Source organism: Cavia porcellus, unplaced genomic scaffold (assembly GCF_034190915.1).
Source record: "Cavia porcellus strain 051 isolate PalLab524CR breed Dunkin Hartley unplaced genomic scaffold, mCavPor4.1 scaffold_15, whole genome shotgun sequence".
NCBI classification, from domain to species: domain Eukaryota; kingdom Metazoa; phylum Chordata; class Mammalia; order Rodentia; family Caviidae; genus Cavia; species Cavia porcellus.
The window spans coordinates 2,881,397-3,020,419 of NW_026947498.1; the positions used below are offsets into that span (position 1 = coordinate 2,881,397).

The window sequence follows — 139,023 nt, forward strand, 5'->3', positions numbered from 1 at the left end:
TCAAAACCCTGTCATCATTAGCACAGTTCATTTCCTGGTGGGGGTAGGACAAGGCCTCTTTTTCATCCTGGCTGGTGGCTGGGCCATTCTTGACCCCTAGAGGCTTCCCCTAGACTCCTGGCAGTCTCCTTCACTGCTCTGTGGCGCCTTGCTTCTTTTGACCAGCAGGGGGCACAGCTGCTGCTTCTGATAGCCTTTAAGGCTGTGTCTGATCAGACCAGGCCCACCCAGGATAATCTTCCTTCCAAATGTTAATTAGGCCTGAAAATCCAATTTCCCACATGAAGGCACACAATCCCAGGAGCACTATCTCATCATGCTTGGAATCCTGCCCACTCTCAAAGGCAGAGGAGTATGCTGAGCCTGTCAGCCTGGGCGTGGAAGGTGGGAGTCTTGGGAACGCTCTTAGCATTCTCTCTACCACAAGTCACCAGCCCAAACTCATAACGTCATTCCTGCCAATACTGCATGATGGAGGCCTCTTGCTGAGCCAGGCAGGGTAATGCTCAGTGATCAAGAAACTGGTTCTCTGATCAGGGAAGCACGCTGCTGAGTCCCCTCTCCACATGTGCTGCATTCCTGGCTTGTTACCCTTGCGCTCACCTTCCACTTTCCCCCTTTTTGTCCCCTCCAGTCTCGTGGCCTCTTCACTGTGCCCAGACTCCTGACCTTTCTTTGTTTTTCCTCTTCCTGAAATGTTTTCTTCCCAGATACCCAAGGTACTCGAGGATGTCTTCCTCTTTCTCTCAGACCTGAAAGAACACTCCTTCTCCATGTGGCCTCCTTGCTAATTTATGCTCCAAGGAACTTCCGCTGCACCTGGGACACTTCTCCTCCCTATCCCCCACTTCCTCTCCTCTCCACCTCAGTGGAACTTCTCACCACAGGCAGAGGAGAGTGCTGCTGCTCCGGGCTGGTGTATGAAGCTCACCTTGTCTCAGCCCACGATCAGCAGGTTCCTGAATTCCAATGCTCTTGAGCTGGTAGGTTCAAGCCAAGCAAGGAGAGGGCTCGGACTGAGGTGCCTGTCCATTTGTGATATACCTTGTGTGACCATGAATCATGATATGTCAATTTGTGGATTAAGAAACGTCTAACAGATTAATTAGTAAAACGCACTCTTGGGTGCGTCTATGGATGATTGGCATGTAGGCTAGCAAACTGAGTGGGGGAAGGGGCAGAGACTCACTCCGGAAGTGGGTGACACCAACCAATAGGTGTGCAGACTGGATGGACTTAAATAAGGAAGCAGGAAGTGTGGCAGTTTGTGAAGAGCTCCAGTCCTCCCTTTAACCTTTGGAAATGGGTCTGCAGTTTTTTCAGCCTTCCAATGCTTACTTGCACCAGTGACTCTACAGTGGGCTTCCGGGTCATTGACCTCAGATTTGTAGTACATCTTTGATCCCTCTTGTCCTGTGATGTCCATTTTCTTGGGTTAAGCAGCTACTGGTCTTCCAGCTTTCCAGCACACAGATGGCCTCTCTGGACTCTTCTGCTTCTGATGCTGCTGATAGCCACTGTGGAGTCCCAGGCCTCTAATGCCTTGGGCAGTCACTGGGGGGGCAATCCCCTCCTGCTTCTGATCCTGTGGGCTTAAAAAATCCCATTTCATAACTATACATATATTTTCTACTATTCCATATATTTCTACTTATATTCCATTTATTAGAATACAAGTTTTCAAAATAATTTCTAATTAACTGGATTTCAGTGGTATCTGTTGTGATTTTGCCTCTTCAACCTGTCTCTTTCTAATGGTAAATTTGGCCAAGAGTTTATCAATCTTTTGTATTTTTTCAAAGAGCCACTTCTTTGATCCCTTGAGTTTTTTTGTTTTTAGTTTGAATTTCATTTATTTTCACTCTGATCTTTAGTGTTTCTTTTGCTTTCCTGGTTTTTATATTGCTTTGACTTATTCAAGGTCCTTGTTATGAATCATTTTCATCCTTGCCACATTCCTGGAGGGCTCTCCTGGCCAAGGAGGACACCCTTTCACTGTGGATCTGTCTACGTGGCCTTGTGTGGCTCCATCTTCAGCTCACCCCAAGCTTTGTTTCACGGGACTGTGTGCTCTGCTGCAACCATCTTCAAGGCTGTGGTAGGAGTGGGAAGTCCCAGGATGAGACCTAGAGGTCAGGTTTGCCTCTGTCTCTCTGAGAACCTTTAATTGCCCTGGGAGCATTCAGAGTGTGTGTGTCCCAGTAAGATCCAAATGTCTTGTTCTCTGGGAGGAAGATTTATTTACATAAAGTACTCTGAACTTTTAGTAATTCATGATTTTGATCATTGGCTAAGCTCTCCACCAACTCCCAGCCTGTGGCATGACCGGCTTGGGCCACTGTATCATCTCGTGACCTGGGTGTCTGGCAACATCTATGGTGTAATCCCCTTCTTGAGAAGGTATCAGTAGTCCTGAATATTTAGAGCTCAAGGCCAAGACCTAAAAATCACCATCTATGCTTCTTTCAGTATTTTATAGGTATATGTTCTCAAAGATGGGAAGCATTTGGTTCTGGACATCACAGAAAATTAGTCATATATTAAACTATACAGAAGTAAATATGATCCAACTGATTTTTAAATTTAATAAATCCTTGGATGGGGTACAGCTCATTGGTAGAGTGCTTGTCTAGCATGTGCAAGGCCTGGGATTGGATCCCTAGAACTGAAAAAAACAAACTGTCATAGACCTACAAGTATTCCCTTGAAAACATTACTTAGAATGCTTACCTTCTAATTTGAGATGTTGGTTCGTCCTGTTGTGCATTTGACTTGTTTTCAAAAGGATACAAGAATTAAATCCTTTGCCCAACTTTTGCCCATTGGTTAAGATTTAAAATTTCCTGCTGTTAAGAGTCCAACTGGCTTCATTAAGACATACTTTAACATAACAAAGTGCAGCCACTTATGCAGACGTTTTGATAAAGTGACAGTGGATACAGCTATATTATTACTACTGTGTGGTAACTGCTACTACCACCTCATGGCTCCATCAAGGTACAGAACATTCCTGTCACTGGGGGAAGTTGTTTTTTTGTAGTCACTCTGACTGGAGACTAAACGCTCACCCTGATTGGAGAAGAACAATTTTAACACATTTTTAAAATTTTTAGATTTTTTTCCTTTTCTTGTTGACCAGTCTCTACTCCAAACATAATCATATTTCTTTCTCCTTTTTTCATTTCTTGTAGTTCCAGCAGCCTGACAATTTTTTGTGTTAAATCACTGAGCTATTTATTTTGGATCTACTCACTATAAATAGGAACATGCCTCATTACATTTCTATTTTTTTTCAGCATCAGCTCAGTCTTCTGCTCCCTTAAATTCCCATCCTTCTTCTCACTTACTCAAATTTTCATCCATCCCATCCACCCACCCACCCATCTATCCACCCATCCATCCAGGATGTTGAAAGCCCACTGTGAAAGCTATTAGTTGGATACCAGAAATTCAGCTTTGCCCAACTTCTGTTCTAACAGGAAACAACATTTAAAATTATGCTGAAAAGATGATACATTTTATAATAGGAAGAACAGGGCATGCTGGGAGACTCAGTGAAAGTAGCTAGCAATGTTTCTCAGGAGAAAGAGACATTCATAATGGAGATTTGCAGGGTGAATATTGAATCAGTTGATTATTTCAGTAATATTTACTGAACATGGTGGGCTGGGCATAGTGATAACTGCTGATGATTCAGGCAGAGGTGGGCAGGAGAGACCTGGGGCACAGAGATCATGGTGCAGTGAGCTAGACAGGCTGGGGCAGTGGGATCATTTTCTAGGCAGAGGGAACAGGAAAAAGAGTGTGGGAAGAAATGCTGACAATTCCTTGTGGCCTGAGTGTAAAAGCTGGCCAGAAGGGGTCTGTGAAGGCCAGGCATGGTGGGACAGACCTATAATCAGTTCCAGCGCTCTGGGAGGCTCAGGCAAGGAGGATGGCAAGTTGGCGCCCAGCCTGGGCAATTCAGTGACTCAGCAAGAAATAAGAAAGGGCCAGGGCTGTAGCTCAGGGTGAAGGCTCTGGGTTTAAGCCCCAGTATTGCCCCAGATAAGGAACAGTGAATTCAGCAACCCTGGACACTCACTGTCTGTGTGGAATAGTCACCAAAGTCAGAGTCTTAAAAGGGAAAGAAATGCTAGGTGTGGGCACCACATTGATCACCTGCAAATACTGCCTGGGTCCCCATACATTTAGCCATGACTAACATGACCTTTCACAAATGGCAGGGAAGGGCCACTGCAGGAAAGCAGGTATGTGATAATGAAATCTATCTATCTAACTGTGTGGAACTTTTCAATGAGTCACTGAGTGAGAGAAATTTTAAATGTCTATTAAAGGTTGCCAAGAGTGATGATACACTTTAAAAAAAAAAAGAAAAGAAAAAAAATTCCCTCCATGCCTTAAAGTCAGGAATCCAGAGAGGCGAGGAATATTTGTTACTCATAGTTGACCTTCTTCCAGAGTAATTTTAGGTAAATTATTTCAGCAGCTTCCGTCTGCATGGGTAACCAGGGGATGTTCCTGGTACAGCCTTGTTAGGTGGAGGCAAATATTCCCGAGTTCGGTCATATTCAGGTTGCCCACTGCTTTTCGGTCCTAACATCCTCGCAGGGTACATTAAATCCTCTTTGATTTAGTACTTGTTAAAATTTACGTTGCACTGAGTTCTATACACTTCACGTGAAATCAAAGCTCTGAAAATGCAAATCTCCTGTGAGGACTAATTCAATTCACCTACTACTCAGGAAATGTAAATCCTAAATGCAAATCAATGTTTACAGCCTCAGGGTTAATAGCTGCATGAATTGTCAGGCCCCTCTCGTTGCCCCCTGCCCCTCACTTGAATTTAGTATATACTTCGAGGCGCTTCCTTCCCTTTGGTGTTTCCAAGTTATTTGCTATAAGATCTATAATATGTTCTAGCAAAACTTAGGAAACACATCCAATTAATGGCCAGGAGTAGATTCTGAGTGATCCCGCTTGTTTCGTGCTCGTCATTTTGCATTTTACTGAGCCCCTCTCAGAGGAAGTAATGTGTGAGTCTTGGGCACGTTCTAATTTGGGGCCCTTCACATCCAGCCTGGTAACCAATGACCTCGTGTACTATGGACTGGTTTCAAAATTGCCAACTCCATCTGCTAACGAAGTATTCAAAAGAGAGTACCATGCTAAGGATATTGGTGGACCTGTGACTACTGTTCTAGGGTCTTTTGGAATTAGACCTTAGATTTTGTATGTCACCAACTGATGGCATTATTGAAATACAGCAGGAAATAGGAGATAAGGCCTAGTTGGAAGAAGTAGGTCACTGGGAGTGTGCCATTGGAGGATATGTTTGGTCTTTTACCCCTTCTACTTCCTGTCTACCATGAGGCGAGTTGCTTTGCCTTTGCAACTTCTCCCCTCATGATTTTCTGCCTTGCCACAGGCCTGAAGCCATGAGGCTGCCTGACCATGGACTAAGACCTCAGAGCTCATGAGCCAATATGAACCTTTCCCCTTTATGTTGACTTTCTCAGGTGTTTTGTTACAGTAACAGATCTGAGCTATAGAGTCACTTTCATTAGCAGTGTAACCCCCAATCCTCCCAGCCCCAATTATGTAAGGGGACCACTGAAAGTCTGAGATAAGTGACAGCACATTTCTCCCAGGGTTATTTATGAACTGGAATCCTGAACCAGCACACTGCCCTATGCCCTCGCCAGCTGGCATCTAGTCACTTAACAGGATGATAAATGACAGCCCTGCCCTGTATTTCTATTTGCAAAAATTTCCTTCCTATTCGTACTTGTTTTGTTAGTGAACTTACTCAATCATCAGACTTTACCAGCTGGAGTAAGAGGTAGATTTTTCTAACATGCTTAAAACTTGACCATATACAACTTTAAAACTCACAAGTGCTTTTGAGACAGAATGGTGTGCCTCAGGAAAAGGGGAAAAAGGGAGCACGTGGATTTTCACAGGAAAACACCTTATGTGACTGTCGATCAAGATTAATGTCATTTAAAATTTTTCATAAATACATACTGAGTTGCTGAGGCCCTTGTGGGCTGGCCAAGGAGCCTATCACTTTATGAACTAAGAGTTCCAGAAAAAAGCCTGCTGAAATTTCCAACAAAAGACTTCTAGACAGATCTTCTGAACACAACAGGTTTTTATAACCTATAATCTTCAGTGTACTACTTTCTTAACAGAAAACAAAACTCTCCAAATTAACAACCTAAAACATTATTGGGAGTTGGGGGTGTAGGGTGTTTGCTTAGCATGCATGAGGCCTCAGATACCCCAATTCTGCCAAAAAAATTATATATATACATTCACACAAGCTTGATGGAGATACTGGTGAACAGGGTTTTCATCATAGTGTTATCTATTTGCCCCAAGAATTTTGATTTGGGTTTCATCGTAACACTTTTCCCTTTTCTGAGTGATACTTCACTAGTGTGGTATGGTAAATGCTTTGTAAACCAGAGTGCAGAACTAGGTGTGCGGAAGTTTAAACTGCACAAGGAATATGTCCTCCTGGGGCTGCAGGATTCCAATGGTTCCCAGATGAGTCCTTGAAATAAGATGACAAGTAACTTTTCCGTAAAGAGCATATTGTGCCGATTTATTATAGAATGCAGTTAAAAAAAATAGTTTGAGGTTAACCTCTCCAGTTTAAAAGCACTTAACTAGAAACACTTGAGTAGCTATGCAATGGTCTCTCCCTTCTCCCAAGTACTGTAAACAGGTTTTGAGAACATTCGATGGATTTCTCTTTATGAACAATCAAAGAATTCAATGCAAATTATCTCCTTCCCAAAGAAAACCATCTTCCAAATTTCCAAAGCATGCACTAGGACTTGGCATTAGGTATTTCAAAATGACAAACTTTGTTATGGTATCGTAAGGCCAAAATATAATACCTATTTATCAGACATACACATTACAACTAGAAAAAATTACAAATGTTCACCTAGTGTAACAATTCCATCAGGAATTAATGGGGAAAGGCACTGCATCCCTCTCATCAGCACACAGCTACTACTCATGTTACATGCTTTGAATTCAATCCTGTTCAACATGTGAATGGCATTTTCTACAACATACAATTCACAGGTAGATTAATACATTTTACACTACTTTTCCACTGCTGTATTTTTTCACCCAGGTGTATAACAGGTATGAATATATGCTATCAGCCTTATTTACACATTTATCTTGATGTTGCCATGGGGTGAAAAACCAACTATTTCAACCAACAGTTCCCAAAAAGAGGCTTTTGGCTACATCTCATATATAGAAACCACTACATAAAAAGACAATGAAAACTGATACCTGACCCCAAACACCTAAACTAAAATCTCTCACCCACGACAAGTTGGCAGTGAAACTGCTATTCTCTGAACCATATAAGCTAAGCTCTACATAGGAATTTCAGATCACCTTCGCCAGCAGAAGCACAGAGCACATGTTGGAGTGGGTAGGAGGCCAAGTGCCGGTGTTCTGGATGGAATTTCTCTCAAAAGCGCTACTTGCCAGGAGCCGGCCATCTGCAAAGGTGACACTGTTTTCCAATGCCTTCCTGGCTTCCCAAAAGATGAGAAATGGCGACAGTGTAACTTCGTACATGAACAGAGGTTAGTCTTGAGAATCAGTAATACACATGCACAGATGCTAGGACACGCGGGAAGGAACGAAACACTACAATATCCACGTGGCCCTGTGGCTGTCATCACCACCTTTCTGCCCTAGACACTTGGTGGCTTCTCGTGGTGCCTCTTCCCACCAGTCAGGGCTGGTAACCCCTAGATGTTGGTTAGAAACAGAAAGCTTGCCCTGGGTCCCTGGATCAACCTGTCCTTGGCAAAAACAGAACCTACCAGAAAAGAACAAGTACAAAACGCTATTGTGATCAGTTTTCTCAAGACGTCCCCAAATGTCCTTGCGCGATCACCGCGAACTCAGTGATTGGCCCAAGACATTCCTGGGTGCTGCAGACGTGGACTGAGGTGCAGCATTAGAACAAGGACACAGAGCCTCGATTCTCTTCTGAGCAACGTGAACTTAAATTTCTGCCCCGGCGGTCATGCCTGCCACCTCCAAAGTTGTGACTGGCCACTTCCACAGTAAAAGATTCCTCCCCGTGAGTATGATTTCAGCTGTATCTTCGCACGCGTGCCAGCTCAGCTTAGGTGGATAGGTGTGTACTCCGGCCTTCTCGTCTGAATAATTTTTGGTTTGGGTCTCTTCATTCTTTCCATCTCCTCTTCTTCCTCGTTCTCCTGGTCGCTCTCACACACGTGGACCACCACACTGGGCGTGGTGTCGGTCGCCGCATGCAACTCATACTTCTCTCCTGGGGGAGGAAACAATTGCAGGGTCATTTGGACGAGTCACTGGAGGGCCAGAGGCAAGGTATTAGTGGGGTCTGCTTGGCCATGTGGTCATCTCCTGCCTACATTCATTCAATGGGGTGGAGAGACACAGCCAGACATGCAGTTATGTTTTGTTTTGTTTTGTTTTGTTTGGTGGTTCAGTAAAAAACTATTTCCGTTGAGTATGGTACTGCTTCAGCCAGTGAGTTCAGGTGTGTGAGCACTTCTCCTGTGCAGCAGGTAGCCCATATCCGCTACCCTGTCTGTTTCCCCTAGTGTGCTGGGAGGAGCATCAGTCCAGGAAAAGAAGGGTGAATAAACACATTTGATATCCTGTGACCCTCAGGGTACGCAGGGACCTGGACATGTGAGGAGGACCTGTGTGTGGGCACAGGTGTGGCTGAGTGCCACCAAGCATTCCTCTGGCCTTTCACACATCCGGTTTCTTATAACTCCCAACAAGACAAGAGCACTGCACTTTTCTGTGCCAGCCTAAGTCTAACTGGGCTCAGCCAAGTTCAGACCACTCCAGTCGGTCCAGCAAGAGCTAGGGGAACCTTCTGTAACTGAGATGTGGGGCCAGGGACAATGACGCTGGGGAACCCCTGAAGGACCTCGCCCTTTCCTGGGATGGGTCAGGAGGTGGGCCTGCTCTCTCTCTTACTTAGGACTCAGGCTCTAGGGCAGGATGTTCCACCTCCCTACACTCTCATGCAGCTCTTCCTCTGTACCACAGGGGCAGCAAAGGTAGCTGCCTTGTGGCGCTAACAGCACATGAGCAGATCCATTCAGAGCACTTGGCTCCTGGCTCCCGAGTCACAGGCCTAACAAGGGTTACTTAGGGTTAGGTGTAAAAAACAAAGGGTCTGGGGTACAGCTCAGTGCAAAGCAAGCATGTGAAGTCCTGGGTTTGATTCCTAGGCACCGCAAAAGAAAAAAGTAAATAGATGGAGGCTGATCACTGCAGGACGTGAGGATTACAGAAATGCTAGGAATTTGAATGGTACGGGAGCGTTGGACTCAGCCGGTTCCACCCCAGCGTGGCTAGGGCTAAACTCTCCTTCACGGCTTTGTGGATAGCACTTCCTTCAGTTCCATGTGGGCGAGGAGGTAAATCACCAGCTTCTGTGTATTTCTCCAGGTAGCTGGTTCCACACACGGGCAGCCTCTGACTGCAGTGTGACTCACACACAGAGAGGGCCGCCACCTGCCTCTATTCCACCAGTGAGACTGGGGTGTTGTTCTAGCTGCATCTTAAAAGGTAAAGAAGCCTGGACTCTGTACTAGGGACTGAGAGGTCAGACGGGCCACTGAAAACGCTGAAAGTGTTAGGCTCTCTCTTGCTGTTTTCAGTAGCAGCGTTTGAACTCAGGGATTTTGCACTAGGTTACACCCCCAGTCCTTTTTTATTTTGAAGCAGAGTCTCACTATACTGCTAACTTTCCCAGGCTGGGTTCAAAGCTAAGATTCTCTTGCTTTAGCCTGCCAAAGTGCTGAGCTTACAGGTGTGTGGCACATGTTCAGCTCAACACTGGTTTCTTTACACAACCTTATGTGTCTACCAGTCAGCCTAAATCCAGAAAGTTTGGGGCTTAGGACTCTATTTGCAAAATCTCTGGAGTCCTGCAAAGTACACTGAAGTATAATGTATGATTCAAGCTCAATGCTACGTAAATACAAAATAACCTGATTTTATGGCATCTATTTTCTAGAAGCGCTTCTCTATAACTTTCTGTAAAAGAGTGGCCGATTCTAGAGTGTGACGATTTTAAAATCGCAACCCTTGTTGTCTCTTAACACAGCTGGCTCCTCTCCATAGGGCAGAGGAAGTCCCTTGATTCTTGCCTCTAACACACCAGAGACTCGAATGCTCGGCTTTGCCTCTGCTTTGCCAGGGGTTGTGAGACAGACTACGCACTTCCTCCCACTGACCACTTCTGACCTTGAAGGCAGTTAAGTAATGTGATTCTCGCCTTATCCCAGAAGGGTTATTTCCAATTGGGCACTGTTTTCAGATATGTAATCTTTTCAGCATGAAACTGCTGATGGTCCATGAAAATTAAACCCGCAACCCAAGAGAACATCAGATTGCTGGTCAAGGAGAAAGGAGGAACTGATGGTCTCAGCATTTATTTAGTTGGCTCCTTGGTGGGGCAAGAGGGGAGCTCACATCTCTTCACCCCAATATCTTTCTCCCTCCCACTGCTCCTTCTACCAAACCATAGCATTATAAGCCAGCAAATCACTGATATTTTATTGTTTTCAAAAACCATGTACTGAGCACTTACTACAGGCCAGATATCGTGCCAGCCAAAACACCACTGGGAGAGAATCTTTTCGTGGACCAAGAGCTTGAAGCTCTTTCTTCACTATGATTTGTGATTCTGTCCCCTTTTCCATGAAAAAGATTGGCTGATAATCAGACCAGTGGGCAAAATTAAATCCCGGTGAGAATGAAACTTCTAAAAGGAGGATCTGTTTTTCTTTTCCAAAGACACACTGCTCATCTCTATCTGGAGTGGCCTGGGCCTGAGCCATGCAGGCTGTACCTATATGTGCGGGGACAGATCCATGAGACATCTGTGGGAGGCGCCACAAGCACGGGGCCGTGGCAGCTGTGGTCTCTCTCACACACTTTCCTGTGGAGTGCACATTCATGTACAGGTGGCAGTGATATGGAAGAATGCAGGTGGAGACACATCATAAGACACTTGCATAGGACCATGGGAGCCAGAAACAGCAATGGGGAAGCCTTGTTCTGGACAGGTCAGCACCATGTGTCTGGCCTTTACCACATTCTACTTAGGTGCCCCTGTCTCTGCCCACCCGAGAGTGCTTCTTACCTGGCCCCAGCTTGGAGATAGCATATAAAAGATCATAATTTATGACTGGAGTAGCATCTTCCACTTGTTTCCAACCAACCGGCGGGGAGGCAGGAGGAGAGATCAGAAACTGCTTGTCTGGGTTGGGTGGAGCCAGGTGTGAGCTTCCTATGTGTAAGGTCTGAGGACGGAGAGAAAAACACTGGTCACTGCGTGGGGAGGGCAGAACTACAGCAATGCCACGGTGCTTTGGGATATTCTGGCGGGCAGGGCTGCAGCAATAGAGAGTAGCCAGGCAGGGCAGATGTGACTTTGGGATAAGAGCTAAGTCGCCTCCCAGGAGGTGACTGAACTCAGGTTATGTTGCAAATATAGGAAGGACTTGTGGGCATGGAAACTCACTAATTATTCAGTCAGCAACTGAACAGAGATTTGAGTGTATGTGGAAAAAATACAGCCACTGTCGTGAAGGCCAGAAGGGATCTCAGAGTTAGTTTCAACTGGCTTCTCATGTCACAAAGGCAGAAGGCTACGTGACATTTCGGTCTGAAATGAAACTGCCAGCAGGCTGCGGCAGGAACAGGAGCCAGGCTCCTACCCAGCAGCACCCTGATGCTTCCCTCCCTCTTTCAAGGGCTCTGAGCAGAAGCTAAATGTCAAGAGGGACCAAAAAGCCACCTTCCCAGAGATTAACAACAATAACAATAAGGAACAATAACGGATGATCTGAGTTCGCCTTAAGAACTTACTGTGACTACAGGGCTGCCTAGGCAGATTTTGCACTACAAGCTTGCTAGTTTAAATTTTATTTGTGCTCTTCCCCACACATTTTTACAATGGACGCGCACAGTTTCACAATCAGGAAGCCATGCTCTCACCCAATGCAGAAAGGAGCATGCTCCCAAGGCCTCCCCAGTGTCACACAGGCAGGTGGCAATGTGCCTGCATCGAGTCAGAAGAGCCCCTTCCTACCACCAGGAAGCTTCGGTACAAGGTCCGCCCCATCCTGGCTGCTAGGGAGGCTCAGAGCCTGACAGGAACTAGCATTCCCTGGGAAGTGGTATTTCTCCTCCCCTGCTAATCTGCCATGGCAATGGGAGATTGCAGTGTCATATGGGAGCTGCTTTGGCTCCCAGGGACCAATCACCAAATGTCCCTGGGGAGGAGGCAGGTAGGAGGGTGGAGAGCAGGAGGAAAAGCAAACTCCCTCCAGCCTCCTCCCTCTGCACCATGGACCCTCTGTCTTGGACCCCAACTAACAGAAGCCTTTCTTACCATCGGCCACCAGTCTGGTTGGCCAGTGTTTTCTCTAGCAAGCCAGGCCCAGCAGCCTTGAGTGGAGCCGCAGCACATTTGTAGACTCCTGATTCTCCAGAGAGAGGGCGCTGCTGAGGGCCTGAGAATCTAGGCAAGCTGGGAAGGACCTTGGTCGGCTTGCTCTGGGGTGCTCGCTAGCTGAGCCCATGGGCAAATTCATAGAAAGTGGCCACACAAACCCTGGAGTGCTAGAGCCTCCTGCAAGCCCCCTGGATGCGCAAAGAAGGCCGGCCTCTCCAGCATTACTTGGCTCCCAAAGGTCAAGTCTATTTATAATTCACCTCCAGGTTGTCTTAACACAGGGGAGACTGAGTATTCAGAGTGGGATCTCTGCCTTTCTCCAGGTGAATTCTTTGGAATTGTTAATACAACATGTTCAAGGGATAAGCTGCTTTAAATGAGGGTAGGAGAGAAAAGGAAGGAACAAGCCTAGCGAGGACTCCAACTCACCTGGGCAAAATATAACTTCATTTCCTTCCCTAGAAACTCAGTCTTATGCAGCTGCAGTCTGGCATCTGCCGCAGATAAGGGATTGCTGAAGTTTATTCGGACACGCTTGAAGCTCTTAAAATACTGAAAGGTGATATCCTTGTCATATGTCCTAAAGAGGGATTCAAACTTGGCCTGAAATATAACAACGAAAGTGAAAAGAGTTAACACTTAGCTACCCATGACCCTTGAGTATAGGACTGTGTTACATTACTTATTGAACAAGTGAGTGATTGATCATTTTGAGAACTCCTAATTTCCTTCTTAGAGAAGAAGAGCCTGCCCCTAAAGACGCTGCTGTCAATGGACCGAGTGAACGCTGAGCTAGGGATAGAATCTATAGCGGGCTTGGGCTCTATCACGGAGCAACATCCCGGCCCAACACACTGCTCTTGCTGGGCTGGACAAGCATGATTTTAAATGAAGGTTAAAAGAAAATAATACTAAATTCATTCAATCAGCAGAACAACGAACACTACTTAAATATTCTCATGACAAAATGTTTTCTGCAGTGGAACATGCATTTTCCAAAGAGGTAAAGTTTGGTAATTCATCACCCCTGGCCTGAACAACCTTTGCCTGTCTGGCCAGCTCTAATCCAGCTTCTCAGCTCGGAGCCAGGTTGTCTATGTTAAATATTTCTTTAGGGTTTCAAAGCACTGTAGTTAACATGGAAAAAAAGAAATGCTTTTGTTTAAATTGAAGAACAATGAATTTAAGTGTCTTGCAGTTCTTAAAAGGAAGTAGTTTAAGAAAATTCCTATGATTGCTTTTTATCTCAGTCTGTTACTTTTTAACTCTCTAAAAGAATATTGGTTTAAAAATTAATGTACTGCAAATGCAGCATTTCTGCATGCTGGCTTTCCTGCAGGTACATACCTGAGACCTAGGGAGCATCCTAAATTCTTAGAACAAAAAGCTCCAATTCTGAAACTATCCAATTAAATGCAAAAAACAGGCTATGGGCCTTCTCAGAAGTGCTCTAGGAAGGGTCCCCCAATTCCCCAGCTTGGGGGTGCTATGTGGATGGGGCAAGAAAGCCTTGAAATACCTTAGGATTCCAACCAGAGCGGGGAGCTGGTGGTGAACACAGGGTGTTAAGAGGCAGGTTGGCTTAACACTGCATGGGCTTTTAGATGTCATGTTTTCTACTGTTTTTCCCTAAAGTCTCAGGACTGGTTGTGGGAACCCCCGTGAGAGGCAGATGTGGGGAGTGCAGGTGGCAGCAGAGAGCGTGGATCCCAAGCAGCAGCGAGCCCTCTAGCAGGCAGGCAGCTGGTGCAAGACAGGACGTGAACCGCCTGGATTCCCTGTGAAATGACTGCGTGAGTCCTCCCTGCTAGAAAAGCAGAAGTGCGGGAGGCCCAGGCGGCTCCGTGCCTCTCCTCTGGGCTGAGGGCAGGAGAGCAGCGCCCCCTAGCTCGGCAGCTCGCGTGCTGCACAGGACTGTTTCTATCCCTGGAAGCTCTAAAATGCTCACCATCACTGCCCTAGCTACTGTACCAGGCAGCTGGTCACAGGGAGTGGGAAAAACTCCTAGCCTGTCTCTGCAACTTCCCTGGCCTTTCTTCAGCTTAGGAAAGTTTCTGTGACTTTCCCATGAGGGCTTCCGCAGAGGCACATGTGGAGGGCATGGATCCCATCCAGCTGCCCACAGATCCTGCCCAGCTGTCCTCCCACCTCTCGGGCATGGGTGAGGTTCTGGCGTAAGGTGTCTTGGTAAATTTGGAATTTCGCATGACCTCATCAATAGGCACTGTGACCAACTGTGTAGTTCTGAAGTTATGATTCAGAATTTGGGAGAGATGACTTTGATGAATATTTTTAGAATACAGGTCAGGGTGTGTAACAACCCGAGCTCAGTATCTGCTAAGTCTGGATTACTACTCTTATCATTCCCTCATAAAAATATCTTATTTGTTCTAATAACTGGTATGTGGTTATTATAGTAGTTCCATAGCATCACTACTTAGTTACAAATAATAATTTAACTCACAGAAGGCTCACTGAGGCACACTGATCTTGTAGCATGTCCTTGCATAGAATGTGATCTACAATCTAGTTCAGAAAGCACAGTCTCAAATCACAAGCTTCATACACAATTATGGAGTTAAATTTGATTAGAAAAAGGAAAGAAATCTTCACTCAAACCCTAGGGCTTTGGATAGAAAGCATATAATGGAAATTCCAGAGCTATTTGCTCACACATAACAATATTAAAGATCAGTTAGGTAGCTGCGTAGCTGCGGACAAAACTATCTTACATTTCAAACAAAAGCAGAAGAAAGGCACAGTGATGAAAGTTACTAATCATGCTAATTACGTCATTGCAATCTTCTGCCCAGGAACCATATCTATTACACACTTAAATTTTATCTAGTTTTATTATTTGCAACGGCTGCATTTTCTTTAGTCAGAGAAATCACGACCCTAGAGGTGGACACTTGTAATTACTACAAACACACACAAACCTACAGTATTTTTTCTAAGGTGAAGTCCAATTATTTTCAACCCTGGCTGTAGAAATTCCATCCACCATCAGAAGAAGCCTTCCTCTGAAGAACTTACTTAAAACATTCACAGAACGAGAAACACAAAACCCCCAGACCTGCCTTATTAGTCAGTCAGCTGGTCCGGGAACCTGAGTGTTTTCATATATTGAGATCTTTAAAAATTCCTCCACAGTTCATTCCTCCGGCAACAGCTTTTGATTTTCAAAGCTCCAAATACTTTGGATTTCAAAACCTCCAACCCCACAAGAGAGCCGCACACCCGCATGTATTTCAGTTAACAGTTCCCAGTTAGCCTAATGCTTTGAAAACTTTCAGAAAACCACATTACAGGAGAAGCCTTACCCTGGTTTCACTTTCGCTGAAGATGTCACTGTTTGCCACACAGGCAATCAGGGAGCTAAAGCTGTAGTTAAAGTTTCTAAAATGCATCCTGCTTTCTTACAGGGAAAGCTCTAAGAGACCCTGCTGCGACGCCAAGCCCCAAGTGAGGTCTCTTTCTTTCCAAAAGACTGTGGGTCCCTTCTGGAGTCTGCCCTTATAAAGCGCCAAGGGCCGGCCCCCTGGGAAAAAAAGTGCAGCTTCCAGAGCATCCTGTTTGGACAGCAAATTCCTGAGTCAAATCCTGCATGCTCGCAGGCAGACAGGGACAAAGTGTGAGTTTCTACTGGAAAGAGGTGACGTCATCACCTTAGTCATTTTCCCTATGCTAATTAACTCCGCTTAGGGAGGACGGAAAAAACAGCTGAGGTTTGCTTCACAGCTGCTTTATCCACCCCTCTTGCAGCATAGTTTCCACTGGTAGTAATTCCATTCAGCCACTCAGACAACATGCTCCCGGGCTGAATGGGACGACCCTTCTTGAGATGGAAAATGTTACAGAAGAAAAAGGACAAGGTCTCGGCAGCAGTAAACAGTAATTAGCCTCCAGGGGAAGTCTCAAGGCTTTGGGAGAAGTTGGAAACCAAAGTCTTGGTGAGCGGCTCTCGACCCGTCATTTCCTGAAAGCCTCAATCAGTGTTTCTGATGGGGGCATTATGAAAAGCATTTTGAAATGTGTCTTGGTCAATGAGCTGTTTTTAAAGAAAAAAGTGGGATTCATTTTGAAAGATAATATTTTTCCCCCCTCAACTTGAACTACTGGAGCTATGTCCCAATTCTTTCTTGAATTCCACGATGGGATGGTGGGAAGAGATCCTAAAACAATGGTAGGATTTTCATTAGAAAATTTTGTAGCTGTAATTTGAGAACTAGGGATATGCAACACTTGAGTCATCTTGTGATGGGTACTGAATTCAGGCAAAACCTCATAAACATTTTAGAAAGTTGTAAAGAAGCTCAGTGGTAGGTTTGCTTAGCATGCTTTAGGTCCTGGGTTCCAACCCCAGCACCCTAAAAAAAATGTTTTTGAAGAGAATCAGTCTCAATAATCAGGAAAAGAAACATTAAGAGTTCTTGCTTAGAGATGCACAGACTAAATCTTTATTATTAATAGGTAAGGAAGAAGAAATGTAAAGAATGTATGCTATAATCGAAAAGCTGGTTTAGCAAACCTCTTGCCCCAAGATTCTTGGTCCGAGGACACTGGGATACAAGACTGAGTCCAGTTCTTTCTAAAGGTCTGGACAATAACCTTTCAGTACTTTACCAGCTTCCATCCTATGTTTGGTCTTAAGTCTGTCCACTCACCTCAATTTAGAAGCATTCAAGCTATTTAAGCATTCTCCAGGAATTTTTCTCTGAGTCACTCAGGCACAGTTATCAAGCTTCCAAAGCCAAACATAACCCTCTCATGCATATTGAAAAAAAATTAATAACTTCAAAGCATCATTAAAGCCTGTGAATAATTAAAAAGAATATATGCGGCAGGAAAAAACAAAACAGTGCATTTATTGCCCCCCCCCCCAAAGAAAAAAAGAAAAAGAGCAGTCTTCTCAGGAGTGTTGCTTCATTTCAGTGCCGTGTCTGCTGCCCCCTGCAGTTATGTAAGAAACCAGTTATGGTGCTTGCGTTGCCAGATTACTGGGGACTCCCCAGCAGAAGAGTCTGGACCGCTGAGCAGCAGGTACACGTCAAACACCTGGGTTCCGCGGCCCCGGTAGGGCTGTGCGGAGGACCACAGGCCCAGGGCGCCTGCAGCAGGGGCCTTCAGGGGTGGCGGTGGGCGGGCGGCAGTGTGGGTGTAGGAGGTGGTGGAGGGCGCTAAAGGGAAAGGAAGGGGAGCCAGAGGACACAGAGCGGCACTTCATTCCTCAGGAAGCCCCAGAGAAGTTGGCTTCCTCTCCCCTACTCTCGGCCACCTCCTGTAGCTTTCCCTGGAGTCCTCCCTGGCATAGCACACTGGAGAGTGATCCCAAGAGGAAGAGCAGGCTGACTTCATAGTCCTTTCTTCTTCTCCACTGAAGAATCATGGCACGAAGCTCTGCTTCAGTTTTGTAGCCTCATAGGCAAATGCGGAACATTTCTCTGTCCGTCTGAGACAATAGTACAGTTCACGGGAATTTACAGTTTTGATTTTATTACACCACAGAAAATAGCAAGGTATTTAACGACTGTTCAACCATCTTTACTCATAGGAAGGCAGATCTACCTCTCTGCTGGAGATGTGTAATTCCATAAGTCCTATGCAAAAGTAACTCCGTACCTGCCTGGAACGGATCGGCACCATCTGATCTCATTTAGCCAACGGGCGCACTTTCGTTTCTAGACGAGGGACGGGACTGGACAGAACAGTGGCTGTCATTTCTTACAGAGGCTGGAATGGATGTGGAGTGTCCGAGACATCGGCGGCTTACCCAGTGTGCCCACGCTGGAGCCTAAGAGGGAGGAGCCACAGGATCTGCCGTCTGAGAAGATTTCCTAAGCTCCAGCAAGAAGCAAGGGGGGAGTTTCATGTTTTCAATGTGCCACGTTGAGCAATCGAACTCCTTGGTGTTTTGTTCCTTCTGCACCCACAGCCCAGCAGCAGCGCACGGCAGTGGGCTTCCGGAGGCACCTGCCCCTGCACCCAGGGGTGCCACTGTTTTGTGCTCATCTCTCCCTCCTCGTCAGCTTGCTCTGGTTAAGGTCCGTCTCTTCTCTACAGGTCTGGTACACGTGGTCTTGGGTCTCCAAAGGTCCCATGCTGAAGAATTTATTTTGTAAACTGTGCTCCCCCCCAATACGAATGGATCTAACAAGTGCTAAAGAAGCAAACTTCCCTACTTGTATATTCCTTGTGGTTTGGGAGACAAACACATTCTTGATTTCTGTTACCAATCGAATGGGGGTGATTTGGAGAAAGAAATGCCCAAAGCAGTCTCATTAAAACTTAAAAAACACACTAAAATTGCACTCAACAGGGTAAAATGGTAAAAAAAAAAAAAAAAAAAAGAAACAAAAAAAAAAGTGAAATATTGTCAACTCCAAACTTTAGGTGTTTTATATTTCTCCCATTTACACATAAAAATTGTAAATGAATCTTTTTAGCTGACACTTTTCTCCTCTGACTCCAAGCAGTTAAGAGTATATTTGCTATTTTTGGGAGGAAAAGTTGAGGTTTATGATGAATTCCATCACCCCCATTATAGCATTCCTGAAGCATAGTTAGGATGACCTCAGCACGTCCATTATAAACCCCAAGGAGCTGACAACGGTGCCAGGAATGTGCCCCCGTGAAACTTGTGACCAACCCAACTGACCAGAGAAAGTGAGTTCTGACTCGGATGCACGAAGCAATGTGGAACAAAGACCAAAGCAATCAGGAAAGAGGTTTCGCAAAGCAAAATGGCTACGCGCTAAAGAGGTGTCAGCCCATTTCTCCTGCAGGCTAATGACACTTAACATTTTACTCAAGCTCTGAGCTAATGGAATCCTTTTTTGAAGCATTGCTGTTATTTAATATTTACAGCCTTCCTCTTTCGGATGTGGAGCTTTGTTCCTCAAATGGAAAATATATGGGGTCCTTTTACTCATCTTTGTCATTTCCCCATCTAAAAGACATTTATTAGACAACTGAAGACAATTCATGTCCTCAACTTGTAAAACTCCTATTCATCCATCAAAGACCACTCTTCAAAGACCATCCTTCAAAGACTATCTGTCATAAAGGCCATTTTTCCTCTAGCTCTGATGACCCCTGGGACTCTCATCTTAGTCTGCCTGGCATCGTCATTGTATTCTTACTCAGAAATCTCCCAGCCATAATGAGAGGTTTGTGAAGACAACACTGCTCCTTGGAGACACAGTCAAATCCTTGGGGAAGTCAAGAAGTCTGACACTCAGAGAATTGCAACAGGGAGAGCCTATTGGGTGCGGGTCTCAGGAAGCCGAAGAGCTGTGGCCACCTGTGCTTCCTGTCCTGCTGCGTGGGGTCTGCAGGATGCCGTGATCTGGATGGCACCGGCCCACTGGGGACTCTGGGTTCCCCACGGTGTCTGCTCCTCTGCAGCCATCTCCAGCACCTTTGTATGTGGGGGACACAGTCACCTCCATGTCCACTCATCTTGTGTCTTGCCAAGTGCCTGCTTTTAGGGTGTAGATGTCCAGTGTAAGGTAGGATGCATGTGGCAATACACATAAAATGCAGGGTTGGCAAAGGTTCCCAAAAATGGTTTACCACTGAGGTTCATGGTCAAAAACATCTGGAGATCATTTGTCTAAGCAGTAGCGATTTAATCCTCCACTTTCCGCAGGTTTCTTCTGCTAAGTTAAGAAACGGAACAGGAAGAACAACCTTCTTTTTGGTTCTTTAAAGGGATTTCTATTTTTGGCCACTTCAAGGGCCAAAAAGTCAGAGAATGGGCGCAGGGAGGTCAGACTCCAGCGCAGGGATTTATCGCCCTTAGTTTTGCCTCGCTATCGATCAAATCTGCTAGGCCGCAGGGAAGAGCTCGCAGCTTCACATACAAGGTGAACAGAAGAGACAAACTTCCTTTCTGATGGGCTTTGGGGGCGCAGATGGGAACGGCCAGAGGAAAGAAGGAGATGCTGGTTCTCCAGCCACAGAGGATAATAACTAAGAATGCTGCACCTGAAATTAAAAAGTCCACTTGTGAGTGTAATAAACAAGATCCTTTGTGGGGAAATAGAGGAAGCGGCATTAATAATAACCTTTGGCCTGGTGTTCTGCTGACACTCTGAAACACACAGAGAAGCCTGAAATGCCCCTTGATACCATTTTGTGAATTAGCACCAGAAGATGTGGATGCAATCTGTATTTTGGGGATGACCCAGAATTTATATGAATGGATTATTAATGCCAGTGCCCAAGAATGATTACTAAAGATTGAAAAGACTGAAACACTAAACACACAGTTTAGCAGAATGGCAATTAGGGTCAAAGCTTATAGTGGACATAATGAAAAGCTGTAATCCTTAAAAACAAAAAACAAAACCCTGCCGAACGTGGTGGCACATACCTATAATCCCAGCATGTTGAGGCTGAGGAAGGAGGATTTGAGTTCAGGCCAGGGTGGGTTTTATCCTGAGCTCAGGGCCAGCACGGAATACAGGAATGCAGCCCATCTCAGAGACAAAAAAATCTCCAATCTTAAGGAAGAGAGACTGTGTATAAAAATGTACTCCCGAAGACACAGGTCACAGCAGTGTGTTGAATTCCTTGTTTGCTCGGAATCCTATTAGCTCTTGTTTCCTTATTACCTCAATCTTTCCTTAGCACATAAAGATTAACCACCTTCTGGAACTTCTTGGAAAGGCCCTGCTTCCAATGTTTAAAATGAAGAAATAGCCATAGGCCAATCAGAACTACACTTAATCACTTGGAGAGCAGCAGATGAGGATTAAGGGAGGTAACATTTATTTAGAGCTTACTGGGGCCCAAGCCACCCTAATTAATCATTCCTCCTGACTTCTCTTTGGTTTCTTTAGACTCACCTTGCTTTGATTACTAACTTGGACTCGTGCTTTGACACTGTGTTCAGCAGGAGCACAGTACCGTAGTGACAAAACCCTGGGTGAGAGCTGGAGCCCAGGAATGGGCTGGCTGTGGTCTACCACGCCCCGTGTCTCATCCGTCATCAGCACCTGGTTACCTGTGTTCTAATACTAATCGGACTTCACAGCACGGCCGCTTTACAGCCAAAGTACAGGGTCTACTTTGTGCTGTTAATGTTGACCAAAAAACCCTGTTCCTTCCCAGCAGTGTTTCACACTCAGTTCAGAGACAACTACGCCTGACAAGGAGGCCCGAGACTCATTCTGGAAGCTTCTCCCAGGACTGGGGACACAGCAGCACTACACCAATCAATACCTAGCAGGCAATTGGCCACACAAAGTAGAAGATCAAAAGGTCAGAAGTTCATGGGAAAAAGGAAAAAGAATGGGCAGGAAGGATAGAAATCTACAAACCCTCAGTACCAGATCCAACATACAGCTCTCAACAACTTTCTAAAGCATGGTTCATATCCATCCCGTTTTAAAACTCAGGAGTCAGCTCAGAAATAGCTTTTCCCCCCTCAAAATGCTGGGAGAAGTATGTTGTGTGCTTTTCCCTGTTTCCATTGCCAGCCACCTGCCCTGTTTCCACATCGGGGGATGAAAGGCATCAACACGGCCTGGCGTGGCCTTTTTATTCCCTCGCATTGCCTTTGTTGGCTCTTTAGCAGTGGGACAGTCATAGGAGGAAGTCTCTGTGCAAGTAATACAGTGATTCAAACCTTCTCGGGAGACAATAAACTGCAGACAAACAAAACCACACCACCACCTGGATATTCACACTGCCTAGCACAGCATGGGACAACCGGGCCAAGCTGCTTGCCAGGAAAATCTGGGTGTCCGTGTCAAGGGCCTAAGCCTTGGGATCTCATCTTTGCCACAGTGCTGAGACAGAGAGGCTGACCTCTTTCCACCAAGCCTTGGCTGGCTGCACGGTCCATGCCTGGTGAACTTGTAACCCATCCCCCGCAACATTTCAAAAAATGCACTTTTCAGTTCCTGATTTATTTTTATTTTTTGGCAACATGCCCAATACCCATGCGGCTTTAGCTCCCTGGGGGGAAACCAGGCCTGCCAGTGCTCTAGTGGCACTTTTGGTTTCATATCTGCTCCTCCACTGCGGACTGCAAAGGCATCTGAATTTTCAGCATCTGGCTTCATTGTGAAAGTCACCAAAATAGATCGGTTACCTGTTACAGCTGGGCGCTATCTGAGGTACTAGGGGTACTGGCAGCTGGCACACTGTTCTATCTCAAATAATCTCTACCAAATTACCCATTCTGAAAGTGAGACTTCCCTTTCATTTAGCAGTTCTTTGAAACTACATGAAAGTACACACACACACACACACACACACACACACATATATACATATATATATTTACAAACATAAAAATATGTACTTTAAAATTTATAGGCACTACACATCCTCCCCGATGGAATGTTTTACTCCTGAAACTATACTATAAATGCCAGCAAAGGGCAAGACGTGGTTATAGGAATGACCTTGACTTTGCTGAAATGTACAGATACTAGAGGTGGTTTCTTTTGCAACTGTTAGTGAGAAGTCACTGGGTCATTCCAGGGAGGCGGTCAGAATGGCTGAGAATTGGGATGCTCACACACTTACAGATCTCTGCAGAATTAGCCTGTGATGAATGGAGATAGAAAGGTTTTGCTACAACCAGCATTAGAAGACTCAGGAAGATGTTTTGGATATATGTGCAGGGTGATGGTACTGAGATTATTTTTAAAAGGCCAGGTTGAAAAGGTAGCCATAAAGCCTTATAAAAATCTGGGACACGGTTTAGCTAGTCATCTTATGTTAAAAATAACAGGAATTCAGAGGGCTTAAAAACTCTCTCCACTAGTCTGAGCTACTCTGGTTGCCTTGATTCTGAGAAAAGTCAGTGGTGTTACTGGCCGTGGTACACAGTGATCAGCTCAATCAACCCAGCCTACCTACCAGCCTTTATTGATTCCAGACTCCAAAACTGGTTCTTGTACCAGGGGTTTGCCCAGAAATGCGGAGGGGAGGGGAAAAAGCAGGCCTGGACTGAGGAACAGGGGTCCTCATGGAGGCCTTGTTGACCTTGTGGGGTACTGTGAGGATGGGACAACTGTCACTGGAGCGGGAGGGATGATGTGACTCCACACCCCACACTACCAGTCAGCGATGGACATGAAGTACCCTGAGAACAGTGTGGGACTTGGACGGGCAATGGGGGGCTGCTGTCCTTCAGCTGAAGTAATAATCCTCAAAGGTGGCAGGAGGTGGCCACAAGCAGCTAGAGGACAAATCTTTATTCCTGAAGGGGCCCGGGGCATGTCAGTGTCTACTGGACTAACCAACTGACCAAGCTCATCAAATAAGACACAAGTTTAAAGAGTTATAAGGCTCCAGAGACTTAAATCCAATGTCAGTCATCTAAAATCTCTCACAAGTTTGATAGCTTTGAAGTCTTACAAATATGGGTGCTTCCATTCTGAATCATCAGCTCATTTATCCAGGTAAAGAACTTTAAAAGAAATACAGGTAAAATAAATAGTAAACACTATTCTAAATGTTCAATATAAACCACGACATCTAAAAATCCTGTATACAAAATCCCAACAACTTTACACCTAGAAACTTACTCTAAGGAAATTCTTACAGCCATGGGTAAAGATTTACATCCACTATATCCCTGCATGGTTGTCTATATAACTGAAGTATCCAAACTGTGACCACATGATAAATAGGCTAAATCCATCCAAGAGCCTACAGAGCCACTTGCACCGAGGGGAAAACAATCTCATGAAAAAAGAAAGAAATAGACAGAGACATGTTTTTAATAAGAAAAAGCAGGTTACAAAACAATGTTTACTACTGTGACTCCTCTTTGGTGAAAAGAACATGTAAGTACAGTTAAAAAGGCTGCTATTGTTTCCTTTTTTGCTTATTTGGATTTACTAGAATTTCTACAGTGAACACTGATCACTTTTGTAATGAAAAGGCTTTTCTTTCCCTCTCCCCGCCCAGTTTGTGCTGTGCTTCAATGCTTAACATAACCGTGGTTAATATACACTATGTAAGGTTAAAGGTCAGTAGGGAGAAAATCCACCCTCCTTCTCTTTTGAACAGTGGCTTGGTACCATGGCCTTTGTACTCTGTCTTTTATGCACAATTTCTAAACCTAGTGTTTTTAACCCATCAGCCCATTAATATTTCAGAGTGCTAGTTGCTGAAGAAATCCTCCTTCTTGCCAAAATACCTTTAAAAAAGGGAATTCACCAGAAAATACTTTTGATTTTCTTCTGTAACTCTTCCTGCCAACCACCCTTGTGCAGTCAAATCCCCGATTAATCAGTTGGGGTGGCGGAGCTGTTTGTAGTAGACTGAGAACTGCACGTGAGCCAGCCAAGGGTCCCTTGATTCTGTCCTGCATGTATCCCAGGTGGTTGGGCCATGCTCTGCATGTCTGAGAACTTGCAAAGCGCAAGGCCTGTTCTGCAGACTCCTGAGGGTGACCAACAGAGGAGAGCCAACATTCTCTCAAAATCCACCACCTGGGCATTGCAAGTGACTTTTGGTCAGCATGCCTTCTCTCCATGACACTACCCAGGCCTCTTGGCACAGCCATGTTCCCAGGGCTACTCCTTTCTCATCTGCGTGCCTCTCCTGTACTTCTTATTGTTATGGAATCACATCCTGGCCTTTTTCCTTTCTTCCCTCCACAGCCCTTTGCTTGGAATTTGCCTTCTAATAAGACTGGAATGTTAGCCAATAAACTTTTCCCCATTACAGCGTTAATGATGACAGCAGTTTAATGTACAAGGCTTTTCCAAGAGAATTTGTGTTTAATCAGCAAATTCTGGAGATCAAAGTCTCAACACCAAAGAAATGCGATGCTAAGGGGAAAATTCCAGGCAGTCAGTCAGTTACAGGGGAAAACTCCCAGACAGGGGGGCTTCTCTGGGGCTGGGCACTGCCTGTGGAGGTGACACATGTATTTTATGACCTCAACAGACTTCAAATTCTAGATGGAAATCATGAATTTATTCATTCACCTACTTAAGATCTGCTATGTGCCAATATGAATCCATGGCTAGGTCAAATTATCCCTATTACACATTCCTGTATTGCAAGGAAGCTCTAGTTCTTAGCATCTACTGCACTTTGTTTTTCTTCTACTACACTAAGGAGACATCAAGCCATAGACCCTGAAATACTTAAAACTTTTCATAAATGTTTGTTGAATGATGTATGCAGCTAAGTACTCGACTTCCTGGAGATACAGAGAAGAGGAATATGTGGCCATTCCTTCAAAAAGCTCAAGAGTCAAGTAAGTTGGGAAATACCAAGCCATTTCCAGGATCTCAGTATAGCATCCAATATGAAGGCTTCTGAAAAGCCTAAGAGAGAATTCTTGTCCCTACAAGGGTTTAACATTGCAGCATGGGAGACAGGGCAGCAACTCAGACAACATGATCATAGAAATGAGCTCTCGTGTGTGTTGCAGGTGCTGAGAATTTAGGATATTAGGTGTGAAGAGTGGTAACTGCTAAAACTAGTCCTGTAGGTAATATCTCAATATCTTGCTGGCCAGAAATAAAAAGCCCTGTGAATAAAAGACTCAAGAACAGAGTTAGACTTTAAAAGGAGAGGCAGAGGATAGATTCTTGCATTTTCTTATTCCTACCTGAAAAAAGTATTTGGAAAATTTACATTTCAGGCAGAATCAAATAAGGAACTGCTCTAATGAAAGGACATACCTGCTTTATTAATTTTGAACAAATTCTTTTGATATCTTTTTTTTTTTTTTTTGTCTTTTTTGAGATGGGGTCTCGCTATGCAGTTCAGGTTGGCCTTGAGCTCACTTTGTAGCCCTAGGTTGGTCTCAAACTTGCAACGATCCTCCCACCTCAGCCTCCTGAGTGCTGGGATTACAAGCGTGAGCCACCACGCCCGGCTTGATGTCTTTTTTGGATGATGTCAGCTAAGTAGTATCAGCTATTAACTTACGGGCTAGATTTCTTAGGAAATCCTTTATTTTTAAAATAAGAACAATGCATGTGACACACGTGGCTATGTTTAGTATATTTTGTTAAGAGCATCAAAATAAATAAATATATTACACAAAATCTTCTTTTAGACAATTCTCCCAAACTTGGGTTTGGAGAACAATGCATATAAAATAGAGGGTAGGCAGGGCACCCTGTGTAGAGCACTAGGGTGGATGTTGCAGGGAGCTGTGACAGACAATTCCAGCAGACTGAATTTTCCAGATTGCTGTAACATCATCTCCAATTCCTTATGTGCTGGTAGATCCTTGCCATTCTCCCATCAAGAGGTGGAATGTGCGACCCCCATTCCTGACCACAGAGGGCCCTGTGAGTGCCCCAACTGATAATGTGTGGTGGAAAAGACACCACCTGCCTTCCAAGGTGAAGGCATAAAAAGTCAGCTGGGTGGGGTGGTGGGCACCTTATCCCAGAGGTCTGGGAGACTGAGGCAGATGGATCACAGTCCTGCCTGGGGCCACTTGGTGACTTAGCAACATACTGTCTCCAAAAAATAAAAAGAAATGGCCAGGGAAGTGGCTCCACACAAAGGCCCTGGGTTCAATGCTCAGCACCAGTACCAGCACCACCAAAACAGTAACAACACCACAACAAAACAATACTCCCACAGAAAACCAAAAACACAACAAAGCCATGCACAGCTCCTTTGTTCTCTCATTCTCCCAAGACACGTCTGGACAGGCCAGTCCCACAGGACTAACTGTGTGACCCTGGGCAAGGTTCTCAACTCCTGTGCTTCAGATTCCTCACCTGTGGAGATAATCATAGCACTTCCCTCGGCAGTGGCCATGCTTGCCCAGGGAATTCATAGGAAAGTGTTTGCTGCTATGATCCACAGAGCGTGGACCTCAGATCACGAGGGAGGCTGAATAATGGCCCCTCGGAATGACTGTGTTCTAATTCCTGGAACGTGTATGTTACTGGTCACAAAGGAACCTCAGAGGTATGATTAGGCTGAGGACTTTGAATGGGAGATGACGGATTGACAGGGTGGGCCCAATGTAACTACAAGGATCCCCGTGAAGGGGAGAAAGGAGGCTTAGGGTCATAGACAGGAGGATAGAAGCAGGAGTTACAGTGATGTGGAGACAGGAACCATGGAATGTGGCTGCCTCTGGACCTGGGGGAGGGTTGGGAGGGCCAGAATAGGTGGCAGCCTGCAGGACACCTTGCTTTTGGCCTATGGAGACTAACTTTCAACTTTTGACCTTCAGAACTGCAAGATAATAAGCCTGTGTTGTTTTCAGCTAAGGAAAGTGTTTTGGTAATCTGTTACATCAGCAATGGGAAACTAACACAGACTGTAACCTTGAGAAAGGTAGCTTTATAGGCAAACAGTGTTCAGAAGAAGACATTTTATAACCAATGAACTCATGTCTCTTTTCTCTTGAGTTAGGTTGCGGAGAGGTGGCATGGTGTTTTCTTTTTAATTTTACCACGTGGACTTCCAGATCCCAAGCTTGACCTGGACATGAACATTGCCTGCAGCCTAAACTGGCTGGAAGATCTTCAATCACCTGACACTTCCCAGGGTGATGATCACAGTGGTACTCACAGCCAGAACCTGCTCTCATTGGCTTGAGAGCCATTCAGAATAGCCAGTGCCCAGGAAGTAGTAACTGTTATATATTTTGAATATTTCTTCTACCCTGAGCACACTCAGTTTCCATTTCCTTCTCTGCAATGTAGGAACAATTTAAGTCAAAGATTGTAGAATTGTGGCTCCCAGGGTGGGATCTGTGTCACTGGAGAACTTACTGGAAATGCAAATTCTTGCCCATATACTAGGATAGGCAGAATCCTAAAGTGGCCTCAAAGAGGCTCCGTGGCGTACGTGTCCTGTACCACCCTGGGGCTCCGCCTAGGATGGATTCTATTCCCATGATTAGATGGTGTTGCACACAGTACTTATGCAGGGAGAGTCCTTCAAAGGGACCAGGCTCTTTTTGAAGTTGGAGATGTGATGTCAAACATTTTTCCATTGCTAGCTTTGAAGATAAAGGGGCTCACTGGCCAGAGACTTGAGTGCCTAGAGGAGCAGGAACGGTCCCAGTAAGCACATGGGGATCTGAACGTGCTTGAAAGCACGGTCTTCTCAGACAGTGATGCAGGCTGGCCTAGAACCCGGCCCAGCCTTGTAACACCAAGCCTAGAATCTAGTCATGCGTGCCTGGACTTCACGCAGTAGACTGGCTGGAAACAGTACTGCTGCAAGCCACTGATTTGTCCCAGGACACTGCCCAACAACAGAAAACTTTGTTGTAACAAACCCTCCAGGTGGCTGTGATGCATGTGCAAGTGTGAGCACCACCACTGTGCCTGCCTAGCAGGGAGCTGTGTGGGGGCAGGGAGTGAAGGCTGCCAACTCTATGCAGTATACATAAGACATCTCTGGGATCTTCAGGCCCCTCTGATGCATTTAAAACAAGTTTCAAAGGCACAAAAGAGAAAGATCTTCCAGATTTGCCTTTTTCAGATATTAAGACCAGACTGGTCACAAGAGACCTATAAACACAGGACAGGCACTTCTTTTGGACATTCCCAAGTAGGCATGGGGACACAACAAATCTACCTTTTGGTTTCATGTGCTCTCAGGAAAATCCAACTCTTGGACCGTGAGCTGGTCCAGTTATCTCTCGGCTCAAGTCCTGTATCCAGCACAGCTACACTGTCCTGGTTCATTGTCTTCAGATCCTGGGACTCCACACGAGTTATTTCCTCTGCCTAAGAGTATCTCCCACATTTTTTGGCTCAGTCCTATTTTTACGACAACATAAACATCAGTCATTAGACAGAATACCGCGGTGGGCATTAAGTCTTCTATTAGTGTTCTTTTTCCTTCCTGGCACAGATGCAATTACAGTCGGTCCAGTCCAGGGTTTCTTTTTTAATACTCACTTACCTCCTGAGACTCTTCGAAGACTGGACAATGAACTCCTGTGTTTTACATCCAATCCCAGAGTGATTCAGGACTATCTGTTGCCTGAATGAATGAACTACTACTAATGGTTGACCTATCTACCAAATTCCAAAATACAGACCTGAAGAGAGGTAGCTGGGACAAAATAATTGGTTCCACATTGGTTGAACTCTGTAAAAATGGTTAAGATGGTAAATTTTACGTTACATGTATTTTACTACACTTTTAAAATTGGGGGGAAAAAAGCTCAACCTTTTTAAATCACTGGGGGGAAATCAGATTTTTTTCTTTGGATGGAAGCTACTTAGCACATTTTTTGTCAAGCATTTTCCAACCTTTGTCCTTGGCCGGCTGATCCCCAAGACAGAGAGAGTAAATGAGACACAGGACACTCTCAGAAGCACCACTGCAGGTCCTTACAACAGTAATGCAAGGAGAAAGTGTCTGAGCAGAGGAGGGGAGCATCCTCCTAGAACCTGAAGGATGTGAACTTCAAGGTCTGTGACAGGGAGTAGTTAAGCCAGATTCATCGAGGAGATTTTTTTAATCTGACTTGGGGTTACAGACTCGTCATTATCATGTATTAGGGACATTCTCCTCCTCTGCAGCCACTAGACCACCTCTCCTGACCCCAAGCCTACAGCTGGGCTGCAGGCTGGATGGGATGCTTCTCTGTGGGTGGTGTTGCCTCAGGCACACTAGACCAGAAGCCAGTCTCGGAAGCCAGCTCAGTCTTCCCTAGCCGGCTCCAGTGTCACTTGTTCCAATGTCACCCGCTTCAGTGTCTCTGCAAGTTAGTTTCTTGGCCTGGAGTGATCACAGCACTGTGCTATGAGTGGTATGGTCAGCAGCTGTGATGCCCACACTCCCAAGCCTGTGGAAAACACTGAACACCAGCCTGACATCTGCTAAAGAAAGATGCAACTATGGGCACGTGTGCGCTGCCCCCATGGAAAACCAACTGGAACAGGGACTGAGAAGGTCATTTTGGAAACCAGGGAGCGCCTCGAGGGTTCCTTGATGAAAGTCGCCGCCCGCCCAGCCCAGGGGGATGAGGGGAAAGGAGACCGCATGCGGGCTCAGTGTGCGCCCGGGGGGAGGGAACCAAGCTCAGTCTCCCACAGTGTTTTTCAGCAGAAGGATGCATGCGACACAGCAGCTTCTCCTTGTATGCCCGTGCTGTACCTTTGAGACTGTTTTCCCTGCTGATTTTCTCCCTCTCCTGCCAAGTGCCAGCTGTCTCCCCCATTCACTGCACCAGCCGGGAAGTCTCTAGGGGTTTTCAAACCTCCCTCAAGGAGACACTGGGAGAATAATAATGCTGGGATCTAAAATTAAGCAGGTTGTTCTAACATCCTAAGAATAGCTCAGTGCACTAAACGCACTCATTTAATTTCTTGTTCAACAGGAAGGAATGACCTCTTGCAATACAGAATTCCACTGTAACTGTCATTTCAAACAGACCCAGAGGAGATACGGATAATGTCAGCACCTGAAAGGTTCAACCAAACACGCAGCCATGCTGAACTTGTTTGCCCATCGAAAGGACACTAAAAGATTTAAATAAAATGGACATGAACAAACCTTTCAACCACTTAGAAAAGTGACTAACCCTAACCCTAGAAACCATGTCCAGCAAAACTGTTATTTCATGTTAAAAATTCATATAATAACAACTTACCTCCCAGTGTTTCTGGTGAGCCAGCTGAAAACTTCGGGATTCAGAGGAAATGTCATGAAAACGTTAACATTTTATCACAATGCTTGCTAGTTTCTTCTTCATCGTTAGGGTGTTTTGGACAATGTAGGAATAATTTTGTTTGTTTAAATCTAAGTAGCTGTAATTGATAGTCATTAACTGATATTTTATTTGAAAAGTTCCAATAATGCTGCTAATATATGGTCACAGGTGTCTGGCTCCTATTTTAGAAGCTGATATGAGAACTGTAATACAAATGTGAACAAGAAAGAGCAATCACTGTACCTCAAAAGCAAGACTTCTCTGTAGTTTGAAAATAAATACTGCATTCTTTCACACGATTAAGCAAATAATTATAACTCTGCAACTCAGAAAGTAGAAGCTGGAAGCCATAAATAACAGCTAGCATACCCGGAACTCAAGAATAAGAGGAAGCAAGTTTAGAATAGCAATGGGTTTTTCCCTGAGATGTGGATTTTACAAGAAATGTTTGATTCCACTTCAAATGTGGAAAGATAGCATGTTTTTTTTCCCATTCAAAAGGGAAACAGGAAAGGTCTAAGGGGCTTGACCCATTATTAGGTCCTATCTGGAAAAAAAAAATGGAGAAAAGGATTAGTTACAAGCGTGTGACTTATTAAAAATGCGTGAATGACAAGAACATACTTGTAGGAGTACATATGGCCCAGATCCCACTTTGAAAGGTCCACGTGGTGAGTACAACAGCGATTTTGTGGGTGGTGTTTTCTTTGCAACACAAAAGGCCATGAACTCCTGTAAGGCTACAGCCACTGCCATGCCAGAAGTAAGCTGCTGAGGAATCTGTGATGGTCTGGGGGTCTGGGAGTGTTGCACAGTGAGCCTCCCAGCCGCCTAGGGAAGCAGGGCAAGGCCACCAGCACCATGGGAAGTCCTTTCCCGCAGCAGGTCTGTACTTTGGCAAAAGGCTCTTCCCATACCATAAGCTCCCTCACCCTCCTCCCACACCTTGACCCACTTTCTGCTCTATAAGCGAATAAGCCCTGGTAGGTCATGACAGAAAAAGTCAAAACCTGTCCTGGAGAAGCCAGGTGAAATGTGGTAAATTAGGTATCTTGCCCATTGGGATAGACTGAATTGTCTGCCTGAATTCTTATGGTGAAGTCCTAAACCTCAAAGACGATTAACAGACTTGAGGCTTTGTGGACGGGATTAGAGCTAGAGGATGGGGTCCTCAGGACAGAAGTAATGTTCTTATCAGGACACCAGGTCCCTGATCCTTTCTCTTTTTGCCAAGCGAGCACACAGCAAGAAGGGCTGTCTGCAAAGCAGGATGAGGAGAGGCGGCGTCACCAGGAACCAGCCAGGCTGCAACCTGGATTCCAGTGCTGTGAGAAATAAATGTTAGCTATTTAAACTACCCAGCCTGTGGCACTTTGTCACAGCAGCTTGAGCTGACTGAGACACCCATAATCTCTCAGTTCCAGGGCAAGATTTTGAGCAAAGTCTATGAAGTCCAAACCCATGATCTTAATAACTGTATGATGACACTTTCTGCGAAGTTCACAAAGCTACAAGATTTCTCTGCGTGGCTAGATGTATGGCTGGATAATTAACGACTCTTGAAATAACATATCAGTAATCAAATCTAATAAATCTGAATCCTGTAAATGTTCCTTAATGTCCTCTTCAACTGGGAAAGATGGAAAAGTGTTGTACAAAGGGTAAATATGGTACAAATGCTAAGGATTTAAATTCTCTACAGCATTAACATTTTTAAAGTAAGTATAGTTCTCCACAAAAGTTTTATTGACAAACATATTATTGTAGTCTTTAAAAATCTTTTATCTTTATATTTATATGAATACATTGCTTACTATCATAATTAAAGAGAAAAATGATAACAAAATTTCAAAACAAGACAGCAAAAGAGCAACACTGGTTAATACATTGTCTATTATTTAATCTTCAAGTAGTTGCTCATATTATAAGATATAGGTGTGAAAAACTGATCAAACAATATAGTTGCAAATCTTTTTGAGTGAACAGAAATAGTGTAACTATTTTAATTCTCATGTGTGTATGTGTATATATATATGTGCATATATATATTTTTCCTTCCTTTTCTCCTTTCCTCCATCCCAATTTCTCTTTCCTTTTGAGCAGCTTCTTTTCATTTCCCAATATCTATCATACATTTTAGATTTTATTTATTTGTTTGGTTTCTTACACTAGGGAGACAATGCAATGTTTATATATGTGAATCTGATTTATTTCACTTATGAGTATGGTCTCAAGTTGCATCCATTTAACTACAAAAGCCTCAAGTTTATCCTTCTTTATAGGTGAGTAGTACTCTACTGTATAAAAGTACCATGTCTTTTTTACTGTTTCTCGGGCGATGGTCATTTAGGCTGTTTCCATGATTTAGCTATTACCAATTGTGCTGTTATAATAATGGGCACACATATATCATTGTTGTATGATGTTTTTAACTCTTCTGGGAAGATACCCAGAAAGGCAATAGCTGGGTTGAGGCAAGAGCTTGGACCGCTAATCCTAGTTTGTCGAGGAATCTCCACACTTACCACACTGGTCTACACTCCTACCAACAGTGGAGAAGGCTTTCTTTGTACCCAGAACCCCTCCAGCATTTGTTATTGGATGATTTCATGATGTTAGCCATTCTTTCTGGGGTGAGATGGAATTTTAGTGTTGTTTTAATTTACATCTCTCAAATGCCCAATGATGGTGAACATTTTTTACATATTTATTTGCCTTTTGTATTTCTCCACCTGAGAAATGTATATTCATCTCAGATGCCTATTTTTGGACTGGGTCTTTGAATTTGAGAGGTCTGTTTTTTTCAATCCTTTATATGTTCTAGCTATAATCTTTTGTCTGAGGGACAGTAGTTGGCTAAAATTTTTTCCTACTCAGTGGGTTGTCTTTTCATTCTATTGGTGATTTCTTTTGATGTACAAAAGCTTTTTAATAAGAGATCCCAGTTGTGGATTCTTTGCAGTATTTCCTGTGCAATTTTGGTTTTGTTCATAAAGTCGCTGCCTATAACCTATGTCTTAAAAATTTCTACTTATTTTCTCTTCCAAGAGTTAGTGTTTAGATCTTTGGTTTAGTTTGGTGCATTGTGATACACACAGGTCTACTTGAAGTCTTCAGTATATGCAGAGTCAGTTTTCTGAGTACCCTTTAGTGAAGAGGCTGTCTTTTTTTCAGTGAACATGTTTGGCACCTTTGTCAGAGATAAGGTGGCTGAGAGTCTCTGTAGTTGTGTGAATCTTTTTATCTGTTCCACTGATCCTCAGGTCTGTTTTTTGGCCAGGACCATGCTGATTTATCACAGTAGCTTTGTAGTAAGTATAACTTTAAGTTAGGGATTGTGATGTCTCCTGCCCTGCCTTTGTTACGTAGAACTGCTTTTGTGATTCTAGGTCTCTTCTGGTCCCAAATGAATTACAGGAATGTTTTCTCTAGTTCTGTGAGGTATGTTAATGGTATTTGATGGGGATTGCATTAAATCTGTATAACAATTTTGGAATAGGGCCATTTTCATTATGTTGGTTCTTCCTATCCATGAGCAAGTGTTATCTTTTCAACTTTCTGATATTCTCAATTTCCATTTTTAGAGTACTATAATTTTCAATATATAGATCTTTTATATCTTTTGTTAGTTTGACTCCTGAGTATTTCATTTTTTTAGATGCTCTTGTGAAATATGTGGTTTCCCAAATTTCTCTCTCAGTGAGTTTGTTGTTTATATACAGGAAGACTATTGATTTTTGAGTGTTCTCTTTGTATCCAGTTATGCTACTGAATTTGGTTATTAAGTATAGAAGCCTTTAGCTAGAGTTTTCGAGGTTTTCTATGTAGAATATCATGTCATCTGTAAGTAGTAAAAATTTAATTTCTCTCTGTTCCTTTTATTTCTCTTTCTTATCTAATTGCTCTGGCTAATGTTTCCACAACTATATTGAATAGGAGTGGTGACAGTGGACATCCTTGTTTTGTTCTGAGTATCATAATTATTTTAAATGGGGAATTTCATTCATGAAAATTAAAAAAACCCTGTTATTAATTTTTACATCTACTAATGTTTAGTGCAAACTATACTGGCAAAAAAATACTAAATTCCTACGATGTAAGTAAAACTATTTTCCTAAGTTTACACTGAAAATTCAAGCAAAAATCTACACCAGTGTAGGAAGCAATTACAAAGCAATGTATGCTTTTCTTGTTTATTTTGTGCATTTGATTCTTATTTCATGCAGGTTTGACGATCTTTGCAGGTGCTGAACTAGCTTGTGCTGACCGGTGTCAGGGGAGAAACACAAGTTTAGGATCCTGGTTTGATCCAGCTTTCATTGGCTGGGTGCTGGGCCACGAGCAAAGTTACACCTGAAGTTCATTTCTGGTTGCCTGTTACTCTGTCTTCACAGTCTCCATCCTACCTGATGAAAGAAATCCCGTCTCTAGCCTGTGACTAAGATGCTGTGTCCATACGTGTTTGGCTTGGGAGCTGGTGTGTTCTGACTCAGGCCCTCGGTGACTGCACTGGGTGAAAGAAGGGAATCAGACCACATGATGGTAGTTTCTGCTGAAGAATGGGAACTCCACCATGCAGGCATTTTCTAGAATTTAACCTGTGACTATCTATCTATCTATCTATCTCTTTCTTTCTTTTTTTCTCTTTTCTTTCTTTCTTTATCTCTCTCTTCCTTTCTTTCTTTCTTTCTTTCTTTCTTTCTTTCTTTCTTTCTTTCTTTCTTTCTTTCTTTCATAGCAATGTTCATTTTCTAACCTGGTGGGTTAGGTGATGTCCTAAACTGATCTGGAGTTTGAAAATGCATCTACCAGGTGATTCTCTGTGGCTGCTCAAAATCAGTATTTGTAGTATGTACCCAAGACCCCAAACTAACAAACAATAGGAAACTTAGAAAATCGGTACTGTCTCTCAGCAGATACTGTTGACTCTCCAGTCCAGGATCAGATAGGACTGACCAATAGCTACATTGTTTCAAATATATATAAAGGCAAACGGTTTAATTCTGCAGCAGCTGTCGTTGAGAGAAGGCAAAGGCTGAGGAGGACAATGATGGCGACCAGAGGAAGTTCCCCTGATGGCGAACATTCTTCTGAAATGTGTAGAAGGGTGGGGGGACGGCAAGTGATTCACTGGTGTTCTCAATTTATCCACTTATTCACTGAACACTTACCATGGGCCAGATAATGACAAAGCCAGCTGCTGGGACAAGTATGCCATGGTTCCCCGAGGAGCTGAGGGTCCACCCTGAGCCCAGAGGGCTCAGTAGCTCAGATGCAGATGTGATCTGGGGTCCTTCAGGCCCTTTGCCCCAGGTGTTCCTATGGAAGCTGGGACACGTGAGAAAGAAGGGCATGGCCCACGCTCCTAACTGGCAAAGGTCCTTCCTAGTCTCTGGATATGCTTTTCAAGACGACTTCTCATCTTGGTCTCCCATGGTCTAAAATATCGCTTCTTATTGTTCCAGTTCTTTTTTCACAGCAAAATTCTAGGTCTGTTGTCTGCCTATGAACCTCACTCAAAAAAAAAGGAAGAAGTGTACAACAACCCGAGTCTCACCTGAGAAGACAGGTTTGCAATTTTAAAGCTGTTTCTACAAACTTCATACACTGAAGCTCTAACCCCAGTATCTCACAGTGTGACTGAATTTCAAGGTAGGGTGTTTAAAGAGGTGATTGAAGTGAAACAAGGTCATCAGCCTGGTGTCCCTGGGACACACAAAAGGACACCAGCAAGAGTACTTGAAGACACAAAAAGAAGCTGTCACCTACAAGGCAGGGAGAGAGGCCTCAGAATAAACCAACGGTGGCCACGTCTTGATCTTGAATCTCCAGCTTCTGGAACAGGAGACAATAAGGGTGTGTTGCATGACACCTGGTCTGTGTCACGCATCACGGGAGACTTCATCAACTAACTTCCAATTCCAGAGGCCTCTAACGATACAAAATGGGCCTGTCTCCAGCTACCACCCTTCTATATATAAGGACCGTCTAGAAACCTAAGATTCTATGTACAATCTAATGTTTTCCAGGAAGTCTCTGGAAGAACAATGAAATGAATGTAAGACAGCTCCCGTCCACTCCTACTGGAGCACATCAGCTACCTTTCCTGGAGCTTTATTTCACAGAGCTTTATTGTAGATCTGATGAAATTCATATCTTCCTACATCAAATACCAAGCCATAAGTTACTCCAATATATACAAAACCACAAAATCGATGTTGATGAAGTAAGACAAGCGATTTTGTGACAGTAATTAAATGTGTCTTTTCAAATGCCACATTCTTGGCAATCACCTGGAATGGGCCTCTTTTTTTTTTCCAAACTGAAGATCCAAGGAAAAATGATAGAAAAGGTTCAAAAGCACGAATCGCACCAAGAAAAAAACACCAGAAATAGCGCACACCAATGGTAACTATTTTTATTCTTACGTCCCAAACACTGTTCCTTTTCAGATGATGTGTACTAAAGTCTCCTGGCTGGCTTCTAACTGGAAAAGTCACAGAAATGTACCCTTGCAGAAAATATCTATAATCGTTTCTTCCTTGGAAAAAATAATGACAAACTCTGAATCATGTTTCCTAGGATTTTAAAATAATGATGCTGATTTGCTGGTTTATTTGAAAATTCCATGGTAATAAAATAAAATAAGCAATTGAAGATTTAACCTATTTCCACTGGGGCAATCAAGAAGAACAGGAGGAGCAGAGAGCAGCTCTGCCACTTTGGCTTAGCAATTTTTACAGCTAGTCCAAAACCCATGTTCTGTCAGTTGGTTAATTCTGAAATCCACAGCTGGGAGCTGTTAGGCTGGTGAATGCTCTTTCTTGATTCCTCTTTAACTCAGAGTTTAAAGAAGCTTGTATCACTTAAAACTTTCCTCTTTGAACTCCAAACCATTTTGCCTCTTACCACTAACAGTGAATTCCTTTCTTATCTCTCTGCACTTGCTGGACTCTTTTGCATATTGGAGCAGGAAGATATGGTGGCAAACACTGTGCAATAAAGACTTAACAGCAAGACTTGCGGCTCTCATGAGAAGACTTAGATGACCCACAGTTCTAGAAATCTTTCTCATTAAGGAATCCAGTCAGTGGAGAAAGGAATCAACAGCTCTTTGCTCAGTTTTGGTGGAGTTTGAGACAGACATCTGTGAGTTCGGAAGGACAGCTTACGAGACAAGGTGAAAGCTCTTCTCATCTTCCCAGCTGAGGACTCTCACACTATGTCCCTCACCCTCTCTCTATTCTGGACAGGCGGGAGTCCAGCTGGGGAGACTGGCAGTGTGATATAAAGAACGTTGAGGTCTTAAACAAAAATCAGATTTGTATTGACACTAGGCCATGATCTTTTAGGGTCTGGCTACTTGCTTGCTCTCCAGATTCAGATCACAGAACACAGTCACTAAATCAGCAAACAGGTACTGCCTACGAGCTGTCTAGACACGCACAATCTTGGGTGCTACTGAAGTAGTACCCACATTTTACAATATTCTGGGATCTCCTATGTACATTAGGTTAAGAAGCATTGGGCTAGGGTAGTGGCAGGGAAAGAATATGCGATTATTACCAGCTGATTGCTAAGTGACACCATGTGATAAGAGCACAAAAGCATCCTCCGGTTAACTTCTGAACCAATAGTTCTCCATCGAAAGCTTGTCAGATTACCACACATGTCACTTGGTTTACAGGACATTTTCCAGAAGAAATGTTTACCAGGTTTCCAAGGGCATGAGAACCAGTGGGGAGTCCATCGATGTTCAACAGGAGTATAACTATTCACACACAGGCTTCATTATCAATTACTGTATCACATGTGTGGTTAAAACAAAAAAATTACACACACACACCAAGCTATAATTATCAAAGGTACTATGTAGCTATCAATCATAAAGACAGGAAAGAGGCTGACTTAAACTGACTTAAGTTACCAAAAAATAAACTTACTCTCTTCATGAACAATTTTAGTAGTTGACTGTATTTCCAGCATTTTCCTCAAGAGATGAGTTTTATGAACTTCAAATGACTCAAACTTTTAATGCACCCCATTCCCACAAGCTTTTCTCTTTAGCAGGATGAGAAGACTGGAATATGACCACCTTTTCCTGAGTTCCGGACCACCTTGCTAAAACATGCATGAAACAGGGAGAAGCAATTCTTTTCCAGACCACAAATGACACAGCCTGTAAGAGACCGGGAGTACTAGAAAATTACAAACCAAAGAAACAGATGGATGCTACTTTTCTGTAGCAGTGACTCCGTCAAAGCCAATTCTTCCTCACACTTGACCTAATGGCCTCTCTGAGCTTTCAGTTAAATGACACTGTCCCTGCCCAGTGCAGTGAGAACCAAGAACTGGCCACAGAGATGAGGAACTGCTGAAAGGGAACTGGTTGGGTTCACTCCATGGGTATCTGTCAATTTTATCCTTAAAAAAAAAAAAAGACTCCAGGTGTCTGGAGCATGATGCCACATGATTTACAGGACCTAAAATCATGGAAAGTCACACCACTTCCTGATCACTCACAGCTCAGGCTGGCCACCGAAACACTTCTTCTGACTAATTCGTTCCATGCTGTAGTTTTCCATGGCTGACTCATGACCATATCCTACTTTTCTCATTTCCTGAAATGATGCTGATGAAGGTTATTCCACATAAAAAGTGGAGTGGAATGATATGTAAAATCCAGAAACTTAGGTGCGATTTTAAAATCTTCACATGAAGTCCCAAATAAATGACTGTGAATTCTTTTTTTTTATTAAAGAGAAAAACAAAACTAAACGAAGCAAGACGGTAAAAGGCTAGAAGCTACACAGAATTGCAAGAGAAAAAACATACAGTAAGAGTTCACCAGTTAATAGATCACACATTGTCATCTTACAAACAGCTGTCCAGATTACAAAATTAAAGCATACAAAATGGAGATTAATATAGTAAGATTGCAGTCAGTTCTGTTCAATGATCCAAGAAAAACTCAGCAATATGGTTCTCTATCCTACACATTTAAATAAACTTGCAGTTATATCCTTTACATCACTTTCCTTCCTCTCTTTTTTACACTAACAATCACGCATTTTAGTTTCCATTACTTCCACAGTTTTTTAAAACTTTTTCTTTGAAGAGGAAAAGAAAAAAGATTGAAAAAAAGGCCAAAAAACAAAAAAACAAAACAAGACGGACCAAAGAAAAACCCAGTGTGACAAAGCAAAACAGAGTCATTTTAGATCAGGAGGATGGACATGGCATAAAATGAAAAAAAATATGGGGGGGGGGATTACTAGGTGATCAACAATGGTTACCATTATGCCTCTTGTTATCCTAAAAAGAGTAGCCTATATCAGCTAGTATAAAAGAATTGAGCAAAACTGTACATAAGACCAATAAAACCACATTGGAGAGCGTACAGGATTCCAAAGAAGATAATAGTCAAATAATAACGGGCATCATCGAATATCTGGTTGCCTTCCAAATGGTTGCCTATACCTCAAACTTGATACTATTAAGATGACTGTGAATTCTTAAGATGAATCAATATTCCTGGGCTTTAGAGGGCACAAATTTCAGTAGACAGGCCTGTACTATATTGCTAGAATCGTGATTAAAACTACTAAATTCAATTCCAGAATCAGACGTAGGTACTTGTAACGAAACAATCAAAAAGCAAGAATCTTTTCAGAATAAAAAGGCTTGAAGTTGACAAAAAGCATGATTAAGATGTGATGGGTATAAGAGGCAGCCTGGGCACTCCTGCTGTAAGACGGTGTGGTGACAGACTTTGTTCACAGGGATATTTCAATACTGAATCACTGATATGGTTATATTGTTACCAAAAGGAACATTAATTATTTTACATTTTCTCGATTTGTCAGTCCTTTAGGGAAAATAAATGCTTTAAACTTACCTGTGATTAAAACAAACAGACACCCCTAAAACTTCTTAGATCTGGGCATGATGGTACCCTACCTATAATTCCAGCTGCTCAGAAGTCTGGGGGAGGAGGATTGCAAGTCCAAGGCCAACCTGAGCAACTCAGATCTTGTTTCAAAGTAGAATTTAAAAGGAGCAGGGGCTGTCACTCAGGGATAGAGCCCTTGCCTACTATGACCAAGACCCTAGGTTAAATCCCCAGTACTGCTAGAAATAAAACTAACCCCAAAAAACTCGCTAACTTTTAAAAATTGGGCACAATTTTTTAGTCGGAGCTACTGAAAGATGGTCCACATAAAAACAAAAAAAGAGACTGTCATCTTAGCCAAGCCTTCGACCCATGGTTTTATAATAAACAGAATACAGGAATGTGCTAAATGGTGCTAACAGGATGCCACTGCTGGGTCTGGACACTAAGACACACTATCAGACAGATGAAAGGGATTTTTCAATTACAGTGATTAAGGATGGAGAACCCGGCCATTTAGAAGAGACAGATCGGCCAAATGCAATGGGTGTACCTTGATTGTATTCTAATTCCAGTGTACTAATTATAAAAAAAAATTATTCATGAGCCAATTGGGGAAATTTGAGCACAATGGATACATAAAGAAAATACTTTATATTTATGGTATTTTTTTTAAAGAAAAGAATCCTTATTTCTTAGAGATGCATATAAATGAAATAATATAATGTCCAGGGCATGTTTAAAATTATCCCATCATATGAGGGTGGGAACAGGGCTCCACATATTGATAACTGCTGAGAGCAGAGGATGAGGTGAACATATGGGGTTTGCCTCCAAAGTAAAAATTCACTTTGAAAAGCTAAAAAAAAAGATTTGGTAAGGGATTTAAAATAAAGTCACTACTACCCAAACTAATTCTAAATAAATGTGGTACAAGATGGTTTTCATAATGAAATGTATAATTCACGTAAATTGAAAATATGTAATTTAATTTTGACAATTTTTCAAGAGAGCAAAGTCTAATGAAAATTCATACTCTGACATGAACAGTGTATAACAGAACTCTCTTGGGAACAGTTTCTTTGCACAATCACTGTAATACAGTCAGTGGCAAAAATACTGAGGTTATGTTTACAGTCACTGTACTTCAGTCAGTAGACGAAATACTTAGCACAATTTTCAAAAGGCTGGGGAAAGAAGAGTAGAGTGATATCTAGTGCATCCCATGTATGTCAAGTCAATCCCATCCAACGCTGGAAGGTCTCAGGGCCATGCATTGGAAAGAACACCTATGGCACTGTTGATGAAAATATGTGACACATTTATGGTACTTGAAGAGCCATGAGGCTCACACCAGAGCCATTGGATAAGGTGCTATCTATTGCATCAGATACATCCCTCGGGCTTGTGTGGCTCCAGTCACCCATTTTAGAAACACTAACCTTAACTTCCACAGTCATCTACTGAGGTGCGGAGTGGCATCCTGGATGTGATCATTCCTTCTGTGAGAGACTGCTAGAGACCATGTGATGGCTTAAGTCAGGGGCTGAGTCAAGGGGAGACCAGAGAGCAAGCCCAACCCAATGACTGCCAGTCCCAGAGGCAGCGTTAACGTTCACCATGCAACTTTGGCCAAACCTGGGGAGGATGCTCAGCAGACTGATGTATTCGGGTGTATATCAGCAGGGATCATGTGGTGGCTTTTTAAATTTTGAGATGATTTTTAAAAATAGTAAACGAGAACAGCTTTCACATTTAACATATGTGAAAGATGACAAAGCTGGTATCTCTTTCAAGGTAACATTGGTAGGCTTAGCAGTAACTAATAATGAAGATGATGGGAAAAATCAGCTGCCCTAAGCTGACAGTTTATCATCTATTATCAGTAAGTATTCCACATGCATTCTCTAACCCTCCAGCCACTCTGAAACAGGCACTATTTCTTTCTTTATGACAATGTCTAAGGCTACATGTGGTATTTAATTCTCTTGGATGTTTAACTTGGAATCAGAATTTGAACCAAAGCAACAATGAAATTGAACCCGACCTGACATAAATTCTTAAAATGGTGAAGAATGATCCATCAGCCCTATGACAAACTCTGCTGACAAGTTCAAGCCGTCAAGGAGGTGCTTGTGGTCCCATGAATTATGGATGGAAAAAGTATAATGCTTTTAATGCTGCTGACAATTCACAAGACATTTGGCTCCTCTGTAGAAAATTCTAGAGAACTCCCAGAGCGACGCCTGTTTCAAATTCCCATTATCAAGCCACTCAGTACATGGGGGCTGGAGCCCTGCACCAATTAACTAACAAACATGCAAGAAAAGAAAAGGATAGAAAGTTCTGCCAGTCTGGCAACCTCCAGGAAAGCAGGCCCCAGGCTCAGGTGCTGTGTGCCTTCTATCCCATGCCAACTCCATCTATAGCCAAGCAGTGATTGAGACTCAGGGGGACAGACCAGCTGGATTAGTCACAAAAGGACATTGCTAGTTACCAGCAAAGGAAATAACAAAGAACAAAATTCTCACCTCTACTTAAGAAGGCAGTGTTGGCCTATCCATTTTAGACATGATCCCAAAGTGGTCAAACATTACATTTTGGGCAACTCAGATTATGTACCTTTTAGCTCTATGGAAAACCTGTGCTCCAAAATGGTTTCATAAGGATTTTGAATAGTAGAGAAATTAACTTCTGTTTCTCAAAAGAACCATGGCATCTTTTAAGGGACACTGGGACAAGAATTTGATGCCTGGCTTCCAGCCCTAATAGGTGTGTGAAGCCCCAGGCAGGTCACCTTGTCTTAAGGTGTGGCAAAATCAATGGGAAGGCTCCCTCAGCTCCCATGCTTAGAATCCAAAGGGAGGTGACTGAATAAAAAATACGACTGTGTAGAAATCAGCCAGTTTAACTGAAACAAATGTAGGAAAGCACAGTGCTAATGGCGTGCTATAAAAATGTTTCACCTGGATACTAAAAATAGGTTCCCAAGTAATCATAATACTAAAAAAAAAAAAAATCATAAATTGCCGCCATCCTGGCTGTATGAAATTCCCATTAGGACCACTGGAAACTGTGAGAGTACACAGTGGATAAATGTAGTCTACTTATTCCAGGAATAGTTGGAAAATTCAGAACATGGCCAGAATGAGAGGGGAAAAAAATAGAAGAAAACTTGCCTGAGAAATTAGGTAGTATCAGGAAGTTTCATATAAACTGTGTTTGATTCCCGGCACAGGACTCTTCCTGTCAGGAGAGCCCTCATCAAACTGTTTGCTCTGGACAATGCTTATATACCCAACAGGAGGTTCAGACAAGTGTGACCTGATAAGCTGTGACAAAATCTATTCCAAGGTGACTACCAAATCATTTCTTTAACTTTCATGGGCAGTGAAGAAGATAAAGACTCGTTTGTAAGGTATACACATGTCCAGCTGAGAATGGTCTAATAACATTTTAAATGCCATGGTCTGAAATACTCTCTTGTTCCAAGTGGATTAGTCAGTTGAAATATTTGGCACTGGGTCCCACAGAAGGTCCTGACATTCTTTGGAAAGTAGCTCACATTTTCCAGTTCATTATCCAGGCTCTGCCTGATAATTCCAAGTTACAGTCAACCTACACTTTGCAGGTTACAAAGTTCTTTCACCTGTATTTACGCATTAGATTTTTCTAAATCCTTGAGAGGAGATGGGAGGTATTCCCACCTGACCTTTGTACCTGGGTAAGTTCGCATTGTTCACCCAAAATCATGTAGCTCAGCAACTACAATATCAGCACCCACTCATGCTCTTTGACTCCCTTTCTAAGAACAGTGTGCTCAAATATTTCTTCCTAAAAATCCTTCAGTCAGCCTTGAAAGTGACACAGTTCAGGTTTACTGGCAGGCCTTCAGGTTCTCAAGGGAAATCAGTAGCAAAAGTTAAAGAGAACAGTGAAATGGGACATAGTGGCAGACTCCTGGTAATTCCAGCACTTGAGGAAGCTGAGGCAGGAGGATTACATGATCAAGCCCAGTCTGGGTATCTCAATGATTTAGTGAGACCCTGTCTCAAAATGAGAGGCAGGAGGGGTAGGTCTGGATTAAGAAAGGTTTCAAGTTTGAGGGTATAGGCAACCACTTTGAAGGCAACAAGATATTCTATAATGCCCATTATGGTTTGACTATTATCTTCTTTGGAAGTCCTATAAGGTCTCCAATGTGGGTTTTATCGGTCTTGTTCTGTACTGTTTTGTTCAATTCTATTATACCAGATGATACAGGCAACTCTTTTTAAGATAGCAAGAGGCATAATGGTGACCATTGTTGATCACGTGGTATTCTCTTTTTGCATTATATACTATGTCCATCCTCCTGTTCTAACTGACTGTTTTGCTTTGTCACATTGGGTTTTATTTTTGTTTGTTTTGCTTTGTTTTGTTTTTGTTTCATTTGTTTTTTGTTTTGTTTTTTCCTCTTCAAAGAAAAAGTTATAAGAACTGTGGGAGCAATAAAACCCAAAATGTGTAATTGTTATCATAAAAAAGAGAGGAAAAGTGATCTAAAGGATATAACTGCATGTATATTTAAGTGTATAGGATAGAAAACCATATTACTGAGTTTTTGTTAGATCATTGAACAGAACTGTCTGCAATCTCACTGTATTAATGTCCACTTTGTATGCTTTAATTTTGTAATCTGGACAACTGTTTCTCAGATGACACTATGTAATCTACTAACTAATGATTTCTTACTGTATATTTTTTTCTTGAAATTCGGTACTACTTGTACCCCTTTTACTGTTTTGTTTTTCTCTTTAAATAAAAAAAAAAGATGGGGGCTGGGGATTTAGCTCAGCAGCTAAGTGCCTGCCTTGTAAGCAGGCAGTCGTGAGTTCGATCCCTGGTACCGATAAAAAGGAAAAAGACCAAAATAAATAAATAAAAAAAATTTTAAAAAAGGAAAGATTTCAGTCCATTAAAAAGAAAAACAACTTGTTTTGCCAGTTTTATCTTTTAATTCAAGAAGTCAGTGTGATTTTTGAGCACCCTAATACAAATGCAGAATCTGCCTAAATTACTAAAGAGGCTGCACATGTCTGGGGGAATCTGAGGTGTTGCTGATCCTGGGCACAAACTGGCACAAATGCACCAACCCATGGAAATGCCCTTAAGGAAGAACTCGCGCTAATTTACAGTCTGGAATTGTTCTGCATCAGGAGACTATCTGAGTCTATTTTTTGTTGCCTAGCACAAAACACCTGTGACTAGGTAACTTCCAAAGGAACGAAGCTTATTTAGCTCATGATTCTGCAGGCTGCCTTGCACTACTTCAAGTCAGCGTGGAAGGTGGAGGGGCAACTGGGCATGCGCTGAAGGGACAAAGCCCAGCCCCAGCTGCAGTGACCCTGCTTTACAACAACCTGCTCTGCAGGTAACTAATCCAGTCCCTCAAGAATTGACCAGGTCAGGAGAAAAAAGCCTTAATCCCTACTGATGACCTAATCACCTCCTGAAGTTTCCAGTTCCTTTCAATACCAATGTACAGAAAGCAACTTCAGTATGACTTCTGAGGGGACAGGCTACCTCCAAACCACAGCAGCTGTCAACTTAAGACTTCTGGTAAGAATGTGGTTCCCTGGTCAGTTCTCTATCATTTACACTCAGAACAAAGAGCTGATAGAGAGTCAAGAGGAAAAACAACAGAAGCACACAAAGGGTGCCACGCTGACGGTCACCTCACTGCATGAGATGCCCGCTTCCTGGAAAATATCTCTACCAAAGGAGGTTTGTTGCAAAGATCCACGTGATGAAAGAAAATAGGGTTTATGATGGAAACTTTTGCAATTCTTTAATACTCTTGATACTTAATAATGCAGAATGTACCAGGAGAAAATTTGGTTGAAGTGACAACAAAAAGAGAATAATGTGTTCAAAATCAGAAATATTGACATGATTTCACAAAGGCATCAGAAGAACAACACATCTGTTGAGGAAACTGAGTGCCTGGGGGAAACCAAAGGGAGAATTAGTGGTCAAATAAAGGCACAAGAAAGAGCAACATTCAGTAAAACTGTCTGACTACACTCCTTATGAACTAATTTTGTGTTGAAATCACCAGTGTAAACAGAGGATAAAAGTTTCCAATCTGTGCAATTTTCTCCAGAGAACTTACTTTCTGAAAAATGGTTGCTTGAAAATTTTTATTTTTAGTACAAAGACAAATGACCCCAATCATATGTGTAAACACAGTCAGACTGTTTTTGATGTCTGAAATAATGATGGGTCTGTTTAACTTACTGATGTTAAATTCTATTCTGATGCTCTCTGCATAAACACTTGAGACAGGCAATGCTTCCTCCAAGAGTTAAAAATATTGCAGTGAGTTTTAAGTAGCTGGTTTGAATATTTACAAGTAGAGTTTTAAGACCTATCACTTTCTGGAAACTGTCTATCTTTAAGTTATTTTTACATAAAAGTTTCCTCAGTAATCTGTTCATGAGGAAAAAAAAGGGAAGCGCGCCTGTAACCTTAGCACTCTGGGAGGCTGAGGCAGGAGGATGGCAAGTTCAAGTCCAGCCTGGGGAACTGAATGACTTTATGAGACACTATCTCAAAATTTAAAAAAAAAAAAAAAAGCTCAGTGAGAAGGCCCTGGGTTCAATCCCCAGTGTTGGAGAGACACAGAGCGAGATAGAAAGAAAGAGACAGAGAAAGAGGTAAAACATGAGCCTATGCACAATGAGAGAGTTCAGGTAAAATCTGAATTTCAACCCTGAAATATTCCCGCAAGGTTGGAGCCCCATTATGGAGGTGAACAGCCCTGCTGTACAGCCAGCTGTATCCTGCTGGCAGCCTTTTCTACAGGGGGACAAGCGTTAGCAACGTGGCTGCCTAAAAGGCTAAAGATCCTAACCCTACCAACTCAGGGTCTGCCAAAGAAAATTCCAGGTCACTTACCACTCCAGGGCACTGAAACCACACTCAATTACATTTCTCACATGGCTCGAGGGACGCACTCCCAGAGCTGTGACATAATGCGAGATCCCATGGATGCTCTGTGAATTCAATTACGTGGCACACAAAACACCCATCTGACACCTTTTCTCTCAGGGAGAATCTCTTAAACCACATCTTGGCTAAAAAAAAAAAAAAAAAAAATCAATAAAGGTTTCATGGAGCACTGGCTTACTCGGCAGTCCCTATTCTTCTGGAAACCCAAATATACAGTTGTTGGTTCTCTGTGTCCAGAGAACTCTGTGTTTTATAACCATGGATTCAACCAACCATGGATGGGAAACATTTGAGGAAAAAAACTGCATCTGTACTAAACAGGTGTGGACTTCATCACTCTTTCCTAAACAACAGGACAGCTATTTGCATTGTATCAGGCACTGCTAAGAATCCAGAGATGATGTGAAGTGCACAGGCAGATATGCACAGCTTAAATGGGAACACTGTGCCATGTCCTGTAAGGCACTTGAGCGTCCATGGATCTGCTATCCGGTCCGCAGCTACCCTTCTACATGTACTGGCAAATAATGTACTCTGTATTCCACTATTTCCTCCAAACGTTCAGCCTTATTCGCTGATTGGATGGATGTTTACTCCGTGTCAGGCATTCCTAAGACAGCATCGTTTCCAGGGGAGCCGCAGGCACACAGGTGGCACAGGAAGAAAGTCAAGTGACAAGTGCTCTGAGGGAGCTGTGTGCAAAGGGCCCCAGGAGGGTGGATGGGCAGGGCTGGCTCGGCCCACCTTACAGAGCTGTGCTGATTTACCTGAAAGTCTGAAACACTTTCAAAACGATACTTTAATGCCAAAGCCCACCAAACACAACAGTGAAACAGGTATGTCGGGGCTCTGGGTTTCTCAGGGTTGTATTACAGGTTCACTCTGTACCCAGTTCCTTGAGCAAGTTACACAATCTCTAGATGCTTCGTTTTCTCAACCATAAAAACTGAACACTAACAGCTGGTATCTAGTTCATATGCTATTCTATGGATTCAATTAGCATAAAATATTCACAGTACCTCGTGCTACCATAGCAAGCACACCGCGGGAAGGTATCCGGACCCCACTGAGGCCAAGATCCATTGAGTGTAAGTCCATGCCAACCTGCTACCAGCATTCCCTAGGTTACCTCACTGAGTTGGCTACTTCTGTTACTATTCATTTCCACTTTTGTTTGATATGAAGGAGGGAGAATTTCCCATAAACAAACCTTTTATCCGCTTAATCTTTGACAAACAAATCTTAACTTCTACTCACCTCAGTATCTAACCTCACCTCAGGTTTAGTGTCATCAGCGTCTCCGCTGTTGGTTATTCATTACACATCCACTGTTTTCAGCATAAAAGATGGACAGTGCTGGGCAGTGAAGGCATTGCCTTTGGAGAACCAATGCCTAAGGCAGAAACGCAGAAAGCCAGTTCCTTTCATTGGCTATTAGAAACTCTACACTCTAGTAAAAAACTGAACATGGGGCCAATACTGACAAAATATTTTTAAGTTGAAACTCAAATATCTATGGATGTTGACACTGAAAAGTGGCTCAACCTTACTGGAAAATCATTTGGCAATATGCAACAATATTTATGAAGAGTCCAGAGTCTTGGATTTTTAAAATTCCATTCAATGAAATTAATTCAGATGTCTGGAAAGATAAAACCTATGAAGATGGATAAGTCAGTGTTACATAATAGCAAAGAAAAGTGGGGACAAGAAGGCAAAAACAGAGCTTGGTTTTCACAAAAGCAAACAGCTTCTCTTCACTACTTCCCTGCCATGGCATTGATAAACCAGCACTGATTGCTGGTTTATCAATGCCATGGCAGGGAAGTAGGAAAAGGCTTCCAGAACCTTCTAGAGCCTTAGGGAAGCATCATGGCTGAAGCACATGAAGTGAATCCCAGAGACAAGGAGGGCCCAGCTCAGGTGGTGAAGAGAAGCAGACAGCTATTGTACTAACTGAGACGATTGGAGGGGAATGAGACTAAACTAAAAGGGGGCAGAGGACAGAGGGGAACACAGCAGCAGCTGGGACCCACAGCCACAGAGCTGAGTGGAGTCGGGCCACTGAATCAGTGCAGAATATAAACACAATCACAGCCATGTAAAGATGGCTTCTCAAGACTCAAGTAAATTCAAAGTTAACGTAAGTTGCATATGATGTGGATGGATTTTATTTTTCTAAAAAGCTTATCAAAATCTCCTATTTGTAAATATGCATATTCGCATTGAAAATTCCTGGGCTGGATCTCTATTTGTCATTCAAGGCAGTACTATCTGTAGACAGAGGCCAGGCTGCCACTGGGGAAGAACAGAAATGGCAATGGTTCCCCTGGGAACCTTAAAAGCAATTTATCACAAGAAGTACCTATCTGTTGGGGCTAATAATAAAACTTAAGGCTGAAAGCTTTATACTTTGTATGTCTTTTCATTCTACTTCATTCTTCTAGTAAGTCATTTTTATTATATAATTATTTTATCGGTTGACAAGAGGCTGGAAATTGAAACAGAAAACAGGTCTTCCTTATAGATGGTTGAGGTAATGTTGATGGAAGGTATCACAGGCCTGCTGGGCTCTCAGGGATGTGGCAGTCCCTAAGAGCCACTTGTCCCAGCTCCAGCCCCTGCTCAGCTACAGCAATGCTTCCTGCCAATCTTTCACCCCAAATGGGGCCACAGCCCACTGTTGCACTGGTTAGGATGGTGAGCGCTCAGAGGCTGGGACACTGTGGAGTTATAATCGTGATGGGGCCACACCATCTCCCAAGAGCTCTTGAGAAGGGCTGTGGCACAATACAGAACTGTTTGTTACAAGGACCAACAAACACTCCCGACACTAAATAGCCCTAAACCTCTTCTTGATCCATAGTTCTGTTTTGTTGTTTTTGAAAGGCAGTATTAGATGAATTCAATGACCTCTCCAACCCCGTTCTCTGCCAAATATGCAGCTTGTAATTAAATACTAATCACAAAGAGATGATACATCTTTTGATGTACAGTGCTTCACGGTAGGAGGCTGAGAATATGAACTCTAAGCTCGAAGGGGCACCCTTTATTAGAAAAAGGTAACTGAGACTATTCAGGATTATCTCAAACCAACTTTGAAACTCAGACTTTAAACACAGCTAACAGAGAAAATGCTTAGCGATATGTTTGTAAGATTTAACTTATAGCAGAAGAAATCTCTAGCAAATCCAGCTTCACGGGAACTTCCTACTTGTATCGCTGATATAATGAATAGTAACAAAAGGGAATAAATAGTGGGTGGGGAGGTGGGGAGCCATGCACCTTAACTTTGCTATTAATATTCCAGAGTTCATGCTGTTTATGTGGACACAATATAATCAGAGCAAAACAGGCACTTTCCAAGATCAGGAACAAACTTCCCTTGATGCATAGAAACTGCACAGAAGAGGATTAGCTCTGAGAATGCAGAGGGGTCCGCAGATCTGGAGGGCAATTCACTTAAAGCAGCCTCCATGGGTATGTCAACCTCCCACAGAGGCCCTAAGCTCCCAGGTGCTGTGTCCCATCAAAAGACTTGAAAGCTGACCTCTGGAGCTGCCTGCTGCCTCCTTCGATAAGCACCTCATTAGCCCCCTGCAATCAGAATGCAGCCCTGAAAGCTGACCTCTGTGCTGGATCAGAAATGTGAAGTAAAAGCATTCTATACTCCATGCAATTCCTCCTGCTACCCTACACACCTCACATATCCAGCAAAAGGCTCTGCTGTATGCAGGTAATTAGGTGAGCTACTAGAACTTCACCTCAACTGTGTTTGAGCTCTTTGGTTACCTTGAGTGTTCTGTTTTCTAATGCTCCCGTGAAGAGAACATGTGACTGAATCAAGACAATCTTTAGGGTGAGGGACCGCAGTACAGACTCAGAGGGTGCTGACGTTCTTGACACTTCCAATGAACAACTAGACTCCTTTAGAAAGGTCCCCTTAGATCAAATGAGCATGCATTCTGGGGGCTCCCTGGAGAAAGAAGCCCCTGTTTTTCCAAGGAACTGCACCCACAAATACAGGGAAGAATTGAAAGCACAAGGTACAACCTGGCTGCTTCTCCAGTACCTCAGAGGAGGTCTAGAGGTATTTCAAATCTGATTTTCCTTCATCTGTTTTCTGATCAGGGGTTGGCCTTTCAGTGAGAGCTTTTCTAGATCGATTTTCAGACTCAGGCCCCCGTGGGGTGATGCCCGCCAAGCACTGCACGATGGACTCGCAGGGAGATCCTGGGATGAAACTTTTAGGAACTGCCATAAATTCTGCCAGACTGAGCCTCAAATAAAAGGCTATTTCCTTTAGGTTATCTTCAAATAAAAATAATAACTAAAAATTCAGTGCCATCTCTATTCTACACACTACCACAGGGGAAATTCACTTCTGACCATGATGCCATGGGAGGGAAAGAAGATCTGGGCTGGGTGAGGCAGCAGGGGTGCAGCTGAGGTGGGGAAGGCCCTGCTCAGACAGCCTGAGTGTGGACTGCAAAGCGCTAAGCCTGGCCTCTGAGCCACATTCCATCGCTAAACCAAGGAGCACGCACACTGCGGTATGCCCACCGCAGCTCAAAGCTCTTAACATGCTCTTCTAAGGATGCTCCTCTGTCCTTCGATGACGATGAACTTCTTATTTTCCGAATAAACACGTGAAACCAAAACAGCAGATACAAAAGGCTTGATGAACTCGGTAATGCAACTATAACCTAAAAACAATGTGACACATGTTTCCCTTGCAGTACTTAGTGAACCTGCTCCAAATATAGTTTGAAAAGAGGTACAAATTGGTATTAGCACAGGGCTTAGGCTATCTATTGTTTCCAGGGACACACATGATGCTTGTATAAGACATCTTTGTTACCAAATGTTCTTTTCCCAATCACAGACTAAAGCAAGTTGCAAACTTAACAAAGACAAAAATTAATTGTAATGATAAAGAACAACAAAAATCTCTTCTCACAGGAAAGTTGCTTTATAAATAAGTGGAGCATGTTTAAAAATGCCAAGACATTATTTGGTTTTCTGAGAAATTCTATGAAATTACTTGGGGAAAAAAATAAATCACTTATAATTGATTAAATATTTGCCATAAAATCAAACTTACAACTACTTCTTAAAAATAAATAGTATGTTAAAATATGAATACACTTTTATTTTTAAAAATTGAATTTCCCTAATAGTTTAGTTAATTCATTTTAAATTAGAACTATGCAGAGAATATAAATAAAAAATTTTAATGGTTTTAAAATGAACTAGTAAGATAATTTACTTAATTTGGTAAATTACAACAAACTGCTTTTACTGGTATGCCTAAGACCTAATTTAATCATCACCAACACAATGGGTGACCAAGAAAAGATAGAAATTGATCATTTTATGCAACACAGCACAGTTGTCCCTCTGCATCCAAAGGGGGACTCCCAGGAATAAAGAAGCACTCCATGTGGGGACCTCTGTAAAGTGCTTCAGAAACATCAGAGATCAACATTCTCTTTTTATTCTAGAAACTGAAACCAGATTGCTCTGCTATAGCCCCACTTCCTTTGTATATTTTATTTTGAGATAGAGTCTCACTAAATTGCCCAGACTGCAATCCTCCTGCCTCAGCCCCTTGAGTAGCTGGCATTACAGTTGTGCACCACCATACCTGGATTCAAGAGAAATGTTTTAGTGGGTGGTGAGGGGGAAGCAAAGCAAAGTGAAATGAAACAAAAACACCAGTCATCTCAAATGGAATATAGAGAACAGCAGCTTTCTCTCACCCAAAGTGGATACCAGGTGACAATGAACCTTCCCTCAACAGTGCTGAGCAAACAACATCCATTGGAGAACTCCATGCTCAGATAAACTATCAATTAACTATACAGAGGAAATACACACATTCTAAGATATCATACTTCCAAGAAACCAGACAGTTTACTTTACATTTTCTTTTCTAGAGGTAAGTTCACATGTGTATATATGTGCATCTTCATCTTAGACATAAACCACAAAAAAGAGGCAGAACAGAACTAGAGGCATGGATCCATCTCAGGAATACGGGAGAAGTGAGGTCCCACAGAGGATTCCGGTCAGCCTCAGATCTTCAGAAGAGCCAGAGCAGAGAGCAACATGAAAAACAGAGTATTTGCCATAACCAAAAAAGATGCAAAAACCCAAGACTATATTACAGCACACCACACATACAAAAAGACTGGCAAGAGAAACTCCTCAATAAAAACACTATTCTGGAAAGTCAGAATCAATCTTAAATAATGACTTTGAGCAGCTGCCTGAGTGTGTAAGAGGGGCATCCAGTTCTCTTCATGTGCCTCCTGCTCAGAGGCTGGGCTTACTGGAAGGAAGGTAATCGCAGCCAGCTGCTTGGCCCAGCAGCAAAGAGCAGGTGCTTAGCTGGGATCACAGAAACACTACTCACTGACTCTCATTCCTAGGGATCAACTGAGGAACAAAACACAATTATTGGTTACAGCACGGAATGGAAATGTTAATACCTAAGTGTGGAAGTGAAGAAAAACAGAAGTGAAACTGGAGAAGCAGAAAGGAATTAAGAAATAAGAGAAGGAAGGTGGAACCCATAATCCTAACATCTGAGGGTCATCTGTTAAAATCAATCCATTTCTTTTCAACAGCATCTTTGAATTACTCTTTACCAAACCTGGTTCTGGGGATTCTCAGAGTGGGTGGTCAGCATTAGACTCTTTCGGCAATAGCCACCTGGAGTCAGCATGGTCCTGTTCTTGACTTGCACAGCAGTGCTCCCCAGGACAAGAGGCATGGTCCTCCACCTTCTCCATGTCCGCAGCTGCTCTGCTCAGTTTGCACAGTGCAGCACCCTTGTACTCGGCGGGCCTGCGGCTCCGAAGGTGAGTGCACCTGAAAGAGCTCATGCCTGCAGCCTAAGGAAGCAATGCCTGAGTCGAGAGAAAAGTATTGCTATGGCTCATATCTAGATGTTCCCCTAAATCTTATGCATTCATAGGCACGGCTCTCAGGAGGTGACTGGGTTATGGGGGCTTACAGCTGTCTTGATGCCAGGAGGTAGGGCCTGATCAGGAATGCTGGGTCACTGGGAGCACAGCCCAGGAGTATTTATTTCCTTCCCCACCTCCTCCCATGAGCACTGTCTGCTTCCCAATGGTTGTGTGTTGAGCGGCTCTCTACCTCCGCACCCTTCTGCCATGCCACCCTGCGCTGGGAGCCAGCCATCTATGGACTGAAATCTCTACAAACTGCGAGCCAAAACACACCTCTCCTCTTTTAAGTTGTGGATGCTGGTATTATGACTCAGTGATAAGAAAATGACCAAAAGAGGTATATATATGAAGTAAAATTGCTTTTAAAAAGGCTTTGATTTGGGAAAATGGATAATCAGGACTTTCTAGGCACAACTCCACAAGTAGGCAGGGAACACATAAAGAATCCTCTAACTGACCCAAAACTGCAGATGAAGCAGCAGTGTGCTGGGGTCACTGTGTGACCCTACAAGGTGTCAGACACAGCATCTCATTTAATCTTCGGGCAACTCTGAGATGGGCCAATGGATATAGCACAGGATGTAACGTTACCCAGTACTGGGCTGGCAGAGGCCCACCAGGCCTGGCTAGCTCCAGGGTCGGGCTTTTATCCATCACACCTAGTGGATGCTTAGCTCCCATCCACTTTGAGTGAGGCAGTGAGAGGGTGAAGTCATTCAGGAGCCAGGTCCTGCTCAGTTCTGAGCTGCCAGGCCCTCAATGGGATGGCTAGAGAAGACATGAAAAGGTACCACAGGAGCCTGTGAGTCCAGTTCAAGAACCTGCCATTGTGGTTCACTTAAATGATCACTAAGGCACCACATGGTAATGAAGGCAGGACCCACAAATGACTGTCACCCTTGTTCATCTTTCTATTCCCAACACGAGGATGGGCTCGCCCTGTTGTAGTCAAGTAGCTGCAGTAACTAAGTCCCCAGCCTCTGCAGGTTCACACCTGTCACACCCCACTCTGGAGCCACATCCTCTACAGGAGCCATAAGAGCTGAGACCCTCTTAAGAGATGGCTCTGGAGAGCTTCCAGAAGAGGCTGTGACAAGGGAAAAGGAGCACCGTCCAGTTCAGACTCAAGTGAATGGGGGGGGTGTGCTGCCACAGATTCCAGGCTTGATGGCACCCTCCTTCAAGTCAGTCGGCAAGTATCCTACATGTTGCTAAACTCTAGGAGGACACAAGGAAGAATGATGGATTTTTATTAACAACAAAACCCACATCAGCCAGCAAAGACTGTCTTTAGAAGAAACAAATTACAACAGGCTGAGATTGATGCACTAGCAGGGAAGAAGTTGACACACCTTTGGTAAATATGTGCATGTTTTATGCACAACTCAGGGCATCGAGCAATTGCTCAGCAAGGAATCTACTGCAGTCACATGAATGTTATAATACACATGAACTGGCAGGAGAAGACCCAAAGACACTTAGTGGATTATGCCTTTGGTGCTATTACACTGAGCTGGTTTTTAAATAACTTGCTAGCTTCATTCACTCATCACTTATTGATAAGAATAACATGGAATCTGTGCCAGAATGCAGAGCTGTAATACTGAGGTCAGGGGCCAGCTGGGAAGAGAGTTCAAGTCTACCAAGAAAAGGCCATATGAAGGCCAGTGGGGGTCAGCTCAGTGCAGAGGGGCATGAAGCATCCCAGAGGGAGCCTCAGACAGTTCCCATCACTCTGCATAGTGCACCCAACAGTTCAGCACCCCTACACTGAGAGCTGTGTCAAGGGGCAGACAGGGACACAGCAGAGCCAGATGGAGGGCTTCGTTTGCAGAGCACAGATTTCCAGCTTTACCCTATAGACAATGGGCAATGCTGAAGAGTTTTTGAAAGCAGTGAGATGACCCCAGCAGTTTCCGGAAAGGTCATTTGGGTGGCAGACTGGAGGGCTATGGAGCTTTGCTGGAGGGAACAGAAGAGCCAGGCAGGGGCTGCCGTGGTTGTCCAAGCAGGAAGTGTTGCAAGAGACAGGATTAAAGCAGTTAGTATGCAAAAGCAGGACCAAATTTTCAATTGTGAAATCTACAAAACTTCTGGCTGAATAAATAGGGGCAGGAGAGGTGTCTTTAGTATCTCTCCTGATTCTGGAACAAGTAGCAGAGTGAGTGGGGGAGGGCAAAGGAGGTGTAGTAAGTTTAGGGACCTAAACAAGGGCTCAGTTTTAGACACACAGCTGGAAATACCTTCAGAGTGTCTGCTATGAAGTGGGTGGCAAGGTCTGGAGCACCACAGGGAGGCAAGGCTGTGTCCTCAGCCAACAGGACCAGGATAACAGACTGGTTCCAAGTCCCAAGGCCAGCCAGCGTAAAAGCAATCATTCAAAAACATGAAAGAGCAAGATGCATATTATGGGAATGTAAAATGCATATTTTTCTAGATCTTTGTGTCACCCTACTGCTTACATATCATAGCCTTCCCCCCACCCCAGTAACACACTAAAAATATATTATTTGAATCAAAAATGAGGAAATCATATGTTAATGAATACCAAGGCTAGGTACAACCTGGGAAATAAATTCCTACCTATCTGACTGGGGTCTCAGTCAAAATGCTACAGTGAGAATCTTCAGAAAGTAGAAGTGTAGAACAAAGACACCAGAACTGTCCTGCAGGAGCACATTAAGAAATTTATTAGTCCACTGGTTAGTTTAAGTCCCTTGATGCAAGCAGCAATCAGTGAAATATCCAAGAAACCTCAGACAGCCCAGTTGACTTATTCTCATTGGGCCTGCCAATCTACGAGCATGATTTGGGGGAACGTGGCTGTCACAGGCAGGAGATCAGAGTGAACCAGTGTCCACCCTGGGTCAAGTGCTGATACCCGCTCTAGTCTTGGTGGCCCCCACTCTGGGCACTGCAGAGTGCACCTGCTCAGGGAGAAGACAAGGCTTTGTGTCCTTACCCTGAGAAGGGTTGATGTCCATTCAGGCCAGAACAACTGCCCAGGAGCCTCGTGCACGTTACAAAGTACCACTGAAGTGCTCTGGTGCCTTGGAGATGCGTTCCTCCTGGCCACCTGGTTGGGCTATGTTCACAATGGAAAAAGGCAGGGGAGGGGAGCTGAATTTCTTATCCTAATTCCAACAGTGACAAGTTGGGTGATCCTAAGCAATGTTATCTTCAGACCCTGGTTCCTCCTCCAACTAACAGCAAACACAAAAAGTAAGTCGATGGAAAAATAAGGATTATGTTTAGTGCTTCTCAAATGAGTCCCTGAAGATTATAGACTGGCTAGTTAGTGTTCACAGGAGGAGTTTGTTAAAAATATAATGTTAGAAAAAAATATACCTAATGTTAGAGATACAGAGTCTAGATCTTTGATCTTGGATCTGAGTTAGGACCAGGGCATTTGATTTTTGAAGGACCTTTTTTGTGTGATTCTGATAAGCAGCCTAGTTTAGGGACCACTGGATCAAATGGTTACTGAGGTCTCTTTTACATTGTATGATGTGTAGATTTGATGTGTGTATTTAACAAACATTCATGGCCAGCTCAATAACTATCCTGGAAACAAACATAGTGGAGTTACCCAGACATGACTTTCGTTTACTAGTGAACAACCCTTACTTTGCAGAACACAAAATAAAATGAGTAACTCACAAGACCTAAACAAGCCCTCACTTCCCAATCCCCTTCAACAAATTTTCTGAAACTGAAGGAATGTCAACTACACTCGAGCTCAGAGAAAGAGACAGGATGGCAGGGCTGGGCCCACGAGCTCTGCTTTCACCTGGGTCACTGATTTACAACCCTGAACAGAAGAAATTTTGTTTCTCTCAAATTGCCTTTCCACTCTGTAAAAAACCACCAACCTGTCTCCCAGGGCTGTCAGAAGAATTCCTATGGAGTCTGCTATTAGTCTGCCTGTCTCCTACTAACACCAGGTGTCGGAGGGGCGAGTGTCACACTGCATCACTGTCAAACCCAAAGCATCTGCACTGCAATTACTGTGAAGCTCAGAATAAAAGACAACACAAGCAAGGACTTGCAAAGAGAAAGGAGGCATCCTAGGTGCTTTGCTCTCAAGACAAGCAGAGCTTGAAACATCAAGAAGCATCTTATCTGTCCTCAAGTGCGCTGAAAGTAGAGGTAGATCTGTACAGCCTGGTCAGCGGTCGTGACTTCCTGTGGCTGGACCTGCTGGTGTGCAGGACCAGCAGTAAGCAGGGTCAGTGTGAATGGAAAAAATGACAATGTGTCCTTCCACCTTCTTGAGGCCCCACTGATATGGAAACTGGCTGGCGCAGGCAGCAGTGGAAAGTATGAATCCATTCTTGCCCTGGGTTGAGTGACTGAAGAATAATCAGATCAGGGCTCATGCTAAAATATCACTGCAGCTCACTTGACCGGCTATTATCCAGTCACGTCCTTCCTTCAGGCTTCGGTAATGCTATGCTGCAACCTGGGGCAGCTGGAGACAGAGCTTGCAAGGCAGCCACAGGACTGGTTCCTGGGAACTGAGGCTGGGAGGAGATAGGGGTGTGGCGACTGTCTGTGTGAAACCTACGAAGTCTCCCGTAGCTACTGAATACGCTCTTTTTATAGCTCCTTACCTCACTCAGTGCAACCTTAAGAAGGGTGGCATCTTCATCCCATTCTAAGAATGAGGGAATCCAGTTGCAGGGAAATCTAGTGCCTGGGTTGAATTTACCCATAGTGGGGAAAGTTCAGGCTCTGTGAGTCTAACACAAGGGGACGTACAAAGGTTCCACTGCTCTGTCCGTGCCCCATGTATACATCTGTGCATATTCATTCTGGAAATCCAGAAAAACACAGGAAGGCAGGTGTCACAGGGGACATTCATGAATGTGAGCAGGAATGGAGAAAAGAAAGAAGAGGAATATTATAGGTCAAAACTTAAAGTGTTCCTCAGAGAAGCAGCAGGAGAAGACTCCGGGAAAAGAAAAACAATTTCTTTATACAATACAAACTATTAGCTAAATAAACCTTTTTCCCCTTTTAACTTTGGATAAACTGGGTATTTTGTCTCAGCAAGGAGAGAAAAGTAACTAAGACACAGGCCCTTCTACAGGTGGACTCAGTATGTTCCCAGGATGCCTTGGTCTGCACAAGGACAGGCATTCCAAGCTGGCAAGTTTGATACCCAACATATTTGAGTCTTAGCAACTGCTCATTTTTCATATACTATTAGAATTGAAGAACCCTGTCCTAACATCCCAACCAAGTTCTCAAGCTCCTCTTAGGGTCCATATGATCTCTGCTTAGGTTGCCCCAGGATTGGGTAGAACAGAGAATACTGAAAATCAAGTGTTATATGAAAAAAAAAAATAAAACAAAATTGCATCTCTCACAGCACTAAAATATGTCGGTATTTCCCCCTAAGGTTGTTTCTAACTTAAGAAAGTATTATGTATACTCTCCCTTTTTCTACACAGCCCTCTAAATCAAAGAGGAGAAATAATGAAGGAAGGATGAGGGTAAGCAGGAGACAACAATGCAAGAAGAAATTTTTATCTCCCAAACCCCCAACTCTCCTCTTTACATTTGCCAAGTTGGTCAGGGAGGCCAAGCAAACCTAAAAGGAAGATAGCTGTCATCTCCAGAGGTCAATGCCATTACATATGAGAAAAAAAGTCACTAAAAATCAAGACTCTGTTGCTTATAGGCCTTAAAAATATTAGACATAATCAGGATACTTTGCATTTAATATAGCAACAATGAAAAAGATCTAGAAAAAACAAAGATCAGGAAGTGGCTCAAGTGTGGTCAGGAAGTAGGGTGAGAGGGGACCTTCAGCAGCTCTGTGTACTCCAGTAAAGCAAGGATCTTTTTTTGTTTAGGTTAAACTCTTCAAGACCGGCACGGTCAGTGACCTCCATGCTCTGAAGCTGTCAGCAAAATGCCAATGGGCTGCTTTCTTTCGAGCCAATTTCTCAATGCATTCTCCAGGGCAAGGTTCATCTTGCCTGAAAGGCAGGAAATGATGCTGGCTTCCTTCTGAGTGGCTGTGCACTGGGTGAAAGGTCTGTGCTCCTTAGTAAAGGTGTTGTGTCCACTGCAACCTCAATGCCACCGACTCACTCGAGCCACAGGCCATTTACCATCCAATATGGATTCACGAAGCAGGTGCTCTTCTAGGTGCACACTGATTTCTACTGAGTGGTAAACAAGAATACTACCTTTACAAGGATGACGTTGTGGCAAGAAAAAGATGGTTAGTAATTAAATTATGTGCTGTCAAGTGACTTGTGCTACAAAGGCGGCTAAGAGGAGACAGGAAGGGTGGAGGACAGTGTGCTGGCTCAGCAGGGGGCTTGGGGACACCTCTCTGAGAAAGTGGCAGACACCAAGATGTAACGAAGCCATGCAGCAAGGAAGGAGCAGCAGGGAAGGACCATACTCAGAACACTGGAGCAAAAGCAAGAGGCCAGCATGGTTCCCAACATGCCAGGAGCAGAGGCGAGGAGGAGAGTGTGGCAAGATGGAAGGGCCAGTTCAGATGACCCTATCAGCCTAAGAAGGCTTTTGGAGGTTTCCCTGAATGTGTGGGGGCTTGAGTGATGCTTGAGTGACAGCAATCTCATTTGATTCATGTTTGAAACACTCCACTGGCTGCCGTATGGAGTTCTAGGATGGCAGGAAGAGGCTGACCATTAGAAGGACACTGAGGTGACTCAAACAGTGGAGGATATTGGCTTAGGTGGAGGCTAGGAGCAGGTAAGCTTGGAACTCCTTAGAAGAGACACTCAAAACCTCACTGCTGGGCTGGAAGTGGGTGGGTGGAAAGGAGCCAGGCGATGGCTATGTACAAACTGGTACCAGTTCTAAGGGTACCAAAGAGAGAACTATTCACCTCTTGTTTCAGACAGAATAATGCTTGCTGAAAGATTTCTGCCTCTAGAAAGCTCAGGTCACGGTAACGGTGCTGTGGACTTAACTGTGCTCACGTCTTCTTGCTGCCTCAGACACACAGGTTGAAGCCCTAATGGCCAGTGATGGGACTGGGACATTTGTCGTAAGGGCCTGTATGGCAGTGACAGAGTTACAGTGTGGTCATCTGATGGGTCCTAATTCAGTGAGTCTAGTGTCACCATGAAAAAAGTCAAGCCAAACAAGAAGGGATGCCAGGCGTGGGTATGCAAAGAGGGGTGACTATGATGAAACCAGGAGGAGGCAGCTGTCCCCAAGCCAAAGAGGCCTCGGGGAAGCCAAACCTGTTGACACTTTGATCTCAGACTTTCAGGCTCCAGATCTGGAAGACAACAACTTTCTGTTGTTTAAACTCCCAGTCTCTGGGATTGTGTTATGGCAGCCTGAACAGATCAGTATAAACAGCCTCCTTTTCTCTGAATCTCTGCACACTGATAAGATTAAACCATAATTTACGAAAACCCATGGCCAGAGAAACCAGCACAAAGACCCAAAGGCTGATCTTTTAAAATACACTATTTCCTCTGGCTTCACATGTACATGCAGATCCCCCTACTCCTACACAAGTAAGGTTCATGACTCATAACAATTATGATAAGAAAATCTAACCACAGTTTCTGTTTGTACTGCATTACCTTTGGACAACTTCTTAGTAGCCTGCTGAAGGGCATGGTGGCTGCTCTTATCTGGATCCCTGAGGACCAGGGTGGCTTGGAAGGCTACCCACCTACTGATTGTCACCACGCCACCATGTGTTCAAACCTTTTGCCCATATTTTACAGGCAGAAAGATCTCACACCTTACTTCAATAAATCTCTATTAATAATGTCTCTGCAACCCTCAAAAGATGTTAAAAATCCAAAGGGAAATCAGAAACCCAATGAATTTACCATATAACTCCAAAGCAAAATGATAACCAAAAAAATCTTTCTAGTTTCTACCAAATATAAGAAAACAGATATTATTATGCTTTTAAAAAATCTTTGCTGTGTAAAAATAAAATTTCATAATTACAGTTTGTCCTTATGAATAACTCCTAAACACATCCTTATTGCAAAGGTTTTCTCCTCCCGACTCACTCCTCTGCCACCGCTGACTGCAGTGGAAAATTGCATTCCACTGTGAAATATAATCCTGTTAATATTAACACCTACTACTGTTTTCAGAAATTGCTAGGTGAGATGGTGTAATTATGGACAGCCAAGGGGAAAATTACAAAGGATGCAGAGGATGTCAGTCCAAAGGAGGTAAATACTGAAAGACCATGGGTTCCTCCTCATGCTGGGTCATGTGCTTACACACACAGAAAAAGCTCCCAGAGCAGGCGTCTTGGAGTCCCTACATAGCTGGAACCTGCTTGGCCCACAAAGTGACAGTCTCTGTGAACATGAATCTCCACCCTATGTACCTTCCTAAGTCTGGCTTTCGCCGGAAGATTCACAGAGCATCTCGAATCCAAATAACAAAATGAAATGCATACCAACCACAGGCTTCATGTCCACTGCGTGCCCAAACAAGCATTCCTAGAATAATGTGTTAGTCCTGCTTTTTTAGACCTTAGTGAGGAATATATGCTGTAATCTCCAGAATAACCAATAAAAGAATAGCAATATCTAACAGCCAAGTTAATAGAGGAGCCTAATGAAATAAATTTTAAAAATATTTAATTCAAAAGAAGGTAAGGAAGGAAATAAAGGAATGCAGAACATGTGGAACAAACAGGAAAAAATATGACACAAAATAGCCCACAGGGAAAGAAACATTACATAAACACTAACCAGAAGACAGCCGGACAGCTATGCATGCATCACTGAAACACACTTTAGGACAGCATTATTCGAGGTGCTATGCAGTACTAGAGGGTGTTACAGTTCGCATCTTGAGTGTCCTGCAAAGTTCCATGGGTTAGACGTGGTCCTCAGAATGGTGCTATGGGGAGGTGGCGAAACCTTTGGAAGGAAGAGACTGAACTCTGGCCCCTTCCTCTTCCTCACTATTGTGTTCTGGTTTTGCTTTCCTTGGTCCTTCCATCTAGTACCCCAGATAAGGGCTCAATCTCTAAAATCCACAAGGCAAAATGAACCTTTTCTCTTTTTATGTTAATTATTTCTGGTATTTTGTTGTATGATCCAAAGGCTGACTAAGAGAAGAGAATTACATAAGAAAAAGGGTTGATTCACCAGAGATACAAATCTAAATTTGTATGTCACCAGTAACGTAGCCTTGAATCTATAAAAAGGCAGAAGGTGGCAGAACAGACAGAAAAGATAAGCAAATCCAAATCATGGTGGAAAATTTTAATATGCTTCTTAGCAACTGAGAACATTTGTAGAGCCAAAAGATAGTATGAACAGTACAAATAACAAGTTTCCCCCAATTCACTGTATGTTGCTAGATGATTACACAACCCAGGCTGCACATTCTTATATTTTTGGTACCAGGGATCGAACTGACGATCTCGCGCTTGGCAGGCAGGCGCTTATACTACTGAGCTATAGCTCTGGCCTCCCATTCTTCTCAATGTGTACGTGAAACACATCTCAAAAATGACTTACCATTGAGCTACAAAGCAAGTCTAAAAGAAATGTCAAATATTTATGATTTTTTGATCACAGTGGAATTATACAAGGAGTCAATATCATAAAAGATAATTAGAAAGTCTCTAAGAAACAGATTTGTATGTGTAAAGTAAGCAAAACAGTTCCAAATAAACTACAGATCACAAAAATTACAATAGAAATAGAAAATATCTTGGAGTGAAAGACAGGACATATTAAAACTTGCAGAAAATGCCATTTATAGAAGGAAATGTATAGCCTTACATGAATATATTAGAAAAAGAGCCCCCAAATCAATGTTTTACATACTAATCTCAAAAAGCAAGAAAATAGAATAGCAAATTAGGCCTACAGAAAATAGAAAGAAAAAGAGAACAGAGGATACTGAAATATAAAACAAATATACAATAGAAAAAACAAGTGTTGACACTTGCAAAATATCAACACAGTCAATAAAATGCCTAGGATTGACGAAGAAAACGGAAAGAACAAATTTCAATCAAGATTCAAAAAGGAAACAACTAGAGATTGCATGGACATTACAAAGCCCATAAAACAGGCCAATATAGTTGACATTTTAATTAAAACATCAAATTCCTATGAAAACAAATTTAGAAAAAATAAGAGGAAAAAATGAACTGACTGCACACCTTAAAAATATCTTGAATCTTTACTTTGAAACCCTCTCAGAAGAAAACTCCAGGCCAGACATTCTCATCAGTGACATCGCCTAAACGTATAGGAAATAATATCAGTCTTCCCCAAAATCTTTAGTAAAAAGAGACAAAAGTGGAGAATCTTCCCACTTATATTCTAGCATAACCCCGATCCTAAAGCCTGGCAAAGATACTATTACAAACCTTGTCTGCACATATCTCTCACAAACATAAATTCCAAAACCAAAGTAACAAAACAAAGCCAGAATTTTAAAAAAGAATGTGGCACCACAACCAAGGAAACATGAGTACAGGTGTATCTACAGTGCTGCAGAGTATGAGGGCAGTGTTACCACACACACACACACACACACACACACACACACACAGGAAACATCCATTAATGTCAGAACGATAGCTCCAGTGCGATATGCTCCCACCACTGAACGGAAACAATACAATCAACCAACCACTACTACTATGTGTGCAGTGGTCAGTTTTATGTATCAACTTGACTGGGTTATGGTGCCCAGAAGTGTGGACAAACATTGTTCTAGATGGTTCTGTGAGATTTATTTATTTGAATGGGGGAGAGGGATAAGATTCACATTTAAGTCAATTAATTGCGAGGAAAGAAGACTAGCAGGAATTCTGCAGCACAAGGCCGCTGAAATACAGACTACAAAGACTGCTGGACTCCTAGACTTGCCTCCCCTGCACCTTGCCAAGCTCTACAACATGAGCTGTAAATCTGAGCTGATTTTCTTGAGAAAATTATACAAAATGAAATAAGCCAGCCATTGTGGGGAAAAAGGAACTCGTCCACACTGTTGGTGCGGCAACCACTGAGGAGGTCAGTCTGGAGATTCCTCAAAAAGCTGGGATTGGAGGTCCCATTTGACCCAGCTATTCCCCTTCTGGGCATATTCCCAGAAGAACTGAAAGCATCATACCACAGTGATATATGTGCACCCATGTTTATAGCAGCACAATTTGTAATAGCCAGATCTTGGAAACAACATAAGTGTCCAGCAACTGAGGAATGGATAAAAAAAGATGTGGTATTTTTATACAATGGAGTACTACTCAGGTATAAAGAAGGATCACACTGAGATATTTATAAGTAAATGGACAACTGGAGACCACACTCATAAGTGAAATAAATCAAACTCACATGTGTAAATCCCATATGGTCTCCCTAGTATAAGAAATGGTAAGAGTACATAAGATACAAAAAACTCAGCAATTACAGTGAAAGGATCAGAATCTGCTTAAAGGGGAAAAATAATATCTCAGGGAAAATGAGGAAAAAGAAAAAGGAAGAGATAAGAAAAAATGTCTAAAATTATATAAACACACTTAAGATAGCTAAGATGATTGCACTACAAACTCTATAAGTTCTTGGAACAAAATAGTTAATGTTCATAAGGACTGGAACAATTGTGCATATTAGTATGTGGTCATCTGAGGAACTCTTGAAGATCATTATGTAAAATAACAACCCTATTTACGCTCGTGCCACCTTGTTTTGAAGGCCTATATTGTCAGTGTTCTGGGTTCTTTGCTATTGTTGTTGATATGTCTTTTTCATTTTGTGTTTTCCTAGGAATTTGTTTTGTTTTGTTTTTTCCTCTAATACAGAAAGGATAGGTGTACATGTAGAGACTCATGCTGTGCAGAACTTCTAAAAAGTTTATGAGAATCTATTATATAATACACGATGAAATGAACAGTTACTTTGACGAAAAAGAGACACTACGGTACCCAGTGCTGCTTCCTTAGGGTCACAATGTGAAATCCAGCAATACTTATACTATAATTCTTTGTTTAGAATGATTTTAGTCTGTTTTTTTTTTTAATTTCAACATACATGAAGGTATGGACAGCTATTTTGAAGAGAATGAGAGACAGTATGGCAGCCATTGTTGACTTCCTTATTATCTGGTCTTGAAGACCTAAAAGCCTTCATCATCCTGTTCAGATCAGTTTTATACTATTTTGTTTTGTATGAATTCATTGTATGTGAAGATGTGGACAACTATTCGGAAGAAAACAAGAGACAGTATGATAGACAGTGAAGATCTCCGGTTGTCCTGCTTTGAAATCTGTGTCTTTTACATAGTTATCTTACGATCTGTTTTGTCCTGTTATGTTTAATATTACCCTCTTTAAAAATAAAATTTAAAAAAAAGAAATTAGCCAGCTATATAAAGAAAAATACTGGGGGTTGGGGATTTAGCTCAGCGGCATAAGCGCCTGCCTTGCAAGCAGGCAACTCGTCCTTGGTACCGATTAAAAAGAAAAGAAAAATACTGATTCCACTTACATAAAGGCTCCAGAATGGTGAAACTCAGAGATAGGAAAGAGAATTCTGGTAGTTATCAGGGATTGGGAGCAAGGAAAAGAAGTTAATGTTTAAAAGCACAGAATTATGGTTGAGAAAGCTTTGTAGACAGAGCTCAGACAGAGCTCAGCTTTGCACTGTAATATGAAGGCTCTGAAAACTTTTATCTTATTACTATCATCACAGGGTTGAAGACAGGTAAACAATGCTAATCTGCCCACAAAAGGTAAGATCACCAAAGAGCAAGGGAAGACGCAGTCTCGTTGAGATGCGATGGTCAATTTTCTGTGTGGTGGCCAGAATGGACATACCGAATGGACATCCCTTCTGGGTGTGTTGCTGAGGGTGCTCCAGGACGAGACTAGCGTTAGAATCAGAGGACTCAGGAGAGCAGACTGGGGGCCCATCCCACTGTGGTGAGCACCATGCACTCGGTGGTTGGCCGGCATGGGACAAAGGTCCGTGGGAGGGGGAGTTTGCTCCTTTCTTCCTGCCTCACTGCTGAGCTAACCAATCTCATCTCATCTTCCCTGCCCTGCACCCACTTTCCCAGGTCTCAGGCATGCAGATGGCAGACCCGTGGAGCTTGTCAGCCTTCGTAACGAATCAAATCATCAGAGCAAAGCTCTCAAGACAGTTATTTCAGCCAGGCTACAGCTCAGTGGCACAGCACCTGCCTGGTAAGCACGAGGTCATCAGTTCAATTCCTGGTACAAAAAAACCCAACACCTCCCACAAAAAAACAAAACAAAACAAAACAAAAAAAAAACCCAGCTATTTCCACATTATGTCTGTTCCAGTGGATCTGTTTTGAAGATCCCTGCGAACACTTTTCCTACTTACCCGCTTGCCCTATTTACTACCTTCTGTTCACGCTGGCGTCCGTGGGAATCCCCCGGGTTCCTTCTGCCAGACCTTCTGCCAGTGGTGCCAATCACTTCCTGTACTGGAATACCTGTGGGCTCTTAGTACCCTGAAGACTTGAGGCTAAACATCAACTGCTAGATAACTTCCCAGCCAATACCCCATTTGCTTTATTTGTAGCTGTACTCACATTGTGTAGCTAATAAGATTCCAAAGTGCTATCTCTCCCATGAAAACGCACGATCCATGGGGGTAAAAACATGGCTTTGTTTTCCCCTGGGCCTAGGGATATTGCCAGAAGGATTCAATAAATATTCGCTGAATGGCTAAGGAAATGTATCATGAAAAACACTCACAGCGCTTTCTGATCCAGAAGGGATTAAGCACTAGTCACCTAGTTAAGAACTAAAACTACACACCTGTGTGACACAAATGCTCTGGATTCCCTTTCTAGGCTGCAGCTCTTTAGGCCTCCACATTATTCTGGCACACATATTTTATGTCGACCCAACTCTGCCAACCTCAGCATCTGTCCAGCACTCGCAGCCTAAGGCACTGGCCACATTGGATGATTCTAGAGCACAGAGCCTCCAATCACAGGTCACAGGAGGACTGGAAGACATTTACACACCCAATCTGCAGAATATGTGAGGACAGCTTCCGAGTTCTCCAGGATACCAGAATCCTTGGATGCTTTATATAAAACAGGAGAGTATTTGCACAGAACCTATGAACAACCCTGTCTCCCATATATTTTTTAATTCCTATCTGTGGCTGGTTGACTTAAAGGGCGTGGAACTGGAAATGCAGAGGGCACCTGGAAGCTAGGAATCTCATGGACTCATAAAACTGTTGTAGTTTAAACAGAAAAGCTACCTAGTTGGATACTGGAGTAATCAGAACAACTTGATTGGACTGGTCTAGATTCAATTCTGGGCACAATAATATTCCAAAGGCTGCATCCGGGAGGTCATGATAAGGCTGTCTGCTGAATAAAAACCCACTTGACCTGTGCACTGTGACACCTTGTGGTACCAAAAGCAGCCTGCCAGGACACACCAGGCTGTTTCAGACTTGTGTCTGAATACCACCCAGATGTCCAGTCTGTAGTTACTATGTACCATCCTAGGAGCTGGGTGCAGCTGGGAACAAACTGAAACAAAGCCCCCACTGATGTGCAGTGGCCGTTCTGGCTGGAAGAGGCAGACAACAGAAAATAAAACAAAAATGGCACTGAGGAAAATAAAGCAGAGGAGGAGGGTGCCAATCACCCTTATGAAGTCAGAAGGCAGGGGCAGGTCCCTGCCAAGGTGACATTTAAACCAAGTCCTGGAGGAGGTGAGGCAGTGAGCCCTGGCTTTCTAGGTGGGAGCTATCCCACAAGGGGGAAAGAGCAAGCAAAGGCCTGAGGTGGGAACATGATGTATTCAAGGAACCAAAGGCCACTGGCGAGGGGTCCTGGAGCTAGGGTACAGCTGCAGAGACCCATGGACAGAGGGGGCTTAACAACTTACAACTGAGCATAGGTACTACTGTTTTAAGAGCAAAGAGAACTTAAGTCTTGAAACTGTTAGCTAATTCTAACTCTTGCGAATCCTTCTGTCTAGAAACTCATGCAGAGATCCCGTGGTTATGGAGCTAACACTCAAATGGCGATGTATGTACATCCACTGAACTTGGCCACGGGCCACTGCCACTCATCTTTTGTTCCCCCACGGGACTCCAAGCTATGTGGCCCCAGTAAGATGTCACATAACAGGCCTCAGGCTGAAAAATGTATCACCAAAATGTTAACCAACTCAATTGTGATAATCACTCCACAACATGTACGTGTATCAGCTCACACTGAACATCTCTAACACACACATTTAATTGGTCAGTTATTCCTTAATATAGCCAGGGCAGAAAATATCTCTAATTAGAATAAAAAGCATTGCCCCCTTTCCTGGCACCTGCCAGAATTTCAGATCTGATTATCACACCTTCTTGTGATCAGGATGAAAGAAACACGATGGGGAGCCAGAAGACTTTAGAAACCTACCCAATTAACCCACATGCTCAAACTTCCATTCTGGGTGCCTGGTATCAGAGTGACACTACTGCCCGTGTTGGCACATGGCTCTTCTGCCAGGCCCAGGTACACTGCCGTCCTTAGTTCCTGCCCGAAAGCACATCCCCAACTCCTCTGACCCAGTCCTGATTGACTAAGCTAAAAAAAAGTTTACTAAAACCCAGAATCAGTACTGAGCCACTGTTTCTTCTGGGTATAAACACTGGTCAGGTGATTAAGCTAAGCAGGGGCAAAGTCCCACTTTCCTGGCACTGGGATTGTTAGATGATGAGCTGATGCTGAAAGGAAACGATCTGTAACCCCACACAAACCCGATCTGCTGTTTTTCTGCCCCTAGTCCTCTTCTGAGGGCTCTAAGCCTACAAGACGAGAATCATTTATCAGCAGACCCACACTGGTTTGTCCTGCCTTCAGATGTCAATGAACCCTATCACCTGTCCCTTGTGTTTTCCACTTCTAAGAAAAACATTTTTTGGCTGAGGCTGAGGCTGCAGCCTGACCAGATCTTTCTATGTGGTATCTATGTTTTTCAGTTCTTCAGAGACATCAAGCCACAACTACAGAAGAACCTCAATGGCTGGACTTAACTAGAGTGCCCAGGGCATGTGGCAAAGGACAGGAAGGGGTGACGAGGGCTTCAGAGGAAGGAGTTCTGGGAAAAGTCTTTATGCACCAATGGTGCTGCTGGCATGGCTAGAAACGAACATGCATCTGCTGCTTTCACTTCAAAATGGGCTCAATCTTCCCTCACCTAAATTTTCATCAAATCTGATTCCCGGTTTCTACACTAGGATGTCAGGCAGTGTTCCCATCTTGCTACTGAGAAAAGCTCATGATGAGACGGGCTCCTAAGGGGAGCCCAAGCAGAGAAGGCTTAATAATGAAACATCAATACTTTAGGGTCAAAAAAGCTCAAATATTAGTGATTTCATCAGATTAACTGACCCTCACCCAACCACCACACATTTCCAGGGCACCAGAAACTGCCGGGGTGAACAGGACTCCTCATGGGTACCAAACCCGTCCTGGCCTGACCCTCGCAGTACACTGTCGCAACTGTGAAGCACCTGAGTCTTCATGAACAAGAGGTGGCTGTGCTCTGAGCTAAGGTCCAGCCTTCCAGGGAATTTACAGAGTTGCTGCTGGCAAGGTTGATGCATCTGCCACCCTCCCATCTACCAGGTGGGCAGGAGAGGGGCACAGGGCAGCCTGGACAGGAATAATTAGCTCTCCTTCCTGGAGGAAGGGACGGCGCTGAGATGAGAACCAACCTCCAGGCATTGCAAGGTGGGCTGAAGGTGCTGCCACTCAGCCAACAGAAAGGCTATGCACTGTCTCCAGAGGAGGAACTGAAAAATGGAAACTATGTAGAAAACCAAACAGAGACCTCATTGCCCGCAGGAACCGCCTAGAAGAGTGTTTCGTGTACCAGGACAACCACTGCCCACAGAGACAACAAATGGGAAAGTTTGCTCGTTTTCACTACTTCTTTAGCTCTGGGGTTGAAGGGGTGACAGATGATGAAACTGCATTCTTATCTTCTCACTCAGCATCATGAGCAAGGGACTAAAGGGACTATTTGCAGGGCTGTTGCAAAACAGAAAGGGGGCAAAGATACTCCACACAGGCTGATCACAGCAGAGGAACATCTCTCTACACGAGTTGGAAAAGAGACCTCAGAAAATGAACAGTCTGATAGCCGAATGGGGCGGGGGGGGAGATGTGGACCGTGGGCCCACAGAGGAAACAGAACCAGCAAATGAACACACAGGAGAAGAGAACAATTGTGCAGTCAGAGACACAACTGAAAAAAAAAGTGCTCCAAGGTGGAAGAGCTGCACCCGATGGATGTAAGGTGGGCAATGGCAGCCAGGTGCTAGGCGAGATCAGCGTTTGGAGTCAGATCCGTGGGTGCTGTATCTGAATTCCAGGCAGGTTCCTGCCTGCAGATGACCTCCCCAAGCCTTGGTGTCCTCACTACAAAATGGGAGCGACAGCAGGCAGGCACCTTACAGGGAGCCTGAGGTCAAACTACACAAGGGACTGTGGTGAAAAGCAGCAATGGGGTAGTGGTTAAGAACCGGGACTCTGGAACTGGATGGCCAGGGGTCACCTTCTGCTCCTCATTCACCTGGTTGCTGTTATAGTTGATACAAAGTGTCAACTTGAGAAGTTTAGAAGTAAAACTCAGAGACTCTGCAGGGAGCCAGGGTTCTTACTTTGTAAATATCCTCATCCTTTGCAAGAGGAGGGCACAGAGGTTTTGTGATTGCTACACCCATCCTAGGAAGTGGTAGCCTGCTGATAATATAAGGGAAGAAAGGAGGCTTCCTCTACATCTGGCCTGCTTTTGCTGGCTGCTGCCTTAAGTGTCGCCCTTGTGCTATGCCACCCGGCTTTGGAGCCGCTGATTATGGACTGAAACCTCCACAAGCAGTGAGTTAAATAAACCATTTCTTCCTTCATTTTGGGTGTTGGGTATTTTGTCCTAGCAATGAGAGAAAAGTAACCAAGACACTTGTGCAACACCAAGCAAGTGACTGCTCTTCCAGGGGTCTCAGTTAGTCCATCCATAAAGTAGGCACAAGCCTGGAAGCCACTTGCTATACTGCCCGGCACCTAGCAGGTGCTGAATAAATTCACCAGAGCAACTCTCCTTTCTGGGGATGTGTTAGCAGGAAAACAAAGAGAGGTTGCCAGAGAGGGGAAAGAGAAATTGCTTCAATTTTAAGCTCTAAGAACGTGCTTTAAGGCTTTTCCCAGACCATGAAAACAAAATAGAACAACAGCTGCAGAAAGAATAGAACCCTGACACTTTGGTGTCTGCATCCAGCTGTGCCTGACCTTTCGGCAATTCACTGTGTGTACACACAGCCCATCTGTTCACCACCAATCCCAGCATGTGCAGAGTCCCAGAGCCCAGCTCTGCGGGTGGCTGCTGTTACCTAAGCCACTGTGGAAGGCAAATGTGGAGTGCTAAGAAGGGCAAATGTGGGGTTTTTTCAGGCTCCCGGGAACAAGGAGCTCTCAAGCTGTTCCCAAAGAGCTCACGTCTGCACTGGCAAAGAGATCATAAAATGCACATCTTTGCTGGCTGCTGGAAAGACCATAGGGCTGGATGGATTGCCAGAGTCCAGGACGAATGCTGTCAGAAGAGCCAGCCACCGTTCTACAGTCCCAGGACCACTGTGGTCCGGCTGTGAGAGGGGATTTGCCAGGAGAGTCCAGTACAGTCCAGCTGCAATGCCTCTAAAATGTACCTCCAAAGGTTCTCACTGAGGGGCCCAGGAGAACCAGCCTGGCTCACCTGCCCTTGGGGCAGGGACAGCAGCCCCCTCACTGTGACTCACATCTGACCCTAGGGAGGGTGCATAACCTGGAGTTACATGATCTTACTGCACCTGTAAGGTGCTGAGGTTATGACTCCCCTTTTCCTCAGGGGGCAAGCTGTGGTCCCCACAGTCCCCAAGCAGCAGCCGCTGAGCTGCCTCTCAGACTTCCTGGCAGGCAGCTTGCTCCCGCTGGAAGGGGACCTACGAGAAGGAGAATGGGGCTCTGAATGACTGGCAAGGTGACTCCTGGGGAAGAGAAAGAGTGAGCTGAAATAGGAAGAACTCGGAGACTCGTGGGCAAGGTTGCAGCTTCTCATTCCTGAGGAGCTCAGCTCCACAGCAGCCGGGGTGTCCTCCTCGCCAGTTCCTGGCTAGGGAAGACCTGTGCTCTTCCCGGTGCAGAGAAGTGAGAGGGCACAAGCAGCCCCTGGCTCCTACATGGGAGGCAACAGTGCACTTGGTCCCCAAGATACACAGCAAGAGCAGCCTTCCTGGCCAATACTGGGCGCATTAGTGGTCCCCATAGAGGCCCCTGCAGGCCCCCCAAAAACAACTTGGGGACTCAGCCTCCATGCCATTATCTTGGGAGAACTTTGCACTGTGCAGCCAAATGACTCAGCTGAAAACTCAGAAGCACACAGCGGCAGGGGAAGCAGGCTGGGTGAAGAGGGCAGTGTGCCCTGAGGGGCGACCGTGCTGTGCCCTACTGCACGCACCAGACCCCGAGAGCAAAGCTGTGGCCTGGTGCTGTGTCACGGACCTGGGCTTCTAGACGTGGCTGTCATGCCTCGTGGTGTGGTTTGGGCTCATCTTGATCGCTCTGGGCACACTGAGTAGCCTCCAGGTCCTTCCCGGCTCCACCTTACCCTTCTGGGATGTAAGTGAAGACCAGACCATGGAGACTGTACGGTGGCACTGCCAGCCACCTGGGGCTATTTCAGTTAAAACACACAATTCAGTTCCTCAGCAGCAGCAGGTGTATTTCAAATGCATACGGCAATTTAAATAAAAATTTAGTAAAATTCCAAGTTTAGTTCCCCAGTCACATGTGCCACATTTCAGATGCTCGGAGGCTAGACACCCATGGTTACTGCATGGGGCTGTGTAGATACAACACACTTCCCTCTGGGTTCAGAGGATTGCAGTGGGCAGTCTCGAGCCTGCACAGGGGAGCATGTGGTTCATGAACTTTCTGTAAGCCACTTCTTTATAAAGAACTATGTATCAGGGTAGAGCCCAGGTAAGTGTAAATTAAGGAAAGAAAGTCACGTCTGTTGGTTGTGCAAAACCAGTCCATAGGGACAGTAGTCATTAAGATGCTTGAAGGTGCGTTAAGCCACCACATGCCACACCCAGGTTCCTAAGACCAGGATGTCCATTGATTATTTCATGTTTGTTTTCATTCTTTGTAGGAGACAGGAGTACAGTGTGAAAGTGACAGAATAATTTTAAAGTTTATAACAAAGAATGAGCTGATGACATGGAATGAGTAAAGGGCTAGGAAAATAAATACGAAGAAAAAAGTAAGAATGGGAGATGATTAGCCCTATTGATTATTTAAAAGGTTAAGTGTAAATCTATGGCTTGAAAATAGTATGAAATTGGTTCAGAATGAACCAAAGAATGAACAAAAAAACGAACAGAAAGTATATTTAAATAGCAGTTAGGTGGTATTTCAAATCTGCAAAGAAAGGACTGCTTAGCAGAGAACTCTGGGGCAACTCATGGATAACCTACAAACGAGAAAACCGAAAATCTATCTCCTTGTACCAAAATATACTGTAAATTAAAAACAGACAGCAAAACTAAAAATGTGAAAGTACCAGAAGAATATATATCTTGGCCTACATAGACAAACCCGAAAGACAGGAGATAAAATTTCTGTACTTGAATCACAAATGAAAATAGCAACATTTTCTGTGAAGTACAGCACCACAAACTACAGAAAATATTATAACATTTGTGATAATATACCAACTTCTTTAATAGAAAAAAAAAAGAACCTCTTGCAAGAGGTTCTTCTTCTCTCTGGTCAGAAGAGCAGAGGTTCTTAGGTAGAGGATGATCAAAATCTCACCCAAAGGGTAGTAAATGATATAAGCAATGAGTTTAGAGAACAAAACAAATGACCAAAGAGCATATTAAGATAGTCCTGTGCCTAAATAAGGACAAGGAAATTAAAGCAAGGACATAGTATTTTCTATCTATCAAGTATCCTGACAATGATACAAAATGACTCGTAATCTGCAGTAATGGCAATAATGTAGGGAGAGGAGAACCCTTAGGAAATGCTGGCAGCAAAACAAATCAACACATACATTTTGGAGAGCAAATTGACAGTGCCTATGAAAATGTAAAATCCCACCCTCTGATTCACAAAATCCACTTCTAGAAGTGCATCTCATAAACATATCTGCATAAACACAGATATATTTTAAAGATAATATGCAATATAATAACCATTGTTAATTTTCTATCACCTTGTTTTAAAATTCTGTATCATTTTGAATGTTTTTCTATTCTCTTTAAAATTACAAAAAAAGAATGCTGCTTGTAACATTGGTAAAACAATGTAAATGTCCATCAACAGGAAGGCTGATTTAGGTTCTGTTCTTATAGTGAAATATCAGGTGCTCATCAAAAGAAATGCATAAAGTCCATTAGAAAGATATCCACAATAAAAAAGGCAAGTAACAACATAATATGGAATTTAACATGACATTATGTAACATTGTAAGTGCAGACATGCTTCAAATTCATTTACCTTTACATACACAATATACATTTATAATACGATTGAGAGGATACACTTAAAACTTCGAAGTTACTTCTAAGGAGCAGGTTAAAATACCATGATGAGGCTTTTAATAATACTGCAGTCTTTCTTTTTACAATCAATACTAATTTACCATTAATCTTCAAATCACAAGGCAATCTAAACAAATGTAATAATATATGGTGGGCGCTCAGTAAATGGTAACTTCTGTGCTTTTCTGACGTCACTGATGCCATTAAAGAGCCCTACAGATCGCGAAGCAGGGACCCAGTGTGACCAGTGGCTAACTGCTGTGACACCAGATTGGAATGGCTGTGCTCTCTGGTCAGAAGAGCAGACAAAGCACGCGTCATCCTGAGCTGGCCCCAAGAACTCTGAGTCCAGATGAAACTATGCCAAAGTGCTTGCCTCCCATCTTCAGTATCCCCTGGTGTCTATCACACAATCATCTTGCAGTGCTGACCAGGACACACTGTTGGGGACACGCCGCTACAGGACTAAGAATCACACTTTTGAAGCCTGGCTCATTTCATTAAAAGCACAGTAGAGTACTGTGTACTAGGCGGACAGCGTGCATTTCACCACGGAAGGTCATCTTCCATGCACAGGCTAATGGAGACAAGGACAGCACTCAGAGATAAGGAGGACCAAAAGTTGATTTTGCTCTTAGGCCCAGACATGCAAAGAATGCCCAGCCACATTCAATCAGGGAGCTGGAGGCTGGCTGGTGCAGTGGGTGGAAGTGTAGCAGATAATAGTAACAGACAATAGGATTTCTGAGAAGATCCATTTGTCCCCTAAAAGACACTCTAAGAACAATGAGAGGCAAGGAAGGAAGATTAGAAGGGGAACCGGAGAAAACAGGGAAAGAGGGAGCAGCGGGCAAGACCTCGCCACCAAACGTTAGCATTTATTTTCCAATTAGAAAATTTTGTACAAATTGTGCTAGGAAAGCACAGGATTTATTACCTATATAAAGATTTTATATTGTATAGTTAATGGAGTTTTCAGATTCGTTATTTGAGATTTTTAACAAATGCTTCAGTTGTTGCTTCAAACTTTAAACAAAGCTTATTTCACGTTAAAGAAACTCTTCATGAAGTTCCAAAGACAGCTTATTCTAATCCTTACAGGTGATGATGAGCTAGCCCATCCATTATTTTATACTCATATGCACACATAAAAATGTGGTAATTCTAAAGCCACTGATTATTGGCCTGAAATAATTCACGCAATTTCTCAAAGTGCCTACTTTACTTGTAGGAAAATAAGGCTTACCACTTAATAGACTTCAAAGCACGATCTTTTCAGTTTCACCCAGGTTTTAAAAACTTCCATTGCACTGTGAGCACAAGCACTGTCCTAGGCACAGGGCAAGTTGCAGTAACTGGGGCACTGTAATCTCTGAATCTCACTAACAAATTTAATTAAAATCTCAAACTCCAGCTAAACACTTACTATGAACCTTGCATTATTCTCAGCTCTTTATTTATATTATTGTCTTTTGGCTTTGTAACAATCCCATGAGGTAAGTGCTTTGCGATCTCACTGAAGAAATTGAAATGCAGAGAAGTTCCTTGCTAAGATCACAGGCCCAGGCACTGGCAGAGCTGGAAACTGGACCCAGGTCTAGCCTCTTGACTTCCACACTACGGTACAGCCATCTAACCTGCACAGTTGTAAGGGTGGGCACGTGTGGGTGTGTTTACACATGCCTTCACCCAGGCTTCCATGGCACAGCTGCGGAATTAGAGAGGCTGATCACAGGTGGCGAGAAAATCTGCAAGTGTGGGACTCGCCAAACTCAAGTGTGCGATCCTGATTCTAATCAGCAGAGAAAACAAATGAGGGAAAGAAAATAAGTGAAACAGGAAATAAACGAACAAATAAAAATTAAAACAGTGACCAAACACAAAACCTCTAACAATATATCCACTGCCATTACAATGAGATTCTTGGTAAAGATGAAATGTTTTCTCAGCATCATCGTCTATTCTCAGATATTACCATGAGCACTGCCATACTGTTTAGTTCTCTCAGCACCGAGTAGTAAGGGCACTGTTGTAATCAAGAGTTTGCAAAGGAAACAATTTCATACCGGATACATAATTTATACGATTATATTATAATACTCAAAGAGTCAAATGCAAAAGAGAACAGGAAATCTGTTCACACACTGAAGACCCAAAGAATCCAGCTGAGGGCCTGGATCCTATGGCAATGTCCTGCATGAGTCCAGTGGAAGACTGGAGCTCATGGCAGTGTCCTGCACGAGTCAAGCTGGAGGCCTCGAGCTCACGACAATATCTATACCAAGGATCCGCGCCAGGAAAGCCCAAAGCAGTGGTGGGAGCTAGAAAGTCTGCATCAGCAGGCTGAGTGATCTGCACTGGAGCCAGAGAGCGAGGCTCAAGGTAAGGACCAGAGCTCCCCTAAAAAGAACCACAATAGCCAACCTCAGCAACAGCGAGGTCCCGAGGTCTGAAGATAACAACTGAGCTCATACCAGGAAGCCAGCATGACAAACTCCAGGAGATTGAACAGCGCACATCTTCTCCTCTAGGTCTGCTTTTGTGTTGCTGGCAACAATCCTCAGGTGGGCTCCCACACCATGCTGATTCAGTTAAAAGTTATCCATTACTTAATCCACCACAGCCAACATCTCTTCATGGAAACAGGCTATTTCCAATCCCCAAATTAAATAAGTTCATTTTGGATCTGGGACTCTCAGAATAGTGGTGCTCACCTGCTAAAGTTGATGCAAACATTCTAAAGTCTGCAACATTTCTGTCCTTGAACATTTCAGATAAGGGCCACTCAACCTGAGCACAGATGAAGCTGCAGTCCCCCCCTTTGACATGGCCACCTCACTTCATTGCAAGCCATTTGTGCTACCCATATGCTTCCTACTGGTCTCTGCCTCAGCAGTCCCTCTGCTAAGCGCACGAAGTCACCGCCACCACATCCAAGCCCTCTTCCTCCAGCCCACCTCACCATCTGCAGTTTGAGAGCTACTTGGGCGGAAGCTCTTCCAGAAAGAGAATCACATGCAAATGAACCCAGAATCACTTCCTCAAGTGTCTGCAGGCCTGTTTGTAACTGCAGACCAGTGACCTTCGTCCTTATGGGTGGCTGATTTTAGGGGCTACAAAGGAGTTTTATGGAGTGCTGATGCAGTCTGCCTGCCTGAGACCCCCTGCTCTGGGCACAAGAGCAAAGCCTAGATCCATCCAACCTTCAGAGACTGTCATAACATGGTCTGAGTGATGGAAATTATAGAATTATCCCAAGGTAAGGATTCCCACGAGACAGAGCAATTCCCCACACAGTACAGCCCCCAATCCACTGGTTTTTCCTTCCCTAATCATCTGGTTAGTAACTAATACTGGGAGATTATTCAGAAAATCCCCACTTTCTCTGAAGTAAAATGTATGTTTCAGGACTTGTTGCCTGTTTTGTGGAGCTGGAAATTTAACCCAGAGTCTCATGCATGCAGGGCAAGTGTTCCATTCTTTCTTTGCATATCTTGATGCTTAGTATCTGAAAGACACTCCATATAAGATGCACAAAATCCGAGTGTATGGCAGAAACTTGTAAGGATATGTATCAAGGCACCCCTGGAACAGGACAGTCATTCCTTTAAAAAGTCTCTCCTTTAGGTGAACAATCCCTCTTTCAGTATTTCAACCAGAGGGCATCGCTCAGCAGATGGGAAAGGCCCCCCAGGAAGTAACTATCTCATTTGTGTGGCTTTCTGATGAAAGACTACAGGGAGGGAAGGGGGTCTTTTATTTTGAAAGTTTAAATGACCAACTCATTTTCTTTGTAGCATAAGGTACAAACTCCCCTTCCATTCTGAAAATGAACCTTCTGTCTTTGATGCCTAACATCGGTGCCAAATCCACAGCAGAATCCTTTGCAGAACACATAGGGAGTTACTTCCCCCTGGTGGCAACCACTGGTCTTTTGAATGGCATCAATGCAAAGCTCACTGTCCCTCCAGGAGTAGGGATACCCTGTCTTTGGCAGTCCCCAAACAATGATCTGGGGACTCCCCTGTGTGTTATTCAGGTAGCTTTAACTCCACATGCTCCAGGTGTTGTGTTGGAAAGGAGAGGATATTATGTTACAAAAAAAATGGAATAAGCTTCCTCAAAACCAGCTCTGAGAAGACTCATGTCCAATACTACTTCTGTCCAGGGCCAGCACACACTCCTGGGTCACTGTCACCCTGAGCTGAGGTCCTCCCTGCAGATGTAGAAGGAGAGGCCCTGAAGATGCTGCCTGCCCCAGGACTTAGAGAATCCCAGAGACACACATCCAGGAAAGGGAAATTCCAAGGTGTGTGTTAATTTCTGCAAAGAGGGAAAATATCTCCTTCATCTATAAAATGAGTAGACATTGGTATCTATCTTAGAAAGCTGGAGGACAGAACATTTGAGAGATGCACATAAAATATTTGGCTACAGTGGCAAGTACTCATAGGGTACTTATAATTAATTGCTCAATAACTAATTTATAACATCCAAATTTAAGGAAGGGTATACAACTAAGAATACTCAAAGCTGAGTACGGAGGAGTGCTTGTAGTTACAGCTACTCAGGAGACTGAAGCAGAAGGATTGCTCAAGTCCAGGAGTTTGATGCCAGCCTGAGCAACATGACAAAAGCTCATCTCTTTAAAACAAAAACAAAAGAAAAATACATAAACAAACAAACAACCCCAAGAACTTTCGTGAAGCAACAGGCATAAACCAGGATGGGTAACAGTGACATGTTATCATTTGACCAATAAGGCAATGCTAACACAACATTTAGAAATGTCTCCAGTAATTCCCAGATTGCTTTACAGGCACTGGCACTCCAGGGTTCTGGCACTGTGAGGCTCCTTGGCAAACCTTCAAATGGTAATTCGACAGAGTCAGGGCACAAGGTCATCTCAGATCAGTCTTACATAAATTTCCAAGATCAGAAGTCTCAGTGACCGAAACTGACCTTTCCTTTAGCTACCAACTAGCAGATAGTTCTATGTAGGATACAGCATGGTGGGGACAAGTGGACTATGCTCCACTGATAAAAGAGTGCAGAACCACACAGCTGTCAGAGCCAGAAAGAGCACACAGAGACCGTTGGATTTGACCTGCTCTACTGACAGATCTGGAGAAGCTGAAGACTGTGCCTAAGGATGCAGGGCCAGTTACCAATCTAGAAAGCTATTTACTTACATGTACTCCACACACTGTGTGCAAAAAAACCACATCCTGCCCGCTGGCTTATGAATTCTACAGAGACAGTGTCTGTCACTTGCCAGTGATAGTCTGGGGCAGTGGCCGCTTCCTGGAATATGGGAGTGGGGATTAAGCCCTTATTCAGAAATGGAGAATACCAGGGCTTCCAGAGGTTGACTGAGTCGTCTAGGATCCAGCAGATGGTCTTCAGCCCACACAATGCTCACTATGTGGTTGGTGCTGAAGAAATGTCTGTTGAGTGAATGAATGAAGCCAAGTGTCCAGGCGTGCCTGGATCCAGCACTGGAGCACTACCTTCTGCTTGAACATAAGATCATCAAGGCTGCCACTAAGCATGGGATACCGTGCACTCGTAAAAACATTCATAATATAGAAAGGCACTGTTTGGCATGGTGGCCCACAGTTGTAATCCTGGCACCCTGGAAGCTGAGGCACAAGGATCACAGGTTTCCCAGCCTATGCAACTTAAGGAGACCCTGGTTCAAAATATGTGTGTATGTATCATCACTGAGAGACTAACAAGAGTTACAACTCTGCATAAGCCTCAGTTTCCCAGGAAAACAACACTTTCTCAATAGAGAAGTCCTAGGTGAATGATATTTGGAAAATCCATGTGCAATACTGTCACCCTGAGATGACAAAAGGCACAGGCCTTGAGGCTAGCTAAAGCTGACTGAGGTCAGGGGACCAGAGTTTTGTGTCACAGTGTCATGGGACCTGGGATGAGCTTGTCTAACAAATATCTTGATGATAATAATATCTAATATCTTGATGATAGTATCTACTTCATAAGATTCTTGGAAACATAAAACGATATATTACATAAATGGCATACTTAAGGTACAATATAGAACATGTCACATAAATAGATGGAGATTACTTTGTTATCTTTTAAAAAGACACAAAGGTTAACAAAGGACACAAAGGAGATTATTGTGGAATGAGTGTGTCCCCGAATTCACAGGCTGAAGATCTAAGTCAGACGCAGTGTATTTGGAGATGGGACCTGTGAAAAAGGTCAAATGAGGCCATGAAGGAGGGATCATGACCCAGCAGTGTTAGAGAGAACTCGGGATATCTACAGAAGACAGAGCCGGGAGTGCACAGTGAGAAGATGCCACCTGCAGGCCAGAAAGACCTTGCTGGCACTTGCAGAATGGAGAAGAGAAATGCCTGTTCTCTAAGCCACCTAGTCTGCAGGGTTTCAAGAGGACAGCCCAAGCAGACCAACACAGTGATAAGGCAAGACAAGCTATTGTTACGTTTGCAAGGGAAGGGGGGAGATCCAAACTTAGCTCTCCGAATTAAATAACATTTTTTGTCTTCTCATTCTAAATTCAGGCCACCTCGAATACCTCTCTCTATGATGTTAATTATGATTGCATGTGGGAATTTCATACTGTACCTGCTGAAATTAGCAATGAAAGGAAAAGTACCAGGCTTTCTCCCATCCTCCTTTCAGAACCGTGCTAATGGCTTTTGACATTTCAGGAACTTAAAAACCTAGCTATAATTCTATCAGCATGATATTCTGTATTATGCCGTGGAGGCTGACAGCATATTCTTTCAAGTAGCTGAAACTTTAATGAACATTTTTAAAAACTCGTTTGGTAGGGTTGCAGGTGGAAGCCAGGGCCTTGGGGCAGCGACATCCCCCAACCTCCTTAATAAACATTTCCAACATGAATGGCTCCGCACAAGTTGAAAAACTTTATTAAAAAACAAACAAACTGACAAAGTCTTGTTTTGACGGCAGCCTGTCCTTACCCCAAGGAACCCTCTTGGTCTTCCAGCCTTGGGTCACGCCCTTCCTGTCAATGACCTGGACTCCCTACCCAGCTCCTAGGAACAGAATCCAGCCCAGGTGATGGACAGGGCTCCAAGATTCAATCACAGGAAGATGCTGGGTGTCCCTCAGAGGCCCAGGCTCGCTTGCTCTCAGGGAAGCCAGTTCCTGTGCTGAAGCCCACAGATGAGGAATTGGCCAGGAGCTGAGGATACACCACAGGACATTCCTGCTTCAGTCTCTTGCTTGGGAGACCACAGCTGAAGGCCAAGATAGAGCCACCAAGCAAACCACTCTGGACTCCTGACTAACGTACACTGAGAATACACTGAGTGGGCCAATCCACTAAGGGCCAGGCTAATTAGTTTCTTAGCAGAGGATAATGAATGCACTTAACTAGGCTGGACATTTTGATGTCCTCATCACCTTAAAACACATTCCCATCATGAGGTGGAAATACCACTGGCAGCCCATTTATCAGGCAGGGAATCCAAGGCACATGTTGGATAAACACTTCTCAGGGTCACCCTGTGTACAAAGGGATGCCCAAGACCCCTCGTTCTTAACCATGAAGCTGCACCACCTAAAAGCAGACAGACCTCACTTCATGATTTCTAGGATGATTAAACTCAGCATGAAGCCAACCTTTTCCCCAGCATCAAAGCTGGAGTTAAGGTATTTGATATTCTCCTGATATTATGTTTTGAAAATTTTTATTTGCCTAAGAAGTGAGGTATTTTTACCCTCCAGGGCCACAATACAGCCTTTTCACACTCAAAAGTCCATGGGACAGGCCTTCACTGTCTCATAACCACCAGTGTCCTCGAGATCTGGAGGTGATCAATATTTTCACGGGAAAAGTCTCTCCCACTGAATTGCACCACAAACTGGCCCTTCCAGAAGTCTTGAGATGGTCCTAACCAGTATGCACAGAAGCAAGGTGCCTTTCATCCCCACGTGCCTGCGCACACACACACGTGTGAACAAACACGGCTATAGTAAGAGAAAAACAATGTATTCACACAACTGCAAACCAGCTTCTCACTGCTAGGTACAAGAAAGAGTTGTTTGATTTTATTTTTTTAAAGGAAGGTAACAAAAGACACAGGATATAAACACAAAAGCCAACAGCCTCTGCAGTTCACTGTTCTGCTCTGTCACAAGGCCTGTTTTCTGTCCCCTTATGTAACTGCCCCAAGGCCTAAAAAGTCTGTAGTGAGCAGGCAGTAACAGTTACTGGTATGGAAGAAGTGCTTCGAGCAATGTATGCTGGTGGTACACAGAGTTGAAACAAAACAAAAACAAGAATAAAAAGCCTGAAAAACAAGAATAAAAAGCCTGAAACTCTAAAATTAGAGAACTAGTGGGTCAATTCTAAAAAAGTTTTGCACAGCATAGCAACATACAACACAAGTCTGAACATACTCAAATAAACTGAATCGTGAGATCCCAGCAATCAGGCCATTTAAGGACAAATTTCACCCATAATTCAAGTCTGAGAAACAACATGCTCTGCTCTGATGCTAGGATGAAAAGTGAAAATGGCCTGGAAATGCTTGGATTTCCCAGCTGCCATTTGCCTGCTAGATGTCACATTTTACAACATGCCACCCAGGCTGAGTTGGAATGGGGACAGGCAGAAATGCAGCCAAGGACAATGACTTTGGGAGAAGCTGCGTTCATCGGCTCAGCTAAACAAATTGTAGTCATCAGATTCGCACTCAATGATGCCTTGTGTACCAAAAGTCAAGTTTCGGGAGGCTGGGGCTGTGATTTGTCCTCGGGCGGGTGCAGCATTTCAAGGTGAAAAGCAGTGGCTCATTGGCAGAATAAAATGCTCCTTCTTATCAATCACGTGTCATGGGTCACAGTGTCCACAGTGTTTTGGTCTAACAATGAGAGAAGGAATTGTCTTGGGCTGGCTTATAAAATATTTTATATAGTTAACGTATACAAATTACAAAACTTCCCTTAGTATTTTACATTATTAAATTACTTTGCTAAATAACACAACAAACCCACGCTTAATTATTAAACAAGAAGCCAGGCAGAGTGGCTCATGCCTGTAATCCCATGACTCAGGAGACTGAGGCAAAAGGATCGTTGCAAGTTTGAGACCAGCTTGGGCTGCAAAGTGAGCTCAACACCAGCCTGAACTGCATAAGGAGACCCTGTCTCAAAAAGACAAAAGAAAAAGAATAAGAAAACATACATGTCTGCTTAACTATGATAAACATCTGCCTTCACAGACTGACCTGCCTGGAGGTGGGCTGAAGTACTATTTCGGTATTGTATTGATAATCACAGAGTTTTAAGTGCCCAGTAGCACATGCACAAGGGACATCTGACCGGGTCTCAATTCCACTGGCTATGTAGCAGGTGCAGGAGGTGGAGGCAGCAGTGCGCTACACCTTTCCCAGCACGATGCTCTGTTGTCTGATCAGTCTGAGTACCAGCACCAGATCATAGTATTTGTGGTATTTTACAACATGCCACACAGGCTGAGTTGGAATGCGGACAGGCAAAAACCATGAAAAATATCACTTAAACATGCATCATAATGTCAACCCTTTGTAATCCTGCAGGGCACACTGCTAACTGTCTGGGGCTGAAGATGGGGCCCTCAGGTCCTCTTCTTCCCTGCCAATCCTGCCTGTAGGCTTCAAGGTCAAACACTCCAAGAAGAGGAAGATGCAGCACTCTCATTGTGAATTCAAAGAAGTCAAGGCACCATCAAGTTATCTGGCTAGAAGTAGAACCACTGTCAATTAATTATTCAGTTATCTTTTTAAGATACTATCAGGCTTGGTGCAAGCCAAAGCCCTTTGGTTCTTAGCCTTATCTAGTGGTTAGAATCACCTGCAGGGCTTTCCACATAAGTGCCAGTTCCTGCAGTGCCTGGGCATGGGAAATTCTCAAAAGTTCCCTATAGATTCTGATGTGCAGAAATCAACCTGCTCAGGGACCTCCACCGCTGCTAAAAATTTAAGGACATCATTTAAACTCCTTTGATGCCAGTCAGAATACTCTGCTATTGCAAAAAACTATGGAAATAACTATCACAAATCTTAAGCGGGCATTTATTTTTAAAAGGAAGGTGAGATTGTGCGGTAGAAAAGATTGTGAAAGATTTTCTGGCTTAGGTTTCAGGCAACCAGAAAGAGGTGAATGTTCCCATTACTGTGTAGAATTGTATTTACTGCTTAAAAACTAACAATATTGTTTGAGAACGCTCAAATTCCTAGTCAGCTCGGTGATGACCGAGGAAACTCTTATTCTAGGGAACCAACTACTACTGCCAGAAAACCAAAGCACATATAATTATTGGTTTAAAACACTGTTTTGCTTTCCTAAGTAGAAAGGGATTTACAGAAAAAGTGGTTAGTATAATAAAATATGCTATGGAAATATCTACACAAACAAAATCTTATTTTAATAAAAGTTTCATTCATTTGTAATGGCACAAATCGCTAATAGTAATGATAGTTTTAAACATCTAATTAACACACTCATTATAAATTGCATGACTAATGATAAACCAGCTAAGAAAAACAAACTATACTATTAACAGTTATAAAATAGTTTCCAATGTAGTGTCTCCAATGAATCAGTAGTTGAGGTCAATTTCATTTTTTCCTTTCTTATGAACCTATATGAGAAAAATTTGCCAGTGTTTTTCTGCACACCATCACCCCCTACCTACAAGAGACTCACCTTTCCATTACACCAGTCTAAGCATGTGTGGCCTTTAAAGAAGGACTGCAGAGGGAGGGCTTTAGCTAAATGAATCACAGGCCATTAATGGAAGGCTTATCAACGACCTTCCCCAACCTGAGCTCTAGGGCTGTCTCGCCTTGGGAGATGGACCTCCGAGTCCAGTTTTACATCTTCTCTTACAGGACCTTCTGAATGGGCTACCAGCCCCTAAAAGTTCCGCACTCACATTCTGAAGTTCCCAAGGCTCCAAACAGAAAAGGGGAGCTGGAATGAAGGCTCTGGCCCTTTCTTCACCTGTATCTCCATCACCCCCTGAGCAGAGCAGTTACTTTCCAATGCCCCCAACAATGGCTACAGCCCATCCGAGCCTGCCCTGCTTATCTCTTGCCCATCCACCTTCCTCTCCCATAAACCGATCTCTATCCATCTGTGCAGTTAGAGTAACATCTGAGTCCTACTGTGAGCCCCAAGACACTCCATGAACTTTCCCTGATTGCTCCTCTGACCTCAGCCACCACCCATTCCCACCTCTGATTCAGCAATCAAAGGTCTCCTTCATGCCCTTGACCACTGTACCAGAACTTCAGCACTTGCTATTCTCTCTTCCTGAAAGCCAGCCACACAAAAATCTCCCAAGCTGTGCAGAAGCCTTCCTGGGTCACAGAATCCAAACAGGCTTGACACTGACTCCTTTGTGTTCGTTCCTTTACCCATACGTCCCCAGAGCCATCCCTACTCCTCTCTGGGCCCTAGGATCATGCTACCTAGGGACTCTATTGTTTGGGCTCCCTTCCTTCCAGGCTGCCTGGTCAGTTCTGCCAATAGAGCACAGGCCTGGGTACTTCTTCCCTACCTGCCTGCTCAGGGCTTCAGCGTCTCAATTCTAGGCTTTCAGATCCAGAGCTCCTGGCCGGTGGCTCCTCCTACTGGGGCTCCGGCCACATTGCTTCCTCCTCAGCTCCAACTTCTGGATGTGTCTCATAGATACCCTTGGGCCTGCCCCAGTTAACCCGTTCTTCAGCAAAACACCTTAGCCACCACAGAGTGCACTACCATTAGGGCGTGACTGCTATGACCTGGCACCCCACCCTGTTACCTTCTGTCACATTTTCCTGCTTCATATTCTCCACTGGACTTAGTACAATTGTCAGCCCTGGGTTCCTTTTGCTTCCACAACTGCAGTTACGACCAATCTTGAATCAAAAATATTTTTTTAAATACATCAGCACTGAGCATGTACAGATTGTGTCTTTATTATTCCAATGTCCTTATTTTTCCAAAAATACAGTATAATAACTATTTACACTGCATGAGGTATTATAAGGAACTAACAAATGATTTTGTGTAAAAGAAGATATGCCCGGCTTAAATGCAAACACTATATGACATTTTATATGAGCCTTGAGTCTGCATGGATTTTAGTAACCAAGGACTTTCCTAGAACCAACAATCATACTTTCGGAGGAACATCTGCATCTGAAAGACTTGTTTACTTACTTCTTTTCCATTTTCCATCTCCTCTTCAATCACTAGAATCCAAAATTTCCATAAAAGCAGGGAGCTTGGCTTATTCACTACACAATCCTCTTGGCTTAAAACTACTTGAAACATGGCATCTAAACAATAGCAAAGGGTAAATGAATGAGCAAAAGCTGGCCCAGGGACCACTCAAAGTATGGCCTTATCAGTGAGATCCTTCCTGACCTGATCACTTGATGTAACACAGCAATCGCCCTCTCTTTGGGGACCTTGACACCCCACATGTCACTTTTGCTCTAGCCTCTTCATCTACTGACGTATTTAGTATTTTATTTATTGCTCCTTTACAAAATTGTCATCCTTGAAGGTTAAAATGCAATTTTGTTTGCTGCTATAACCTCAGATCTTAGAACAGTGCTTGACAGTCTAATGAATGTTAGCTAGCAAAGTGGGGGAAATTTTATAAAAAGAGTATCAGCAATCCTGGGAGGCATGTAAAATTCTGAAGTGCCAGACATTCAAGCAAATAAACAGTCTTCCCTGACTTGACTGTGCTCCAAGAAATGACAGCTTGTTAGGACCCCTAACAAAGAGGCCTGAAATGCTGGCTAGAGTTTAGCTCACCAACACAGGAAAAGGTTTTAGAGCATGAGGAAGACTCACAGCGGGGGACAATTGTTGCTCTAGAAAGCACGCCCAGAAGCCGTTGTGAATCCTTTCTGAAAGTAAATTATAAATAAATGGGTCTGAAGCACATCATTCCCTGTTCCACAGCGGCGCACCTCTTGGCAGCTGCCTCAAATACAGTTCATTCACGGTACATGTGGATCTGGAGCCAAGTGCTGAGAACGCAGCTTCTTTGACAGCTGCTCTCTTAATGGGGCAGCTTCTCAAAAGCTGGTTTCCTTCTGCAACGCCTACAAGGTCCAAATTTTTTTCCGCACAATAATTGAAGATTTGAAATAAATTCCTCCTCCCCGCCAATCACTGGTTACTCATCCAGAGTGTCTTAAATTGTATGGATTTGGGGAAATGGGGACCAACTAATGTACCGAGTTGTCCCTTGCGGTGGCAGCTCACTCCTTCGAGGGAACAAGATTCCTGGCTAAATATCCTCCAGGTTTAGAAAATCGTCCCCCTGCCCCCAACATCATTCGACCCGAATTGGCCCATCAACTGCAGGATAATGAGCAACCACAGATCCTCACCCAAACACTGGCTTTTCTTCCAACAGTGCAGATTGGGAATGCAGAGATGTCGCCCTATTTACGAACAGTGAGTCACGTCGCCGCTCAACGTCTGTTTCTTTCTCTTTTTGAATGAGGTGACCCCCTCCTCTAGCTAACGAGTAAAAGCAGGGTTGTGGCCAAAGTCCCCGAGGTACATTAGGGGCTCCCCAGCCACTGTGGGCGCGAATTCATCACCCGATGCACCCACTTTGCCGTTTCTCTCCACCCCCGCCCCGGCAGAGAGCAGTCGCGCGCGCCCCAGTAGCCACTCTCGGACCCCTGAAGCCCGGGGTCGCAGCTTCCACCCATCCCTCCCTAGAGCCCAGGGGCCCGTGGCCCGCGGACCGCGCGGTGTGCGAGGGTCGCCCCGCCCCGCCAGCGTTGTGACCCGCGGCGCCTCCTGCTGGCAACAAGTGCCGGCCCTCTGCCCCGACGGCCCGGCCCGGTCCTCACCCGGCACAGGCCGTCCACGAACACGCGCGAGTCCAGGTGGCAGGCGATGGTAGCGCTGGGCAGGTCCTGCAGGTCCACCTCCTCCATCTCGCAGTCGATGAAGCTCCAGTCGCCGCCGCCCTCGTCAGCCTCGGCCGCCCCGGAGAAGGGCGCGAAGGGCCGTAGCGTCACCCCGGGCCGCGCCCGCGCTTCGGCTGCCTCACCCGCCGCCCCGAGCCGGGGCCCGGCCACGCCGTCCTCCATCCCCGCGCTCGCGCCCGCGCGCCCCCGTGCACCCTCGCCGGCTGCGCCCGGTTCGCACGCCAGAGTCTGAAGCTCTCGCGCCGCGGCCGCCGACTCCCGGTTAACCCCCTCTGGATCGCGTCGCTGCCCGGGGTCAACACCGTTCCCTCTGAGGCGACTTCTGAGCGCTGGCCCCGCCCGGCTTCACACCACGCGGGAGGGGCGGAGGCGCCCGCTGGCCTTCTTCCGAGAGCGGAGGGCCGGCGGGTTCCGAGGAGGTTCCTTTAAGGCCGGCCCATATTGGGCTACTGTGTCCCGCCTTTCCCGGAGAAAAGACCAATAGAGGAAACAGTACATTCTTCACGTGTTCATCATTTGCCGCCCTGAATCTGAAGTCTAAAAGCGGCCATGTTACTTAGGGGCAAAGGGCTTTTAGCCACTTCTGCCTTTGGCTGCTGGTGGTACATGCTGAGGGACATCAGGCAGGGTTTTGGGTTCTTGGGGTGACAGTTGAGGAGGTAGTGGTTCTAGGGTTTCTACGCAGTGACGTTTTGAACTACGTGAGTCGACGGGGGAGATAGGAGATCTAGTCCTGACCACACCTCCAATTGTGGCTATTGGCCGGGTGGTTAAATGCTTAACCTATATTATAAATTATAGTTGTAAGGAAGATTGAACTAGACCACAGTAACAATACCTTACTTTTCTATTTCGAATTTTTGGCATTATATTATTGTCCAGAGTTTATATTTTATTTTTACTCCCCATTACGAACTATGTACAATAGTAAATGAAAGAATATGCTCATCCTTGCTTTAGGGAGTTTATTATACAGAGAAAAATAGAGGATTTCAAATAAGTCCATCTCTGTCTCTCTTCCTCCTGAATGTAATTCCTTCACCACAAAAGACGGTGTGGTACAGGGAAAGCTTAGTTCTGAGTTTCAGCTTTGCTGTTGATTACTTGGAAGAATAACCCAAATTTCATGTTCCTTTTTAAAAAGTAAGATTATATATGGTAAGAGTCTAGTACATGTCCAATAAATGGTAACTTTATGCACTAGGATCTTTGAAGAATGTGAAATGAGATCTGTATTTCCTCCTGAAATAGGCTTACTGTGTAGTTAGGAAGTGTAGCTGATTATAATAAAAACTACCATATACCTAAGTAACAGTTGATATTTATTCAGAATATGCCAGATTTAAGGCTCTGTTGTTGCTATTATGATGATCTTAGTGGAGTTTGTGCTTTCATGAACCTTAAATCCAAGGGAAGAAATAGGATCCATATAGAAGTAACTCATAAAATAGAATGGAATGTGAGGATTTGGAGAAATTGGAACAATTATATATAATACCTAGGTGGGAATATAAAATGGGGCAGCCACTTTGGTAAACAACTTGGCAGTTTCCATAAAAGTGAAATGGAGATTTACCTTCTGACCCAGCAGTCTCTTTTCTAGGTATCTACCTCAAAGAAATAAAACCATATAGAAACCTGTACATAAAAGTTGGCAGCATTATTATTCATAATAGCCAAATAGTGGAATCGGTCCAAGTGTTTATCAGCTGATAAATAGCTACTCCGAAAGTCTATCTGTACAATGAAATAGTATTCAATCACTAAAAGGAAGCACTGATACTTTCTGCACCATGGTTGGGCCTTGGGAACATTGTGCTAAGTGAAATATGTGTTATAAAAGTATCACATTTTACTTCACGTATACAAAATGTCCACAGAGATGGACAATTAATTAGTGGTTAACAGGTGCTAGAGGGAGAAAGAAACAAGAGTGACTACAAGTGAGTAAAGCATTTCCTTTTAGGGTGCTGAAAATCACCTGCACTGATCATGGTGATGTTTGCACAACCCCAGGAAAATATTCAAAATCACTAGTTGGTACTCTTATAATATGAAAGTTATATCTCAATAAAGCTGTTATTTAAAAAAACAGAGAATGTGATAAAGGCCATGCAGGATTAAATGTAGACATGCCGCTGAGTGCATGCCAACTCAGAGTTGGAACGCCTCTGCCAACTCTAGTCAGACATGCTGAAAAGGACAACAAAGGAGATGAGGCACCAGTTTTGGAAAGACAATGCCCAGCCACCCCGTTACTGGCTGGGTCTGTGCTGTTTTCACCCTAGGACAGTCCGCTCCTTCATTGCTGGCTCCCTGTAAGCTGGTTAGGGCACGCAATGTGGGCCTGGTGGACGAAATGTGCAGGGCAGGAGAAAGCACGAGTGGAAGAGAAACTACCGTGCACCAGAAGAAGCCATGGCAGCTGCCTCCCTGCTGGGTTAAGACAGGAGTGAGCGTACACCCTCAAGCGGGTGACAAAGACAAAAGACACGTAATTGACTTTGGAACGCTGCTGGCCATTACTTGGATGCAGACTAAGTAGATGTCCACCTGCCTCCCCAGGTGCTACTTCGCAACCCCCAGCAGTGAGCCGGAGAGGTAACATTTCTTAGTCCACTAACCAAATCGATCACTCTAATACTAATACCAATTTCTTTTGTGCAACTCTTAAATAGTTAATGGGTGTATGTGTAAACTACCTCATATCATCCTCATGGATAGGCGTTATTACTGCAGATTCTTGGAACTGAGGTCCAAGGAGATCAAATGACCTTCCTGCAAGCAAACAGACAGCAAGTGACAAAGCAGGACGTAACTGGACTGTTATTCCCACATTACTTTGTTCTGGGGGAAACAGAAAAATAGGAAGGAACAAGCAAACTAAAAAAATGTGGTAAAAAGGAAGGAAGAGGGAAATCAAAGCAAGGGACAAGGGAAGGTGGGGACACTGAGAGATGCTTGAAGTTCCAAGTGGGGAGCAGAGATGTCGGTCCTACAGGAGAGCCTTGCCTCGCCGAAGCTGGCCCACAGGCCACACACTGATGAGGCTGTGGGGACACAGCTCTCCAAACATCGGGCAAAATGACAGAGTTCTGGATCAGCTGGGTCAGCAATGTGACCTCTACATCTGTACACCCACGACTCTTGCCTTGTGCAGGCAATATATTTAGTAAGAAAATGTCCTATTTCTCTTGGCACTTAGAAAATAAAATTGTACAGTGACTTCCACCTTCACGATGCCTTCAGAGCTTAAGAAAGACTGACAACTGTGCTTCCTGCTTTCCCTGACACTCTCAGTTAATACCACAATCAATAACCTGACCCAAATAGGAGAAAATAGAGAATATGGGAGCTGTCAACAGCACAGGCAGAAACTGAGCAAAACACGGTCCTCAAATGCAATCACAGACATTTCTAAGGGTGAAGCCATCCAAAAACACAGAGTCCTCCGACCACCCTTGGGAACTGGTCACCTTGCCCTTTCTACCAGCAGCAGCAACAAGACCCAAAGTCTATCCCTGCTTCCCAGCATCTATCGAACTAGACAGCTTTCCCTTCTCATCTCCTCAAAAGAGCTGATTTGATTCAGATTCTTAGACACCATGAAGAAAATGGAACCAAAAGAGGTAAAGATCTCCTTGTATTTTGTTTTGAAATGGGGGAGGGATGCAAATTTTAATTCATGCATCCTGCTACCTCCTATTCATTCCTCTCTATACACGTCCTTCATGTCAGTCATTGCAATTACGGAATGTCAAAGCAGAGGAGCCCACAGAAAACCTTATTTGGTTATTTTTGTTCACAGCACCTGTCTCTTACATCTATTAGAACCCGGTTATGCAGACATGGCTGTGAGGAGAAGGCCAGGCTATTCACTTTCCAGGTGGGGAAGTTTCCTCTACTGTATTTCCAGTCGCTTCCCATCTTGTTCTGGAAATAGAACAGGGCTGTGTTCAGTCGGCATTTTCTGAATGCTTATTAAGTGAACCAAAGGCACTTTGAACATTCTGAAAAAGTATAGGCATTTTACAATTTTATTTAAGGTAAATCGCTGACTTTGTGAATGTGTGCTTTTACATGGAATGAACGGTTCCAAAGGCTGCTCAAACAAATAAAACCTTTAACTAAATCAACTGAAACTTTGTTTTGTTACTGCCTATAAATGAATGAAAATGCTGCGGTATTTTGTTGTCCTCATATTGGTTTGTTTTCTTTTAAAGAGAAGAACTTCGCTATTTGAGAGGCCCTGTTCATATTGATGGTTTTCAGATGCCTTTTAATTCAGAAACTCAGTTATATATTTGGTTTTGAAAAAACAATATTCGAGTTTGATTACTTTTTCTTTCCAAGTCTGGAAAGGAAGTTAACTGACTTTTATATTTCTCTAAGTTCTCTTTCAAGTGTGTTGACACTCATGTGGTTTTTGTGTGAGTTAGGATTCTTCTGCCTGTGATATTTTAAAATTCGGAAGCTAGTTTAAACAAGAATGAATTTAATTAGGAATCTAGGGCTTCTCCCGAAAGCCAAAGGCAGGAGCAGAGCAGCCATGGGAAGGTCCAAGAAATTGGGTTTCCCTTCTGTTCAGAGCTACTTTTGTTCAAGCTACTTTTGGGGTCACCTTGAGATCATCAGAGGTAGGAGACGGGCACATAAACTAAGAAGCATCCACTGACAGAGCCCGCGCATCCTGAGGGAGCTCTCACTGTTCACATTTCCCTCCCTTATTACTATGACCTAAAGTTGATATACGGCAAAAGGTAACTCCCAACCTGCTAGATGCTGAATATGCCAAGTTTATGTCCCCCGAAATCGAAGAATCACTTCTAAAGAACAATGGGGTTAAGAGTAGGAAAACATTATTGAGAGATAGCTCTAAGAGACAGGAGGGGACCTGAAAGTGGATGGTCCCCAAGGCCACTCCTCGAGGAATGTTCTTTGGAGCAAAATCACAAGTAGCTACAAAATCCCAAGATCAGTACAGTGTGAGCCCATCTGTAATCAACCGGTAAGTATAGTCACTTAGCTGATATTGATTCAGCAGGGAAGCAGGCCCTGTAACAGGGGTGCCTGGAAAGAACAGAGACATTTCCAGGGGAAAGGATGGGTCCAGATGCTCTGGTCACCCATGTGAGTGACTGATGTCTGTCTGGACTTCACTGGACCAGAGGACACCAATTGTAATATAGTTCCACGTTATTGCTTATCCCTTAGGGGAGGCAGGCAGGCCTGATTGCTGCATCTTTATCTTGAGACCTGAACCATCTTCAGATGTACCTCTGGCAGCAGTTCTGATGTTCCTACCTTTTTCCTGCTGACTCCCTCAACAGGCCTCTCCCTCTGATTGTATATTAATTTCTAACTTAGCTGCCTATAATAAAATCATCACCTCTGGAGCAGATGATGCTATGTTTCTTGTGTAGTTCCAGAATCCAGACAACGCTCCCCTAAACTCCAGTGCTGCCCTTTAGAAACTCCGTGAGTCTGGGTAGAATAAGGTGACATAAACAGCTCATTTTCAGTGGTGTTACAGGACTCAGCAGCAACATCCAGCCAACGTCTGCCACAGATGAAGGCTCCAAAGGGCTAATTCTGGATCTCTTAGTGCCAACCTTCCATTTGGAGATTCCTAGTTCTCTTCTATGTCATAGTCCTTTGGTGATGTCATAAATGGATGTTTCCTTCTAGCTAATTCTAGGGAATGAGTCTCAGGATGGAGTCTGCGTCTGGGATGACTTTGCTATTTTCTTGTTATAAGTTTTTCACATTATGAATTGAAAGACCCATTGAAAACTGCCCCACCATCTATTGATCATCTGTCTTTGGAAGCTACTACATAAGCTGTGCCAGCCTGTCCTGAGCTCCAACTGGTGTCACTGTCATTATTGCCACAAGTAGAGAACTGCTTTACCGAGAGGGCGCCTTCGGGCCCTCTTCTGTGCCCTTCCTCAGGGATGGTTCTTTGCTGCAGTGACAGCTGCCTTCTTCGATTCCATCCCCTACTGTAGGAGCCATCCCTCATGTGCCAGCACATGTGCCAGCATGATACAGTGATGAGGATGAGTTAGTTGGCTGGAGATCTGCAGTTCAGAGGAAAAGCTATAGCCATGCTCTTGGAAGGTTCAACTCTGTGGTGCTTGAAGGAACAGGCCACAGAAATCCCCTTTGGAGTGAGCTCTGAATGTGTCTGAGGGCTGATCTTAGGCACTGTGATGCTCACACATCAGCTCAGAGAGCAGTAGGCAGTGACACTTGGCAGGGGGCTCAGGGAGCCAGAGCACTACCAGGCAGCAGGGTGTCCCACAAGCCAAGGCCACAAAGAACTTCCCAGAGGGAAGAAGGGTCCTTCACATGCAGTGCTGCTGCAAGATCTGCTTAGAGGAGGATTGGGTGCTGAGATTTCCAAATTCAGGAGTCAGTGCTGACTTTGGCAAGAGGAATTGTGGGAGAAGCATAAGGATACAATCCTGAGAAGAAGAGCTGGGGATGATGAATTTAAGAGCTCTCCTAGGGGCAAACAGAGACTTGCTTGGGACAAGAGACAGCAGGGAAAGTGGGACCAAGGAAGACTGTCTCTGTTGTTTGTGTATCAAGGGGCAAAGGAACTTCAGATCTGCTTGGGCTAAGTGATCCAGCAGGGAGGGACAGCTTGAGGCCTAGGTGGAAGGGGAATGTCTGTGGAGGCAAGAGTGGGCCTGGTGCACGGGCCCAGGGGAGGGTTAGACCAGAGGGCCCAGCAAATCGTGTGCTGTCCTGGAGAGAAGACCACACTCACCGGTCCGGGACAGGTGCTAGTGGGTGGGGAGAAGTGACAGTGGGAGGGGTTTAGAAAGTTCTCTGTGGTTGTTTCCAGTTTTAATTGAGGCAGGAAGCTGAGGACTAGGAAGGCGGCCTTAAGTGTTTAAGGCGAGAGAAGAAAATATGAAGTGACTAATTCTCTAGGGATTGGGAGAGTAGATGTAAAGATTAGATATGCGCACAAATGTAGCATAATATGTGTATATTACATGCAAGTCTATACAGCTAACCTGTAAATACATGCATATAACAGGTGACTATATTCGTATAATTACAGTGTTCACATCTGTATTAATAGACGTAAACAAATACTCTGTATAACACACTATACCATAATTATAATTATAGTCTCTAATTTATACAATACACAAAATGATGTATAAATACATGTTCATATATCTTATGTGAATAAGGAAATCTATGAACTAATATATAATAACACTGTTAAATCATTCATATTAAATTATGTATAATTAAAAACATTTGTTGTGAATTATCTACCTCCACCTCAACGATGAATGCAGAACACAGTGCAAAAGATGTAGTGAAATAGAAACTGTAAAAACATAAGAAAAAAGAAACAGAAGTTTAAGATTTCCTTCCTTGAACCCCCCTTCATCTCTAGCATGGAAACTTCATGAAGGTCAGGTCCAGATCTGCCCCTACTTCAGTGTCTGGGCATAAAGGGGCACTCAGTACATATTTATTAAATGAATAAAAATATATTTTGTTTACTAAGAACCACATTTGTTGTCTTTTTGAACATCTTGGGTTCCTTTCAGTTACTTATTAGTGATATCTTAGTGCGAGTAATGTGATTAAACTTATTTCATGCTTTGAGAAATCATGTATCGCCCCATGGCATTGTGGGCAACACTTACTAATTTGTAATATTCATTTTTCAATCTCAGCACCCAAATATACAGAAGAAGGAGGAGGAAGAAGAAAAGGAGGAGGAGATTTTATATTTAGTAAATGTCCATGTTCCTTCACATCAACAACTTCATTGCAATTCATTTAATTTTAGAAGTTTCACAAATAGGTATTAAAACCCACTGAGCCCCCTTGGAAGCCTATAACAGCTTAGAAAATTGTGTTTCCGGGTTTTCAAGGGTAAGATATGAGAGCTTTTCTAGATGTCACATGTTGCTTTTTTTGGCAATAAAATCACTTAATGACAGAAACCTTTCTAAATGTCTGTTTTTGCAATGTTCTTGCCATAGCACAATTTTTCTGGCAGCAAAAGGTTCCTTTCTCCCTCACTGGTAAATGTCACCTTGCCCTTGCAGGGGCAGGTGGAATTGCTTATTTATTTTAAACTGCTTCTAAGCCTCAATCCGTGTGACCTGGCTGTGGTTGCTCATACCCAGGGCGGAAGCGCCTGCTCTCCCCTCCATATCGGTCTCTGCCGGCTTAGTTAGAAACATCCTCCTACCACTTCTGAGCAGGCATCTGTTTGAGACTTGCTTGTTTCCAGGAGGATTAGCACAGTTCAGTACTAGGCTGTTTAATCTGCAAATCCCCTTCATGGGAATTTGGGATCTGCGATCACAGCAAAATACTGGAAGCTGAGCAGGTGTGCAGAGCCAAGCAATCTCACACCACCTGGAGCTCCAGGTGACGCTCGGGTACCTCTGCACCCCCATGACACCTGCCTGTCTGGCTCCTGCAGAGAATGAGCACCAGCCGTCAATCGACAAAACTAAGTAGCAGAAGGAAATTTCTTTCTTTTTTTGAAAAGACAAAAGCTAATAGAAACCGAAGTCCTAATACTGGTCACTCATCCTGGTGAGTGGAGGTCATCACCCCCTAGCATAGAGACATTGACCCAGTAGGCCAGATAAGCAGAGAATGGACAGAACTCTCCTGGAGACAGCTGTTTCCACAGAAGAGTCCCTTGAATTCCTCAGTCATGGCTTCTGGCCACGGGGCTCACTGGGTTTTGCCCAGATCAGAAATTCAGGTTAAAGTGGCAAGAGCACCCCAAACTCTAGAGGCCCAAAAGAAGGCTATGATGTTGCCCATCAAACCTGCTCGCTCTCCCCTGCTCTGATCTGTTCCTTCCCTCTGCTCAGTCCCTGAGGAACCCCGGGTGCTGTGACTGCCTCCAGCTAATTGGCCCTCCTCTTCTCTTTGCACTTGCAGTCTCCTAGCTGGGGACTGAATTGTTTCTTCTGCGGGTCTGGGTAGCCTATGGTGCTTGGTGACTGAGCCCTTATCTGCCAATATCATTTTGTTAGTGGAGGAGAAGGTGCCTTGTATTCTCTCCCAGAAAGCTCCCTGGAGCAGAGCCGGTGAACTGAGAGCCTTCTCCATCCCAGAGAGAGTGGATCACCAGAACATTGCCAAGAATCAGGTGCAAATAAGGGTCATCAGATTCCCCAACAAAGGAAGTCACCTGTCCCCTATGTGATGCCTTCTTTATTGCTTTTATCAGAAACAAGGATCAGGCTTTGCTTCGTTGTCACACCTTGTTGTCTTCTTCCCCCTAAACTGCGGGGTCTCCTTGCACCCCAGTATGATGCAGGCACAAGGGAGGTGTCTGGTATTAGCACCTGTGTGGCATTTAAGGGCAGGTGCTTTCCTGCCATTACATAGCCAGACATCCCTGAGTGACGTGGACGTGTACTAAGACCGCGACACTGGGCAGTGTTGCCGTGCGAACCTCAGAGCCTCCTTACACACACACAGACTGGGTCATTCCACGTGACTCGACGCAGCCTAAGAGGCACGGTAAGCAAACATGACATGCATGAGGCTGCTGTCAGTGTCACAGGCACTCGGTGGGCCTTTCGCTTTACACATTAAAAATATGGCAAATACTTAAATCTCTGTAACACTCATTATTATAAAGCACTTGTCATGAACTACCATAATTACATGCGCTGTGGTTTTACACAACTGTCAGTAGGTTTGCACCATCATCACTGCAAATGCATGAACAATTCCTTGCACTAGGATTTTAGGACAGCGCAAGGAATGGGGTCACTAGGTGATAGGAGTTTCTTTTTAAAAAATCTTCTGGGACCACTGCAGGCTATGTGGACTGTCATTGACAGATTTGTCATTGTGCGACACATGACTGTGTACCTCCCCCACCTCCAGCTTTGTAACTGATTCTGAAGGAATGAATGGATGAATGAAGAAATTAGATTATTGGCAACATTCTTCCAATAATCAGAAAAGCAAATTTTATAATGCTGCCCCTGTCTCTCAGCTTCTACTAATGCAGACTGGGGGACATTAACCAAAGTACTGTGTAATAAACACTAACACAATTCCATGAGAGAGTGGACCGTGCCATCCTCAATCTGGCTTGATTCAAGAATAAACTTGTGTTTATCTTGTAGAATAAGCTCTTCTGCAGTAGCAATGGGACCATCTGCACTTGAGACAGTCTTTCGAGTTGAGTTTGTCAACTCCTCTGCCTTAAAATTGACCTCTTTGCTTTACATTATAAACACCTTCCTACAATTTATATTTATTTTCCAGTACTTGCAGAGATTTTTACAGAACAAGTATATTTTTAAAAAACTGCTTTATTGAGGCATAACCAATACATGATAAATTAAACATTCATAAAACTGTATAGCATTTGGTAGTGACACAGGGGAAAGAAACCCCCAACGGCTAGATGTCTCGAATGAGTTCATACTCTCTAAAATTGAAGGATAAATTTTAGGAACACTGGAGGTTATGAGCAGAATATATTTATTGGAGAAAAGAAAGCTTCTGTCTGAGAGAGAGACAGACGGGCTCCTGAGTGAGTTGCCAAGGACCCTGCCTTTTCTAGGGATTTTTATAGAACAAAACCACAAGATGCGGTGGAACCAAGGTGGAGAAACATGGGAACCTGCAAGGTGGGCATGAAGTGGGACCAACCGATAAGATTGCAAGCATAATTGTTCAGGAAAAATTGATTAAATCAGGGTCAAATGGAGAAGCCAGTCCTGTGGCAAGCAGGCATGAACACAGAACAGGGGCTGGGTGGGTGGCTCTTCCTGGCTTTCTCAGGGTGACAGAGACCTATTTAGAATTTGTCAATTCCTGATGCTTATCCTTAGGAAGTAGGCGGGTGCATTTCTTTGTCTTCTGTCTTGAGGTCTGGCCCACAGTGGAAGGTGTCTGTTTCCCCCACAGTTGCAAGGCATCTCACCTTCTGCACTGGCTCCTTCAAGGACCTGGCCCTATCTGACTGTCTATAATATTTTTATCTAACTTAGCTGCCTATACCAGTAGGTTTTGGTGTACAGTGTAAACCAATACCAGAATCAAGTGAGAGAGCAGATCCAATCCCTCACAGTTTGCTTGCATATCTGTAAACCTTCTCACCCACTCCCAAGCCGCCAGGGATCCATTTTCCATCACGAGCCACAGACTGAGCTAGCCTTCCTTGTTCTCTCCCTTTTACATAGGTTTCTTATTCTTAAACCATTACTTTATTATTTTAGATCTCCCTGAGAGTTCAATTGCATTGAAACTGCTGTTTGCTTTTCAGAGTTTTCTCTGTAGCTTCCCAAACAGCTTTCATTGTCTGTTTGCGTTGGACTTTCTCTTTTAGGCTGCTCATTCTTCTCGTCTAGCTGCTGGGCTTCGTGTACTTAGAAAGAAGGACTAGGCAAGGAGTGTGTACTTCCTTGCTTTTAAATAAGACAGCTTTTCCTCAAGGTAGAGGTAGCCTTATGCCAGGCAGGATAGGTGTTGTCAGCCTTTGGACTTCAAGCTTCTTGAAGGGAAAGGGCTATGGGATTCCAGTAGTCTTAGCTCTCCCCAGATAGTTTGTTAATTTATTGCAAAACCTATGTGCATTTTTGCTGTATTTGGTGTACTGTATGTATGAGTGTATGTTTGCATGCACGGGCAGGTGTACATACATTTATGCATGTCTGCATGTGTATGTGTCTAGGTGCAGTATGCATGCTTTTGTATGCACAGGTGCCTACCTTTATGTATGCACACATGTAACATGCTTATGATTATATGCAGCATGTGCATAAATGTGTGCATCTGTGTATATATAGGTGTCTACCTGTGTACATGTGTGAGCAGGTGCATGAGTGTGTGTATGTATATCAGTGTGCATGTGTGCACACTCATACAGCAGCTCGCATACTTGTATAGGTTCTTCCCTACACAGGAGCTTCAGTCAGCCCATTTCACCCCTAATTCTCTGCTAGTCGTAGGCCTCTTTTGGTTTTACACCTTCCCCAGCTGTGTATTGGTTGCTGCAGGGTCAAATCCTCAAGCAGACTACAAAAAGGCTTCCTGTTTCTTGACTAGTTCTTTTGGAAGCTCATGTGGGTGTTCTTGAGTCACCTGTAGACTAAGGCGAACCCTCTACAATACGAAAGCACTACTGCCATTTTATGTTATGAAAGCACTACTGCCATTTTATGTTCTAAAGAGAAATGTTTTGCTTGCTGCTAAGCTCTTTCCCTCAGTTTTTACTGGCTTTGGCTGGAAGAGAGCTGCGGATTCTTTTCTACTCCCAATGCAAACCCTTTACTAGTGTGAGATGAGTGCGGTCAGCCGAGGCCCAGGGTGGGCTGTGGCTCCTCTTCTGCTGTGGGACATCTCTATGCAAGGCTGCTGGTGCCACTCAGCTTTTATCTCAGGAACGACCCCATTTTTCTTCCATACTATTTGCGAGCTTAACCAAAAGGCTAAGAAGTGATCACATTTTTCTAGGAAAACTATTAGAGACCAAATATTATACACAGCCACATTTGTGATGAAATCATTCAAAAGTATCCCTTCCAGACCATTAGTCAAGGTCTTAATAGAAATTGCCTTAAAAAAAAAAAAAAGCCTTACCATATAATCTTGCAATTGCATTTCTTAATATTTACCCAAATGATTAGAAGCTTAGATCTACCCAGAAATGTTCACCTGAAGCTTTATTCATAATTACTGAAAGGTAGAAGCAACCAGATGCCCCTCCGTAGGTGGATGGGGAAGCAAATCATGTTATACTTATCAAACAGAATATTGTTTAGTGATTTACAAACAAAAGAGCTAGCTAGCCATGAAAATACAAGGAAGATTCTTAACTGCCTATTGCTCAGTGAAAGAAGTCATTCCAAAAAGGCTGCATGAAATTTTACGAACTGTGTGATTGCAACTACATGATATTCTGGGAAAGGCAAAGTTGTAAAGATTATATCAGGATTAGTAATCACTGATCCAGTAGTTAGAGAGAGGAATAAAGGAAAAATAAGGACATTTTTATTAGGGCAGTAAAACTATTTTGTTAGACACTACAATGGTGCACACATGTCATTATACGTCTGCCAAAACCCAGTGATAGCATAACAACATAATATGTGAACACAAATATAAACTATGGAAACTAATAATGTATCAATATCCATTCATGGTTACAAAGGCACTTAGTGCAAAAGGTTAACAATGGGAAACTTAAAAAGAGAAATAAGGAAAAGAAATTTGGAAAAATTAATTCATTTATTTTCACTTTTTCCCTAAACTTAAAACTTTTCTTACAAAGATAACTTATTTAAAAAGGCTAACAATATCACCCCTAAGCAATGCAGAAAATTGACCAGAACAAACTAGTTGTAAATCATACCTCTTCAGTATGATATTAGAGGATGAATGTTAAAAGAACGGTTTTAGTTTTACAGTAGCTAATTTCACTCCTTAAATATTCAGAAAGTAAAATTCGTTAGTGTCCTGGGGGCCTCTCCTTGCCAATTGTAAGGTAGAGACAGTAAACTGTGGGAGCACTGCCACCTAGTGGTCAGAGAAAGACTTGCAAAAATGTGGCTCATCCCTAATGTCAAGGACGTCCCCACGTGCCTTTTTATAAAAGCTTGGAAAACGAGGGGTTAAGGGAAGGAGGGAGAGAGAGTTGAAAGGAAAGAAAAATTTGGTTTCCTGAGTGGTCAGGTCCTTGATATTTTCCATGAGGCTGACCGACCTACAGAGAATGATCAGGCCTGGACCTGATCCCTGCCATGTGGTTCTGCTCTCAGGTGCTGCTGGATGCGAATTCCCACATCCTGTGCTACAGAGGTAAATGCAGGGCTCAGTCATCGAGTGTCTGGTGAGTGGGTATTGTATGCCTAGCACTTCTGAGGGTGCCTAGAGGGCACCCACAGAACTAACTAGAAGCCTGCTTATGGCAAGTGAATATGTCAGCCTTCTACGGGACTCCATCCCGGGTGCAGAGAAAGGTGACCTTGAACCCTGAAATATAGACAAGGCGGAGATCTTGGGCAGGGCAGGTTGGGAGCTCGGGGAAGGGGCCCAGGACTCCTGGCTAAGAACGTGTGCCAAGGAGCCAAGGAGACGGGAGACACACAGGGAGGGAAGCAGGAAGGTGGAGACAATTAAACTAAACGTGTCTTGGCCTAATAATTAGCACCAGGAGAGCCAATCAGCCTGATTAAACACCGGTGATGAGCTGCTAGTTCCAGAAGCTTCCTACTACAAAAGGACTTGGCATATTTTCAGCCTCTGCTGTCCTTTCCACACTGCTGAGGTGTGAACACCCAGGTGCCTCTGGGTATCCATTCCCAGGGCTGCTGGAGTACAGTGTCTCTCCCCAAGGGGCTTAAAACAATGTGGGTTTACTTTTGTATAGTGCTGGAGGCCGGACTCAGGAATCAATGTAGGAGGGTGACCGTTCTTGGCACATGGTCCCTGAGAGAGACTCGTTCCCTCCAGCTCTTGGTGTTTCCTGGACTCCTGGGCTTGCAGACAGTGATGCTGTCTCTACCTCTGTCTTTACATGAACTTTTTTTCTATTGTCTCTGTCTGCAAGTCTCCTTCTTCTTATAAGAATACCAGTCATTGGATGGTAGGGCTCTGTAATCCAGTAGGACCTGAATTTAAATAGATCGCATTGTCAAAGACCTTATTTCCAAGTAGGTTGATGTGCAAAGATCCTGCAGGTTAATACCTTTGCATATTGGCGTGGGGGGGGGGCATTGTTCATCCTCCAGCAACCTGCTTGTGCTGCTTTCTGAATTAATGTTGTGAATTAATCTCCTAGGAACTGCCTCCTTCCACCGTGTGTCATGGTTTGGAATTTTATGTCACATCAGGAGCACATGGAGGGTTAGCGCTGATGATTCTGCCACTTGGCTGTGTCTGGGAGGGTGAGTTCTCTGAGTTAAGGAGAACCTTTGCTGAGCTAGTTCTCTCCCAACTCTTACAAAATGAAACCAAGAAAACATCATATCACAGTGATATATGTGCACCCATGTTTATAGCAGCACAATTTGTAACAGCCAGATCTTGGGAACAACCTAAGTGTCCATCAACTGAGGGATGGATAAAAAATAAAGAATGATCACATTGAGATATTTATAAATAAAAGGACGCAACTTGAGATCATACTCATAAGTAAAATGAATCAAACTCACATGTATAAATATGGTATAGTCTCCCTAGTGTAAGAAATGGTAAGAGTATATAAGATTTTATGGTAATCATGATTCACCATTACATTGCTTTGAAGCCTTACAATGTTTCCATTCATTAGTTGGAGTGGTTTTATCCTGGGTTGTTTGATTTTATTATCTGTGATGATATGAACAGCTATTTTGAAGAAAACAAGACGTTATAATAGCCAGGGCCGATTTAATATCATCTTGCTTTGAAGTCCTACCATGCTTTTGTTCTTCTGTTTCTATTGGTTCTACCATGTTGTATCTTATTGGATTTTATTATGTGTGTTAGTATAAACAAATTTTCTATGGAAAATGAGATAATATAGTAGCCATTGTTTATTTTCTGTTATTTGGTTCTGAATGCCCTGTAATGCTTTCATACTCTTGAATGGTTTTATACTATTTTGTTATGTTTGATACTATTGTATGTGAAGGTATGCTCAATTATTTGAAAGAAAGAGACATTATGGTAGCTACTGTTAATATTGGGTGTTTTGTGGTGAAGTACTGTGTTGCTTACATTGTTCTGATCTGCTTTGTTATGTCCTCTTGTCTAAATCTCTTTAAAATAAAAACATTAAAAAACAAAACAAAACAAAATGAAACCAAGAAGTGTCACTGCCCACAGAGGAAGGGGACTGAGGTTCCATCCAGAAGCCGCTCAACTGCTGCTAACACAGTTGAACTTGTCCCCTGGGCTGAAACTCTGCATTTGAATGTATTGAGTGTGCTCAGATCACTTCTGTGGGTTCCCCCATGGGGCATTTTTCACCCTACTTTGTTGTTGAAGCAACTCAGCAAGAAGTATCTAAGTAAAAGTAATTTGTGTGCTGCAAAGTTCGTGGACTCCAGATCAATGCATAAGAGACCTTTTTGCTGGACTTGAAACCTATCATGCAATTTGAGGCTACTGAAAGTGGGCTGCGTAGTCTGCCCTTCACCCGAGGCCATGAGCAGAAGCAGTCATGCTGTGTAGATGTTAACATGGATGTGTAACACCAGCTCTAAGGGGCGGTTGAGGGATGCCCTAGGGGTTGGGTTGCAGAAACACGGAACAGAGAAGTCCAAGGAACAGAGGACAAGCCAAGTCCCTACTTGTGATGCTACCGTGTCACATGGTCATCTCACAGGCGTGACTGCAGGGCTCGGAATGAGGGGCCTTTCCCACCCCCATTTCTGTCCTGTACTGCTTCAGTTTCTTCAGTTTTCTCTGAAACATCCAACGCCACTTTATACTGAAGATGCTTGTCTCAAGGTTTTTGCTTATTTTGTTTCTTGCTTATGCTACTGCATGAGTTTCTTGTTGCTGCTATAACAAATCGCCACAGACTTACAGTTTTAAAACAGCATATTGATCTTTTATTCATTCTCTTGATCTCGAGCATTCAAGAGAATGAAAGTATTACAGGGCATTCAAAACCAAGTAACAGAAAACGAACAATGGCTATTCTGTAAGCTCTGGAATTGAAAGTCCTTAGCTCAGCAGCATAAGCCCCTGTCTGGCAAGTGCGAGGTTGTGAGTTCAGTTGAAATGTAAAGCCCACTGTAAAATGTTTAAAGGATAAAAATTTAATGTGCCCAAGGAGGTTAGAGGTCAGGCTTTTGGAAGGTGATTGAGTCAACTGGCTGGAGACCCCGTGGCTGAATCCTGGAGGTTTTATTTTTTTAAGAGAATGAAACCAGAGGCACACACAAACCCATGTGTGTATACACATGCAGTCACACTCTTGTGCTTCTTGGGACCTGCTGCCTCAGGAGTGTCTAAGAAAGAAGGTGTCACTAGATATGGCTCTTTGGACTTAGACTTCTAGAACTGGGAGCCAAAATAGACCTCTTCTCTTTAAAACTGACTCAGTCCATGGTATTCTGTTTTAAGCAACAGAAAATGGATTGACAACACTGAAAACTCAGTGTCTGCTGGGCTGTGTTCTTTTCTGGGGATAGGATTTATTTTCTTGGCTTTCCTAGATTTTCAAAGCTGCTGAAACCTGTTTCATGGCTTCCTTTTGTCTTCAAAGTCCGCAATCACATTGTTCTGACTTCTGCTTTTCTCGATTCATTTCTTTCTCTGACTCCCAACTCTTCCACCTCTTTCTTGCATCTTTTAAGAAAACTTATGATTTACATTGGTCCTAGAGGAAAATTATAAAATAACTTCTTAATTTAAAAGTCAGCTGGCTAGCAACCAGAATAATTTCATTTGCAAACTTAATTCCCCTTTGCCAAGTAACATTTACAGACTCTTAAGAATTAGGACACAAACGTTTTGGGGTCCACTCTTGTTCCCACCATGGCATCCTATCCCAAATGAAGCAAGGACGTTTGGCTTATAAATAAAATCCAAGTGGGGCATCCTTTCCCTACTCACGCTTCTTCACTAGCTCCACAGAGCATCACACATCTTAGCAGCACACATTTGCCTTGGCTCCCCCAGAATAACCCCGAAGGGAAGGATTTGAGTACAAAGAAGGTGAGAGGCCATTGAAGTGAAGCGTCAGTGAGCAGGCGAGCACTACCGGCTTCCCATGATGAAGCCACCAGGCGATGTGTGGAGCACTCACACTGTTGGGTAAGGTCTCAGGGCTATGTGAACCTGAACTCCCAGGGAGGACCATTGCTGGAGACATGACCTGTGTAACACTTACAGCCGGATGCCCTGCAGGAATGAAGCAAAGACTTTTGGAGGGGGTGGGGCAAAAGGTCAAATGAGTCTGCAAAGGAGCCTTGACAGCTTACGGGCATAGAGGAGATTCAGATTAGTTGGGACATGTTATGAACTAAAAACCGGTGGTCAAGTCAACCCCAGCTGAATTAACTCAGCATGCTGCTGAGTGTAGATGGCCCACTTGAGGGAAGTTACCAGCATAAATAGAGACATGGAGAAGAGGAGAAAAGCATTGTTGGCTCTCCTAAATGTTGATGTTTTGAGTTGTTGATTCTCCTGGAGGAGTTTGTCATGTTGGCTTCCCAGTATGAATCATTATCATCAGAGGAGCTTGGGACCTTATCTCTGAGAGTGGCCGCAGTTCACTTTGGGGGAGATCTGCCCCTTATGTTGAGCATTGCTTCCTGGCTCTGGAGGGGAAGTTTAATCTCCAGGAAAAACTTGTCACACTGGCTTCCTAGCATGTACTTGACTGTTTTCCTTGGGGGAGCTTAGGACCTTGTTGTCATTGAGAATGTCTGTGGTACTTTCAGGGCAGCCCTGGTCCTTATTTTGAGTGCCATTTCTTGGCTCCAGCATAGAACCCTCAACCTATCAGCACAGCTCCTTCTCCCTGCTGACATAGACTTTCTGACTTTCACCACTGACCTTTGGATTTTCCCAGCAGATCCCTAAAACAGACCTGTGTGAGTCCTTGTCATGGACTCTAGACCTCCAGTTGGACTTGTGGGAGGCATTGTCATGGGCTCTAGGTCTTCAGCTGGACTCATGCAGGACATTGCTGTGGGACCCAGGCCCTTGGCTGAATATTCTGAGTCTTTAGTGTTGTGGACAGATCTCCTGCACTTTCTTGTGTTTAATTCTGGGTGACTATCATAAACTAATATTATAAATTCTGTGTCCTGGTTGTAATTGTTCTTACAACCCCTGACTACAACAGGACCCCTACAACTTCTCTACTTCAGCTCATGGTGCCTACTAGATCTGAATGCACTTGTGTTACGTATGAGATAAGTTTGCCTCCCCTGGATTTCCTGGATTTTTCACCCAAAGTTCTGGCTTCTGGAAACCTCTGCCTAGTCCTGGGCAACCTGGGATGGCTGGCCAACTTATCTGCTACTGACTCTTGCCCAAGGTAAAGAAGAGATGAAGCAGTTAGTGCTCTTCACGGTTAGCACCTCTCCCGGAGGCACCAGGCTGGTTTCTCACACTGTGGAGGAGTGAAGAGGTCGAGGGCACCTGCCCGCATTAGCCACTTGCACGACCTGGACTGGCTGTAAAATCCCACTGAAGCTTCCCCAGGGCTCCCTTACAATCAAGATCAGGCACAAACATCCTGGTGTTTGGTAATTTGAAGATAAAATGTAAGTAAGGTAGGACACTGGGACCTGTGCCCAGGCGTTTTCCTCCTATAATTTCATTTTCCGGCTGTGCTGCATCCCTCTCCCACATCCCAGGCCTATGCAAGGATGCACGTGGTGTGCCCATGAATACTTTCCGTGATTTGATCCCACAAAGGGCTCGCTCATCTCTTCTGCCCTCATTAGTCACCTCTTCCTCCCCGAGCTTCCAAATGCGCTGGAAACGGCTTGTTCTTCTGAGCATCCTGTGGGAATGTGGCTGCTGCTGTCACAAAGTCAGGAGGTGGGGCCTTTGAGAGGTGATGAGACCCTGAAGACAGGTTAACCCCTTTCTCTCTGGGGTGACTGAGCGGTTTCTTGCTCTCTTGGCTCTGGATTAGTTATGCAGATGGAATTCCGCCTTTACGTTTCTGCACTGTCGTCTTTATGTTTCTAAAAGTCTGCAGGAGCTGGTGGATGAGGACGGTGTGACCTTGGTGGGACCTGGTAGTCAGCAGCTGTCTTTTCTGAGAGACAGAGTCGAGAAATTCCTGGAGGCCTGTAGCACTCATTTTACCCACGATTGCTGGTCCCCGCCAGTGGGAGAATTCTCCATCTGTCTATCTGCAGGCTCCAGGAGAAGGAGAGTGATTCTCAAGCAGAACATCTGCAGCTCACCAGTACCACTCCAGAGCAGCAGCAGCAATTGCTACACCCAGGCATATGTGGGCTTGATTGTTCCTCTAGTGCAGATCAGGAGTTTGTTGCTCTCTGATGGTTCCAGGCCACATAACACAAATACCTTGTATATTTGCACCAAGGCTCAAATGGTCCTGAATTTAGCAAGGAACAGGACTGTAGCTATGACACATCAGTGACTGGTAAGCTAACCTCCCACAACACTGTTTTGTTCTAGCACCATTGGCTGGGGCTATTGATGCCACCATTTGAGAGTTTCAGCACTGCAGTGACCCCTGCCAATAAAACTGATGTTGTGATACAACTTTGAAAAACTGACCTAATAGCTTTTGACAAAGTAGTTTGGTTGTTTATTGCAATCAGGAAATTGGTACCTAGAGTAGGATTTATTACATTGGCTTCAATGGTCATGTACCTCTGAGTTACTGAGGACATCTATTAAACATTGGGAATTCTGAGCCCAACCTAGATTTACTAAATTGAAATTTCTGGGAATGGTGCCCAGAAATATACACTTATAAACGTCTCATACTAAAATCTGGAAGTTGATGGTCTTAGACATTGCTGTCATCAGAATAATCCAACTGTCAGATCTTTTAATGCCTGTTCTTAGATGTTTCTCAAGGGATGTGAAATCTGATGGCATCAGTCCCAGCTGTCTGTGAGGAGAGGGGCAAGGCCTGAGCTGTTGTCCTGCGTACTGGACTGAGCGGCAAACAGGAGGAGGCAGAGGGAGAGGACAGGCTTGACTGCGAGCTTCCTCTAGGTCTCTGATGGGTTAGCAGGCTGGGCAGGGGCATGCCAGTTCCTACAGCCACACATCTGTCCATGTATTTGAAGGAGCCATATACATCTTCCACCTTAATGGATCTTAGAGCGACCATATGTGTATATGCTTATATCCCATTCTATTCCAGTGGGACTTAAATTCTTTGGTTTACCAGCGTAGACAAAATAGGCACAATCCTAAAACTCTCTGATTCTCTACTCCCAACCCCAATGCTTTGGTTTTGGACTTGTAACCTCTGGAATGATGGGAGCATAAATCTCTGTACTTTAAAAAATTGTGTTAAACATATGTAAAAGTTTTATCATTTTAACAATGTATTTAATACATTTGCAATGCTAGGTATTATCTATACCCAAAACTTTTCACCATCCTCATCAGAAACTCTGTAAGCATTAAACAATCTCTCTGTGTGTCACCCTCTCTCTCTCTTAACATCCTGACTTATCAGAGGTAACTGGATTGTGGATGGCAGAGAAGATAGTTGTCTCAACTTCTTTTTGGTTTCTGTACATTTCCTCCCATCTCAGAACAAAATCAGCCTCTTTACCCTCAACACTGTGTCTTGAATGGAGATCACCAGCCTTCCCTGTGTGGATTCTCTGTCATGCTCCACCCTCTTTCTTCTTTGACTTTCACATCAACCAGGTCCTCTGCCTTCCCATTTCTTCCTTTGAAAATGGTTTTCCCTGTGACTCACACCCCTCAAAGCACTGACAGTGCAAGTCTGTGTCAAGTGGGTCCTGCAAGTAACCCAGGTGCTGCAGGTGGTTATGCACTATGGGGAGTCTACGCTGGTAAAAGCATCACCTATCAGAGCGTGTAGGTTGTGTAGACAACTCTACGGGGACAGTATCACTTCCTTCTGCAGCTCAGTGTGAACTCAGGACACAAGAGGCATTCTCAGGTGAGAATTTAAGAGAAGGCTGCGGCTTAATGAATCATAAGTAACACATCTGAAGAAAGATAATATGACCATCATGGGGGCCAGAAAGAGGGAGAAGGTCAGAGGACGGCAGGTACCAGCATATCGCACACAGGGCTTCTGAGGGCAACACCACTTTTTCAGACCTTTCTCACGACCCGTGATAAACATCTCTCTGTGCTCTGAGTTCATGTTCATAAAGCAGCCTACTGATTACTAATTGGCTTTCTGTGCACCTGGATGCAGAAAAACAGTGTCCTGGGTGGTAACCTGGAGTGCCCTGGGATTTGTTACAGAAGTCCGCAGGCGAGATAATTATTGGAAGAAAAAATCCTCTGTGGGGATGGAGAGTAGGTGTAGGATTCCACACCAAGCCTGGTCCCTACACATATGAGGCAGAGTGCCTTCCTGTGATCCCAAGGTCATCAGTCTCATCCGTCACCTGTCTGCCCAGTTGCTTTATCAGAGGTGACCACTGCTTCTGTGACATAGAAAAGGGGTGGGGAGCAAGGTAAGATGGTGAGAATGGAAGACTTCTAAACAAACAAGCAAACAACAAAAATAAAACCAAACAAAAGCAAGACATTTCATTTTGGCTTTTTTTTTTTTTTTCAGTTAGAAGTACAACTCACCTGATGAAGGTGAAAGCAGGCATTCAGGATGTCAGGGATGCAGGAGGACAGAGCAGAGGTCCCTCTGTCAGGAGGCCCCTGGCCATACATAATAGAAAATCCGATTTGGACAGGCACCAACAGTGGCTTATTTGTTGGCCCACCTGACTGTAAGGTCAGGCTTCAGAACTGACTAAATCCAAATGGGACTCTAGTTCCATTTCCCGTGATTCCCTTGACTCTGCCTTTCTGTGAAATAGGTATAATGCTCTAGTCCTCACCTCTAGACACAACATCCAAAGAAACAAGAGGGTATTGTTCTGTGATTCTCTTTTAAAGAGCAAAGGAAATTTCCTGGAGTCCTGCCAGTAAAGCTTTTCACAGCCACTGGCTTAGTGGGTCCACTATTAAAACTATTTGACAGAAAGAGCATTTGACTTGAAAACTTGAGTGGAGCTTTGACTTGGGGGTTATGAACATGGGGTCCCCCTGAATAGCTTAGACAGGAAATGCTCTGCTTCAGAGTGGAGGCCAGTTTTCAGCACCTCTCGGCTGTGGTATAAGATGAAAACCACAATAACGACCAGAGGGAGCGTCACCTCTGCGTATTGGGCTAAGAGCTTTGCTCAGAGGATTCGACTTCTCTCTGGATGCCAGTTAGAGGGTGTGATCAATTTAACACTGCAAAACCTTTAACAAAGGACTTTTACCTATGTTCATTTATTTTACTCAAGTCCCTTTCCCGTTACCACTTAGGATCTCATAAGATGTCCAAGCAAACAAATTCAGTTAACAGTTCATACATTTTTCCCCCAAAGACCTCTTTATAGGAAGTTTAATAACACTTGAAAGAAGATATGCCTTGGTGACATAGGTAACTAGATGGTGGCTCAAGGGGTTAGAACCTAGAGACAGCGATCAGAAGAGAGGATCACTGAGATTCCCAAGGTTTTGGAAATAGCACAGGACAAGAACACATCAGGGAACTGTCGAGAGATTGTCTTGGATGTGTTCTATTGACCAAAGCTACTGAGCCTTTTGTTATCTCTTCTAATTATTTAACAATCAAAATGGCTGCAGAATGGTTTCTAAAAAGAAGAAGAAGAAGAAGAAGAAGAAGAAGAAGAAGAAGAAGCAGCAGCAGCAAAAATGCTTTTCTAAGCCTTGGGGTTTCCCGACACAGGTAGGTTGTCACCCTGACATCATCGTCAGGAGCTGGAATCCACAATACTGTGAAATGTTTGCGAAATCCTGGATTAACCAGGTTGCGCCTTGGCTTGGACATCCCCATGGGCTTACAAATCTTACAACCACCCTGGTGGTTTTGAATGTGGGACTTAGCTCAGTCCTGCTTATCTCCCCCAAAAGGGGGCTTGTTTTTGTTATAAATTCTGCTTAGCCAACCTGCAATATTCTCCTGGCTTACAACTAAAACTGTGCTTTTCTGACTTGCGTCTATTCTGCACCTGAATAAAAACCATGTTATTCTGGTCTTGCCTGTAATTTTTAGTTTCGTCTCTCCTCGCCTGGGGATCCAGTGACAGCATGTCCTTCTTCCTCCCCTTTGCCATTCTCTTTTGTTCCTCCTCCTCCTCCTTCCTCATCTTTTTCTTCCTCCTTAACAGTGGTTTTTGGCAATTATTCCATCACAGCATAGGGAAACTTTCTTTCTTTAAATAAGTTCTAATTTTTTTCAGCCAGTTCTTTATTTGGGTTGTTTTCTGCCTTTCCCTATTAAAGACACTGTTTCGTGAATAGCTCCATGCATACGGAACATTTTAATTTTTGCCATGTATCTTTGGGAAAGATTTCTACAGTGTGATTGCTGGATCAAAGGCCAAATGTTCATATAACTTTACAATAACGTCAAATTCCCCCTGCCATTTAATTCAGTTTTAATGTCTGTCCCTCTTACACTGTTAAACCAGAAGCCTTGTGTGTAATTTTTTGGGTCAGGGTTCATTCAAGAAAAATTTTATAGGCAGATGAAGATGTTAGTTTCCATTACAGGTGGTTATTCAAAGCATCTATAAAATGGAGTGTTTATCAGTGGCTGGAACAAGCCAGTTTGGCTACTAAGTTATCTAATTTCCAGTGTTCAGGACTGGCTATTTCAGCACCATTAAACTAGCGCACTCTGAAATTAGAGCTGTCCTAAGAAGAAAGAGTCTGCTGAGGTTGTGGACGTCACTCAAATCGTATACAACAGGAAAGCTCCTTCCTACCCAAGACACCGAATTTCCTCCTGTATGAAGTCACTGTTTTGGTCAGTGCTGGGACTGAGGCTCCTCTCTGCCTCATATCATTTCTAAGGTGAGCTGGTTAGGACCAGCACTTTTACTCTCAGGGAAGGTTTTGATTCTAGTGATCTGGGTGTAACAGAAACAGGCCAGCTGCCTGACATAGTTGAGTGCATCTTGAGTTCCAAAGATTGACCCCCCCCCCGCCCGACAAGAGAGTTTGGGCCCCATAATTAAGGACTTTGGGTAGCAAGCTATGGCCTCAAATTCCTGCGGGCTGAGCACCTTCGCAGGTGAATGCTCCCTCAAACTGCAGCTTACACATGTTGGATATATGATCTGCTTCCCTAATGAGCCAGCCGGGCATTTGAGAAGGCTTGGGAAGGGACTGCAGAAGTGGAAGAAAACAGGAACTTTGACCTCCCAGAGCAAGGGATCAGATGATTGCTCCTTCAAAAGCCTCCCTGTGGGATCAATGCTTTCACAGTTAAGCCTAGGAATAAAACAGGGTTCTCTGAAACCAGACCACTGCTTGCTTCAGGAGAGTTTAAAGGGGAGACTGGGGCTTTTAGAGAAATATGGTGCCATTTCAGTGGGGTGAATTCCACAGGAAAGCTGCAAAACATGCATGATGTATAGGGAGCCTATGGACACAATCAGTGTGATGCTTTAATGAAGTTGCCCCTCAGTTGTTAGGGAGAAAGTAGCTCGGAAAGATCTAGCATTTGAAACTAAAGCTCAGAAGGGATAGAAATTTGGAAATCTGAACTGTTAACATCCTTGCAAAAAAAAAAAATTAAGCATTATTTTCAAATTGGTAATAAACGTGCAAAATTCAAAAAGTCAAAAGCACACTGGAAAGGTATTCAAAGAGATAGCTCATTCTCATCCTTGCAGCTCCCCACCGTGTAACCATTTGAATTAACTTCTGGTTTATTCTTCAGTGTTCCTCTAGGTGAATCTCAACAGTTTTGTGTTGCTGTTTTCTCCATGCTGAGCCGCCAGCCAGCCTTGGCAGGCAGTGCCTGCAGCCTTTCTGGGAACGTGGGAAAGGAAAGGAGAGAAAAGCAAGAGAAGCTGAGCGTTGGTCAAGATCTGGGACTTTAAGGCAGTTCCTGTCTGCACTTAGGCCCTCTCGGCTCACTGCCACATGGGTGGAGCCTCTGAGCTGAGGGTCGCAAAGCTGGGAACGTGCTAGAAATCACTGGGTGATTGTTGAACATCAAATCACCCACACAAGACAGCTGCCAAAGCCAGTTCTTTCAGCAAAGGAGGGAACCAGCTTCCCAGCCAAAGTCCAATTTGGGAAGGACAGAAACCTTTGGGCTAAACATTTTGTAAAGCATTGGAATAAACACTACTACCTTTCTCCAATCCAGCCTTCCCAAAAGCATTAGTTCCAGAGCCAACAATTTTTGGGGGGTCTGGGGGTGCTGCTGGGGATCAAATCCAGGATGTGCTGTGGGCTGAATGTGTGCCTGCCTGCACAGAGCTGTACCCCCAGAGCCAAAAACTTTTTTTTTTTTTTTTGCTTTTTCGTTTTTTTTAATGGTACCAGGGATCAAACTCACAACTGCCTGCTTTTGAGGCAGGCGCTTATGCCACTGAGCTAAATCCCCAGCCCCAAGCTAAAAACTTTTGATTGAGCACCTGTGTTAGCAAAAGCAAAAATAAATAGAAATTTCTGAGTGTGTACTCTCAATATCCCAATGCACTGTAAATATAGTAGCACATTTTATATCTAACAAGTGTACAAACATGTATCTTACTCATAAGTAGTGGGGACTATTACCATATTCATATATGACGCTCATTAGAAAACTGGAACAAAAATGTATATCAAGGGAGAGAGATGGATACAAAAGATGTCCCAGTGTATCCTCGGACTGACTTTCTTCACCGCAGAGGGTCTTGTCCTTACCTCCTGGGTTGTGGGCGCCTCACTTTTTGGGAACCAACACCCCAGCTTTCAGGGGCCATGTGTCCACTCCTTTCACCCTGGAGCTGGAGTCTAGATCAGTTAGGGTGCTTTCTTGTCAGACATTTCTTCATAGCCAATTCCAGCCTATTAGGGAAGAAAGGGAAATGGGAGAGGATGGTTTATGGAGCATCCATAGAGGGCCAGACACATTATCAGATCCTTTTACCTCAGACACAGGGATCGTCTCACTTACCAGCCCAGCTATCTGGGGATCCAAGGTGAGTGATCTGTCATGCAAGCCCCAGGGACAAGAGTAGAGGGTGACGTCTACGTGGAAGTCAGGAAGCCGGGAACTGGGCCTGGAGGCTTGCACGAGGTCACGCTTATTTCATTTGCTCTTTTTATTAATAGTTGTTGTTGTTGTTAGTTTAAGATATTTTAAAAGATTGTTTTGCTTTTTTTATTTTAGTGAGTTTCGAGCAGCATGTTTTTCTTTCTTTGTCTCACAGGAAACTTGTTCAGAATTGCTTCCAGGTTGCTGTTTGGGGGCCACCTGTTGAACATAGGGTTTCTCACTGTGGGCATTACTGGTGTTTGGACTGGATTGTTTCTTTCTTTCTTTTTTTTTGTCTTTTTCATTTTTCATTTTTATCGGTACCAGGGATCGAACTCACGACCGCCTGCTTGCAAGGCAGGTGCTTATGCCGCTGAGCTAAATCCCCAGCCCCTGGGCTGGATTGTTTCCAGTGTGAGAGGCTGTCTTGGGCATCATACGATGTTGAGAAGCATCCTTGACTCCTACTACTAGGTACAGTGACACCTCCTATGGTAGATTAACTAATGGTCCACTTCTAACACCAGGACAAACTGTAGCAACATGGTACTGGGTGTAGGAGGACCAGCTGAGGATTGGTGCCAGCAGCATCAAAGGAGAACTGGAGAGGAAGATGGTGCACTGTTGATTCTCCTGGAGAAATTTGTGCTGATTTTCCTAATGTGAACTCAGCTGTTCTCATCATCAGAGGAACTCAGGTCCTTGCTATCACTGAGGATGGCTGTGGTTCTTTTCGGGGAAGCTCTGGTCCTTACCTTGAGCATCACTTCTTGGTTCAGTGCTGGAACAGATCTCAGCCTGGTACAGATCCTTCACCCCGCTGGTGTACACTTTCTAGCTTTCCCCACTGACAGATGGGCCTTCCCAGTGCAGATTCTCGATCCAGACTTGCCGTGGGCTCTAAGGCCTTCAAAGGGGCTTGTGTGGGACATTGCCATGGGTCTAGGCCCTCAGCTAGATTCTTTGGGTCTCTAGTGCATGGACAGATATCCTGTTCTCTTCTGCATTTGACATTTTGGTGGATATTGTAGAATAGTTTTATATATTATGTGTCTTGTATTAAATCTATTCCCTTGTAGACTCTGACTACACCACTTCATCAAGCCATAACAATAACAAATGTCTTCAGACGTTGGCTAACTGCCCCTTTTTGAGAACTATTGGTAGGAAAATGTCAGCTTCACAGTTGGGTGGGTATTTTTCAGATAGTTTCCTCCATTATTGTTTGATGTTGAGCCCAGCCCAACAGCAAGGGTCCTAGGCTTCCAACCCAGAGTCCTCCACTTCTCAGGAAGTATTTATATTAGATGTGCAGAGAGTAGTGGCCTCCAACACCTCCCTGCATGCTGCTGTGTTCTAACTCATCTGCCAGTTCTGTGTGCACTGCAGTTCATAGTGCTCCTGGAAGGTAGCCTTTGGGGTAACCTGATGCTGTTTAGGTAGAGCCCAAGCCTCCTGATTGGTCAGGTGAATCCCTAGGGCCTACAGTTCCTCTACGGGACTTCCTGTCCCTCTCCAGGGGCTCACTCTCAATTCTGCTCCATCCCTAACATTATTTTGTCTGCTTACTTCTTGTTCTGGAATTTCTCAAGCTCTTTTTTCTTCCTGAAATACCATCTCCTACATTTTTTGGCCAGTTAAACTGCTCTTTATCACTCAGGAACACCTCAGACTTAAGCAAACCTCTCTCCAGCCTACCCAGGATCACACTTGGGCTCTCATGCCACGTGCTCTTAAGCAGAACACTTACTTCCTCCTATTTGTAGTTGCTTGTCTAACTCATTGAAATCCTCCAGGAATGTGGCTTCAGAAGGATATAGGTCATGTGGCCTTGTTACCTTGGCCCCAGCAGGTCTCTGTGCATATCTGCTGAATATCAAACACGCAGCACAATGTGTACAGTAAGCAATGCTCTCCAAGGTTAGGAAAGGTTATATTCATAGGGTTGAGTTCACAGACTCTGGAGCCAGGCTGTCTCCATACATTGCTGGGCTCTGCTGCTTTCCAGCGAGGTGCCCTTGGCCAAATACTTACTTCTATCCTACCATCTCGTCCTCTTGAATGTAGACTGGTAATAGCAGTATTCGCATCAAGGCGTATTGTTGTATGCTTGAGACAGTGCCTGGTCCACAGTCAGCCCTACATACGACCTTGCTATTGCATAGCCAAACACATAGGAGAGCTTCCCCTCAAGGAAAGAATATGAGTTTAGAATTGAGGAGGGATGGAAGATGCTGAGGAGAGAGAGACAAGGTAGGCCGGGAGTATCTGTGGCAGAGAAGAAGCAATCTGAAGCCTGGAATTCTCAGAAATAATATCAGGCCCTGAGAGAGGAGGGCTGAAATGGGTGGGAATATTCCAGAGATTCATTCATGTTATAAGAATTTACGGTAGAGTCTTAATTTGGGCCCCAAAATGGAGAGTGAAACTTTTCCTTCTCCCTTTCTTTGGCCTTGTCTTCCTAAGACTCATATAAATGAATATTGCACACATCTAATGACCTAGTCATGCATTTGTGAGTTCCAACTTTGATTTGTTGATAAGTCCTTAGAAAAGAGGGGTTATGCAAAAGCATTTTTTGATAATGTTACATAAAACCATGTCTATTTCATCTTGTTATCAAGCATTCAGTTGAAACAGAAATTTAAATCTGAAACGCCAAAAGCATTTCTAGTTATCTTGAACCATGAATTATTATGTCAATACCTGAATTCTCTAATTCTATTTTCTGTCTGCATCAGAATCGTAGAGAATCACTTGCTGTAGTGTCCAGTTTAAGTTTTCAAGTTCCTAAGCAAAGCCTATCACAGCTTAACCCTTGGGGAAAAACCGAAGATAGGACCATTCTTTTGGTTCCTGACCCTGTGTTCATCAACTCACACTGGCGCTTGCAACCTGTCTCATTATGGGTAGTTCGAGCTCACACAGGTACAAATGCAAGAAAAACAACCTGGCTACTTGGTAGCTACTTGGGTTCCTTTGCTTAAATCACTCAGGCAGGTAGGCAGGCAGGCAGCAAACACTGGCAGACACCCATGCTAGGTGCCCCAGACAAGGACAGGGTAAAATTAGCCTGATGTAGGGGTTCTGCTAGTGACCAGCTAACTGAGCTATCTGAGCCATCTGATGGACTCCTGGCTTTACCACTTTTCAAATTTTTGGTATCTCTTCCTCGGGCTGCTCATCTATAAAATAAAGGTAGTTATTTTAGTTACTTATCTCATAAGATCTGAAAGACTGGCATGATATAACATTCACACGGAGCTCTGAATACTAAGCACCCACCAGACATCGATCAGCAGTACCACCATCTTGGCTTTGGCATTCACGAGCACATGGTAAAATCATACCAGGGAAAAGAACTGATTATAAAAACCTTAGATGGGCTTTTCTGGTTTTGGAATAATAGCTCTCAGGATACAGGACCTGTCATGGTTTATGTTGGTGGCCCCCAGGCCTCATGCCTTTACATTATGCATCTGTGATTGGTTCATTGTCTAGAGTTTGGATTGATGGTGTCAGTGCTACACCCACATAAGGTGGAGCCAGGATGTGATGTAATGACAGGAAGTAGGCGTGTCTGGCTCTCTTGCTGGCTCTTCTTGCAGAAGCCTTGTTGTTTGCAGCCGCCATGAACTGCAGCCCCACATACCACCCTGCCTTGGAACCAACTGAGTATGCACTAAAACCTCCAAAAACTGTAAGAAATAAACCTTTCCTTTCCCAACTTTGGGCTGTTTTGTCTCAGTGATGAGTAAAAAGTAACTAAGACAGGACCCATAAATTGTTTTACATACTCAGTGAACGGTGATTTAGGCGCTCAGTGTGAGCAAACCAGGAGGGAGAATTCTGGAGGAGTGGGAGAGGAAGAGCAGAAGCCCTGTCATGAGTAGAACATGAAGAACTCTGACCATCACCATCCTGGTCTAAGCAGAGACCACTTTAAATCTCTTGCCCCTACTGTGCTTTTACAGCTTCCCGTGTATCCTCATGGGTCGATAGGGTCTGTAATCACAGCTCCCCCTATAATCCCTAATCATTGTTCTGCCCCGCTCTTGACGAACAACATGGAACTCTTTGTGTATCCGCAAGCCCAGTCCCAGGCAGATAACCACAACTCCTTTGTACTGAACTCCTTCACCACAAAGTCCTATTGTCACTTTTCCCTTCCACAGCACACCCCCTTTATTATGCTCATGACCCGATAAAGACCTTTGAGCTTGTATCAGAATAGCTGGTCTGGTCTCCAGTGTCAGAGTGATCTTTCTCAGGTTTGCTCTGTAATAAACCTGTCCTACAGAGCTCGTACCTCTGCTTCCTTCCTTTTGTCCTAACAGAACACATAATCTATGACAATACATTGGGAAAAGAATAGCTTAAATCTCTTAAAAATCTATATGTCTAATACACAACTTGAAGGCATTCCCCCTGGCTAACCTGGGGGACTCTGGTGACAGCCATAATGGAACCCAGTGCCCCTCATTAAATGTTTACTATCTCTCTCCCCTACTATGGAGCTATGTGTCCTGGTTGGTGAGAGCAATCTTATAGTTCATACTTGCAGGTTCAGTTCATCTGGGTTTGGTTATAAATTATGTTCCAAGCACACCCACTGCCTTCTGTGAGCAGTTTATTCTTGAAAAATCATGGAAAGGAGGCTGAGCTTACCTAGACTGTGATAAAGAGAAGAGAGTAGCAGATAGAGATGGGACGGGGTCAGACACAAGTGTCAGAGCAGAGCAGCCGAGACCTGTGAGATCTGAGGCGATTGGAGAGGAGCTGGGTTGCCCTCTGATCTCAGGATGGGGCTTCCAACCCCAACTTACATCATGAGGGAGAAATGAGGAATGTCAACTATTAGCATATGGGTTATACTGCTAGGATTTGAAGGGAAGATTGATATCCACTGAAATCAAAAATTCAATCAGCCCCTAACGTCCCAAAGTTGCCAACAATGCCTGCCACCATCCTCTGTCCTCAACCAACCAATGTTGACTTTGACCTGGAAATGATGTCTGGGTTAGTTTTCTGTTACTGTCACAAAAACCTGGGATAAATCAATTTATATATATAAAGATACATTTTGGTTCACATTTTGGAGGTTTCAGCCCCTGATTGATTGGCCCTGTTTCCTTGGGCTAGTATCAAGGTGATATAGGATGGCAGAAGTATCATGGAATAACACCACTCATCTTGTGGCCGGAGGTGAAAAGAGAAAGAGGAAGAAAATAAGTCCCATGGTCCCCTTTGGGGGCATGGCTCTAACGACCTGAATACCTTGCACTAACTAGGTTCACCTCTTGGCAATTTCTACAGTCACTCAATAGCACCAAAGTGGGGGACCAAGCCTTTATTTTAACACAGGGGGCTTTGAGGGACATTCCAGGCCCAAACTTTAGTGCTGCCACATAAATGGAATCCTACAGTAAGGTACCATGTGAATCTTATTTCTTCTCTTTTTTCATAATTCACTTGACAATCAGCCATGTTTTAACTGTGTCAGCAGCTTATTAATTATTATTGTTGTTACTGAGGAATATTCCATTATATGGGTATACAATGTTTATCTGTTTTCCAGCTTTAGGACATTTAAGTTGTTTTTATTAGCTGTATGATTTTGATAAATCAAAATATTTGTGTATATTTGATAACAATATACTCGTATATTTGGGTTCAAGGATTTTTAATTTCTTTTAAGCTATGGCCATTGCTAGTCTGAGAATGTTTTTAGGTCATAAAACAAAAATGTCTAGAATCTCAAAAATGCTAATTATATTGAATATAGTTATTAAATATTAAGCAATGTGTGAATCAGTCATATAAATTTGCCTCTTAATGATCACATAAATAAAGTCAAGATGTAGTTCTAACAACTACTGAAATTTCCAAGTGATAAATAACATTTTGAGACACTTATATCTGTAAAGAGACATTAAAATATCCATGCTCTTATTTGGGGACACAGTTACAGATGCATTTATTATTGCTATGAATTATTCCCTATATGTGTAGTGGAAAGAAATGCTAATTTTCAGTTTAAGAATCATGAATATAAAATACGATTTTTCCCCATGAACCTCCAATGGAAAGAATTCTGTTGGTGTAGTCTTTGGGAACTTTGTGTGTTTTCCTAGTCTTAGAAGATCAGGCTCATTTTGCTGCTCTGACCTTGAAGGGGAATGAAGTCCTTCTGCAGTGCCTCAAACACAGAGCCGAGTTTCTTTACTGACTCATGTCTGTGCACAGCCCACCTATTTCAGGAGGCACCTAATCCCTAGTTATTTCTGTGACTTTGGGAACTGCTCAGCTTACAATAGCCTAGCAATTATGCTTTCAAATCTGATGCAAGAGAACTGGAACAAAGCCCCCAAACCTCTCTGATAGGTGAACCCTCCAACTTTATCTCTGTTGCAATCGGCTCCTTGAGTTTACAGTAGTATGCATACCCTTAAAGCAAACATTAAAAAAAAAAATGAAAAGCAAGACGAGTTTAGCTAGAGGTAGAAAAATACAACTGGTATTTTATGAGCTCAGAGTTTCTATTGAAACATGAGCCAGTTTGATTCTGGGAAAATTCAACTTCCTGGTTTGAAGACAGGCTTAAACAGCTTTCGAGTTTTATATGTATCAAGTGCTTCTGGGCTCACCCAACAGGATTTTTATTCAGATGCAATGAATCTAAGTACAGCAGAGACATACAGACCAGCAGTGCCTCACAAACTGCCTACATTTTAAAGGAGAAATAGATATGTCCAAACAAACAGAATGTTTTAACAGAGTTTCAGTATATTTCTTTCAAAATATTCCTCCAAAAAAATTCTACAACTTTCCCATTTTCTATCATGTGTATTAAATTGTTTTTTAGACCTACCAAGTGCTTTACTTAGTCCCTCACTATAAAAATCTTTATGTCCAGAATGTATCATAATTACATCCCCTCCCACAATGGATTATGTCTGGGTAATGTCAAAGCATCAGAAAAATAAATTTCTCACTTGATGTTAGGTGCTGTAAAATTTTTAACAGGTATAGAGTTTTTGTTTTTTGAAACAGATACAGGACTAGAAGTACAGGTTCTCTTTGGAGTGGTTGTTCATTGGCTGGAATTTCCACAAAGACATAGGTGTTTGACCTCGAGAGCAGTGTTCCAAAATATGGAAGAGTATATGACATTACTACAGAACTTGTGGGAGAGACCCCAGGGCCCTGAGGCTGACTAGCCAAAAAATAATCCCTGGAGGCAAGAACCAGACATCTCTCATTCTGACACACTTTCCTGTTAATTCTGGTGCACAGTAGAGTCCAGACTTCACTGCTTTTGAACACCAAAATTTCTGATGAAGAGTGTTTTTTCTCCGTATGTCCAAGGCTTATGGATTTTGTTTATTTACAGATTCTTTTGTTTATTTATGAATTTTGTTTGTTTACGTATACTTACTTGGTCTCAGTAAGCTTTAAGGTCTTCTGTATGAGGATTATAGCCCAATATTACATAGAGTTTGATAAATTGAGGAAGAAGGTGCTGAGACCCACCCCAAAACGCTTAAGTACTAAGTGCAAATAGGTGAGGAAGAAGGAAGGGTTGGGTTTGATTTTGCCTTACTTCGAATTTTGTGAAAAAACAACCCCATGTGTTAAACATGATGAATGTCATCTGTGAAATTTGGAAATGAAATTTTAAAAAGGCTCTCATTTACAAATGTAGTCATTAGAGAACCTTCTGGAAGGGTGCCATGCTGACTGTTAAACATGTGAATCACTTTTTTTTCTTTTCTTTTCTTTCCTTTTTTGGTGAGGGACGATGCCCTCTGAATAGGAGTGTTTTGGCTCTGAAGGTTAGAGGCAAAGCTGGCCTTCCTGAGGGCAGCAGGGTAGCCTGTGGTGTTGGACCCGGTCCTATTCTGAGGCTGTTAGTACCACTGTGCTCCTCAGGAAAGGCCTGGGCATGCTAACCCATAGAGGCTGTCCCTGAGGGCTGTGATATGCGAACACAATCAGAGGAACTTGGAATCCATGAACTGGGTCATTTTCCCTATAAGTTTTAGCTGCTGTGGCCCTTTGGGGCTGGGACTCAGATTCTGTTGAGAGGAGAAGCATCCCAAGCTTTGAGAATTGGCGGGGTAGAGGTGAGAAACCAAAAGTGTCTCTGCTTGAGAGAACTCCTGAGGTTCTTGGGGGTATAAAATCAAGGGGCAAACCCAAGAAGAAGATGTGCAAATGAGTCCTTGGAAAGAAAAAGGAGGCGACTGCAATTGAAATCTTGATTTTGAGAACAACTCAGAGGTAAGTTACTTATTCAGCTCTTCCTGGGCGTACACTTCACTGTCATTGTGCCAGTCAGTACAGATTAGGTGGCTGGGTGACTGGATAGTGAAGTGGGATGTTTGTTCCTTAAGAAAAAACACTGGCTGTGCAAATGATCCCAGATGATCGAGTTAGACAGGAAATCAATTCAACTCAGTCAAAATATCATTCGTGTAACAGATCACGAGTATCCAGGGGAGGCTGGATGCCCATCACTGTCTAGATTCAAAGGAAACAATGTTGGACAAGAGACAGGAGCTCTACCTTTCTGGAACTCCCTAGTAGAGAAATAGGTGATCAACAAACAGAACAATAGAGCAAGGTACCCAGCTGGTGTTGGGGAGGTGACTTCATCAGGTGTCACAATGTAGCTGACGTCACAATGAGAGCTCTGTGAACATGGGGCAGAAGACATGAGGCAGAAGACATGGGGAAGAAGACAGAGGAAAGGAGGGGTGGTTGACACTGTGGGACAGTGGTACAGAGCTGGAGTAGGACACGTGTCGGAGAGGACATTTGAAATGACTCCAGGTCACAGAGAGTTTCAAGGTCCTGGAAGATTTACAGGTTTGATTCTAAGGGTAAAGTGAAGTCCTTGGAGAGGTTTGCACAAGGCACAGATGTTATCTAGTTTACATTTTAAAGGGTGACTCTGGAGGGCTGGAAAAGCATATACAAGGCCTTGTGTTCAATCTCCAATACCATAAAACAAACAATGGAAATGCTTAAGTTGCTGAATTAACCCTGACTCTGGAGACACACACAGAAGCTGGGGAAAGAGGTGGGATGATGTTGGCATGGTGCAGGCTAGAGATGAAGGTGGCCTGGACATCATGTGATACAGGTGGACCAAACTCATTCTCTAACTGCTGTGTAGGGAATAGAGTGCCCTGGGGTTCACACAACTGAATTGATCTGTTAGCTTCCAAATATCAACTGTTAGACCTTTTCAGATAATCATGGTAAGAGGTGACATTCAGAGGGCATTTACTCTGTGCCAGACATCCTTGAAAATACAGTCAAGTCTTGTTATTCATGATAGGTAAATTCTAAACTCATCAAGAACACTGAATGTGTAAACACTGGATGTTTACTCTTAGAGAAATTACAGGGTTAGGTTCCGGGAAGGTCTTGTTGTAACAGTTTTCTGAATTAATCAGTGCATAAATTTGTTTTCTGGGTTTAGGGACATGTCTTGGTTACTTTTTCTCGCTTCTGAGACAAAATACCCAACACCCAAAATTAGAAGGAAAGGCTTATTTAGCTCACAGTTTGTGGGGGTTTCAGTCCATAATCAGCTGGCTCCAAGGCAGGGTGGCCTGTCACCAGGGCAGCACTTTAAGACAACAGCCAGCAAAAGCAGTCAGAGCAAAACCGGGCAAGAACAAGCCTCTTTTTCTCCCTTATATTGTAATCAGGCTGCTCCTCCACCTCCACCCTATACCAGGGTGGGTATAGCACTCATACTACCTTTATGCCTTGTCTTGCAAAGGCTGAGGATATTTACAAAGTAAAGATCTTGGCTCCCTGCTGAGTCTCTTAGTTAAATTTCTAAACTTCTCAAGTTGACACAATGTATCAACCACAACAGGCCATGGACAGCACGGCAGCATGTTGCTGAAGGGCCATCTAAACAAAATGCCACCCACAAAATGCACAAAAATATGAAAAATAAGACACTTAATAGACTGGAAAAAGGACAGCTGCTTACAAACTGAGAACACACAGGAAGACAGAGTATCATGTTGTACCTCAGCTGGGCATGCATATGTGGCTCAGCTTTAATTTCTTGTGCTGTGCATCTTTATGTACCACAAAGGCAGTTTGAATTTTGATTGTGGGGTTACACATATTTACTGGTGTAAAATAGGGTTGTAAATGTACACAATGCAAATGTACACAGATAAAAATGTGTCTGCAAGTTGGTGGGCCAGTGAATAATGAGGACTGACTGCACTTGATATACCTTGACTCCTAATTTCCCTGCCAGACAAACATCAGCGGCCCATGTTAAGGGAGGAGGCCACTGTGACCCAGAGGGGCTCAGTGTCTTGGCCCAGGTTGCACAACTATTAAGAAGGAAGCCCAAGGCACCCCAGAACCTGTCTTATTGGCTTTCCTGTATGCTGAGAGTATCAGGAACCCTGGAGATCTCTGTGTTACTCAGTTCTTTTCAGATTTTCCAGCCAAGATAGCCTTGGCTGTGGAATCTTTCCAGAATGTCTTTTTATTATTTTTAAGGCAACAACACACTGATACCTCTGTCAACCAGTCAAAGATGAGACCTCCAGTTTCATGGCCACCAATAGTCCCTTTTCCAAAAACAAATACATCAACAAGAAGATAAAACCTGTTTAAAAACAAGACTTGACAGCAGTGTTTGGAAGGGTGGCAGGGGACAGAGGTGATGTTGGGGTGTTTGACCACAGAGGAGAGGGAAATGTCCCTGATTAGGGTACTGCCAGGACCCACGCCCCAGATCTTATTCATGCTGTAAAGGATTGCTGTTATTACTGTTATTTTTCTCAAGGCCTGAAAGGGGCTAGGTTGTCCTCCTGGGGAAAACCGTTACGGTGCAGAGTCAGTTTCCACAACTCATGTGGTTTAATGCAGTTCAACTCCAAGTCATTTTACTCTGACATTCCCGGCTGTGCTACGGCATTGTCAGTGCATGCAAAGTGAGCCGTGCTGTGTGAAGAGCTCTGTAAGATGCAAAGTATTTTCTTTACAGGAGGAACCTAGACAGAACAATCTCTGAGGTGCTTTCAAATTTCAGTGTTCTATGCCAGTATGGGGTGTTTATCCAGGTCCTTCCCTGTGGGTGGTATGTGCTTGTGGGACAGATCACACTGGTTGGCAGGTGGCAGGTGTTCAAATCCTACCCCTGAGGACAAGGAATCTCAGGAAATTCCTGGCACCTGCAATTAGACCTCTGATTACTTTTTCATTCAGAGCAAAATTCAATTTGTTACCTCTTCTTCCATTCACTCCATTAGAAGGATGCTGCTCCCTGGCTAAAAACCAACTTTAAATTTTTAAAATTTAAACATTATTGGCATGTTTGCAATACATAATAGTAATATCTGTTCAGAAGAATTGGCACATAAACATATTGAATCTTGGTCATTTTTACTCCATTTCTTTCTCCTTCTTATAGATGGGATTCCTTTCCTGTCTCCACCAAGTTTATCTCCCTGTCTCCTACCATCTTGCTTTGATTTTACTTTTTAAATTATATTTTGAGCTTCTTATACAAGAGGAACCATGTAATATTTAACCTGCTGTTTCTGATTATTTCACTTAGCATTATGGTCTCCATGTGCATCCTACAAATGACTCAAATCCATCATTCTTTATGGCTAAGTAGTATACTCCATTGGGTTATATGCTAATTTTTTAATCCATCTGTCGATGTACATTTAGGCTGCTTCCAAAACCCTGCTATTGTGAGTTGTACTGCTATAAACACAGCGATGTATGCATTGCTGTAATATGGTGTCTTTAACTCCTTTATGAAGATATCCAGGAGAAGTACAGCTGGGTCAAATGGAAGTTCTATTTTTAGTTTTTTTTATGCTGGTTTAAGTCTCCTTCCTCTCATCCCTCCTCCCCTGTCTTCCTCCTTGGTCCTTGGTCCCTTTCCCACTTGCAAAACATGTACCAGGCATTCAACGCTCCTGTTTTTTCTTTCCCCCTCATCTCTTCCATGCTTTTCCTTCCCCTTTCAACCAATAGATTTTCTTGGTTCTTCTGAAATGAGGAAAAAAATTACTGATAACCAAAGTTTAAAGCTTGGGATACCTTTTGCTTTTAAATGAAACATTTTATTTTCACAAATACAGGTTTGATTCCAGCCTACCTATTTTGCTGTGTCTAATGTATTCTGGATTAAGAAATCTGATAATAGATCAGGAGAAATTTAAAGTCACAGACTCTGATTGAGAGTCCAATTTCATCTTTGAGAAGAACATTCATACTTTTAAGGGTTGAACTCAAATATATTGTTTTGTTGTTGTTGTTCTAACTTTATTTGCTCTTTTTGCTCCAAATATATAAGACATTGGATCACAGAGTACGGAATTTGAGTGATGAATGAATTGCAGAGTCGTCTGACTGAAGGTGAAATCTCACCAAGCGAAAGGACTTCTCAAGGTCACGGAACTCACCTGCACATGTCTCAAAGTTTGCTGGCACTACAGGCTATGCTTCAAGGCCTCATCTCTTTTTGGTCTATTCTGTCTGAGCTCAGCAAAATTAGAAAGAAAACTCCAAATGATAGTGGGGTAGCCTACAACAAAATAATGAGGCAAACAACTTCCTTTGAAGCAGACTAAGTAAGTGAACAAGTGTCAAACATTTGTCCCCAAATGTTTAAGAAATAAGTTTCAAATTATAAGTAGCAATCATAATTTAACACAATGTGATCTTAACATATTTGGGCCCACAGGGTCCAGTTAAGGATCTTCAAATAAATTGTAACTCAAATTATTGGTGAACCATGGCTTGGGACACTTGAGTGAACCTGTCAGAACTGTTTGGTTAGTTTTTTCCTCTGTGACTCATGTGCTTCCTTTTCAGACACTCAACACTCAAATATTTTAATTTCTTTTAAGCGCAGTGCAAGATTGCATGGAACATATAAAAGAAAACCATGAAAACCTTACTAGCCTAGATGGGCTCATACTCGTATGACCTCGTAATTCACTGCCCACGCGGGGATACTTCTGAGAGTAATAGGGGTGCTCTAAATCATGCTGCTAAAATCATGGGCATAATTTTGGGGACTGCCACAGGTGAAATGGGACAAAGGACTGTCCTAATTCTCTGTGACTTTTGCATTTCTCAGGACATGTTCCTGTCATTCTGTGATAGGTCTTTTCCCCGGAACAATACTAACAAGGAGATCATGATGTTAACAGTGACAGGAGTTTGTGCAAAGCATGATACATTATCTGATTTAAAACTCACAGTGGCAGTGATTCTACTATACCTGCCTCTGTTCTGGATGAAAAACTGAATCAAGGTCACACGGCTTCCACAAGACAGAGTGGGGACTTAAATCAGGCGATCTGACCCAAGAATCCAGCCACTGGGCCGTGATTGTCACTTGGTCACTTGTGAGTGACGTTCCCATTGACTTGGTTTGTGCTGAAAATGTGCTTCAAAACGTGCTGATTAGCTATCTTGCAACCTGTGCCTCTTAGCTTCAGTGTATTCCTTACCAGTATCTTTTTTAAAAAACTGAGATACATCTTAAGTAACCAAGGAAATTAGGAAGTGAGTTTGGAGCCACTTGTTGAAAGACTTCTTGTGCCCACCCTTGTCACCTCCAATTAACCCTCTGCGGTGTTTAAAAAGCTAATCTAGTTCTGGTGTGCAAATGTCTCAGTGACTTCGCAGTGACCTTCACGACTCTGGTATTTCCTTTTGTGTGAACTGACTTGGCCCTTGGTAATAATTAAAAAGTATTTGATGAAGCACTCACCGAAGTCAGTGGATAAGAATTTCTGTGAGCAGTGTGTCTTGTGACATTAGCTTGTCCAACAAAGTATAAAACTAACAGAAGTATTTGTAAAATTTGTTCAGATTGATACATGTGTCTGTGAAGGTATATAGTCATTCATTCAGTAAATAGTTATTCAGTAAATGGAACTTCTAGGAGTTCTATTCTAGATCCTATTCTAGGCACATAAACAAAACTTCCTGCTTTCATGGAACTACCATCCTGTAGGGGTGACATGAGAACACAGAAAATAAGTGAGTCAGGCATGTGTGCCTTCTATGGGGAAAAATAAGGCAGAGGAAGATGCTAGAGAATACAGTTTAAAATTGGGTGCCTGTGGAAAACAGCTTAATCAGAGAGCCTAGTAGATGAAGTAAAGCAGGAGGTTATAGCCAGCACCTCAGGTAGAGGAATGCCCAGAATGTTCTAGGAAAGGCAGGGAAGCTATTGTTCTAGGAGCCAGGAAATTATACCTTAGTTCCCCTTATCTGTAGGGGCCAGATTCCAAGGCCCGTGGATACCTGTAATCATGGATATACCAAACCAAAATATATACCATATTTTTGCTATAAATGTTTTTTTTTTCTGTTTACTTTCTCTATGATGGAGTTTAATTTATTATTTTAGCACTGTAGATTATTAATATCTTTTGGGCCAATAGTTATTCAACAGGAGCACTGCAAATTTCAATAGGAAGTGCCTGGACAGACAAACCAGCTTCTGAGTTACACATGAGTGGGTAGTGTCCACGGTGTGGACACCCAGGACAAAGGGATAGTTCATTCCTGGGAAGGACAGGGCAGAATGACTCCAGATTTCCTCATCTTACTCAAAAGGTTGTACAATTTAAAACATAACAGTTGTTTGTTTCTGGAATTTCCGCATAAATTTCCTGACTGCTGTTGACTGCAGTTAACTGAAACCACAGAAGATGAAACTTCAGATAAGGAGGATGACCATCGTAGGGAATGAGACCAGGGAGAGCCTGGGGTTGTAAGATTTTATATGGCCTCACACTACAAATAAGGACTTCTTTCCCTTTTGGTTTGCTAAGGGAATACTTAAAAACATTTCAAGCATAAAAGTGTCACGGTCAGACTTGTGATTTCCAAGGTAGCTCAGCTGGAAGTGGGGTAGAAAACAGGACATAGGAGGCCCGCGGCAAAAGCAGGAGACAGAAAGCGGCACCTTGACTCAGCGACAGGAGCACGGTGTCCATTTAATTCCTACTAAGTTAGTAGGAAGTGACTCAAATTAGCTGTGTTTTGTGTTGACTTGAAAAAACTATAAAATGGCAGATGATTACATTTTTAAGTAAATTTGTCTTCTACTTTACAAGGAACTTAATGCAAGTCACTTCAGAGTTGCTGACTAGTGAGATCAGTGTAATAAGGTTGATGGAGTTTAAAGGAATTTTTACCATTAAACTCATGGTTCAAAGATGCTTTGGTCTTAGTTATTCCCAACACAAAGTCTGCACTTGAACTCAATACTGTGTGTGGATTCCACTTCCAAATGATTAAAATAGCAGTTTCAAAGAACCGATGGCCTATGAGGAATTAGCAGGCTGTTTCTGAGCCCAAAATCAAAGTGATGCTGAGTGATCTTTTTGACCAGTATCAGCATCATGTGAGAAATTATTTTTATTGTACTTTTAAAAGTGGAGACAATGGGATTTAACTGGAGGGTTGGATATGGGAGCTGAGAAAAAAAGGTTTTAGCCTTTGTGTTTACACACCCTGATATGTCTGTATAGAGCTTAATATTGTACATTATTTGTTTCCATTGTTTGCTTGCTTATTTTTGCTCTTAAGAGCTCTGTAAAGGGAGGGACTTTCTCAGTCTTGTTCGTGGCCATATTCTTAATGTCTAGAACAATTTCTCTTGCTGTCCTCTCTGAAAAGGAAACCAGTGTTCAATTATGGATAGTGTGATCATACAAATATTGTAAAGAGCTCCGTTATTTTGTGTCTTTTGTGTTTTCAGTGTTGAGTCTGGATTCATTTTAAAAATACACTTAAGTTATATAAAATGAAAAAAAGTTTTGCAAAATGATAAAATCTAAAAATTTAAAAATGCTTATTAAGACTACTGTTAAAATGGAAGAGTCTACATCCCACAGACAGGTTGATGCTATTTTGAGAGCACTGGTCAATGTGAGTAAATGAATTTGAACCCTGTTAAGTGAAAGGGAAACAGGACTTTTACAAAAGGGAAGGGAACCAAGATGCTGGGAGAGGAATGGGAGAAAAGGGGAAAGGAAGGGGGGAAAAAAAGAATGAAGATGTGTGGTGTACATGAACCACCTCTCCACAATGAATGTAAGCATTATGTACCACAAACATGTACTAATAAAAAAATAAAACAGTGGATCTAAAACTTGCAAAATAAAATTGTTTCATGTATTCAAGCAAACGTACTAATAAAAAATAAAACAGTGGATCTAAAACTTGCAAAATAAAATAGTTTCCTGTATGCAAGATCAGTTGCCAGGACAGAATCAACTTTATTAGGACAGTACAGGACCAGGTCTCGACCAGCCAGGCAAACAGCTTTGCCTTGGACTGTGCCAAGACTGCAGACAATTCACAAAAAGGCTTTCTTTGAGATAGTAATACTCTTATAATTAGGATATTTCTACCAAATTTCTTGAGTTAAAGTTTATGGAATCTCATTACTCATAGAAGTACGTGCTATTAATTTGCTTCTTTGGGTCATGGGCTTGTTAACACAAAATTATACATGAACCTAATCTCACATCTTTTCTTGTGCAGTGGAAGTTAATCTAGGGCTCTTGCACAGTTCACAGGCCCGTAGACCTTTATATCCCTTCCAAAATCCAAATAAAAGAGTTCTGCATATTGCAAACTTTTCAGGGAACTCGAGCAGAAGCAAACCTGAAGTCATCGAGGGCAGAATTTAAACTGGAAAGTCCTGATACTCTGTATGGTTTCCACGTGTTCCACCTAATGTGATGGCTATCTGCGTCGCTGCAGAAATGTTTGATCACAGGGTGGTACGCTGGATAAAGTAATGTGCAGTACAAGCACTCAGCGTCTTTCTCAGGATTCTGCTTTCTGAAACGTGTCTGGCCTTGCAGCATTTGCTTAAGGGATCATAAAACTGTACTGTATTTGTTGTTGGGCTGAGTACGTTAGCTTGATCCTCAGGAGATAATGGTTTTCCTAGGTAACTGGACGCAATTTGGGCCCATAATAAGTCAGACAGACAAGCTTAAATATCACATGGTTTCTCTTACACGAGAAACTCAGTATCTGTCTAACTTACTGCATTTATAGTAAGTTTATATATATAGTAAATTGTTATATTTTGTATATAGTAAGTTATATATTTTATATAGTAAATTTATATATTTTTTTATATATAGTAAGAAGACATAAATAGGAAGTAGGCAAATCTTTTTCAAATGTGTGGGGGAATGATAGATGCAGACAGGGAGGGGAGGAGAGGCAAAGGGGTTGGAAAAAAGAGAGCTAAAGGGCAAAATATTGAAAAAATAGCTTTTTCAAGGGTCCGAGTTGAAAAAAGCAGAGAGGGAGCAATACGGGATTTTAAAAAAAGAATTCAGATGTGTTATGTATACATACCCACTTCCCACAATAAATGCAATCATTGTATACTGCAAACAAGAGCTAATAAAAAGAGATGATGGTGACACTGCTTTCTTGCCCTGGTGAATGCAGCAAGGTTTGTTGTCTAGGAACCTGGATCTTCTGCGGCAGGGGCTGTGTCTGTCTAGCTCACCGGTGTAGGTGATACGCTTTGCGTAGTTGCCACTTTGTGACATCTCTCATGACCTCTTCCTTCCAGGGAGAGCACATCTTGGAGGAAGGTGACTTGAAGCTGGGGATCTCTGGGATTCTGTCTTGTTCCCTTAGTCCTTTTTGTGCTGCTCTGATAATCACAGGCTGTATAATTAAACAAAAGAGATGAAATTCTCACAGTTGTGAGGGCTGGGAAGCCATTATCAAGGTGTGGGCATCCTCATCCCATGGAGAAAGGTGCCAGACTGACATGGGGAGCTGGGTGAAGAGGGTGCTGAGGTCTCCTTCTGTCTCCTTTAAAGCTACTAATGCAATCATGGGGACCTACTCACATGACCTCATGCAGCCCCTATTAAAGTCCCTTTTAAACCCCTTTTAAAGATCCCCATCTCCAAATGCCATCAGCACACACAGTTGAAGTTTAAGTTTCCAACACATGGACTTTAAAGGGGACACAAAACCACAGCACCTGCCATACAGCAGTGATGAGGAACAGGAATTAGAAGGAAACATCCTGGTGAATGGGCCAGGGTGTCACCCAGAGCCACATCCAAGATGTTTCCAACTCTAAAAAACAGAGCCCTTCGTGCATATGATGAGCTGAAATATCCCAGGGCAGCACAGAGCCATTAAAGCCTCACAAGTCAAATCATTCTTGAGAGACCTGGGCTACCCATTGCACATCACATTTAGAAGGTGCCCTGTTGGGTAATCTTGTTCCTTACCACGATTCACAAGTTCTAGTCTGAATCACAGTAGGCTTGCCGCACAATTTGCTTTACAACTTCCCTTCTACACACTTATCAATGCATATTATGTATTAATGAGATTCAGTGTGAGACTTCCATATGTGTTTACAATGTGCACCGATCAAATCCACCTACCCTTCTCCATTGTACTGTCCTTCCCGGATGCTCTGCTGCTCACTGCTCTACTATCAGGTCTACATTTTGGGGGAAGGGGGACTTCCACATCAAGGAGAGAATACATAGCAAGAGTTTTCCTGGTCTGGCCCACTTCACTTCATGTAATATTCTCTAGTTGCATCTGTTTTGCTGCAAATAACAAAGTATGTCTAAATAGTACATATGTATGTGTGTGTGTGTGTACTATTTTTATTCATTTACCTGTTGATGGGTGTTGTATTCAGGGTTTGCAAGGAGAACAAGACAATACAGGACACATAATTTATTGTTTTATAATGGTCACCTAAAGAGTCAAATACAAAAGAAAGAGTGCAGGGAATCTGTTCACATGCTAATACCCAAAGAATTCAACTGAAGGCTTGGATCCTATGTCAATGTTCTGCATGAGTCCAGCTGGAGGCCTAGAGCCCATGACAGTGCCTCCCATGAGTCCAGCTGGATGCTTGGAGACCATGACAATATCTCAAACCAGTCTGTTTCTTGGATCTGTGCTGGGAAGGCCCAAAGGTCGGCGGCAGAAGCCAGAAATTCTGTTCCAGCAGGATGAAGGATCTGTGCCAGCAGGCTGAGGGTTCTGTACTGTGCTCAAAGTAAGGACCAGGGCTCCCTTGAAAAATACCATAGCCATCTTCAGTGACAATGAGTCCTGAGCTTCTCCAATGATGAAAACAGCCCAGTTCATATTAGGAAGCCAGCATGACAAGCTTCTCCTGAAGCCTCTACGGCACACCATGTTACCCTCTGGAGCCTGGAAATAATAAAGACCAGAACTACTCCGAAGTGGACTGCAGCCATTCTTAGTAGCAACAGGGTTCTGAGTTCCTCTGATGATAATAGCCAAGTTCATATCAAGAAAACAAGCTTGACAAGCTCCTCTGGGAGAACCAATGGCAACAGAAAAACTAACACCACAGAGAACCAACAACGCCATGGAGAACTAACATTTTTTTCCTCTCCAGTTCTCCTTTTTATGTTGGCAACAATCCTCAGATGTGCCATCTACACTCTCAATTCAGCTCTGTTGACCACCAGCTGTCAAACCACCACAATGGGCATCTAGGCTGATTACATATTGGAAATTGTGACTAGCGTTGCAATAAACATGGCTGTGCAAGGATCTCTCTAGTATGCTGATTTCATCTGGTTTGGTTATGTATCTAGCAGTAGGATCGCTGGATCGGTATAATAGCTCTCTGTTTAGTTTTCTTAGTAACTCCACTGTGTTCTCTGTAATGGCCATATTAATGTACCTTTTTATCAATAGTGCAGAAGAGTCCTTTATTTTTTAGCATCCTTGTCGGTATGTTTTTTTAGTAGCCATTCTACCTGGGGTGAGATGTGTGTCACTGTGATTTTGGTGTGTGTTTCCCCAATGGCTAGTGATACTGGGCACTTTTTTCCCCAGATATTTGTTAGCCACTTGTATTTCCTCTTTTGAAAATTATTCAGTGTATTTGCCTATTTTTAATTGGATTACTTGGTTGTTCTGCTGGGTTTTGAGTTCTTCATACATCCTGGATATTAACTTTGGCATTCTGTATGTTGTGTCTTCATCCTTTTGATGTGCAGAAGCTTTATAATTGGACTTAATCTCATCGGTTAATAGTGGCTTTTGTTTCTTGTGTTAGCAAAATCCTATCCTTTAGGACACACTATCTCAAGATATACCAGTATTTTGAAATGTTTCCCAATAGTTTTAGATTTTCCATTCAGGTGTCTCATTCACTTTTTTAAGGTTGAATTTTGTACAGGGTGAGGGATAGGGTCATGTTTCAATCTTCTGCACATGGACATCCAGTTTACCAGCATGACTTATTGAAGAAATTGTCCTTTCTCCAGTGTATGTTTTTGGTGGCTTTTTAAAGAACATGTAGGTGCATGGACTTGTTTCTGGGATCTTTACTCTCATGTATTGGTCTATGTGTATGCTTTCATGCTAATACTGTACATGCTCTTTTGGTTATTTTTGGTTCCACTGATGTCTTAAAATCAGAAATTGTGATGTTTCCAGCTTTGTTCTTTTTGCTAAAGTTACTTTAGTTGTTTATACTTTTTTTCTTCCATAATTTTTAGGTTGTGTTTTCTAGTTCTTTGAAGAATGTCATGGTATTTTAACAGGCATTGCACCAACTGCAGATTGCTGTGGGTATTTGGACATTTTAACGTCAGTTCCTCTGATCATGCACATGAGAAGTGTTTCTGTGTTCTAGTGTCTTCCTTACTTTCCTTCACCTCTGTGGTATAATGTTCACTGTTGAAGTCTTTTACTTCTGTGGAAAAGCTTGTTGTTAAGTAGTTTATTTTTTGCAATTGTGAATGGTGTTGCTTTTGTGACTTGTGCAGTAAATTTTTAATGGTCTACAGAAGATCTACTAAGTTTCTTATGTTGTTTTGAATTTTGCTACCTTACCAAATTTATCAGTTTCAATAGTCCGTTGATGAACTCTTTGGTTTTTCTTATATATAGAATATCATTATCAAACATAGATTATTGGAGTTTCTCCCTTCCTATTTGTATGCCTTTTTATTTATTTCTTTCAGTCTATTTGCTTCAGCTGAAACTTCTAGTATTATACTGAATGAGAGGCAAGAATGGACATCCTTGTATTATTCCTGATTTTAGAGGAAATGCTTTTCAGCTTTTTCCCATGCAATATGATGTTGTCCTAAGTAACCTTTATTACTTTGCCATATGATCTTTCTCTCCCTAATTTGTTCATGACTTTTACCATGAACGATGTCAAATTTTAGACTTTTTTTCCTGCATTTATTAAGAAGAACATGCATCTTAAATCTTTCATTCTGTTGATGTAGGGTATTCCATGTATTGATTTGTTCTTGCATCCCTGTAATGAAACTAGCTTGAATGTTTCTGATTTGTTGTTAAATTCGACGTGGGTTATACTGAGAACTGCCGTCTCCGGGTTCATCAGGGATGTTGGTCTATGGTTTTCTTTTTCATTTCTTTGTGTGTGTGCATGGGTGTGACTTACATCTTGGAATTTCTTCCCCTACTTTCGGCTCCTCAGTGCCTTAACAACATCAAGACCACAGTACTGGCTAAGAGTTTAGAAAATCTAGGCGAGTCTACATGATAAGCAGCTCTTAGCATTTCTAAGGAGCAGGGAGGTGAAGGCTATCACCTTCTCCCAGTGCGGGACTCCGGCTGCTCGTCACGCCTGGAGAGGCTGGCCGTCAAGCGTGACA

General features: G+C 43.4%; 1 protein-coding gene across 3 annotated transcripts; it reads right to left on the reverse strand.

The window, feature by feature from the left end:
- Window positions 1-6,582: 6,582 nt before the first annotated feature.
- Rcan1 (regulator of calcineurin 1) lies at window positions 6,583-90,953 on the reverse strand. Of its 3 annotated transcripts, none has more exons than XM_003462215.5 (4): window positions 90,484-90,953; window positions 12,950-13,123; window positions 11,204-11,363; window positions 6,583-8,341 (listed from the first exon to the last, which is right to left on the reverse strand). In XM_003462215.5, the coding sequence occupies exons 1-4, from the start codon at window positions 90,724-90,726 to the stop codon at window positions 8,169-8,171; spliced, it is 750 nt and encodes a 249-aa protein (XP_003462263.1). In that variant the 5' UTR covers window positions 90,727-90,953; the 3' UTR covers window positions 6,583-8,168. The 3 variants fall into 3 exon arrangements, with proteins under 3 accessions (XP_003462263.1, XP_063080520.1, XP_003462262.1); XM_063224450.1 differs by lacking the exon at window positions 90,484-90,953 and adding an exon at window positions 79,078-79,137; XM_003462214.5 differs by lacking the exon at window positions 90,484-90,953 and adding an exon at window positions 15,844-16,159.
- Window positions 90,954-139,023: the final 48,070 nt, after the last annotated feature.

What these genes read in the sequence shown, in the direction of transcription:
- Rcan1 (XM_003462215.5), bottom strand. Translation starts at nt 90,726, where the DNA reads ATGGAGGACGGCGTGGCCGGGCCCCGGCTCGGGGCGGCGGGTGAGGCA. An exon ending in TGAAGTTATATTTTGCCCAG is followed by an intron (nt 11,364 to 12,949) that starts GTGAGTTGGAGT and finishes CTCCGTCCTCAG; the next exon opens with ACCTTACACATAGGAAGCTC. An exon ending in TATCTCCAAGCTGGGGCCAG is followed by an intron (nt 8,342 to 11,203) that starts GTAAGAAGCACT and finishes TTCCTCCCCCAG; the next exon opens with GAGAGAAGTATGAGTTGCAT.